We start from the raw sequence: 142,037 nt of genomic DNA on the forward strand, positions 1-142,037 counted from the left end.
GGGGAGCATTCCAAGGGCCAGACCGGGGGCTGTATTTGGCCCCCAGGCCTGTTGGTTTCTGTGTGTTGCCACTGTGCAGTGCTCTTGGAGTCACAAGACTCTGTTTACATTCCAGAGACATTCCAGGCTGTTAGAAGTCTCACGGAAGACAGGAGACGGATATGATGTTACTGGTTTCCTGTTCCTTTGTTGTTCAGTTGCTCTCTGCTCTCACAGAGAAAGCATGTTTATTTCTTTTCTGTCTGCGTAGTTAGGAATAAAACTCTTTGCGATATGGCTCATACTCTCTCGTCCTTCCGCATGCTGCTTTGAAACTCTGCGTAATGGGGAATGTGCCTGGAGCCTTATCAGGGGCTCAGGTCGTTAATCACATCGGAGGCGATTCCGGAGGAGCTCGATCGAACGCAGGTTCCGACAAGGCACAAGGTTTCCAAACCCTGTACAGTCCAATAGCACATTGAGGGCTACTAACATTAAGTGCTATCAACTACCCCAATTTCCAGCTTATTTCAAGGTTGCAATCCTATGCCGTTATGTGGGGGAGATCTGAACACAGTGAAACTTGCTTCTGAGCAGACTCTCTCTCCCATTCCCATTATTATGTGCCCCCTGGTATTTGTTAACACTACATGCCAAACTACCTTTATTGTACCATGGTATATAGATAATACAAAGATGTCCATACTATCTTTGAATCAGGAAACAGATCTATCTAGGAAAGGTGAAGCTTTCAGGCCCATGATACTAGAGATTCAGGTAGGTAGCCGTGTTGGTATGACGCAATCAAAGTAAATTTAAAAATTGTCCAGCACCTTAGAGACCAACTCAGTTTGTTCTGGGCATAAGCTTTTGTGTGCATGCACACTTCTTCAGGCCCATGTTATGAATAAACAAACATGGTAATTATGTCTATTCAAAGGACAATGGTGAAGTACGAAGCACCTGACATTTTCTGTGATGTGTGTATAGTTTAGACTACTTCTGAAATGGAAGCGGTAACAAGGGGCAGAGCCTGAAATAACATGCATGAACGTAGAACTTTTTAGTCTGTGCATTAAGTCAAGGATGGTGCAAATATATGGTGTAGGAGCACTACAAGCCTCCCAGCATTCACACTGGAGGTGAACTTTGTAGTGGATCAGGTCCCCTGCATGCCTGCCTGCCTGAGCTGAAGCCTGGATTTCATTACCCCTCCCTAACCCTTTTTCTTGGGAGTAAACAGTTGGCGTGGAGGGCCCAGTTTACAGCAGAGGCTAACTACACAGCAGAAGAAAGAGGTTGTTCCTCTCCTACACAAGGGTGTTTCAGTTCGCCTTGCCAACGAATCAGGCTGCTTCCACTGGAGAGGGACTGTCCCTCAAAGGAAGAGCATCTGCTTTGTGGGTGGAAAGTTCCAGGTTCAATTTCCAGCAGGTCTCACACAAGGCTGGGTATGTACACTTCTCTGAAACCCTTCAAGAGCCACTGCCAACCGCCTGACTTGGTGTGAGGCAGCTTCTTATGTCTTACGCAGCTCCTGTTCTTCCAAAGGGCTTGCACCGGAGAGCTTCCCATGGAATTGTTCCCCATTTTCATTTTTCAAGTGTGGATGGGTATCTTAAGCAGAAAGGCATGGTCCTTTATTGCTTCCTTTACCCACACGGTGAGAACTTGCAGTGACCTTTCCTCGTTTTTATCTTATTTTATTTATTTACAACATAAATCCACCACAACTCAAATAAACAAATCCACCACCATTAGACATAAACATAACAAAAAATAAACATAACATAAAGTATAACAAGCAACAAAAGAAAAGACATGGCCGCCTTGTTTACTTCTTATGAACTGTTTCTTTTATGAGCTGTTATTACAATTTTTCAAATTATGACTTAAAAACAAACCACAAAGTCTCCTGCAGACATTAATCGAAAGAAGTCCAGGTGTATATTTTAGGGCACTGTTTTGTAAAGTATTCTTTACATTTCCCCCATTCTTTTTGAAATACTTGTCTGGAGAGTCCCCTAATCGCCTCTGTTAATCTAGCCAATTCGATATAGTTTAGTAATTTATCCTGCCATTCCGTTTTTGTTGGCACAATTTCCCCCCCAATTTCTGGCAATTAAGGCCCTTGCCATGCTTGTGGCATAGAGGGATATTTTCTGATCCTCTCTTGTTATACCTGTGTCCGTTATCCCCAATAGGAAAGCTTCTGTATTTTTCATAAAGTTATACTTAAAACATTTTCTAAAGTTCATCATACACCATGTCCCAGAAGCTTTTGATTTTTTCACAGCTCCGCCAAACATGTATAAATGTCCCCTCTGCTTTACACCACCTCCAACATAGACCTTTCCTCATTTTAAAACAGGTGAACTACACCTTGCACCACACTGGCTGACAAGAGGTATAGTTTAGCAACACCTGTCTTAAAATGTGGCTAATGAGATGTTTTCAGAAACGAAGAGTAGGCTATGCTTCTTGTACTACATACTTTTCCTATCACCAGAATGGCCCTTTGTATGTGCTGCCCTTTCCCACTTGTCCTCCTGTTAAAAAAAACTGCCCACGTTTCCCACAACCTGGTGAATTGCTTTAAATATAAGGACATTCTGCACCCTCCTCTCGGCTATTCCCCTCCCCCAAACGGTGATTAATGTTTTCGCCGGCTGCACACTAAAGGAGCTCAATATGAAAATGTGATTCAGTTAGACAGCCTCGCTGTTTCCCAGGTACAGTGCACGTAAGTGACTGCCAGGAAACTAGCAGGGGGTAGCAGAGACATTGATTTTCATGGAGTCCTCAGCAAGTCTATTAGGAGTTAGGAGGCCGCAACCGTGGGATCAGAGCCGCAAACACAAGACGGAGGCAGCAAATTACATCAGGTCTACAGACTGCCTCAGTCTTTGAGCTTAAGGCAATGAGACACTGTCAGCTTTCATTTCAATGCAGTTTGCTCAAGTGAAGAAACTACCGAGTCCACCTCCAGGCCCCAGGCAGAGAAGACAACAGGGCGGTGGGGGAGAAAGAGGAAAAGTAGGCAGGCAGAAATGTGCAAAGCCACCCTGAAAGCAGACAGCACTTTATTGAAGTTTACAATGGAAAAGTTCAAATCACCTCCCACCCTCCTTGCACATTGTATTAAAGTTCTCCGCATTCACAGTGACAGCTCTGGCAAGGTCAGAGTCAAGTCAGTCCCCAACTTTCCTCCCCTGAGCATTCAGGATTTCTCCTATCAAAGCTGCTTAGCTTATGAAATCGAAAACGTGGACTTCTGTCGAAAGATACGAATCCCATTAAATCTTGTCTTTCACAAAAGCAGCACACTTTTTAAAGCAACAACAAAAGACAGTCATAATAGCCTACTAGGCTCAAGGTTCAGAAGCAGCCTTGGAATTTCATTGATGCAGGAATCAGATCACAATAATGGATTTGCTACAAATGCCCCCTGCCTCCTCCGATTAAAAAATGTGGGTTGGCTGAAGTCAAAACACGCTGTTATGTGGCAGCAACATCCTTGAATCCGATGAGTTGGCATGTATCAGGCAAAACGAGTTCTTCTCTCATTGTGAGCATAAGGGCTGCTAAGTCTTTTTGTCTTTTTTAATTTTAGCGGCAGAATGAGAAGTCAAGCTTCCCTCGCTTCAGTGACAGGCAACTACTGCAAATGGGAAGACATACATTTCCAAGGCCCATTCAACCAAAGCAACGTACAGCATTGTCATCAAGAAAATATCTGTCCTAGGCATGTGCCCACACACTGAGAAAGCAACCTCTCTCTTCCCTTTATGGCAATATCCACATTGGGAGTACTGCCTTGGTTTGCTGCTGTGATCACAAACCTTGGGCTCACACTCTTCCCTCTCCCTTTCTTGTGTGTGTGTAGGGATTTAAAGCTTCTGTTCCGGTTTCAGAACAAATTGTGATTTGTCACTGCATCTAAATTTGCCAAACTGGTTTTGTGTTACTTCTGAATCAGTCCTGTCTTTGAAGGAAGAAAAGTAGTGTACGAAGCAGCCCTGAGAGACACCATTACTTCCAGCTCAGGTTTTTGAGGACTGACATAGATTATGTTAACTGGCACAGAAAGCAAAAGAAAGTCAAAGGAACAGTAACAAGCAGGAGTAGGCAATGGGTAGCCTGGTGACTCATTATAGCTCCCTATTAGGCCTGAATCCCAGGCAGCCCATAACTATGAAAAAAAAAAAAAATGGTGCAAGCTGACAGATGCAAGCAAGGAATTATTTAAGTCTCTTACTCGCCCTCTCAGACAAGAGATTTTGGCAGAATTCTTCTCTTGCACACCTCAGCTACAGATGCAGGTACATGAGAAAGGCAGGAAATGATAACGATATGGTTCATAAGAGAGGAGCATAAGCAAAGAACCCTGTAAAAATCTTCCACTGCTATTTTGGAGGATGGGACAGAGGAGGAGAGAATTAAATAGCATTTTAGTGGGCAGAGCTAGCATTGCTGGCCCTTTAGCCCTTTCTCAGTTTAAAATAAACCTCCTTCAAAACTTAGTTGCCCAACAGGGTGTAGTTTCTCACTGTTTATGCAATTGCTCAACAATTCATGTCCTTAGAAGTCAGACAACTCGTGTGGGATGCTGTGCCCAACAGCTTCAGTTTCCCCAAATGTTCTCAAAGCACGTTGGATTTGTCACTTGTAGGACCATGAAGAGGCTTCTGAAATGGGGCAACTCCCCTGTACAAGGTGACCGCATTTACTAAAACAGTTGTCACTGATGCATTAAAAAAAAGAGTGGTTCATTGTTCTGAAAGTCAGGGCCTCAGTATGAACCTCTTGTCCTGAAGGAAGCCTCCACGGCAGTAATAGCGGCCCAACAAGTCTTGGGCAGCTGAGCAAATATATCCAATAGGAAAAGCATGCCTGGTACCAGCAGCAGCAAGTCTGAAGTCTTGCTGAGGAGCTCCAGTTGCTCTTTCTCCCATGGCTTCTCTGTTTGATTGAGGAAACAGTGGGAAACCCCGTTACCTCTTCTCAATCTTCTGCTTCTGCAAGCTGAGGGAGGTGAAGCTGGCCAGGAGGTCAGTAACCTCGTCCACCTTCCAGAGGGGAGGGAAAAAAGCATAAGAACATGTTACAGAAGTCAAATAAGAATATGATGAAGGAAATGAAATTTGTGAGGTGACAGAATTCATTAATTCACGAAGACTGGGACTTGGTATTGTCCTGTTGAGCCAGAGAAATTTCTGCTACTGAAGGACATAAGAGCAAAGAGAAGTATGTCTACAAAAGTAAGAGACCTTGAAGAATGGGTATGGTCAGGAAAAGAGAAATTTTTTTAACAATAATCATTTTTCAACAATAATCATTTTTCAACAATAATCATTTTTCAACAATGACCATTGCAAGCTTTGAAAATGGTGCAATTCATCAACAAAAGCCACAGTTTAAAATTTGGTCCCCGATTCATGAGGGCTGGCAGTGAGACTTGGGACTGTTAAAAGGATCTGCTGCCATGCAGAAGCAGAGTTGCACAGGCTTCCTCCTGTACCAGATTTGATGGAAAAGAAATCAGGACCATGGCTTTTCCTTCTAAGTAGAGCCACAGCTACTAAATCATTTTATTTTCACAGCAAAGCTATTGCAACATTGCTTCTAGCAAGAAGAACCACGTGCAAGTGGAGTGGGCAATGCTCTGTTGAAATCAGGATAGCCTTTAAAATTTAAAGTTCTCCAACTGTACTGATGGGTCTTGAACTTTTCATCCTTATGTTTCTAATAACAGAAAGTAATGTGCTGTCACCAATTTGACAAAGTATTATTAAACTAAAGCTTTCCCCCCACAATGTCTTGTAACTAAATAGTGTATCATTTAATAAATATATTTTTCTCTACCCTTCAGGAGTCTCAAAAAGGCACTGTCATTTTGCAACACTGAAATATATTTAAACTTGGTTAAGTCAGATTTTAATTAAATATACAAAATCCCCCGTCATTCATTCACCTGCTCTTTTGTACTAGTCTTCTGTAGCCTGGAGCAAAGATCATCCAGCTGTTCCCGATGTTCATGGCGCCCGAGGCGTTCAAGGTATTCCCGCAACATCTGGATGATCTGAAACAAGCAGCATAGGAGAGATGGGATTTACTATGAGCAATGGAGAGGGTTCACACTTCTAAGTATCAGGTCAAAATTTAAGTACTGTAATTCTGCTATAGGTTTTGATGAATTCTGAAATAAAATGGAAGCACATTTGAAATAAATAAAACAGAACAAATGAGAACTAAATGGGGGCAAACACCATGGCTTTTCCACTGGCACAGAAACAAACTAAATATACTTTTCAGATCTGCAGACTGCTTTGCTACTATTAAGATTGGACTTTCCCCCTATTTTATATGCATATTAAATCTGAGAAGCGCATGGCAGGAGCCTGTTTTCCTTAAGGGTTCCTGGAGGGAAAATGGCTTTTATGGAAAAAGTTCCATAAGAAACTTCTATGCACAGAAGATCCACATTTTGCAACCAGGCTCTATTATACTATATTATGTATTAGATTTCTTGCCCACCCATTCTCCTTATCCTTATCACCTGCTTTACTTCCAGGCACACAGCTTCCAGACTCTGTGAGAGGCCCTCCTGCAAGATGTTCAGCTTCGACTTGGCCAAGTGCAGAGGGGTCCGTCCAGCTCGATCTAAGGCGTCCACTCGAGCTCCTGGAAGATGCACATGCAGAAGAAGAAAGGGTGTTTTAAGGATGAAGATAGCCCCCTCCGGATATCTATAAACAGAGAAGGCAGCTTTCTAATTGGCATTACCTCCACGAAGCAGTGTGGTGATGATGGGTACATGGTTCGTGCAGGCAGCTGGGGAGGGAAAACACGAGACACACAACTAAGTAGTTACAGTAACTTGGTGGGGGACAGACTCTGCTTAATGGGGTAATGGTTGGCACATGGCACTCTCACAAAGGTGCCAAGAAATCCTCAATATCTCAACTTTGAATCCCTAGGCGGCCTTAAACAAGCCAATACTTCCTCAGCCTCAGCAATCACTTTCAACAGTATGGAGATAAGGATTCTAGAGATAATGTCCCCATTGGCATGTAACCTAAACCATGGCTTTTAGTGCTACACCCAGAAGCCGGAACAATTCAGAGCAAAAGCTCATGCACACATCTTTCGTCCTCCTGCACAGCCAGGAGAAACTCTTCACCTGCATTTACTTTCAGTTCCTCCTAATGTGTTTTGTGTTTTTTATATTGTCATTTTGTGTTGCGAACCGCTCCGAGATCTATGGGTATAGGGCGGTATACAAATCTAGCCTCGGTTTGGCTTCAAACTCCCTAAGGCAGAACAGCTTCTTCTAACTCTCTCCTTGTAGTGCTGAAGAAAATCCAAATATACTTAATCACACAAGTTGCTACTGTGAGGCAAAGGAAGGAAAGAAGATATAAAGGAAAGAAATAGGCAGGTCAAAGGTAAGGCCAAATGTGACAACATTGCTGCAGTCCGGTGGGTGTGAGAGACGCTTACCCAAATGCAGGGGGGTGTTCCCCAGCCCATCTTGCTGGTTTGGGTTGGCTCCATGGTCCAAAAGCAAGTGCACTAAAACACAAACAGACCCATCCTAAGTGTGTCTTGAACATGATGGGCAAAGAAAACCCACCAGATCTGAACTATTTACCTCTACAATCGATAAGACTGGCTATTCAACAGAGCCGACTCATTAATGTCACAAATATGTTACCATTCAAATTTTAAAAGCATATATAACATAAAGCAATGCTCTAATCATAGTAGCAGTAAAACAGTTCACTTTTTAATTATTGGTTTCTTGCATTTAAACCCCACCCTTTAGCCAAAAAGGCTCTTGGACTGACTTACAAATATCAATACTACTTCTACTTCAATTCCATCAGCCATCCATAAAAAACCAAGAGCCCCCTAGCTCTTATATATGCTCACTAAAAGCAGACATTAAGAAGAACATTTTTAGAGCCCTTCTAAATGATAACAAGAAGGGGAGCAATCGTATCCCTTATGGCAAAAGTACCCTTGCCTGAATCTCCCCAAATCCATCCCTCACAAAGTGCTCCACAGGAACTAGGATCTCCTGTAGTAAAATGCCTATTTTATGTCCCCTGAAACTCTTTTAAGTTTGCACACAGAGTATTAAGAAGCCATCATATGCACCAATGTGCCATTCTTCCTTGGAAGGAGCTTCTGGCGCTTTCAAAGTTCCTTCCTATTCCTGCTTTCTAAGATTCTTTTAACTAAACATTTCAGGACTCATGACACAAAACTTCAGCTCCTCTTGAAATTGTTCAGAAATATTCTGACAATCTTGCGTGACACAATATTTTAGGAAGAATATTCCAAAATTTTATCAGTGTGCATAACATCACTCCTCAGTCTCCTTGTACAAGCTGGGTGGAATGCTTGCAAAAAGGATATGGGTTTTTTTTTGTTTTGTTTTCTGAAGCTCAGCTTTTAAAGATAGAAAGAAAATGATTAGCAATCTATCCTGGAGAAATGGGGTCAGAAGCTGACAGGCCCACCTCATTTCAATGTGACTCACCAATACTGTCATTTCCATTGCAGGAAGCAAAGTGCAGGGCCGTTCGACCTTTGTCGTCAGCTGCACAGGGGTCCACCCCATCTTCCAGAAGCTGCTGCACTGGTGCCACCAAGGAAGACAAGACAGCAGTCAGAGAGCTGTTCTGTTGGTGATTCATCATTCAAATTCCAACTTCTGTGTCCGGGCTGTGGAACTAGATCTAGCTGGTGGGCTAGATTGTTATTCCCCGCCGCCCCAACTAAGTCCCCTTGAGCCAAATCTGATAGCTGGGCAGGGCAAATGCATATTTCACAAAGTGCCTTTCAAGCACTTTACAGGATTTGCCAAAGAGCCAAGTCTTTTGAAGCCCTTTGCATGAGGTTTTGCCTGCAAACCCCTTTCATCTGCCCCACACATGATGTCAGATTTGGCAGCAGGTACAGGGCAGGTGGGCATGGCCAAAATGAGGAGGCAGGCCTTGTAAGGTGCACAATGGATTCTGGCTTGAGGGCACTGGCCTCCTTAGGAGGGACTGTTGTAAGCTACTCTGAAGGCATTTGACAGATGAAGAGTGGGTAAAAATGCTTTAAATAAGTGAAGCTTATAGCTTGGTCACTAGATACTTCCTCAGTCCACTAATTTCCTTCAATCTATTGACAAGAGTCTTTTAAAGATGTTCCTTCCAAGGGGATTTTGAAACCACCGAAATCCACAGTTCAAAGCATTCTCCTTACCATGCAGGAAACCACATTCTTGCTGGCCACATTTCTAGCTTACAAGATACACATCACCAGAACTGATGTAGAAGACAACCACACACAAAGATATACATTAGGGCCCAAATCATGTAACCGTACCTGTTTCTAAATCATTAGAATTGGCAGCTTCTCTCAAGCGTTTCAAAGCTGTGGAAAAAGAGAGGGAGAGTTTTTTGGAAAGCAAATAGGACAAGAAGAACTGCTTAATTCCTGACTCCTAGGCTTGTTCTAAAAAATAATAATTTAATAATTCAGGTTTTGCAAAACAGATGCTTATTCATTTCTCGTTTCCTGTACACAAGCCTTTTTACCAACCTTTTCACAAGGCTGAACTTATTTTATGGGATACAACCTTTGAAAGTTAGCAGGAACTATGTTAATTAACTGCTCTGATACTGAAGGGGGGAAACTGGAAATGTCAGAAAAACTGGAAAAGTCAGCAATCTCCATTATTAGATGAATGGAATAGAAACTTACTGAGCATGGTGCCGATGACCTATTAAATTAAAAGAAAACCTAGAGAGGGCTTTGGATTTGTAGTATAATTTTATATAATATTAGAAACAAAGAAGAAACTACAAAGAATGGAATGGCATTTGTAATTGTTTAAGGGTAAGAACTTAACATAATGCTATGTTATATGCATGATAAAAGTTAGGACTGATTATACAAATAATATTTCTAATTTATGTCTGCATTCAAGATTTTTACATAATGCAATTTATTTCACCCAGCTAAATACAGTTTTTGTCTAGCTAATATTCATTGTGACTGCCATGCAGAAGGTGCTTGTTCAATTCCCACTGACACTAAACTGGGTATTTCCTGCATTTCAACACTCTTCTACTTTCATATGCACTCCTTAAAAAAATATCTAGAAGGCCATCTGCTTCCCCACCATATAACTCCTGTGCAAGAGCGCTCATCTGTTAAGAAAAAAAAAAAAAAACTACAGGTGCAAACAGCAGCAAGGCCTCCCCCACCCTGTCTGATAGTCTCATTATTTTGTAAAGTTTTACAAAAGATTTTGAAGGTTTTGCACTGCCCCATCTTGTACATGGGAGTGTAAATTTATCCAGAGCCTGGCTGCATTCATGTAGCCAGTCTACCTGCAAACTGTTTTCTCTCTCAAATCACTTCCTCATTTTGCACCCTCTCATACAAGTGCACTCTGAAGAAACTCTTCAACTGATGCTGTATTTGTATAAAGAGACAAGTGTGACTCGACAAGGTATTCCCATCTCTTTTCTTCCCATGCAGTGACCCAGAAGAGAGTATCTTTCCCCCTTCTCTTTTGCTTGCTATTTCTCCAGGTTCTGCAAAGCCAAAACTGACTTCACTTGGGCTGCAGTCCTATGCACACTTACCCAGGAGCAAGCTCCAGTGGTCTTTCCACTGCATAAGCATGCTTAATAGTCTTGCTCTTGTAAGGCTGCATACTCAGAATTATTCAAAACAGATCAATTAAACTTCAGATACCCTTTCTACTCCCAATCAAGACAACAACATGCCCCAAACCTTCAATAGGTAAAACAGGTAAAATGAAGGTTCCAGTTACTATAAAACCAAGCCACTATAGTTAATTCAGATTTGTGTGTCATTATGGAACCCCACCCTTTTTCTGGGGAACTCAGCATGGTACTTTGTGCCCCATAAGCACACTTTGGTCGATACACTACAGTGGGTCTTCAACAGAGCAACATAAGAGCTGAAGCACAGTGGATCACAACTTCCAGGCAGTGTAGCTGAAATACCTGACCATGTGACCAAGCATGAAAGCCCAGTCCTGTGGCTGTTGATTCAGTGCACAACAGGCCTCACTTCCTAGAAAGCACATTTGGGATGGAAGCCCAACTCTGTGCGTGTTTATTGGGGCACAGCTGCCCAAGAATCCCCACTGAAGTTACACTCCCCTAATGCATATTTGCATGGGTGCAAGCCCTGCTGAACCCATTAGGATTTCCTCCCAGTAAAGCATGCCACAGGTTGGGCTTGTTAGTCGTGCAATAGTTAAAAAAAAGTTTATTATTTATACCCCGCCCATCTGACTGAGTTGCCCCAGCCACTCTGGGCTACCACCGTCCCCCCAATCTCCTGGACAAATCTTTCCCAGCACAGGCCCGGCGGCGGCCTGGAGGTTCCCTCACGCGGCTCGCCGACAAGGCGGACGGGGACAGCCCCCTTCCGCGCCCAGCCCCTCACCGTGGATCTCCTTGCCGGTAGGCCCCACCTTGCGGTGCAGCCGGGCGGCCTTGCGGCGGCGACCGACGAGCTTGCACACGCGGTGCTCGCACTGCCACGGCAGCTGCAGGTAGTGCAGCGAGGCGGGATCCGGCGCCTCGGGAACGGCCCGCAACGCGGCGCCGAGGCCCGTCAGGGAGAACATGTTCGCGGAGGCCGGACTCGGGTCTCCCGCGCTGCCGGCGCCTCCGCCTTCCATCCCCGCCGTCGAGGCGCCACTGCGCGTCCGGATCTCAAGCGAAGCGGGCCCAGGCTCAGAGCGCGAAGGCGGGGGCGAACTCGCGTAACCATAGGAACAATAGAATGTGGGGCGAGGAGGTGGGGGTGGGGGAGGGGGAAGAGGGAAGAAGAGATAGTTCGGCCGCCGCCACCGCAAACATCCACTCAGGAGCTCCCCAGAAGCCGTCGCGTAGCCAATGGCAGAAGGCGAGCGACTCTAAGAGGCGGGGCAAATGACGTCAGAAGAGGGGTCGTGCGCCAAAGAGATGTTTTATTTGAGAAGGGAGCCACCACGCAGGAATCCGCCATATGCGGGGCTACATCGACGGGCCAAGCTGTTAATGTTAATAATAGTTTTCTTTTATTTTCTTTTAATAAAAAAAGCTTGATGTGGCTGGGTGGGAATACTAACTGTGGAAGGGAAGTAAAATGGAGTATCTTGGGAGGATGGGATAGCCGGCTGGAACTCCAGACATGTGCAAAGTGCTCCCTTTGTTGCACTTTTCACATGTAGGAATCCACAATGATTTTCATTATACAGCAAGGTTAAAATACCCTTTCGCTTTCTCCCTTAAATAAAAACTATTTTTGCCCCATTTGAGAAATGCTTTCAAAGCAATTGCAGCAGAAAGAAGGCGTAAGGTACATTCCTGAGCCTTTGCTTGTGTAAATTCAACCGGTGAAGCTTGTAACATTGCGGCATTTCTATCTGCAGAATTGCTGCCTGCCATGATGTATTTTAAAACGCCATCAGGGGGTGGGAGAAGTGATATTCTTGTCAAGTTTCTTTCATACTGTGATAGGAATTTTGAGGTCTTAGATATATGTTAAATGTTCATACGTGTACCAACCAAGCACGTACATAGATCAGCACAGGAAGTCCGACCTGAAACCATTTTGATTCCCAAACTGACCAAAGGAGGGAGGGGGGGTCAGGGAGCCTTCCCATTGTCTCAGGAATTGAGTAATCAGTATTTTAATGGGTGACAGACTATCAGGAAAGGCAATCAGATAACCTGGCAAACAGGAAAAACAGCATTCAAATTTCTGTTTTAACCACCTTTTCTGTGATGTAGGTATGTGGGGGGTGGTCTTGGGTTACACCCCTTCTGTGATGTATGGAGGGGTGGCCTTGAGCTCCAGGGCAGGGAATTTAAAATGTCTAAATAAGGCCTTGTGTGCCATTGTTCTGGGTTCCTCCTCCCTCCTGCGTATGGTGAGTTGCAACAGATCAATAAAGATCAGGCTTACTAGCTGCTTTGCTTCTCAATATTCTCTGGTTGGCCTCTTGTTTTTTCCTCCGACCGATGGAGAACCTACAAAGGACTCTATAAGGGCTCTTGTGTCCCCCATAAAGGAATAACTGCAGATTTTTTGTTTATTACATTTGATACCTTGTGAGAAACGAGATGTTTCTCACCAGGCTTCCTCGATCTGGCTGGTGGCCAGTGGGAATAGGATACCGCGCTAAATGCGCCTTTCGCTCTTTTCCAACAGCACTCTCCTCATTCTTTTAACCCCTCCCGTGCCAAATATGCGCCAGCGGGGCTCATCCTCAGTCGTCCTGCGCCACAACAACCCGCGTTAAACCGCGCTTAAAAGGAACCGCTTCTTGCGTTTCCGTTCCTCCCATAGCCAATATTCAGCGAACACCCGGAGTACTTCCGCCGACGGTCGGCACCGGAAGTAGCGCGGGTTGCTGACCGGAGCGCTTTCTTTGTCGCAACGCTCCTTCCCTGACGGTGTGCGTTCCTCTCGCCTTCCCTCCGAAAGCCTCGCCATGTCCTACCCGGCGGAGGATTACGAAGAGGTACCGGCCTCGCCTGCTCACTCCCCACCCGGGGTCTTGGTCGGCGGGTGGAAATAACTCGCCTGGCCGGTCTTGGGGGTGCGAGGGCAGCCCTGCTGGCCTTGGGAGGCGGCGAGGGCGGTTTTTGTCGGGCGGCCGAGCAGCCCAAGGAAGGCGAGGCCGTGTGTGTCGCGTTCTGGTTAGCTGGCAGTCCGCATCTGAGTAGGGAAAGGGCAAAGCATCTTATGGGTGTGTCGGGTGCAGGGCTGGATTTAGGTTTGATGAGGCCCCAGGCTACTGAAGGTAATGGGGCCCTTTATATGTCCGGCTGTCCTTTGTCAATAACAAATTGTCGCTGTTTTTTGTGTTGAATATACAGTGGTACCTCGGGTTACATATGCTTCAGGTTACATACGCTTCAGGTTACAGACTCCGCTAACCCAGAAATAGTGCTTCAGGTTAAGAACTTTGCTTCAGAATGAGAACAGAAATTGTACTCCGGTAGCGCGGCGGCGGCAGCAGGAGGCCCCATTAGCTAAAGTGGTGCTTCAGGTTAAGAACAGTTTCAGGTTAAATATGGACCTCCGGAACGAATTAAGTACTTAACCCAAGGTACCACTGTATGCTACATGGTAATTTATGGACCTAATAGGTCCATACACAACACAAAACACTGTTGCTGTATGTAGGTTTTATTTGATTTGATTTTATCTTATATTTTGGAAATGTACATCCAGGTTTTTTCCCTTTTTAAGTTTTTTGCGGCCCCCCGAGAGAGTGAGGCCCCAAGCTATAGCCTGTTTAGCTTATACATAAATCTGACACTGGTCAGGTGTGTTGATATTCTGGTCTCTCTCTGTTTTCAGGGCTCATATGATCCCTATACTTATCCAGGGGAGTATGATATGCACACAGGTGAGTTGTTTTGTTCTTATTTTATTTGTTAAAAATATGGTGGTCTGCTCTTCATCAGTACTGTTGCTAAATTGTAAGATCTTTTGGGGTTAACCTCCCCCCAAACTTTTTAGAATGTTTTTGTTACTCTCTCATCTCAGGCTATAGTACAACAACCAAAAGCTGGGATTTTTTTAAACACCAGGAAACACTAGGCTAGAAACAAATAAGCAGAGAAGGTTAACCCACCACCCACTCCTTTCTTAAAAATCTACAAATCCTGAGTAGACAGATGCATGTCTTCACTTGGTGCCAAAATGGAAATGTACTTGTAACAGGAGGGCAGTCCGCAAACAGGGTGCCGCTTTTGAAAAAAGTGTCCTTATGGAATGAGGCTCCCCTCTAGGCCTGGAGTACCAAGAAGACACATGGACCTTGCCCACTCCCAATACGTGCTGACAAAGTGGATGTGCTACACAAGATGTTTTCATGGTACATTAGGCCGGGACATTGTGGGATATGCACAGGCCAGAGCTGATATTTAATAAAAAAAGGGGTTGCTGTACAAAAGTTGCTAAGAGAATTTTACCAGCAGCAAGTGCTGCATCAGAATTCTACAACATTGTTTGGAATTTTCTGTTTTGGGCCACTATTAAAAGAACCAAACTTTTTTTTTTTTTTTGAATCTGACAACCCTTGAAGATTAGATAAGGTACTTTTCTGATTAAAATTTGTATTATCCCTGACAGAAATTGTAATCCATCATCTGGAGCACCATAAATTCCCCATACCTGAGGTTCTTGATGAGGGTCCTTCTTCCTGCTACTTTGCTACCCTCAATGTTGTCTCCTTCCATTAGTACTAATTAATAGGAAAATCTTGACAGAGCAAAGTAACTATTAAACTGTTACTGATTTTATATTCTTGTATTTTATTTGGTATGAGGGGGATTAACTTGAATTATATCTATTTACCAAATTTAATGTCTAAATTTGGTAAAGACCTAAATTTAGGTAAAGAGCTAAAACTTTTCTTTTTAGTAAACATGATGGTTATTTGTATTTCTTAGATTAAAACGATCTTGCTGTTCCTGGGTTCCAGTATTATTTTACGTAATGTGTATGGATGTTTGGAAATTAAGCATGTAAAGAAATTATGAAGGGAAGTGGGGTTCTAAGTGCCAAGTGCTTTTGAAGGCTGGAGTGCAAACTTTTTCCTATTAATCCACATCAAAAGTGGGGAAACTGTAGCCCTCCATGTGGTGTTGGACTCCAATTTCCATCCAGCTGGCATGACGATTGGCATAGATTATGGGACTTTGAGTTCAACAACATCTGGAATGCCACCTTGTTCTACATCTTCCTGTTCTGTTTTAATATTCTTTCATCTCTTCTGTCTCACAGGAGATCCAAAACAGGATCTTGCCTATGAAAGACAGTATGAGCAGCAAACCTATCAAGTGATTCCTGAGGTGATAAAAAACTTTATCCAGTACTTTCACAAGACTGTGTCTGACTTGATTGACCAGAAAGTGTATGAGCTTCAGGCCAGTCGTGTATCTAGTGATGTTATTGATCAGAAGGTTTATGAGATCCAAGACATCTATGAAAACAGGTAAGATTCAGTTTTCTCAGGGAAGTGTGAAGTTTGCAAATATAAATGTCTTGTGGTTTCATCGAGTCCCTCACATCAACACCTGTAAGAGAATGAATAATTCATGGGACAAAAATGCGCAGCGGTTGCCTTGTTTATAAATTCTGGGAAGTTAGCTGAGGTTTGTGTAGGAAGTTGGTTTATATTGTTGGTCCAATCATGCAACTAGCCTAGTTCTGTTTATTTTGGCAAAACATCTCAGGTAGTGGCTGTCCAAAATCTCTGGCAGGTTGTTTTCTAAGCCATAATACTGAGGATCTTTTTTAGCAGAGATGCTTGGGGTTGAACCTGGGGGTTTCTGTGCTGCAGAGCTATAGTCCTTACAGAAGAAGACTTTTATTCATTCCATTCTGAAGGGGGGTCCTTCAGGTCTCACCAACAGACATGTGTAAATGAAAAGTCTTGCTATTGCTGTCTATAGATGGTAGATTTCTTTCTCACAGCAAATCAGTAATCCATATTTACATATGCTTGATTAAAAACATTGGAAAAAGCAATGCAAGTTGCAGCAGCAATGACTTAATGACTATTGACCATGTTATGTCTTGGTTTCTATAGTACTAATGAGTGAGGCACTTGATTTACTAAACATTTCTGTGTGTTGCAGTTGGACCAAACTGACAGAAAGATTCTTTAAAAACACACCATGGCCGGAGGCAGAGGCTATTGCACCGCAGGTTGGAAATGGTAAGTATTTTCATTTCCCTTGGTCAGCTTAATAAGGAAAAGTAATGGGGAGCTTGCGGCCCTCCAGAACTGATGGAGCTCTAGAGGGCTGCAGGTTCTTATCACTTCCTTAAGGTAAAGACTCATTGTGGCCTTTGTCATACATTGGAACAGTTAACCTATTATTAAAAATAAGTAGAAATGGAACCATGACAGTTTGGGCATTTGCAGTGAGCGGAAGCAAGCTTTACTCTGTGCTGCATTTTCACCTGGGCCTCCACTTATGCTTGGAAATGCTTAGTTGTCTTTGACACCTGTGATACGGTTATTCTGTATTGTAATGGCCGATTGGCCGACAATTAATTCAACTGCATTAATTTAACTGAAAAAAGTTAGATTGGGAAGGTGGCAGGAAAAGAAACCAAAGGCATCTGCACTATGTAATCTAGATACTTACGACCACCATTGTGTTGGTTCTAAGAAACTTGTTTCTGCTTGGTCACAAAGGAGCCTTCAGATTATGTCTAGATCCTTTAATATTGCAGATTCCTACTTCTTTCATAAATGTCCGAGCGCAGAGAAGAGAGTTTTTAATTGATGGTAATTTTGAGAGAAACATTTTCCTCTCTTTTTCATCATACTTTATTTCCCCAAGCTTTATTCTGTTACGTTCCTACTGCACCTTTTCTGTCTTATTACTGCTGTTGATTGGAAAGGTTTATGCATCTAGATGTGGTTTTGATCTTGTTTGGTTGTTCTGTATCAGCCTTCACCAACTTGGAGTCCTTCAAATATTTTGGATTTTTGTTGTTGTTGTTACTATCGTTATCATTATTATCACCTTTTCCCCCAATGGGACCCTCCTGCCATCAGCCCCAGCCAGGTTGGTGAGCAGCGGGTTGGCAAAAGTTGTTTGAAATTGAATCAATTCTTTGGGTGAAAAAATAGGATGCAAATATTTTAAATAAGATAATATATCTATTTTTTCTTGAAGATGCTGTCTTCCTGATTTTGTACAAGGAGCTGTATTATAGACACATCTATGCTAAAGTCAGTGTAAGTACTGTGATGGAAGGTGAATTGACTTATTCAGTTGCTTATCCACCTTGAATCCCTGGGTTGTCTTGACTTGGGCTTATCATTAGCTGAGATGCTCAGCTAGTATTTGAAGCCCAGAAAATTAAACTCCTAAGCTATATACCATCTCAACTCTGATTCTTTTTTTAATTACAGGGTGGTCCATCTTTGGAACAAAGATTTGAGTCATATTACAACTACTGCAATCTATTCAACTATATTCTCAGTGAGTTCCTGGGATCTGTATATGTAACTTCTTTCTTTTATTGTGAAAGAGAAAACAAGGATAATTTATATGCCGGGGTGGGTTTAATCAACCTAGAATGCTATCCTACCCACGCACAAAACAATGTCAGTGGCTGTTTAGCTGAACTTTTCTGTCCAGCAGATCCTTTTATGTTTAATCCCCCTCACCCACTCACACATACTGAAAGCAATGGGGGCAATTAGCTATGTCACCTCAAGTCAGGTACAGCTAAGGACCTAAATTGGGCCCCTCTTGGGGGAACAGAGCAGCTGTGGATCCATAGCCAGCTCTGCTCCAACCCAGAATGCCCTGTTGTGAAGCACTATTCTTTCTACCACTTGTGGGAATACCACCAACAGTAGCTTTTCATCTGCCAAGCTCTCTGTGCATGCAGGTTGCTCCCTCCAGCAGACAACATCAAGGGGGTTTGATTGCTCTTTCAGTCTCTGAAGCGCTATAAATTCTTTGTGAATGTTCTTCTCTAGATGCAGATGGACCAGCTCCCCTGGAACTGCCCAACCAGTGGCTCTGGGATATCATAGATGAATTCATCTATCAGGTGCAGTAGCTTTAAGTTTGGGATTTGTGTTCTTTCTCTATGCACAAACTATTGGAGGTGAACATAAATAATGACCGAGTTTTCTCCAACATTGTTCTCTGTATTCCTTCACAGTTCCAGTCCTTCAGTCAGTACCGCTGCAAGACAGCCAAGAAGTCAGATGAAGAAATTGATTTCTTGCGTTCAAACCCCAAGATCTGGAATGTCCACAGCGTTCTCAATGTGCTGCATTCCCTGGTGGACAAATCCAACATCAATCGGCAACTAGAGGTCTACACTAGTGGAGGTAAGAAGGAATCAAAGGTGTATGTTAAAGAGAGAGAGAATAGAAGTGGTTCCAGGTTGTGGTGTGAAGGCACATGAAGAACCATGCATTCACCACAATGTGTTGGTTTCCATGATCAAGGAAAGGCAACATATAAATAGATTAAATAATAAAACAAAGCCTTATTCCCTGAGTTCCTGCCTGATTGGAAACCTGTATAGGCTGTAAGTTCTCTTGTATAAACTCACTTGTATAAAACCAGCTCTGTATGTGTGTAGTTTTCTACAAGTAACATAATTTGTTGTGGTTTTATCCTCCAATACCTTTATTAGTATTCTTTCTGCAGAATCCTATCACTGAGAGGCTTTGAGCTATAGCTCTCCTTATCTGTGTGATAGGTACAGTTTAATCCGCAAGCCTGTTAAGCTAATTCTATCCTGCTCACTTTATTTACATGAAGCTAAATAGTCTTAAATCTAATGCTTGGGTTTAGCCAGTGTGTAGATTAGCCAGGAAGGAAACTGCATTTTGAATATATTTGTTTTGTTTTGTAGGTCTTTTAATCAAACATGAGTCTTAGCAGTTTACATAATAGTATAAGATACTCATTTTTTAAAAAAACAAAAACAGCAGACTATAAATGATAAGATGAAAAACAAATATACATAAAACAATCAACAGTTCATAAAAACAATTTACTAGTGGTAAATTACTTCAGTTGGATTGGTAAACTGCATGCTTGAGATTGCATAATATGGATCATTTTCATTCCAATGCATTTATAATGCAGTTTTCATCAGGTTTACCCAGAAGTAAGTCTTGCTGAGTTCAGTGAGCTTACTGAGTGCCTAACCATGTCTTCTCAGAAGTAGTTGAATTTAATGGGGTTTACTTCCAAGTAAGTGGGGTTAGGGCGGCAGCCTTAGGTTGTAATTCAAGGTGGGGAAGCTGTGGCCCTCCAGATGCTGTGGGACTCTGGTTCTATCCACCCTTGTCTACATGGTCAGTGATCAAGGATGATGGGATTTTTAGTCCATCAACATCTGGAAGCCCACTGGTTTCCCACTCCTGACATTATGCTTTGCATACTTACTTGAAAGTAATCCCAATTGAAATCATTGGTTTTATTTCTGAATAAAAATAGATCAGGCTCTTTGTTCCTTACTCTTACATTTTTATATATGTTGAAACTGAATTTTTTTACTCCATTTGCGTATGCTGATGCTATAGTGACTGTAAGTACAAAACCAGAGGATGGTGCTTATTTCGGATAGATTAATGTGCACAATAGGGATGTTTGTTCAGACGGGAGGATCTGATTCTTCTAATGTCTCAGTGGAACTAGTAAATTCTCAAACTCCTGTAAGGGTTCTTAAAACACTTTCAGTTCTTGATCTAGCCTCTACTACCATAGATGAATCCAAATAAACTATTTCTGTATGGAAAGTTTGATCAAGCTGATTATAAAACAACATGTTGAAGGTTGCATTTGGTCTCTTCTCTCCTGTCCTGCTATAGAATGCCTAGTGGTACTTTCAAATTCCTATTAAATATGCAAAAACTATTTTCCTCCCCTAGGTGACCCTGAGAGTGTAGCTGGAGAATATGGCCGCCATTCTCTCTATAAGATGTTGGGCTATTTCAGTCTTGTGGGCTTGCTGCGCCTCCATTCACTCCTTGGAGATTACTATCAAGCCATCAAGGTTCTGGAGAACATTGAACTTAACAAGAAGGTAACGGAGCACAGGACTCAAATCCTGCCAGATGCTAGAGCATTAAAATAGAACATTCCTTTTCTCTTCTTGGGTGTTACACTCATTTTTGTTGTTGAGGAATCCTCTGGATTTCAAGGAGGTTTGTGCACCTAATGGTTTCTGAATGCTCTTCTCTCCTATGCTGTCATGTGTGTCAAATATAAATCTCTGCTGCCCCATTTAAGTGCTGTGTGTACAGCCATTTTGTGTAAATGGAGGGTACTGTGAAAAATCCTTCATTTTCAGTTCCATGCACAGTCAAAATTTTGGGGTTTGAGAATCCAGCTCTTCTGAAAAAACCCTTTTTTGCTCTCCAAATTCGAGGTGTATATTTGAAAATATGCAAAGAATCTCCTTCAAAGCATCTGTTTTGTCATTTTCTTTAATTCCCTGAATTAATATTCTGAAGTACCCAAATGCTAGGTGTCCTGTTATCTTGGTTGTTGTATCCTTTGCACCATGATGCTATTTCTGTACTTCTCCAATATCATTCAGAGGCCCAAGAGCATGTTTCTGAGAAGGCAAGCTACAAATATGACCTGCCCATTTCTCTATGTTGCCACTTCTGTTTTCCACATCAGGAATTACCTGCTCTCTCTCTAGTACCCTTTCCCGAATGCCATGTTTCTCTCTCATTCATATATATACAATCATCCTTGAGCATCTGGTTCTAAATAAAGCGTGCATGTTGTGTACACACAAACATGCTGGTCTCAATAAAAGCAGATAAATCTATCAAAGTGTTAATTGCATTGTCAGCCATTGTGACCAAGTACATTGAATTGAGAACACAACATGGGATCTTAGCACTGAGGAAGTGTCAAGTGTAAATGTTTGTACATCTGCAGGAACATAGGCACACCCCATTCCCCCTTTTCATGCTGAAAAATAAATAAATTGTAAATTTTGCTCAGGTTTGTTAGTAAATCAAATAAAATGTTACACCTATTAGAAAGGCAACAGTCATGCCCAGTGTAAAACTGGAATAAATAATATATTAAGCCCCAAGCCTGGTTTAAAAAGATAGCACGGAGCTGCACTGTTGTACCACTTCAGGACTACCACTGATCCCCTTTCTAACATAAAGAACTTGAGCAGAATTCCTCCACCATATCCTTTGGAAGAAAGCTGTCCTCAGTAGTGATTGAAAATTATTTTTTCCATGCATCTCACTTGAATCTTTTCCCTTCCCAGAGTATGTATTCACGTGTGCCAGAGTGCCAGGTCACGACCTATTATTACGTCGGCTTTGCATACCTCATGATGCGACGCTACCAAGATGCCATCCGTGTCTTTGCAAATATCCTCCTGTATATTCAGAGGACCAAGAGCATGTTCCAGAGGACAACCTACAAGTATGAGATGGTAAGGTGCCCTGAAGCCACATGGTAAACAGTTGCTTGTTCCTTCTGTTCTGAGCGCCTTTTCTTGATGCTTTTGATTATTTCCTCCCAGGCATAGACCAAATTTGTACACAATGCTAAACTATTATTTGTTTGAACTTCCATTTGTCCAATTAACCACAAGTTGTCTCACAAACAGGCAGACAAGTCATGACTTGTTTCTCTAAAGTATGGCTTGTTTTCCAGCTGCCCTTGACTTTTGTAGCATGGTAAGCTGGTGAGGTGGCGCCGGGTGGCACTGTGGTCTAAACCACAGAGCCTAGGGCTTGCTGATCAGAAGGTTGGCGGTTCAAATCCCCGCAACAGGGTGAGCTCCCGTTGCTCAGTCCCTGCTCCTGCCAACCTAGCAGTTCAAAAGCACGTCAATGTGCAAGTAGATAAACAGGTACTGCTCCTGCGGGAAGGTAAACGCGTTTCCGTGTGCTGCTCTGGTTCACCAGAAGCAACTTAGTCATGCTGGCCACATGACCCGGAAGCTGTCTGCAGACAAATGCTGGCTCCCTCGGCCAGTAAAGTGAGATGAGCTCTGCAACCCCAGTGTCGACCATCACTGGACTTAACAGTCAGGGGTCAGCAAACTTTTTCAGCAGGGGGCCAGTCCACTGTCCCTCAGACCTTGTGGGGGGCCAGACTATAATTTGAAGAAAAATATGAACAAATTCCTATGCCCCACAAGTAACCCAGAGATGCATTTTAAATAAAAGGACACATTCTATTCATGTAGAAACACCAGGCAGGCCCCACAAATAACCCAGAGATGCATTTTAAATAAAAGGGCACATTCTACTCATGTAAAAACATGCTGATTCCCAAACCATCCGCAGGCCGGATTTAGAAGGCGATTGGGCTGGATCCGGCCCCCGGGCCTTAGTTTGCCTACCCATGAACTAGGACTTTGCATCATGGTTTGTTGGCAGAAAATAAGCCTTGCTTAGTCTGCTGGGCTGGGTTTGCACGTTCAGACAACCATAGTTAGGCTAAATAAACTATGTCTTAGCGCTACGTGTAAAACAAACCATGCTCCTCTACGTCCAAAGTAATTTAATGCATTGTCTACCCAGAAGTAACTCCCATTGTATTTAATTGGACTACACCAAAATCACTGCTTTATTCTTTCTAGCCTTGTGTTCTAACCAGATTATCAAGTTTTCTCCCCCCCTTTTTAAAAAAAACACACCATTTTATATTACCTGCGGTTAAGCCTGATTTGGCCACAGACTTACTGGCCTTCCTGGGACCTGTATCTTCATCCAGAAGGCAACTGATTAAATTTTTCAGGAGCCAGTTTCTCCCTGGCTCCTTGCTGTCTGCCCCAAATACATCAAAATTAGTCTTCACCTTCAAGGCTTTCTTCTGCTAATCTGACCGTGTCTCTTGTTACATTGCTCACACACTTTCCCTTGCCATTAATACCAGCTGTGATGTTCTCTCTGTGTGTGTATCCACCCCCCCCACCCCTTCACTGTATTAATCCTACTTGCAATAGTAGGAGCCAATTTTGAAACAGCTTCATCATTGTGATCTGCCAAAATGACCTGCCAGAACTGTTGCTCTCTTTATTGAGTTTGTTCTCTGGATCCCTAAAACCAGTAAGTCAGTATAGGGTATCACGAATGATGAATCTTTGGGTGTAATTGCCCCACTCAGGCTTATTTGCAGTGTTTCAGTCAGCTAGCAATGTGTGAGTACAGTGGCCTTAAACCTCACTGCTTTACGCACACTCTTGCTGCTTCATTCTATAGTATTTTAGAAGATTTTATAGTACATGCAGGACTCACATCTTCTGCCAAACTCCTCCAGAATGCAGCTGATTAAATCTTTCAGGAGTCAGGGTGCAACTCAACACAGGGCATTCCACTTCTGGTTATTACCTGTCTCATTGTAGTGGGAAGAGTCTGTTTGGAATGCTATCATATCCGTAGGTACTCCAGGTTCTCTTTCCATAATAACCTGTACAAATTAAACTTGTTTACCAAAATTGCATGTATCTACTTTAAAGCTCAGTTCAGTAACATTTGTTTTGTGTGGGGAACTTAAGGGTGAGGAGGGAAGTAATAGAGAGTAAGAATAGGTGGGAAATAGCCGGAGGAAGCTTTCTTGACATCCTCCCCCCTCGGACAACATATTTCTAGGCTTCTCCCTGTGGGTTAGTAACATGCTTGTCTCTTATAATAATGCACCATTATATTTGCTTAGGTTCACATAGTAATACTTGTAGAAAATGTTTCATGTACATTATCTCAGTAATTTTTACAACAGCCCTGTAGATCAGTATCATTATTCCTGTTCTGCAGCTGGGAGGAAGAGACTCAAAAGATTGATTTATTACATTTCTATCCTGGGGAAGAGAGGAATAACAAATTTGCAAAATAATACACTTTATTCTGTGTATTTTATACTAGCAGCCTCATATCCAGCACTGCTCAGAAATTCTAAGAAACCAAAAAAATCAATGCAGTTTTGAAAGGTTCGGTCTGCCATATTGATTCAAAACTGCATCCAATTGTATCCAAACATAAATGCAAATGTGCACTTGGATCTTGGGAACAATCATGCAAAATTTAGTTTCTTAAAATATATGGCAGATAAGACATATTGAAAACATTTTAAAAACATTAATAACACCTAGAAATCTCTAAGCAGTGGCTTACCTAAGGCTACCAAGAGAGTATGATCCTAAAGCGCTCCTAATTGGCATTTCTGAAGTTGTCACTCTTCAGTTACCAGTGCAAGGGCACATAGGCCTTACTATGGAAATGCAGGGTAAGAGTGACTCCGTTGCCTGAATCCGTGTAGCAAAATGGCCAATGGCAGCTTCCAGTTTAATCCTGGCAGTTCAGGCTGTGTGCCTGTCTATTCTGTTTTGGTCTCCATGAAAGTTACCTGTCAACTCAAAGCAGAGGTGAGATTTGACTGGAGGCTTCTGTCACTCAGACTTTTGGCCACTGCGCTGCACGAGTCCTTACGTGGAAATTTGAAAATACAGAGTGGAGTGTTTCTATCGAGCTTTCTTTGTGTCGCAGATCAACAAACAAAACGAGCAGATGCATGCCCTGCTGGCCATTGCGCTCACCATGTACCCTATGCGCATCGACGAAAGCATCCACCTGCAGCTCCGTGAGAAATACGGGGACAAGATGCTGCGCATGCAGAAAGGCGACCCTCAGGTGTACGAAGAGCTCTTCAGCTACGCCTGCCCCAAATTCCTCTCCCCTGTGGTCCCCAACTATGACAACGTTCACCCCAACTACCACAAGGAGCCTTTCCTGCAGCAGCTGAAGGTCTTTGCCGATGAGGTCCAGCAGCAAGCCCAGCTTTCTACCATCCGCAGCTTCCTGAAGCTCTACACCACTATGCCGGTTGCCAAGCTAGCTGGCTTCCTGGACCTGACAGAGCAGGAGTTCCGTATCCAGTTGCTCGTCTTCAAGCACAAAATGAAGAACCTGGTCTGGACCAGCGGCATCTCTGCCCTGGATGGCGAGTTCCAGTCTGCTTCCGAGGTGGACTTCTACATTGACAAGGTCTGTCCATTCCCGCCTGTCTGTTCACCTCTCTCCATCCCTTACGAGAAGCTTTCCGGGTTGGTCAGATTGCATAGGTGACGGGGGGAAGGACCATAACTCGGTGGTAGAGCATCTGCCTTGCGTGCGAAAGGGCTCTTGTTCCATCTTGGGGGTCTCCAGGTAGGGCTGAGAAAAGCTCTTGTCTGAAAGCCTGGGTTCGCTGCCACTAAGAGTAGGCAAGACAGAGCTAGATGAACTAGTGGTCTAACTTGTTGGAAAGCAGCTTATTGCAGAGTTCCTAAAGCGCCCTTCTCCAGGCAGCCAGAGGTACCTGCTACAAATGAGCTCTTCACTGCAGAGTTCCTGGAATGGAAATGAGCTTTAAGCTGGGAAAGGCAGAGGTTAGAGGCTTTCCCAAGAATAGATGCATGCTTTTTAAAAATTCATAGTGCCACCTACCATAGGAGGTACTTTGTTTCCCAGTACCATCAGCGCCCCCCCCATTTCATTCTAAAAGGGACAAAGCTATGAATCTTGTCCCAAAGAGTTCCATTCACTCCCACCTTTAGAACTACCCTTACTCACCCAGTTTTCTCCATCAGTTTATCTGCTGCAAATACATCAGATTAAAGGCATATACATTAGTGATTATACACCAGGGATGGGAACCCTGTGGCTCTCCAGATGTTGTTCAACTTCCAGCTCCCATGAACATCTGGAGGGCTATATCCTGATACCTGATATACATCATCATCAAATCAATTCCCATTCTCATCTGCTTGGATGAAGTTGCATGTGTGTGTGTGTAATAATATATATATATATATATATATATATATATATATATATATATATATGCAGGTTTATATATATACGAAAGCAAATATATATATATGTGTGTGTGTGTGTGTGTGTGTGTGTGTGTGTGTGTGTGTGTGTGTGTGTTTCCTAGGGAGAGGGGTGAATACAAGGACAGTCTTCAACGGAGAAAGCATTGGTTGAAGCACCCTGTCTTACTACCTGACAGGCTCATCCTTTTCTTCTTTATAAGTATGGAGTAGTATTATGTTTATTTGTGGCATCATAAAACAGTCTGTAGGCAACTTGCAGAAAGTGGGGATATATAGAAACAAATCATTGATAGCCGCTTGGAATTAATAATGCATCAGCAAAATATGAACATCACAGTGTTTATGGACCAAGATAGCCAAGTATTCAGATTATTTCAAATGCCTGGGAAAAGATGTAGATCTTACCTGGCACCAAGAAGACGTTAATGTTGGCCTCACTCCTTCAGGAATGAAGGAGCCTATCTGAAAAAATATCCCTAGTTCCAGGCTAGAGTGAACTTCATACAGAGCTGTTGCCTGTTAGCACCCCTGAGCTGTTCCTTACTGTTGCCTATCTCCTGGCAGGACATGATCCACATCGCAGACACAAAGGTTGCTCGCCGCTATGGGGATTTCTTCATCCGCCAGATCCATAAGTTTGAAGAGGTAAGCTACTTGCTGAAAGAGCAGGCGAAATATACTATTGTTACCATTTGCAAAATTTGATGGGGTGACCTATCTGCATGCTTTCAGCAAGGGTTTGAGGAAGAGCTGTATCCGTGTGTCTCTCTCTCTGTGCAGGAGAGAGTGAAATCTAGACAGCATTGCTATGAATGCCAGAAATGTAAACGTAGATGGCAGCAGTGCCATCTATCTGTGAGTGGAAGGAGTTCTCCCAATGTCACCTACCCTCATCTGTCTCCTGCTGCTTGCAAGGGGGAACATAGTGTAGTTGTTCCAGCTCTACCACAGAGGGCGCTGCATCACCAGGAGTCCCACCCGAGGGAATGAATAATAATAATTTATAATAATTTATTATTATAAATTATTATTATTCATTCCCTCGGGTGGGACTCCTGGTGATGAAAGCTCTATGAAGGGGAAATAGCCATTGTGTTGTTTTGACTCACATGGAGAGTGCCACTTTGAGCTGGGTTAACCAAAAGCACTGAGCACAGCACCACAGATGGAAGAGTGCCCTTCTTGGTAACAGATGGGCATCATCTGCTGTACTGTGCATGACTTAAAGATGTAAGAATAAGGATAAATACAAGATTTGCAGGTGAGCAGTAAGTTAAGGGTTGAGTTTTTTAAGATTGCTAGGTTAGGGATTAGGGAAAGAACTGGGAATATGTAGCACAGAATGTCGGAGAGGTAGAGATAGTAGTAGAGTGGTATTCAGCATTCTAAAATGCAGTCCAAGAAAGCAAAAATACATTGAAGGAAGATTCTGGATACAGGTTTTATGCAGCCTACTTCAGTCTGGCTGGCTGCTTCCCAACTGCAAGAACATGGACAGGGCATGATTTTGTTTAAGACTGGGCATATGGGTAGGGGTGGGGAGCCTGTGGCCCTCCACATTTTTGGATTATAACTCTGATTATCCCTGTCTGTCGGCTTGGGCTGATGGGAATTAAAAGTCCAACAGCACTGGAGGGCCACAAGTTAGCTTAGGGGAGCCTTTTGCTGCCTGTTACTAAATACTAAATTACTCAATATCCTTGCAGTCCTTTGCAACTTACGCAGTTGTGCAAACTTCTATTTGATGTTCAACTCTTCTGTGTTCTGACCTCAAATCTTGGTAGGGTCTAAGTGGTTTAATTTCCCCCATGTCTGCACTTGGCATTCTTGCATGGTGCCCAAATCCTTGAGTGAAAAATGCATAATTCAGATAGTACCATGTGTGTGTGTGTGTGTGTGTGTGTGTGTGTGTGTGTGTTTTCTACCCTGCCCCCAAGAATTCCCTGGTAATTAGATGTCTGTCTCTTTCAGCTGAATCGCACTCTGAAAAAGATGGGCCAAAGACCTTGAAAGTCAACTTGAACTCGTCATCAACCGCCTGGTTCTTTCTGTAAAGTGGGCAAGCAGGGGGTGGGGAGAGAGAATGAGCTAAGAATTTTGGAATTTTCTGTAGGGCTCTGCAGTTTTTTCTTGGATAGCAGACAGCTGAGCTCATATAAAAGGACTAAGAAATCTAATTAAATGAGTGAAATATCTCTTGTGTCTCTGGAGTTCTAGTTCATTTGTCCCTTCAGGGGGAGGTGGCCAATTTCGTAGCTTCTTTTGATATCTTAACTAAGCCTGAGGAGAGCACCCACTTCCACTCTGTGAGAGGTGTGTTGGGATAGCTGACAGACAGAGCACACATGAGGACACTGAGACAGTCGTCCACTACTTTGAAAAGTGATCTGTAGATGCTGTCCTTTTTTCTTTTTCTTTTTTAAGAAACAACCTACAACGAAAAGCTTGCACCTGCCCTTTCCCCTGTTGCTTTGTTTCCTAACATAGGAAGGGGACCTGACATGCTGTATACTGTTGAAAGAAAGGGCTTGGCTATATCTCTCCTAGGCATTTCTCGGCTGTCATGTGAGTTCAATCCAATTTACTAGAGAGTATTATCCCAATCTCAAGCTATTCACTGCTTACCTTTCAGGGGCGTTACTATCACTAGGTGTCCTTTTGGTAAACGTACGCTACGTACTGTAACAGTGGATTGTTACGAGATCTACAATATCAAATGGTTTTCAGACTTCCTTGTGTTGTATAGTTCATGCTGAAACTTACGGTTTTTATTGGTCCTTTAAAAAAGTCTTTTACAGCAGAAAATACAGCAATGAAGGTCTGAATGGCCCTTTCAGTTTCCCTTTGTATAAAATAAAAGAACCTGCGGCTGGGGTCCTGTCGATACGTACGTGACAGAAACTCCCATTGAACTCATTGGGGTTGATTTCAGAGTACTCATGCGCAGGATCAAGCTGCACAAAGCACAAATCTATCTTATTTATATTTAAATCCGATGCCAGGATAGCTTTCAGAGAGTGTAAGTGAGGGCAACAGGTGTTGGGGGAGGCTTATTGCAGTGATGGAACAATGTGCTGAAAGAACCATGAGCACATTCAAGTTAGACTCCTTCCTAATTTCCCCAGCCAGGAGCAAGTATGTGAAAGTGACTGCAAATAGCTTTCATCCATCCTCTCAGTGTGAGGTTAGCACCTGTTGGAAACCTCGTATGCATCCTGTAAGAGGCGTCTTATAATGAGCTCTGTTAATGCATATGCTGCAGCCTCCCAAGGATTTGCTTGAGAGAACTGTAAGTAGGCCTATGTTTATCTCTCACTTCAGAGGTTTGCCACAGAAGAGCAAAATTGGATCCTTCTCACAATTTGGCATCCTAAGAACCTGCATCTGCTCTCTGTTCCTTTTTCTTAAACGTTTTTCATTCCTGGCTGTGGAATAAGGCTTCGTAATGAATGGGTGATGCTTGAAGGCTTTGAAAGCAGTTTTGGACAGAACACAGTTGTCAGTCCCCAGTTTCTGCCTCCTGGTGAGAGTTTCCTTGTACTGTCTGCTCACCTCCAAAATGGAGGGAGATATCAGATCCATATAAAACCAGAGTCCTGCAAACACTGCATTTCACAACTTTGCTGAACACATTTCATATAACTGCTTCTTGCTGCTGGGTGATATTTATTTGAAATGCATGCAGCAACTATTTGTACAGTCAGAGAATACTTAAACCTTCTACCATTCTGCATAAGCCTAAATGGTATTAATTGGTGGTTGATGTACTTTGCAATGTATTTGCAATGTATGATGACTCTTGACTGAAGGTCCTGTTCATTAGTCTGGGAAGATCTGTTTATATGAATGGGTGTCAGAAGCTTATGTAGTTTGCAGGACCGTTAACAAACTGGTTCTCCAACTTTGTCATAGTGAGCTTTCCAAAGAAAAAGAGAAAAGCCAGTGTAACAGTTGGCTGTAGTCATGCACATAGCCTCATGATGACAGAGGGAATAGGACTACCTGCACATATATTACCATTTCAGAGTGGCTAGTGCCATGTGAGACAAAAGAGGCAGAAATATTTGTTCTAGGAGATTTGCATGCTACAAAGAGTTGCAGCCTATTGTGACATACCCCCTATCCATCATGCATCAGAAGAGTTCTGCTGGATCAGGCCAAAGGCCTGTCTAGTCCTGCATCTTGTTCTCACAGTAGCCAGCCCGATGCCCATGGGAATTCTGCAATCTGAACCTGAGCAGAACAGCACCCTCCCCACCTATGATTCCCAGCAATGCATGCAGAGACATACTGTTTGTGACAGTGGAGGGAGAATGTAGCTATTGATAGCCCATCCTCCATGAATTTGTCTAATCCTCTTCTAATGCCATCGAAGTGACCATCACCATCTCTGGTGGGTGTGAATTTCCTTTTTCTTTTTGAGGTGAGACGACCAGAACTCTACCCAATATTCCAAGAGCAGTTGCACCATAGATTTTTATAATGCAGTTTATTGGCAGTTTTTCAGTTCCTTTCCAAATGATCCTTGCTTCTACGTGTTGCGTTTTCAACATGTGTGATAAAAAGAGTACAGCACACAAAGCAGCCTTTGCTTGGGGCTTAAATATGGAACTTGTGCATCTTGCACCTGTTACGCATTCCCAGGAATTTAGTAGGGAATGGCTTATGTCATGCGTTGCACACTTAAGCCACTGTGATCCCCCCACAAGCCGCTAAAGGTTAGGAGAGATTCACTCCACTCACCACAGTTGACCTCCTGGAAAGAAATCAGGCCAGTTGCTCTTTGCTGCGAGAGGAAGGCTGGGCTCCGTCAAGAGTCTGTGCCTGGCACCGACAGAAGGCAAAAGGAATTTGGAGCACGCAGCCACATCAACAGAGTCCAATTGTTGAAATGCTGGTGAAGCCTTTGTGGAGCAACATTGTTGTTGGTTCTCCTCTCCAGGCTCAGCTGCTGTGATAGATTCTGAAAGTTGGTAGCCGTTGGGTAGGTAAAACACTCTTGTCAGATCAGAAAAGAAAGTTATCATTCATGAGATTTTGGAGTGAGGCGTAAAAAGCAAAGGTGTTAGTCCTTTTAAAAAAAGAACTCCAAAATCAATCAACCAAAGTATGACTAAATAGCGACGAGCTCTTCAAGACCTCTCGTGTGAGCAAAAGGTGACGCAAAGCGGGGCGGGTACAAGGAGGTGCTGCAGAGCAACCATGCTAGCAGATCAGGAAGAAGCACTTCTCTCCACACCATGCCATGCTGCTCCTGGCTTCATAGTTTAAACTGGGCCATTGGCCAACTCTGCGCCCGGTAATAACATGCTAGCATGGTGCCTGTTCAGACATCTGATCCCTGGCACGCTAAAATTGCATGCACATACTGAAGCAACTCTGTCTGAACAAGACACGCTGTATGCAGTTCGTTAATTTATTTATTTGTTGCACATTTAGCATTGCGGTTTATTTTTCCGGGCAATATAGAACAACAGGTACACAGCAACACTTACGATGTAAAACACCCTTAAAAACAATACAAAACAATAGGGCTAATAATAAAGTTTTAAAATTCTGCATAGACCCGTTGGCATTAAAAAGTGTTCAACAGATGCTTGAAAGCCACAAGTGAGGGTGCCTATCGAATTTCTGCTGGAAGAAGGTTTTCACAACATGGGACCCATGAGGTTAGTCTGGCCTCTGTAACACGGGAAACTTAACAGTTCTCCTCCCAGCAGTCTCAGTGATAATTTGCTGAACACAGTAGGCCCGGTTTTTTTCCAGCAATCACTTCATAACTTCTAAAGTTGGAAGGGATCCCTGAGGGTCATCTAGTCCAAACACCTGCCATGCAGTAATCTCAACTAATAATAATAATAATAATAATTTATTATTTATACCCCGCCCATCTGGCTGGGCCTCCCCAGCCACTCTGGGCGGCTTCCATAAAAACCAAAAATACAGTAAAATATCACACGTTAAAAACTTCCCTGAACAGGGCTGCCTTAAGATGTCTCCTGAATGTCAGGTAGTTGTTTATCGCTTTGACATCTGCTGGAAGGGCGTTCCACAGGGCGGGCGCCACTACCGAGAAGGCCCTCTGCCTGGTTCCCTGTAGCTTTGCTTCTCGCAATGAGGGAACCGCCAGAAGGCCCTCGGCGCTGGACCTCAGCGTCCGGGCAGACTGATGGGGGTGGAGACGCTCCTTCAGGTATACTGGACCGAGGCCGTTTAGGGCTTTAAAGGTCAGCACCAACACTTTGAATTGTGCTCGGAAACGTACTGGGAGCCAATGCAGGTCTTTCAAGACCGGTGTTATATGGTCTCGGCGGCCGCTCCCAGTCACCAGTCTAGCTGCCGCATTCTGGATTAGTTGTAGTTTCCGCGTCACCTTCAAAGGTAGCCCCACGTAGAGCGCATTGCAGTAGTCCAAGCGGGAGATAACCAGAGCATGCACCACTCTGGCGAGACAGTCCGCAGGCAGATAGGGTCTCAGCCTACGTACCAGATGGAGCTGGTAAACAGCTGCCCTGGACACAGATTTGACCTGTGCCTCCATGGACAGCTGTGAGTCCAAAATGACTCCCAGGCTGCGCACCTGGTCCTTCAGGGGCACAGTTACCCCATTCAGGACCAGGGAATCCTCCACACCTGCCCGCCTCCTGTCCCCCAAAAACAGTACTTCTGTCTTGTCAGGATTCAACCTCAATCTGTTAGCCGCCATCCATCCTCCAACCGCCTCCAGACACTCACACAGGACCTTCACCGCCTTCACTGGTTCTGATTTAAAAGAGAGGTAGAGCTGGGTGTCATCCGCATACTGATGAACACCCAGCCCAAACCTCCTGATGATCTCTCCCAGCGGCTTCATATAGATGTTAAAAAGCATGGGGGAGAGGACAGAACCCTGAGGCACCCCACAAGTGAGGGCCCAAGGGTCTGAACACTCATCCCCCACCACCACTTTCTGAACACGGCCCAGGAGGAAGGAGCGGAACCACTGTATAACAGTGCCCCCAGCTCCCAGCCCCTCAAGACGGTCCAGAAGGATGCTATGGTCGATGGTATCAAACGCCGCTGAGAGATCCAGCAGAACTAGGAAACAGCTCTCACCTTTGTCCCTAGCCCGCCGGAGATCATCAACCAGTGCGACCAAGGCAGTTTCAGTCCCATGATGAGGCCTGAATCCCGACTGGAAGCGGTTTCTCTCAGTTTTAATCCCTCACAGGAATCCAGCTCAAGAAAAAAGAAGCTATCTCTCCTCTTGCTTGCAGTCAAATGAAAAAAAATAAATACTTTTGCTTTTAAGGTAAACCATTCTTAATTCCACAGATCATCTTATGTGGCTGCTGAGTCCCTTATTGATAACAATAGAGTAAGTAGGCTCTGGAAATAAAGCTTCTCAGGAGTGTTCTGTTCTCAGGTTAAGAGCAGCATAGAGAACGAGAAGAAAGGACCCTCTGTGAAGAGTTCGAGACATGTACACCTCGTTACCTGGATCAAGGAAGCCACAAAACTGTTTGAAAACATGTGAAGGGGGGCAGTCTGACTGCAGCAAAGGGGATCTTTTCTGGCTTAGCTAAGGCCATAACATCTGCAGCTATCTCTGGAAGGAGCACGTCATATTCCGAATTGCTTGGCCTCCAGCCTTTCTGCTCGCCTACTCCTGCCCTTTCGGCTTTGGAGACCACAAAGAACTCATTGTATCCACTGGTCTGAAAATGCCGCTGTTTTCCATAGCTCCTTGCAGCAGGGCTGGTTCATCGCACCGCTGCCAGGTGACTGGCTGTTAAGAGCCCCAAATCCTCTTGTGTAAAGGTGAAGTCACGGCTCTGCCTTGATGCAGGACACACCCTTCCACACCTACCTTGCTTAGCTCCTCATTCTAGTTCCCCTGGTCTGACCAGTTTTTGCATGGGTTTCTTGGGAGACGACTTGGACTAGCCGTGTTTGCTTTCCCAAACAACTGATCCAACATTATGTTATTTGAGGTTTTATTACTGTCAAGCAGAATAGCAAACTTGTGTGGGGGGGGAACAAACGGTATTGTTCCTGTTTTTAATTAATCCTTTCTCACCACATCATCATCATTTTACCTAGCAATATGTATGGTGCTTTTAAGAAGAACCATGTATGACAGGTTTCTGCCCCAAAGGGCTTACAAGCTAAAATACAGACAGGGAAACTGAGGAAAGTGTTGGGAGGAAATGGGCAAGCAAGAGATGAATATGTGGTTCTTTCAATCATATTCCTTAGCTTAATTCAGTGTGGAGAACCTTAGCCCTCCAGAGGTTTACACAATGTTGTTGAGTTTACGCCTGGTTTTGATAATTCTGAATGAATGGCTAGTGACTTTTGATCACATGAATGCTAATGCTCCTTAATAGCTGGGTCTCCCTCTCCAGCCCTTGGAATGGAATATTCCCAGCAGATACTGAGGTGAAATGGTTTAGAGCCAGTTCTGCAGTATGAATTTCAGAGGCAGAATGTGTGTTGATTTGGCTGAAGCATCCTTGGTGTAAAGTTGCACCTTTTGTAGACTTCATGAAGGATTAGTAGCTCTCACCTCCACTATGCTTGGCTTGCCTATCTGTTTTAAAAGCAAATATTACAAAAAAAAAAAAATAATGATGCCGCAATAGTCCTGTGCTCTCTCATTCAAAAGAAACTAATTCTGTAGTGCTGTCCCTGGAACTTCTCAACGCTTGGCAGCGGGGAACATGTAACAATATGCACATTCATTAGTGTCACAGCGTGGGACCAAAATCTGCTTCTCTTTCATTCCCAGAGAGGATGGGCAACGACGTTTTGAAAGATGCCAACTGGAACTCTCTAATGCCATAAATGTATGTGATTTCTGTAGATTTATACAGTTTTAGTAGAGTCCTGGTTTTTCATCGGGGGATCCAAAGCCAAACAAACAAGAAGCAATATATGCTAAATACGGCCTTCCTTTCGATGCTAAATTTCTATCTTTCAGATGCATTCAAATGATCAAAAAACAGGCAGTACAAACTCTGCATGTTCTAGTGAGGCAACTGTCTTGAGTGTTAATGGGAGGGCTGGAGTTAGAATTTTGATAACTTTAGCCTGAGCCATCAAGAAGTTTATTTGCTGCATTGTTTTGGGGACAACCAACTACTGTAAGAATCAATGAATGGGCCCCTCCTCCCTTGCCTCCTCTATTAGAGCCTTCCCTGAGAAACTGGGTCAGATATTCATTCTATCACACCTCTGAAGCAAGATCAGTGACGGGTGTGGCCTCAGGAGAGTTCCAAGGGGCAGAGAGAGCCTTGGAAGTCTTCATTTGGCTGCCAGGCCAGAGGTTCTCCATTCTTGGCTTATGTAGGCAAAATAGGCAACGGCACCACACATACACTTGCTGGAGGTTGGGGGAAACCCTAAGGTTTGCAGATTTTAAAAATACAAAAGGGGACGACAACAAAAAGAGCACATTGAGGACCAAGTTGTGGAATGCTGACTTGACTATTTCATTGAAAAACTGGATTACCAGGTGAGAGTGGAATGGAGTTGTATTGCACTACTACAGCTGCCCCCTTTTCCCATTGGTGGCTGGAAAGCTCAGGCTATGGTTGCCAGGCTGGTTGGGCTGGTACAGACCAGCTTGGCTCTTCAGTGCAGTTTGCAAAGAAATGCCCCACAGGTTGGTATAGCATTGTGCAGACATATCATGCACTGGGCAGCCATAGACTGCATGCAGACCACAAAGGGCACACTTCCCTAACCACAAGAAGTCTGTTGTCTCTTTTTTAAAGTGAATTCATTGTGCAAGGGCAACAGAGCACTTTAAGCTACTTAAATTGCACAGACCTAAATTTCCAGCTTGTACTTGAATCCCTCTTGCAAAATATCCAAGAGTCTGAAAGTGGCCAAAGGCTTCACACATGGCACTTGTGACTCCTTTTCTTCCTTCACACTTGTACCTTTTTTCTGCAGTAATGCTCAGTCTGATTTAGCTCAGCTCTAGAGGCCAGGCAATTCTCAGCAACTTTTTAGAAGTCACATGCTCCTCACTTCCCTGAACTGTGAGTAGTTTAAAAAGCAGCACTGCCAGAGTTCGGTTTCGTTTGGGGTATGTGTGTGAGTGGAGAACTGGAAACTGTGTTTCTGCAATATTTTGCTTATTTACCATTATACAGGTAGAACATATCTGGGGGCACAGTCACTCCAGAGGGATGCACCTTGCAACTCACTGGGTGCCTCCAGGGCACAACTCCTCCCTCTCTCTCTCTGTGTATGTGTGTTGTTGTCTCTCTGCAACCATTAGCACTACCTGCCCAAGGGAAGCAAGAGACAATGGTTTAACTTACATTCTTCTTCTGACACACACTTCTGGGGCTTTTTCAGCCCCAAATATTTCTGAGAGATCTCTGCATCCAGAAACCATTTTCTGATTAGTTCTCCCAGAGAGATTTCCCCCTTGGCCATCCTGGACCATTAACAAACCGTCTTCCTAACAAAGGAAGGTTTTCCAGACTCTGCAACAATAATATGTGCCAGGCAGGTAGTATCTGTGTTGTAAATTAATGTGAAATGACAACCTGAAATTAAGTGGTCTAATATGCTTACAAGTCTTTGAGTTGGATCCAGACTAACTAAACTATTTGCCCTTATGTTCCATGAGAATCCATGTGAAAAAAATAGTTATGATGACCTGCTTAAATCCCACTGATTGCAAAGGGAATTAGGTGCAACTATCTAGGCTGGATTTTCCCCAAAACATCTGCACTGGTTGCCCAGAACCCTAGAGCTGTGAATAGTAGATACATATACCTGCACATTTCCCCCTATTGTAAGGTTAGCAGACGTCCCTGTTTCCTGGGGACAGTCCCCAGATGTACAAATCAGTCCCCATACAAAATCCATTGAAGTTGAAAAGTGACCCTGGATTCACTGAAAAAAATCTGATAACCTTACCCTAGTAACTCTGTAAGGAAAAAGGGGGGCAGGATTTCGTATTATTTCAGCTTCATGTATAGATTAAAGGGTCTAATACTCTTATTTGGGGGCATTTCAGTAACGGGGAAACTATGTATGGCTTTAGGCAGGCATCATTTTATAGATCTCAGTCTGTGTCTGGGACGTGATATTACAGATTTGAGTTTGGTCTGGCATTCCCAGGAGGACCGCTGAACTCTCCAGCGCTCAGGCCTTCCCTGCCACAACTACCAATCCTTCAGCACCAAACTCTTGCTTGTATGCCTGGTCTCCTCCAGCCCAGCGTCATGTCATGAAGAGCCCTGATGGCGCAGACCAAAAACCCATCTAGCCCCGAAAGTGGGTAACCTGAAGCAACTAAGAGTCTCAAAACTCCCACCAGCCCACGCCAACAGAGGCCGATGGTCGGGGTGTGAGTGTTGGGAGTTGTAGTACAGCAACACCTGGTGGATCAAAGCCCCCCCCCCCCCATCTCTAGACCAAATATCCCGCTTCCCACAGAAGCCACTTCGGTGCTTCCGGGAAGCTCACAAACCCGTTTCCCGCGGATGCAGCTGGCGCTGAGCGGCATGCTGCCTCTGCCCATGGAAGCTCCATTTGGTGTTCCTAAAAATAAACTGCCGCAGCTCCAGCCAGCGCGCTCCGCTGCCGGAGTCCGTCCCCTCTCGGCTGCCGGGGAGCGAGGCATGCCCTCCTGCTCCTCTCCAGCCCGGCGGCCGCGCAGCACCTCCCTTCGCCCGCCAGCTCGCGGCCCAGACGGGCTTCTCTCCCGGGGCCGCTCCATGAGTAACCGCTCCGGTGGGGTCGGCGCAGGGATCATCATCATGGGCGGAGAAGCAGCGGCGGCGGCGGCGGCAGAGACAGGTCTGAGCAGAGCCCGGCGGTGTGGCTGGGCGAGAGAGGAAGGAGGCGCCCCCCGGGGGTAGGAGGCGAGCCGGGAGCCGGCAGAGGGAACCTGAGCGCGGGCCCCGGAGCTCAGCCTCCCCGCCCAAGCACGGGGCAAAGGAGCCGCGCCGGGCTGGGAGGCACAGACCCGCCTCGAGCCGCGCAGGAGCCGCCCGCATCCAACCAAGGCGCGCCCAGCCAGCCTGGCGCGGCTGCCTCTCCGCCCCATCCATGTCCCTCGGCCGGGCGAGGGCGGCGGCGGCTCCCTGAGCCTGGACCCGCGCCCCGCTGCTCGGCTCGTCGCCCGCCCCGATGTCGGGGCCCCGCAGCGCCTTGCAGGCCTGGTGCCGCCGCCAGTGCGAGGGCTACCCGGGCGTGGAGATCCGAGACCTCAGCAGCTCCTTCCGGGACGGCCTGGCCTTTTGCGCCATCCTCCATAGGAACCGGCCTGATTTGCTGTGAGTACCGGGCGAGCGCCTCAGACCCCCGACCACACCTCACCGCGCCCCCCTCCGGGACTAGGCCCAGCAGCCGCGCTCTCGCCTGGGCAAGCAGCCCGCCCGGGGGACGACTCCTCTGCGGCTGTGGAATGGAGATTTGAAAAGAGGGCAGGGGCGGAACAAGCCGTAGAGAAGGAAGGAAGGAAGCCCCCTGGCCATGGGGTAGATGTGGGGTAGCCCTCGAGTGGGATTTAGACTCCTTAGGAAAGAGGAGAGGGAGCCCAGGTTGCCACACCTGGCAGGTAGGAGGGGAAGCCTTCTTGTCAACGGAAACATGCACCCAAGCGCACACCCTTCTGCTCCATATTCATTGATCCTGAGTGACTTCTGTCCTTTGCTCATTACAGTTGCCAGTACAAATTAGGGCCTCGCCTCAAAAATGAGAGCCTAGAAAAGGCTGGAAGGAGAGTCCGCCCTTTTAATCCTTCTTTGATCACCCATAGTTGTATATAGAGATTAGGGTAGTTAAAACGTGGGAGTAATTAATCTGCCTAAAAGTGATCTCATGACCCAGGTTGCGTGTAACCATAGTTTAGCCTGAACAAGCAGACGTATAAGTTCCTAGACCAAAGCTCATAGCCGCAGCTGCTGTGCTATAGCGAGCAAAGCCATGGTGTTATGCTTGAACCCAGTCTCGTGGTTCGGTCTTGCTGCAGAGGCACTGTGCGTTGTAACCAAAGTCTGTTTTTGGTTTATCACTCTCTCTTTTTTGAGAGCGGGAGACAAACCATAAGCCTGAGTCTGGATGGGACACTAAGCCAAACCATGACTTAACTATGGGTAGTACATTAGGGCTGGGAGAGGAGCACTATGGCTGCAGTTAGGCTGGGAGGGACTTGGCGTAATTGATCATTCGTGCTAAGCCATAGTTTTACGTGCAAACTAGGCTCATATACAAGGGAATACCAGACGAAGTCGTCAACCCATATCAAGGAAGAGAGGTTGTAGACTGTTTTTCTGAAGTCTGGGGTCTAGTTAGGTGGTTGAAAACATCTTTATCAAAGAGGACTTGGAGGGAGCAGATTGAACCTGATAATGGGGCTCCTCTTTGCTTGGGCTGCTCTGATGGGAGTGGTGGCCTCAGACTGCCATTGGCATAGCTGCTCTGAAATCATAGAGGAAGAGAGGCATCTGATTATTGGGGTGCTGGTGGTGCTGTCTTAAAATCTGAATGCCAAGATTCATGTGCAACCTTTGATCGGTTGAGCTTCCTTATCTGACCCAGTACACTGTGGAGTTTCTTTATCACACACCTGGTTGTTGCAAACTGATTGAGCCTTTTTCTAGAAAGAGAGACAGGTTGCCTTTAATATGTGATAGTGCCAACTTCTCCTGACAATTCAGTATTATCGTTGCCATTTAGTGTAGTAATTAATACTTCACCTTCTAATCTCATTTTGAAAGCTTCCTGCATTGTCTCAGACAATGTGCTGCTTCCTTCCATATTACTATTTATAAACATGACTTGTGAATTGCAGCACCGGAGAATAACATCCATAGACAAAAGCAAGAGATTGATGAATGTGACCTAGTTTGTGTCCTTCAGTGACTTCTGTGCTTGTATTACAATGGACGGTTGCATCTGGTTGCTGCTTCCTTATGATCTGATTAAGTGCTTGGGGAGAAAAATTGGTGCCGTTTCAACAGGAAACTTCCTTATGTAGAGCTTTGAGAGTGTTCAAATGCAAGTCTTGCTTGGCAAAGATTTTAATTTAAAATATTTTTTTAAAAAAATAACTAGTATTTCAAATAACCATGTAGGTGAGAACTGGGAAACATGACCTTCCAGATGTTGCTGGACTACGAGCCCCATAATCCCTGACCTTTGGCCATGCTGCCTGGGGCTGAGGGAGCTGGAGTCCAGCAGTATCTAGAGGGCCCTGCTGCAGACAGGGGATGGCATTTTTTTAAAAAAAACATTGAATTAGGACCCGTATGGTAGAGTCCCATGGATTGCAAGAAGATCAAACCTCTCCATTCTGAAGGAAATCAGCCCTGAGTGCTCACTGGAAGGACAGATCATGAAGCTGAGGCACCAATACTTTGGCCACCTCATGAGAAGAGAAGACTCCCTGGAAAAGACCCTGATGCTGGGAAATATGGAGGGCGCAAGGAGAAGGGGCGACAGAGGACGAGATGGTTGGATGGTGTTCTGGAAGCTACCAGCATGAGTTTGACCAAAATGAGGGAGGCAGTGGAAGACAGGAGTGCCTGGCACGCTCTGGTCCATGGGGTCATGAAGAGTCGGACACGACTAAACAACAACATGATAGTTTGGAACAAACAAAAACAGTCTAGATACGATAGAAATTGAAAATAGTAAAAATGTTATAAAAACAAATTTAACATACAGTTAAAACTCATTAAAAACTTGACCATCATTTTTTTTAAAGAAGTCTTGTCTGTCAACTGGGAAACTATGAACAAAAGGGCCAACTGAACTTTTGGGAGAGAGAATTCAGCAATTGAGTAGTTACCAAGAAGGTCTTTTTACTGTTAGCCACACCTCCTTGGGTGGCAGAACAGGGCTACTGATGGCAACAGTAATGGACAGTAGGTTTGTTTTCATCATGCTCTGCCTCAGAGGTTCCCAGGGCATTTTACTGACCTCTGCAGGAGACAGATTGCTGGGGTAGATTTTCCAGAAACACGTGAAGTCTCTGGTTTTGATTTTCTTGCAAGGCGGCCTTACACAAGCCAGTAGTCTCTCAGCTTCAGGCCCATCCCTCTTCTATATGGAATCAAGAATACTGGCCTACCTTACAAAGCCATAAGGATAATTTATTGTGGTAATGTATGTAAATGGTGCCAAGGTGTGACCTGAAAGTGCATGAGACTTGCTGAAGTCTAAGAAAGTCTAGGCAATTGCATGGATAGGTGACCACCTGGGCACCTTAGGTACCCTGCATTGGATTCCATAACAGAAGAAAAGCAGAATGTAATTGTTAAAATAAATATTCCCTTGTTATATGTGTGTTATATTATCATCATCATGATTGGCCCTTTTTTATGAGAACATTTGCTGCTCTTCAGAATGGAGACTGAATTGTGCTAACACATTATCTTGGTGATTTCTACTCTAATTTTGAGATGTTTTCAGTAGACACAGAAAGTTAGCTTCTGATTAAATCAGCTTCGGTTTAGCATAGGTCCACACCACATGCAAGAGAGTAAACCCACAACCTGTAGCAAACAGGGGTTTGTTGCTAGGACATTGTTGTATCTTCACAGGTGGAGAAGTTATTGCCAAGGGTCTCCATACAGTACTGTGTGACATTGACATGCGATGACAGACAGGCATGAGAACAGTGAACAATTCATACACTTTTTAGATGTGTGTGGCAGCTGTTAAGGGTCCAAAAAGCAGTTGTTTAAAGAGCATGTGGCCTAAGCCAGCATCTGAACAAGTGGGTCAGAAGAGCTACATTCAGCAGTGGCAAACTTCTCCAAACAGCTTTTCTATCCCATTAAGCAGAAGTCGTTGCTGCTAAATATCCAGGACATAAATCTCTTTTCTAGCAGATGGTCTAACTAAGCACTTCTCAGTTTAGTGAACGATATTGCAGACTTGACACATAGGACCTTACAAGGACATGGCACGTTAAGAAAGGATTTTCGAAGCAGCATCTAAGGGGAGTGTTGAATCATTTTAACCACTTTAGTATGCCTTCATTTGGAAGCAGGGGATCTAAGAGTGGAAAGAACCACTCGAACAGATCAAAAGCAGACCCTCTCTCCTTCCCTTCATATTAATGGGTTCTGGCTGTGGTTGCAAGGTCCTCCACATGGACTGGCTGTTTCAGCTGAGGCCTTGGAGAACTCAAAGAATCTGCTTAAGACCACAGTGAATTCTATAAAAGCCCTGAATGCTCACATGCAGCTGTGCTATTAATCATTGCCACAGCTTCCACAGACCATATGATCAGGGCTTTGTGTGGTAAAAAGTAATAGAATTGTTGAGTTGGAAGGGACGCTGAGGATCATCTAGCTCAACCCCCATTCAATGCCGGAATCTTTTGTCCAAAGTGGGGCTTGAATCCACAACCCGGAGATTAGGAGCCTCATGCTCTACTGACTGAGCTGTCCCAGCTACGCTACCACCAAATAAATCAAAACTCCACTGAGGAAAGATTTCTGTGACTTGAATAGAATACTTTTAAATTCTTATTTTGCGTAATTTAGTCTGTATGTTTACTGACTTATTCAGCTTGCACTAGTTATAGGGGAGGAATATCCTGCCTATTGGCCATGTGAAATCTTGCAGTCATTTTGACCTGAGATTTCACCAGGGGTTGTCAACATGCTTTTAAGCATATCTTCACAATCTTATGGACTAGGAACTTGATTTTTTTAAAGTATAGGCACCAAGGAAGCTGAAGTATGTTATTTTCCCCTTCCCTGTGCACCAGTGTGGAATACACACAGCTCTATTTGTAGGGGGCACTGAAACTGCCTTCATATACATCATTGGTGGTGAACCAGATATGGGTTGAGGAAGAGGATGATAGACCCCTTCCACCCTCTCTGTTCATTGTGGCCATTCAGTGAAGGTGATGTGTGGCAACCCATATGTTCCTTGTCATTCACTCGCACTTGGAATAAGCCTTGCCCTTTTGTTTTCAGGGTAGTCGCTTTTTTTCTGACTACACAATGAACCAGAGGAGCCTGGGATCAGACACAGCTTTTCAAACCCCAGGCCAGTGAGTTGCGTGTTGGTTCGATTTGACCAGTGAGGTCTCTCTCTCTCCTATATCAGTATTAATACCATCCTTGGGCTCAGTGAAGTTTTCTCTGGGTTGTGGTGCCTCTATACATGCCAAGCATTAAGTCACCTTTTATATACGAGCAGCTAGTCAATGTTGTGTCCTGGCTGCATATCATTCCTGTGCTTTATTTTTTTGCATGTGAGATGATGACAGAGGAGGTGTTTCATATTGAGATTAACAAATACATCACAAAGAGAAATCCCTGCTGCTTTAGAGTTAGCAGCTGGAGGCCCTGGGCTAAACCTGGCTCCTGAGAGGCGCTGCCTGACTCTCTGTGCTGCCAACCTGGGGGCTAGATGGATATAGAGAAATCAGCGTCTGTGGTACGGGATAGGGATTAAGGCCCATCAGCTCCCCCTCACTTCTCAAAGTGGGTTTCTAAGATTATTAGTAGCACAGAGAGAGAAGCTTGCAGTATCGTATGACCCACTTTTGCTTCTGCGTTGCCTAAACCTGCTCCAGCATTGAGTGGAGCCCCTCCTGGCCGTATCTATGCTGAAATCCCATCCTTTCTTAGTGAGTAGTTCCTGCAGTTGAGTCTCCGTTGGATGGATGTGCTTAAAAGCAGTACTGCTAGGAGGCCTTGCTGGGAAATGCATGAACCTTGCTCGGATGAGAAAAAGAGTGTTTTGTCCTCTTGGAGAAAAATGAATGTTCAGCTTCACGTGTCTTTGATTATCCAGTTGTGAACTTCCTCGACTCTGGCTATAACTAGCACATTTCACACCGTGTTTCTGAGCTGCTGCTCTCAGCTGCATCTTTTCCTTCATTCCTCCCTCCCTCTTTCACTATTGCCCAGCAAGCTTACGTTGCTCAAGGAAAGCTCATGCAGAACAGGAGTGCCTTATACTCCATCTTTTCCCGAAGGATCTAGTAGTTAGTCAGTGGCCAGAAGGCTCTTCACTGAGGTCACCTCAGTAATTGGAATACCTACACCATGCTAGCTAGGTTTGCTTAGGCTGATTTGCAGATCAAACTTTTTGGGGCCTGAAATGGGCATCCCTGAAACAGATGCAGTAATGATACTGGGTGGTGCATAAAAAGCAATGTTTACTCTAATGCCGTAATTCTATTTCTATACTCTCAGGTCCCTCTTATTTCCGGGACCTGCATATAAGGCTAAAAAAGTACACCTTTTTTTTTTCTTGAGGGCACTCGCTCAGCAATATGCCAGTGAGATGGCAAAGTTCTCTCTGTGTTTTGTGTGAGGAGCATTGCTAGGTAGGGCCCACAAATTGAAACTCTTCTTACTTGGCAGTTTTTATAAGTAACATGAATAACAGGAAAAGAAAGACATGCATAGACCAGACCTACATATGTTTGTTCAGGAAGTTAGCCATATGGAGTTCCTGAGAAAGTATTCATAAGATTTCAGTCAGAGTTAGATTTTGTTATCCTTAAGTCTACAATTCATAAATTAACACAGGACACGATGCATAGAATGTAAGTGCTAAAACTCTATGCTTTGCAGGGTTGAATAGGAAAGCAGGAGAACAGACTAAAATAAAAATAAAATCCTTGTGCAACTGATGAAATGAATCCATGTGAAGAAAGGGAGCTTAGCCCCATCCTTAATCAAAGTGCTTGTTTTCCTGCACATGAAGCAGCAGGGGGTTGGACTAGATGACGCTCTGGGTCCCTTCCAGCCCTACAATTCTATGATCTTTGACTTCATCTCAGGTCCGTGGAGATGTCTAATTAAAGGTTTAAAATACACACACAATTGCTGAGATCATTGGGCAGACAGTTCCATCATAACCAATCATGGATGCTGTTATGGTGGATGTGCAACAACTCAGACATTTGCAGATCATGCCCTAGCTTGTTAAGGTTCCTCCTTTGTGAAAGGTACTGGAAATCTTGGCAAATGTTACCTCTTTTGCTGAACAAGCGTCCACACCATTAGCAATTAAGTGCCACTGGGTAGTTTTAGACACTGGATCTAATGGTCTTACACCCCACCCCCTTTAGGTGGAAGCACTAACTTACTTCACAGTGTGGCAAACCACAGCCTTCCCCTATGATGCTGTCATTGCTGTACACAAAGTTTTTCTTCAACTACAGGATGCTAGAGTAGAGTTGCCATATTTCAAAAAAGGTTTTTTTGTTTGTTGTTGTTTTGGCCAAAATCTCCCCCCCAAAATTGAAGTTTTTGAGCTGTTTTTTAAAGGAAATTTGCCAAAAATCCAACACTTCTGACATGGGTTGCCATACACCCGGGTTTTCCCTGACATTTTTACCGGTTTTGGGAAATTGTGCCAAGATGCTATTTCCAACAGACAAATCCCAGATATGCCCAGAAAATTCCGGACGTATAGCAGCCCTCTGCTAGGGGAAATGTCATGTGTGAAGCAGTCCACATGATGGTATATCCCTATTTGGATAGACTGAAATGTCATACGTGCGCTGGCTAAGAACATATTGGTGTAGAACTGTACAGTACCTTTGTGGAGCAGCAGTGGAAGTGTTGGTTTTCTTTTGAAAATAATAATAAGAACCAAAGCTCACTTTTTATCTTTGGTCGCCCTAAAATCAAGGTTCTACAGCCTGCATTTCCTGCCTTTGTGTTTTGTAAAATGCCGTAGTCGGAAGCTTTCTTTTCCTGCCTGTAACATCAAGGACAATTAAACTACAAAGATTCTGTGGTTTGAAAAGTGTGCTTTGAAGTGTCTCTATACTAATGGTTACCCAGAGATGCTGCCTCTCAAATCTCATGTGTGATCTGGTATAGATTGAACTGTGCTTCCTGCTCCTCTTGTAACACCTCCTTTATTTATTATTATTATTATTTTCCTTTCAGGGACTTTAATTCACTTTCCAAGGACAATGTATACGAGAACAACCGCTTGGTGAGTCCCCGCCTCTGTCTTCCTTCTTGATTACTTCACTTAATTCTGACGCCATTCTGGCTTACAGCAGGGTTTGAAAAAATCCCAGGTGCCTGGTTGCCCAGGTGTCTAGAAAATACGATGCTGGCACTCAGATATTTTGGCAACTCTTTCCAACCCTGGCTGCATGATTGTGTTTCTGATGGCTGCATTCACTTCTTGAAGTACAGAGGGGATTATCCCTCTTATCTCTTCCTACCTAAATATAAATATGTTGATATCCAGCGAGTGAAGATATTGAAGTATAATAAATATAAATAGTCATTAATTAATAATGGCTATAGAATCACCCAAAAGATCATCTGCTGTGCCCACCAGGATGATCTTGTGTGCTTCTGTTTTTGTGTTCTTCTAAGTACCCGGGTTCTGCAATTCACTTGCTTGCAAATTCCAATTGTTCAGTCTATATAAAGAAATGAAGATGTTCCCTTTTCATCTGATGAATGTGAACTGCCTTGTCCAGTAACTACCAGCTTTTGCTTCTGGAAAGTGTTGGACCTTCAGTTTTCTGTAAAGTTTAAATGGATGCATGCAATGCATGTGGACCAAAGTTTTGGATCGTGAGCTGCTTAATGTTTCTGGGATAGAGATGGGCCTGGCAAGGGAATTGGTTTGTATAGGAAAAGGAGCAGAAATGAAACTGAAAGCAGCCAGTACTGAAAAGAAGGAAGAATGTGTTCACTTAGGTAGTTTGTATGATTTTATCTCAGATTAATAAGCTGAAATCGAATTAGACTTTTGGCTGCACACACAGACTCTTGGATCCTTTCTTCCTTGTACAAACAATCAAACCGTTAGCTGTAGTTTCCCATTTTGTCTGAAGTAGGAAACTATGGTTAATAGCTTCAGAACAAGCTGGAATTATGAAACCTTTTGGCTAAGTTTTAATCAGTATAGATCCATGGAATTTAATGAACATTACTAACTAAGTTGGTGAGGGACAGAAGGGGCTTGGCAACCTGGGAAGGCAACCCATCTAGGAAGAGGGAAACTCTAATCCTAAACCTCTGCTGTTTTGTGGGATATCTTTGGGAGGAGAAAAAGCTAAGGAGTAAACCCTAGACAAATCTGGAGTCCCCAAGACGGTTGGATGGTGCCTTTTACACCTCCTTCTGGCAACTCCTGCAGCCAAGCTGGTACCAAACATCTTGCTCTGCTTTCCTTTGGACCACATCAGCGAGGCCGAGAGGGGGTTTTGTTGCCTGGGCAGTCCAGGACCTCCAGACACACTGCCCAGGTTTGTGTCCCAGGGAGATAATTTCGGTGCTGCTAACACAGCAGTTTGGTTTTACCCATGGAGGAACACTCCATTGTCTCTCTAGACAGACTGATGCTGAAAACTAAGTTAGGTCCAATAACTTAGCTCAATACCACCCATAGTTTGAAACTAGATGTAAATTGAAGACTTCCTGATATGTTTGCTTGCTTGTGTGAAGGATGGGGCAAAGGCCCCAAAGACTCTTCTCCTTTCCTCATTTATTTGTTATTTGTTTGTTATTTATTAATGTCATATGCCACCATTCCTCCCAAAGGAGGCTGTGACTTATTAAGATGAGATATGGCCATCTGAATGTGGTCAGTGTACAGCTCCATCCTTATTGAAACAGACTGAATAAAACTAGTTGCAACCAGACTGTATTTGTTAGAAACTCTCTTCCCCGCCCCCCGCCACTCTGTTCCTTAAAAAAAGAAATCAAGTTCAGATTTCCAGGGTAGCATATGAGATTCCACATTTGCACAGCAAACTTGCAGACCCAAATATGCAGCCCAGCATGATGGGCTTGCCATGACAGTGGAGGAATGTGCTTAGATTTCTCTTTGTGGCCTGCCAGCGATACCAAGCAAGTGTAAATAATAATCTCAGCTGGGCGAACAAGCGTTGATGTAATTGCAGACTTATGCTGGAGGTGGGCTGGTTCTGACATAATCCTTTATGGTTCCATTCTGGAAAACGCCAGAGCAAACCAAATGTTCAGGCATACTTAGTCAAGAGTGCCTTTATTGAAGTTTTGCCTTTATGTTTCCCTTGGCACTAAAGTAATGGTACCAGGCTTTCTTACCGTGTTTAAATTCCCAGCCCAAGACCAAATGGAACCAAGCAGAAGTTTTCAAGTTTGATCCCTGGTATCTCCAGGTAGCACTAGGAGAGACTGAAATCCTTGAGAGCCACTGCCTGTGAGCATAGACCATTCTGAGCTAGAGGGACTTATGGTCTGATTCAGTATAAAACAGATTCCTAGGTTCCTACTGCTGTGGTGGGCAGATCTCCCATTTCTGTGTGACTGGTATTTGTTTAATATGCATCTCTTCCTAGTGTTTTGTTCAGTGTTGTTGTCTTATGTTTTATATTGATTGCAACCGCTTTGAACACATATTTCTTGGGGGGGGGAAATGGGAGAAAGCAATTTTAAGCAAACAAATAAATAAAATATACTCCGCACAATATGGTTTATTCTTTATATTTGATAAGCGCCAACATTCTCAAATTGAGGGAGAGAGCCTCAAGGTCACCCAGTAAGTCTGTGGTGCAGCTGAGAATTGGTGAGAGTCCAAATTCTGACTAATGGGCCATGCTGGAAGCAAATATAGCGTCGTCATCTCTATTCTGCTTCATTCTCTGTCCCCGAGCAATTGCTAATGACTGGAGAAATTCACTTTGCCATACCCTGGCAGGGGCACTTCTGTTGCCACTAACTTCTTCCCAATTAAAGTGTGTGTGTGTGTGTGTGTGTGTGTGTGTGTGTGTGTGTGTAATATATAGAGAGAGAGAGAAAGAGAGAGAAATTTGGAAGAGCGGGTGTTAAACTAAAATGGTGGAAATGATCATTGGACCCTTGCTGAAATTTCAGGGGTGAACCACAGAAAAGCTCTGCTGATTCAGGCCAAAGGCCCACCTCTTCTGGCACCAGATGCCTATGGGAAGCCTGAAAGCAGACCTGAGCACAGTAACACTCTCCCAACCTGTGATCCCTGACAACTTGTGATCCCCTGGCATTCAGAGGCATACTGCATCTGACAGTGGAGGCAAAACATAGTCATTGTGACTGGTAGCAATGCCAATGGAAAGAGGTGGTATGATTGGCCTAGGTCCCAATATGTGTCATCTTCCTTATTAGTTCCTTCTGTACTGCAAGTTTCTACTTGGCGACTTCTGCCCTTATTTTGTTCCACCAGCGGTGCTTGCCTGCCTCTTTCTCAGAGTCAGCTTCCGCTTCCTGATTGTCTGCTCTTTGTTGCCTTTGCAGGCCTTTGAGGTGGCTGAGCAAGAGCTGGGGATCCCTGCCCTGCTGGATCCCAGTGACATGGTCTCCATGAAGGTCCCCGACTGCCTCAGCATCATGACCTACGTCTCTCAGTATTACAACCATTTCAACAACCCCAACCAAGGTGAGAGCTCCAAAGCGGGGCATTTCCCTACAGTTACCCCTCCAGGGTAATGACACAGAGGAGGAGTTGTGCTCCCCTCCCCATGACAATATTGGCACCTTTGCTCGCTTGCAGTCCATAAAGTTGTTTGCAGTGGTGAGCACTGACTTCTCCAAGCTTGATGAATCCATGCCCTTCTCCTAGAGCAGGTGTGGAGAACCTTTAGCCCTCTAGAAGTTGGTGAACTACAACTCCCATCATCCCTTGTCTGTGGCCTTACTTGCTGGGGTGATGGGAGTTGTAGTTCAGCTGCTGAGTCACCCATGAGCATGAAATACTTGCCTTTGGTGAGTGGGTTAGTAGATTCCGAAGTACCATACTGGGAGCAATACACCATCACCCTTCCTGAGACTGGCGTGGGGCAGGACACAAACACTTGCTTGCTCCTAATTTGCCAAATTTTGCAGATCCCCAGAACTGCACATGGTTTTAATGCTGCTGCTTAATGTTTCTGGGCTCTGGGCTGAAAGCCGAGCTTAAGGGCTCATCGCAGCTTTGAAGTATAAAGGAGTGGGGTGAATAGTTTGCCCACAACAACCGGAAAGAACAGAAACTCATGTAGGCTGTGTGCTGCCACCCCTGTCTAGGTGTTTTCAACTATGAGACAGTAGCGAAGTGAGAAAATCCACTTTGTCAAATGCAGTGATACTCTACAACTTCTGGCCCTGAAAGCATACAGGCGAAAAGGGGGTGAGGGTAGATGAGCAAATCCATCTCCAGTGTCCCTGCATTTACCAGCTCTGCTTTAGAGCCACGTTGAGAGGGAAAGTGAAGGGAGATTCTAAATGCGTTCACCCAACTGGCCTAGAATCTTCCCCGTGAGCCTCCCCATGCCTTAGCTGGGTTCTCGATCGCAAGGAGGCTAAGCACGCTCACCCAAACACATTAAGACTCCCTTTTCTGACTTTCCCTCTGGTTTGTGTTCAGAGATGTGCTTGGGTACATGTACTTGCCCCCTGCCCACTTTTAGCCCACATGCTTTCAGGTGAGCACCTGAAGAGGGCTTCTGTCTTTTACTGACTCATCAGCCACCATCATGGATTGGTTCCCATCTGTCTTTGCAGCCAGAGTCCTCCCGCCTATGAAGCACCCTGCAGTTGCCTCCTCACCTACTCTGCCAGCACACAAACCTGTGCCTGCCTCCGAGACCACATCAGCCCCCAAGGTACTGAGCCTGCTCCTCTGATCGGTCAGATGTCTCTAACCTGCTTCAGGTTCCAGTTTCTGAATTGATTCTTTCCAAAAGCAATAGATTCAAAAAGTATGGCTGATCATTCTGTCCTCTTCAGCTTTGAAGAATTTACGGTTCTCCTTTTGTGGTTACTGTGGCAGGGTTTATATTGTTTCTGCACTTGACACAGAGATATGTATATTTCAGGAAGGGGAATGCAGTGTATAGAGCAGGTGTTACTCACAAAGTTCAATGCAGCCGTTGTGCCACTAATAACAGCCCACAAAGGCAGGGGTGGCCCTTTAGGTATTGTTAGTCTTCCAACTCCCATCAGCCCCAGCAGCATGGTCAATGGTCTGGGAGAGTGGGAGTTGTAGTCCAATAATATCTATAGGGTTAGAGGTTCTCTTGTAAGGGTTTGCTAAATCTTATGTTTATGCTACCTGCCAGGGATTGCAAAAAAGGGATGTTTGAGCACCATGAATGCCACAATATCTGAGTTGTAAATTGTGCAGGTTTGGTGTACAGAGTTGCTGTTATTCCTGATATCCGAGGGCCTTTTTTTTGTTTTGTTTAACATAATTGAGTATTTTGAAATAACTATCCCTTAACTCACATCAGTGGTTGCTGTGTTTACAGGATATCAGCCCTACATATCTTGTTTCACCTTGGGATAAAAACAATTCTATTGTAAACAACCTTTTTTTCCTGTGACAGGGGTCAACATTTTTGCCCAGGGCAAATAGCAAACCTGTTAAACCTTGTCATGCACATTTCAAACTAGGATTCAGTTGCACACAGAGACCGTGAAACAGAGCTTGCCTCTGGACAGGGTTGCTGTATGATAAACACCTGTCTTTCTCCAGTCAGCAATAATGCATGAAGACAAAGTACTGGCTTCTTCCATGACTTCTCAGTATAACACTTTCTACTGCCAACAGTTCCACATGATCATGTCAAACAATAACACAGAAGCCTGCAATCATCCGAGGAATGGAAACATGCACGCGAAGAAGGAGGCGACAGTGAATTAGGGATCCTGCAAAGTCGTGCAGCGCATTTGCTCAGGCTTAACAATACATTCAAAATCCAAAAGAGAGTATAGCATGCCTCTCTGCTGAAACTCAGAAACTTTCATGTTTACAAGTGAAAATGTAGACAGACCTTTTACCATAACTTAATCAGAAGGGTTGCGGGGGGGGGGGGGGTAATATCAGAGTCCATAGAAAATTGCTTTGGTGTGTGTGTGGATGTGGCATGTACACCTCTGCTTGGCCACTCCTGATTACAGAAAACAAACCAGTTACCTGCAAATTGAGAATAAGCCAGATAATGCAAACCAATTGGAGGTAACAACTGGATTTCTGAAGAAGAAGGAAGGTCAAGATATGGCTTCTATTCTGAAAAGAATATTGTAACCTGGAAGCTATATATGTGCCTCTTTCAAGGGTCTTGTTGAGAGATTTAGTAGTTCCCATGAGCTGTTGAGAATTTTACATTATTGAACTGGTATTGGAAGATTCCCCTCTTCCTCCTTGGCAGTCATCGTAGGAAAGAGCATCATGCTCCATTCATTCCAAGACTGGCTGAGAGCCAGAGCATCTTGCTGAGATCTGGGCTGCGGATGTTGGATAAGTCACTTCTTAATACTTTGAACTGGGTGGGGCAGGAATTTGCAGCACAGTGGAGCCCTAAGTTGGTAAGCAACCCTAGTACCTGAATAGATCTTTCTTCAGGTTTGAGGCTCTGCTGTGCTAGACAAGAGTTCTCTTGAGGCCAGTCCCAAGAATGTCTGAATCTCTTTGTTTGTGGAGGCATTCTTACGCCACCTTTCTGTTGCCACAGGATGAGGATGCTGCAGGCCTGGCGGAGCAGTCCCAGCGAACCACCCTGAGCAGCACTTGCGCAGCTTGCCAACAACACGTCCACTTGGTCCAGCGCTACCTGGCTGATGGCAAGCTGTACCACCGCCAGTGCTTCAGGTAAGCTCTTCCTCCTCACTGAAGACCAAGTGGAGCCACCTGCTCTCCTGTAGCCTTATCCTTCTTTGCCAGGCATGGCCTTCTAATTACGCCAAGCCCACGGAGATCATCTCTGTTTTCTGAGTTGTGAGAACACACTACCTGCATATTTTTGCCAGCTACCATGAGGTCAGTAACTTCATTATGAAAAGAGAGAAATAAGCAGCAGCCTAAAACTTCTGTACTTGAGTGGGTCCCATAATTGCTGCTGTTCTGAGAATCAGGCAGAAGGGGCTTTACTTGGCTGGTGGTTGTCCTCTATTTGTCTTTATAGGATATTGTCCTCGTTTAGATAGATAGATAGATAGATAGATAGATAGATAGATAGATAGAAAGATAGTTCAGTAGCACCTTAGAGACCAACTAAGTTTGTTCTTGGTATAAGCTTTTGTGTGGATGCACACTTCTTCAGATACGTCCTCCTTTAATTAGTATTTAAATTAAAAGCTTTCTTTTTAAGGCTGCATTTCAGTACAATAGGAGGACTTCTGTTTCATGTCCTTCTCCCCACAATGCCCAGGATCTGCTCCTGAGGGTCCCCCCAAACCTCCAGGGCTGATTTTGATGGTACGAAGGGGTGCTGGAGAGGACATTGCACACACAAAAGTCTGTTGTAGTAGTGGAGCTGCCACACTGGATACAGCTCAAGGTCCTCTCTAAGAGATGTTTCCAAAAATATGACATCAGGTAAAACACAGATTGCAACAGCAGCCAGTGAATAGTAGCTACAAAGTAGTCAGACTTTTAAACAATGTACAGCCCAGCATAAAAATAGCCAGAATGTCCAGATAAACTGAAGATTAAAACCCAGTCCTCTAAAACCCAACAGCCTAAAAAGAAAAAAGAAAGCTGAAACAGATGGGGCTTCAAGGCTTTTTCACATCACTACTGTAGGTTAAATGATGAGGGCATATCAATTTTTTTTCAAAAACATGAGCAACTGTGGGAATATAGAACTCTACTGTGATGTTCTGCTACTAAATCCATGAGGCTCATAAGTCTCGCTCTCATTCCCAGTTGTGACCTGCTTTCCGTGTTATTGGCGTACGACTGTAGCGTAGAAAAAGTGAGGGGCACGTCTGTTTCTCAGGAAAGAGGCACATTTTCCAAACCAGCTTTGATTGTTTTACTTAATATGTCTTTTGTCTGAGGAATAAAATGTACTTGATTAACTTTATGGTGTCATATTTGCCCACACAAAAAGGGAAGACAGATCCAGCCCCGGAGAGCAAAACTGCTTTTGAGTTTAAGTCATGTGAGAGAGACGGCACCAGCCTCTGCTCTGAAAACCCTATAGCCTGAGTTAGAAGTGCAAATCAGTTGTAATTTCTATGTGGACAAATGGGGAATCAAGAAACAGAGAAGCTAAGTGACTTAGCCTAGGGTGTCACAGGGCATCTTTGGCAAAGCTATAAAGGGAAGTTTGTTCTTCTAAGGGTGCCTGTGATCACAACTCCGCAATTCTTGCCTATCTCCACTGTTTGGTGACAGGCTTTGCTTGTGTCTCTGGCAGGTGTAAGGAATGCTCCAGCACTCTCCTCCCCGGTTCTTACAAGCCTGGACCTGAACTGGGCACGTTTGTGTGCACCCAGCATCGTGGCAAGTTGGGCCTGAGTGGGAGGATGGAGCGCAGACCAAGCCCAGATCTTCAGCACGCGGGGGAAAGCGGAGAGGCTGGGATAGTGAGCACTGGTGTGGAGGAAGAGAACGGAATACTGGAGGAGCACCCATCCGCCGCGGAAGAGATAGGCAAAACGGGGGAGAGGGTAGCTGATGGAGTGGAAAGCGAGATGCCTCTTGCGCAGCCAAAGAACGAAACACATGCCCCTGCTCCCGGATCTGAAACCTGCTCCCAGACACCCCCCAAACCTCCTGTGCCAGCAAAGCCACCTCTGCTCATGCAAGAGAAGGCTAGCCTGCAACACGGGCAGCTCAAGGAGGCTCGGCCCACGCCTGCCCCCAGGAAGAGCACAGACACAGCAGCAGCCCTGTCACCGCCAAGCTCCCAGCCTGTTCCGAAGCCCAGAGCCAATGTGCAAAGCGAGGGATCCAGTGAGCCTGGCGCTGGACTGGCCAATGGTAAGGAAATGCGTGCGCAGAGGGAAGCAGTGAAAAACCCATCTGCAGCACCATGGCAATAGCCCAACTGAAATGGGAGCCCTCATTTGCAGCTTGTGTGGATTGGAATCTTAGAATCACAGAAGGAACCTCAAAGGCCATCTAGTTAGACCCCTGAGGCAGGAAACCTGCTGCTGCAACATCTCTGGTAGGTGGCCACCCGTGATGTTGCAGGAGCAGAGTCCCTGCTTTCTCTTTTTTGTAAACTGCAGTGCAGCCATTCTTGTTGAGGGGCAGTATAGAATTTTCTGCATAAATAAATACAGTTGACGGGGGGTTGTACGAGAAAACCTTTGGAGGTACCTTTCAGTTGTAGCAGTGGGCAGCTTGGCAAAAGCCTTTTTGTCCTGTGAAACATACGCTTCTGATGGGACAGATAACCTGGATTCTGTGCCCACAAATTGACTGCATTCACCCCCTGTGTGATGCTTCATTCTTCCACAAGCATGATTTTCTGGTAAGGACCAGTGGAGTGGATGGAAAGAAGGGCGTGGAGATTCAAGGCTGGGTGTGCCTTGGGCATAGACCAGAGAGCCGTAGCCAGGATGGAGGGAAAGGAGCTGTGTGGCTGTGCAGTCATGCTCCCAGAAGGCAAGAGATGATTTATTTGGCCACTTTCCTAGTTTCTGAGGTTTCGCAAGATGCCGCGCAGCTGCATGTTGGGAGCTTTCATCCCTGGCTATAAAGACAAGTTATCCCAGCGTAATGGATTTGGATGTCCTTGCTAGGAGATGAGACACATGGGTATGTTAAGAGCATCAGGAGAGCCCAGCTGGATCAGACCAAAGGCCCATCTAGTCCAGCATCCTGCTCTCACAGTTGCCAACCAGAGGCCTATGGGAAGCCTGCAAGCAAGACTAGAGCTCAAGAGCAGTCTCCCCACTTGTGGTTCCCAGCAGCTGTTATTCAGCAGCAGATTGCCTCTGACAGTACAGGGGAAAAACAGAGCTGTTAGCCATTATGGGAATCTGCCATGACTTTGTCTAAGCCTCCATTAAGGCACCTATTTTGCTGGCTATCCCTATGTCTTGTGGGAATGAATCCCATAGATTTAACTGTGTGCTATGTGAAGAAGTATTAACTGTTGTCCTGAATTTTCCAACAAATTCAGCAGTGCTTGAAAACTGTTGCGAGAGAGGGAGAAAAATCCTTTCTCTATCCACTTTCTCCAAATTGTTCATAATTGTATACACATCTATCATTTTCTCCCTTACTTGCCTTTCCCCCTCTCCTAAACATAAAAGCCCCTAATGTTGCACCCTTTCTTGTGTTCTTCATTTCTGGATTAGGTAGGCCTCCTGAGCCCTGTCCTCCTGTTCCGAAGCCCAGAGGCAGACCCACGTCCTCCGAGCGGTATGTCCCTTTCGCTTGCAAATCACAGACAGCGAGATAAATGTCAACCTTCCCTCCAGTTTCCTTTTTCCCTATTCATGCAAATTGAGCTGCAGGATGGGCATGCATTGGAGGTTTTAAGTGAGAGATGGAGGCTCATTCAGAACTTGTTATTCTGAAGTAGTGACACTCTCCCCCCCCCCCACTGTCTATTGAAGAGAGAATCCTGGGTCCTTGCAGAGCAATACAGACAGCAACAGCCCCCCTTCAATCTGTGTCCTCTTGTCAAAATGCAAGTTAACAAACAACTGTGTAGACCACACTTCTCCAACCTGGTGCTCTCCAGATGTTGTTGGCCTGCAACTCCCACCATCCCTGAACACTTCCTGTGCGGTCTGGGGCTGATGGGAGGTAGAGTTAAAAAACATGTTGAGGGCACCCAGTTGGGAAGGCTGACTAGATAGTAAATCATGCAGATGAACCCTGTGTAGGAAGAACAGCATGTCTTGATTTCCAAAGGGTAGCTATGTTAGTCTATTGCAACGAGTCTTGTGGCACCTTTAAGGACTAGCAAAGCTAAGAAATCAGGTAGTTTTCCCTGGACCATGTGTCACAAGACTCTTCATCATGCTTTAAGCAGCTCTTAGCAATTTCAGCCACAAAGAGGGGAAGATGGAAAGGCTCAGGGTCATGTCTGAGTCACTTGATGTCTCCCAGTCCAGCACAGATGGAAAGGGTTGTTCGCAGTGCATCAGACTATCCTTAGCTTGAGAATCCAAAGCTGCTGCTCAGTATTCCTGCCTGAAAGATTGGAGAAAAAAATAACAGGGCTGTGTATATTCTAAACATAACAACCAAAGTCATGATTCAGTACCAAGAAAATATGCTTTCTGCTTTTCAGCCTTCAAATTATACATGTGTCTATCTTTTTTCTTTTTTTAAAAGCAAAGGGTTATGAAGTAAATTAGGCTTTGGCAGGGGGGGGAGTGAATGTTGTGTTCAGTATCAGCTTGTGGTCTTGTGTGGCACGCTTGCAGAATATGTGCAGCTTTGGGCTTCAGAGACCGAGCGTCTTGCTTTCTCTTGAGCAACAGACCAGTGGGCACCTCCCTGCTTGGGAGGAGCCTCTTTTCCATTTTGTACTCTCCCCCTTTCATCCTTCCTTACCCCATATATTTTCTCCTGCCAGAACTGGGGAATGCCCGCGGCCCAAAGACCCTCCCTGGATTGCATTGGTCCAGGGAGAGCCCAAGAAGAAGCTGGCCCCTCCGCCTCCCCCGCCAGGTAGTCGCAAGGAGAGCCCCTCGAGGGTTTCGGAGGAGGATGAAGGCGGAGAAGGGAAAGCACAAGGCAGGGAAGGCAGGCCTGCTCCGGAGGATCCCAAGCCGTATAACCCCTTTGAGGAGGATGAGGAAGAGCAGCAGGAGGAGGAAGAGGAGGGAGTCGTCGCACAACAGAGCACACCAAAGCAAGAGCAGAGTGAGGGCGAGCCCACCTCCAAGGGGGCTCACCCCTGGTATGGCATCACCCCCACCAGCAGCCCCAAGACCAAGAAGCGGCCAGCTCCAAGGGCCCCCAACGCATCCCCTCTTGGTGAGTCTCCACCCTGCCTTCCGACAGGAAGGAAAAGAATGAGCTCTCTCATGGCTTGCACCAATGTGGCTTGGATGTTTGAGGCCTGGTCCTGCCATGCTTGCCGTGGCTGGGGTGCCCTCAGGGCTTTGTTGGACTCAAGCTCCCATCATCCCTGACCAGTAGCCATGCTGGTGGAGGCTGATGGGAGTTGGAGTCCAGCAACGTTGAAGGGGAGATGCTCAGGTTCCCCATCTTTCAAATGGGCCTGTCTGGAAAAGGTGTTCTGTCATGCTATGACTTTTTTTCTGCCCAAGCGCTGCCGTCACTCCTGGGTGCTTTGTGGGGGGGGGGGCAAATTGGCTGGGGCAGCAAAGGTAAATTTTGCCTTTGGACCAGTAGGCTAGGTTTTGCGCACACACATCGTTCTCTGTCCTCCAAATGGACAATCAAGAGGCAATATCGGAGTTCAAGGACACATTCCAAGCAGGCATATTGGGGGCCAAAGTAAGGCCAGTGGGAGGTGTGGCATGGGAAGGGTTCAGAGGGCTGGGCAGAGAGGCCTAAAGGGCCATGCTTGGGCCTGAGTTCCCCCACTTTCGTCTCACCTGTACTTTCCCCTGGTTGCAGCTCACCACCCCATCTCCCGACTCTCCCGCTCGGAGCCGTCTTCCTCCACCCCCTCGCCCGCCCTGAGCCTGGAGAGCATCGCATCCGAGTGTTTGGCCAAGGGCGCGGACGACTTGGACGAGACCTCCGTGCCCAAGAGCTCCTCAGAGCCCGCAGTCCACGTCCCGGCCGCCACTTCCATTGTCTCCTCCTCAGCCCCTCCGCTCCCCCGTCTCTCCTCCTCTGGTGAGGAGTGTCCCACAGCCCTGCCCGGCAGCTCGGCCAACTCCTCCTTTTCGTCCTCCAGCGATTTGGCTGGCGATGGCAGCGAGGCACAAGGGGGACATTCACAGACTGCCCGAACCTCCTCATCTGGGAACTTGAAAACCTCTCCTGGGGGAGCCTCCCCCAAGCCTTCGGCGGGGGCCATTCCCACACCTATCCTCTTGGCCTCGGAGCTGAGTGGTGCGGCTGCCAGGAGCTCTCCATCACCCAAAGCACAGCCAAAGGTAAGTTGGAGTCGCTTTCCTAGGTTCTGGTCGTGAGACCCATCCTTCGTCCCTGCAGGTTTTTGAAAAACAATGACCTTTTGCCTTGCTCTGTTACTTTGAAAGGTCCCTGAAATGAACGGAGAAGTTTTTATGTGTGCATGTTTGTGTGTGTAACAAAGCATCTGGCCAGGAAGTCCCAGTCAGAGTTACAGCTTTACTGTCTTCCTACAGTGGCACCTTGGTTTGCAACCGCTTTGGATTACAACCACGTCAAACCTGGAAGTGTGTGTCCCTTTTTTTGGATTACAACCCATTTTTGGGGGGAGGCCCCATTGGCGAAAGCGCACCTTGGGTTACAACCTGTTTTGGTTTACAACCAGACCTCCGGAACAGATTATGTTTGTAAACCAAGGTACCACTGTATTCCCAGAGACATGACAACTTCTTGGCCTGCTCTCCACTCTCGCCTCTAGCACCACCCGCTGGTTATGTTATGTACTGCTTATTTTGCAGCCTTACAAATAATTAACTCCGGGTAGAAGCTGCTGTTATGAAGTATTGCACAGGGTTTCAGATCCTCTGTCAATGCTGCTTTAAAGATGGCATGCACAACAAAGGCTGTTCTCATGGGGAAAGTCTGTTAGGGCTGTGTTTAATGGTGCTTAGGGCCAGATCTGATTGGGGGGGCTTCTGATTCCCCCACCCCTGCTTTATCTCTCCATCAGTTTTGGCTTTTTGCTCCAATCTCTCCCCCTTCGAATTAGCATAAGCCTAAACTGATCACATGCAGAGGGCTTGAAATGAAGGCTGCCTGTGGCTCATGAGCTGCAGAGGAGGGGGCTGACACGAAATTCCCCATCCACAGAGTGCTGCAGGGTTTCGTGTCAGCCCCCCTCCCTCCATCTTTTACCCCGGGAAATTTAAAACTCACTGCTCCACCATGCAATTCCCTGTTCCACTAAGATCCCTTGAACTGCAGGGCAGTCTTACTGTGGCTGGCTTGTCCTCAGTTGCTGAGCATGGCTGTCGGGAGTGTCCCCAGCATTTGTGATTTCTCGTGTGCACTGCCTCATTTCCCTTGTTCAGAATCAGGAGCCCCTGGCCTGTGTCTGTTGCAAAAGAGGCCTGGCTACTACGCCCCCCACTCCCACCCCCCGTGCCAGAGCTGAGTCCCTGCTCCAGAGATATGGTCCTCAAAAGTGCCAGGGTGGAGTGGCAGGTTCAGGATACCATTGTGGTGCAGCCCAAGAGGTATATTTTGATATTCTGCTTGGTGTGTTTGTCCCCAGTCATCCTGCAAAGAGAATCCCTTCAACCGGAAGCCGTCGCCTGTCACATCCCCCTCCATTAAGAAGACTCCAAAGGGACCCAAGCCAGCAAGGCCTCCTGCTCCAGGACATGGCTTCCCGCTAATTAAACGGAAGGTAACGAGGATTGGGGGCTTCTGCCTCATTTGCCATGCTACTTAAATTCCCACAAATCACTCACAAAAGGAGTATTTAAATTAACTGAGCTAACTCAGTCGTGTTTGTTAACTTCAGTGGGTTCTACTCTGAGTAAAACTTAATTGAATACTACCCCTGTGGAGAGGGATTGCATACTTTCTAGCAGGCTAATTGAGAGCTAAGGGCTGGTGTGAGGCATTTTTATGCAGTGGTTGTGGCTTCCTCTGAAAGCTACACCATAACAAAGGCTGCTGGGGCAGATTCTAAATGCTGAGCCTGAAACCTGGCTTTGAAGGTGCTGAAGGCAAGCCTTGCCTGCAGAGGAACAGTTATCTGGGGTCAGGTGTGGGGCAGGTGCTGGGGCAAGGCTTGGGGAAATGACAGCACAGGTCAAAGAGGGGCCAGGGCATGTTTAGTTAGGCCTGCAGACTGGAGGTTCCTCACCAGTGCTTTATGTTTACTCTGTGGACTCCAGAATTTGTCTCCTTAAGAATGTTGGCCAAAACAAGTTTCTGTCCCTCATGATTGTGTAGGAAACCATCTGAAACATTCAGTAGTGATAATTTTAGGTAAGGAGGCAGGGGGGATTTTGGGTGGGACACCCCTGCCAGGTTCTGCCCTACATCTTGCCCTAATTCACAGATACATATTTTTAAAAATGTATTCCCCATGAGTCTTATCTCCCTCCTCCCACCCTGGAGTCAGTAGTTATCTTCTAGAAAGCCACGCCTGCCTTGTTACAAACAGGAAGCATGATCCTTGGTTCCTTGCCTTTTTACAGGTTCAGTCAGACCAGTATGTTCCAGTGGAGGACATCTATGGCGAGATGGACAGCATTGAGCAACAGCTGGATGAGCTGGAGCATCGAGGGGTTGAGCTGGAAAGGAAGCTTCGCAGCATGGAAAATAATGGTAGGGTGGTGGATCGCTGCCTGTGAGGCTGCGCAGGGCGAGGCAGAAGGCAGGAATATTCGCAGGATATATGAGTGTCATCTTTGGCCATGCTTGCTGGGGCTGCTGGGAGTTGTAGTTCAGCAACATCTGGAAGGCCAAAGGTTCCCCCGCACCTGATATAAAGCAGCCAGGTTTACTTTTCCATGGCTTGGGCACCACCTGCCTATCTTTGCTTATCCCACTGTGTATATTCATGGGGTGAATGTTAAAAAATATTCTATGTATATGAATTATCCATGTTTGTTAAAATATATGCCACGTAATACTTGGTTAGGGAACTTTCAGGCAGAAGGGTTTCTGTGTTCAGAGCAAAGGCAAGGAGGGAAGAGGTTAAGTGTTGGCAACTTGGAAAAAATGGGTCAGGTTTAAAAACAAAAGCTACCCCTCCAGGATGTTTGGTATGTGTGTCCAGAGATGGAGGTGATTGAGGAAATGCCTTTGTGCGTGTCCTGGTTGTGTTTCTGCTTCAAAAATAGTATTTCTAGGTTTCAGGTGCTCTGAAGCTAATGTGGACTCACAGTAAGAGCTGCTGTAGCTGCCTCATCCCTTTGCCTCTGTGGTGGGCAGATCTCAGGGAAGGTCTCAGTGGTAGAGCACATGCCGTGCGTGGCAAAGATCTGGGTTCAGTCCCTGGCATTTCTACGTAGGGCTGAGAAAGTCCCCTTGTCTGAAACCCTGGAGAGCCACTGCCAAGGTAGATGAACCAATGGTCTAATTCAGTATTGGTGTCAGGCTCTGAAGAGTGTGTGGCAGAGGCAGGGGGACAGGGTAGTGACCCCAGAGAGGGACCAGTGATTTATGGGATGCCATGCCACCCACAAGGCAGGAGCCAGGGCAATTCAAGGCAGAAGGAGAGACGGTTCAGGCGAGGGACAGGTCAGTAGATTCCCCACCTTCCTCTGTCCCACTGTCTCCTGGGAGCAGGAGGGGCTTGAAAAGGGAAGAGCAGTGACGACTTCTGTGCAGGAGGTCTCAGATTGAGGGCATGCCGCCTGTCAGATAAGCCGGAGGATAGGAGGGGGCCCCACTGTTGCTGCAACTTCTCCGTAGGGCCCAGACCTATGGACAGCTGCATAGAGGCTAGAAGTGTGTGAGTATGTGTATCCAGAGCACGATGGAAGCTGCTGTAAATGGTTCTCTAGCCAACAAAGAGTTAACTGTCAGACGTGCATCTTCCTTATCCGAGATAGGCCAGGACAATAAGGTAGCTTCGTACCCGTGTGGCCTTCTGAGCTCTTTCCCTTCCTCTGTCCCTTTGACCAGCAGATATTCCTGAAGACGGCTTGCTGGTTGACTGGTTCAAGCTCATCCACGAGAAGCACATGCTGGTGCGCCGGGAGTCTGAACTCATCTATATGTAAGTACACATGGTTGATGAATGGCCACACACTTTCTAGGGGGCAAGTGCCGCTCTTTGCAGGCTCAATCCCAAGCGCCAAAGGCCACCCCAAACAGGTAGGTCAGAGGTTCGGGGGGCGCCATATGTTGTTGGGCTGCATCTCCCATCGTCTCCAGCCAGCATGGCCAGTGGTCAGCAATGATGGGAACTGTCATCCAGCAGCATCTTAAGGCTCAGATTCCCCATCCAGGAGTGGATCTTCCAACCTTCTGAAAGAATCTGGACCTTGCTGAATTGGCTGTGGTAGGGAATGCCATAATGGCAAGGAGGATGAGCTAGTTAACTGGCACTATTACAGATGCCACATAATATTAGTTCTGCACTTGTTCTGCAGGGGGGCACCACCAAAACTCTGGAACTCACTGCCTATTGACACCAGGCAGGTGCCTTTACTGTACTCTTTTCAGCACCTGCCAGAAACTTTACCCAAACATGTAAAAACTGACAGACATTTTAATCTGCCATTTTAGCCTAGCTGATTTTATTTATATATTTTGTTTTTTAAAACTAACTTTAACTTTTATCAATAATTCTAATGTATATTTTATGCCTTTTGAAAACCACTTAGAAGTTTTACTTCCAGTTAAGCGGTGTATGCAGATATTGTTAAAAATAAAAAATTTGCCTTGCTGAAGATTCCCATCCCGCTGCTCCCACATCTTTTGTGCTGGCATGTAACTCTCCTCTTTTCCTTCCTTTTAGCTTTAAGCAGCAGAACTTGGAGCAGCGTCAGGCTGACGTGGAGTATGAGCTGCGATGCCTCCTCAACAAACCTGGTACGTCTCTCAGGGTGTGATACGAGCAGTTTTTAAAAAAGTGATCTTTGCCATAGCATTTGAAAATGACTTGAAAATGATTTTGGATGCATTTGAAAGGAACAGTGTTACAGGACCTACGTGAGGAGACCATGCCAGGCAATGTGAGCTGTTTCTTGTTCCCCTGGTGTGCTCAGGCTTTGCTGGGATGGCCAGTGCTCCAGGCTAACTTTGAACGTTAGCCTAAGTATGTTTCTTCATAAGGTGCTTACAGTTCCTTCAGTATCCTTAAAATTGTGTATGTCCGTTTGTTTGTTTATTTACCCTACTCTTCAGCCAAAAAAGACTGAATAGCAATCAATAAATCATTCATCCAATTTATATCCTACCTTTCCTGCCGAAAAAGTCTAGGACTGCAGCCATGATAAATCACAACTAAAAACAGTCAAAAACAGTTACAAGCATGTTAAACGCATTCTAAAAACCAGCTAAATACATTATTTCAGTCGGTGACCTCAGGGTTGCCAAGAGCAGTGTCTTTCAGCCATCAAATGCCTGGAGAAACAGGAATGTTTTTAGAGTCCTCCTGAAAGTCAGTAATGAAGGAGACAGACACACCTCACTAGGGAGGGCATTCCACAAACACCCCTGTCCCTAGGTTTAAAATTTGAAAGACACAACACAAAAGGAAAAAGGATTGGGCAGGAGGAAGAAAGAAACGAAACTCAGAAACTAGTTCTTAGATATGGAGTTCTTTTGACTAGCTGGAAGGGAAACTGCTCAAGGAGAGGAACAGCCAAAAGTTGCTGATTTTGCATCAGAGCCAGTAAAGTGGTCCTGCTTCCCTTCCCTTTGCTCTGCTGTAGTATGACACAATGACAAGATGGCATTTGAAGGAGAAGAAAAGCCTGCTGGAGACGGCTTCTCAGTGGAGCTGATGGAGCGGTCCTTTCTTCTGTATGCTTCAGGCTGATGGAATGGCAGGCTAGGAAACCTGGGGCCCAGCAGCTGTTCTTCCACTATGGCCTGAGTGTTGCTAGTTTGGACAGCTGCTGTTACTGTGTCAGCTAAGAGGAGAACTCCCTAGTTTGAACATTCTCTCTGCCATGGGCGCATTAGGTGGCGTTTGGCAAGCCATAGATTCCCAGCCTCAGTCTCATCTGCAGCATGAACAGAATAATAGCGGCCTACCTTACAGAGCTATTCTAAGGCTTGCTGAGATTGAAGGATTTCAGAATTTCGACATGAACCTATATGCAGGCGGAATACTACCCAGAGCAGAATATTATTATCTCAACGCACGTTGACTGCCAGCAGAGAGCACTGTTCAATAAAACGAGAGGCTCTTTCCCTACTGCCAGCCTTCAGTCGATGGCATTTCCTGCCCTAGTTAGTTCATGAAAGTCCAACAAGAGGGAAGCTCTCGAAACAGGCTCAAGGCACGGATGATCTGTAGAGAGGTATGGGGAAGAACATAGTGAGCAAAACCAGTGTTTCTTGAGCCACAATTGACCCTTTGTGAGGAGAACTTGGAAGATGTTCATCCTCACAGGCAAGAAAGGAACATGGAGCAGTCTTGTTCTGAGTCACTGCCTTACACATTGCTTTGCCCAGTCTAGTTCTGTGTACTCTGAAGGGCAGTGGCTCTCTGGGGACCCAGACAGAGGTTTTCCTTAACTCTACTACCTGAGACCCCTTCGACTCAGGAGTAGCTAACCTGGGTCCCTCCAGAGGTTGCTGAGTGAGCTACAACTCCTCTCTGTCCTAGCCAATACCCCGTCATGGACAGTGTGGGTTGTAGTCCGGCAACTTCTGAAGGACACAGATTTTCTCACCCATTTTATCTGGAACTGACACACTCTGTCCCACACAATCCCACGGGTTGTGCCCCTTCATAAGGGCCACCTTTTATCCTTTGGGTGGCACGTGCTAGGCTAGAAAGCCAGAACTCGCTCAGACTTTGTGATATTTCCAGCACCGTTCATGTTAAGAGGAGGAGCACGCCGGGTTCAAGCGCACACTTGTCATGTAATCCTTCGCAGAGCAGAAGTGCGACCATCTAACCCTAGGAAGTTCCATCACATAACTCCTGCATTGCTCTTCGCTGCCATTCTGTGCTGGTGTTTTGCTGTTGGGCGTTCTTGTGCTTTCATTTTATGATTTTAACGTAAACTGTACTTGTTTAATTGTCACATTTTTTTGTCATCCGCTGCGGGACGGTTTCAAGGAAGGTGGGCTTATAAGTACAAACACCTAGTAAATAAATAACCGCCTACTCACCTCTCTCTTTCTTGGTGGACAGAGAAAGACTGGACAGATGAGGACCGTGTGAGGGAGAAGGTGCTGATGCAAGAACTGGTGACCATTATTGAGCAGCGGAACGCCATTGTCAATTGCTTGGACGAGGACCGGCAAAGGTAGCAGAAGGGAGAGTGGTTGGAAATGGCCTGCCTACTTCTAAATAACAGGGCTGGGGTGACTGTAAAGCTGGCTGTGATTGCATGGCCCCAAATGCCATTTTTATAGTGAACATCTTCCCTAGACAAGACACAAGAGCTTTGTCCAAGGGAGCTGGTGCTAGGAGCTTGCCCAAAGATGTGGTGCATTTGGGATCTGAAAAAATGGCTTTCCTACTTGGGCCAAGGATGGTGAACCTGTGGCCTGTCAGTTGTTTCTGGACTACAGCTCCCATCATCCCTGACCATTGGCCATGATGGCTGGGACTGATGGGAGTTGGAGCCCAGCAGCTTCTAGGGGAGGGTCATAGGGTCCTATCCCCCAGCATAGAAACTATTGGCTGGGCAGAATCGGGAGAAGAGCAGCTTCTTGTGTTCTATGGCATAATGACATCTTTTTAGAAGCTTCACTTCAACTGTTCTGGCAAAGGCCGAATCTTACTATTCCTTCCCCTTGTTTTACCAGGGAAGAAGAAGAGGACAAAATGCTGGAAGCCATGATTAAAAAGAAAGGTAAGAGAGGTCCAGGAGTTAAGGCATTGGTTCCTGAATATTCTTTATTAAAATATTTCTAATTCACCTTTCATTTAGATAGTTAAAACGACTGTTAACCAGGACACAGTGTGCTTATGTGTCCTTTCCATACTGAACACACTAAAAGTATGCACCCAAGCAATTTGAATTCTGCTCCAAGGAAAGCTGAATTGTATGACTTAAATGCAAAATTAAGTAAATTTGCATAATTTTTCTTTTCTTTTTTTGTAATCCTGCTGATCACTCAGGAAAGTAGCCTTCTGCTTGCAGATGCAGTAGGGGCAGGAAGCCGAGGTCGGGGAAATTTGGAATGGAAAGTATGTCAAATGCTCCTCAGCTTTCTCGCCAAACTGCCTTTGGCCATGGGTGGTGCATGCACGTTCCCTCGGTTGTTGAGGAATATCACTCCCAGCACAGGGCAGCACATAATCCTTATAGCCCAGGTCTAGTTCTTCATCTCGAAAGCAGTTGCAATACAGAAGGAGGAAGCTCTGAGACATTGCACCTAAATCTGAATCCTTCCCTCTTAATAGTTGCCTGGGGGGCAAAGGGAATCTAAGCTTTCCCTTCCCTTCTGAAGCAACTATTTTAGAGGAAGAATGAAAGCCATGGAAATTCTTTCATGGATGCATGCTTGTTTTTGCTAATTTGCTAATTTAGTCTGGTTTTGCTAGCCACAGGGCAGGGCAAGAAACTATGCAAGGCACTGAAAGCCCTGCCCCCAAACATAGGAGATTCAGTCTCCTTTATGGCTTCTGAGATTTTAACTCTGCATTTTCAAGCATTTTCTTCACATCCAAAAAGGCTAGAAACCTTTTTCTGCCCTCCTGGTTTCTTTTTTCTTTTAATCAGGAAACTAAATTCAGTGACTAAGAAAACATTATGGGTTTTTTCTGGACTCCTGCAGAATGGCAGGATATACGTAGCTTTGGGATCAACCCTGAACACCCAGGCATAATTCCAGCTTGAGACTGTATCTAATACAGTCATCTAACACACCCTTTAGGTGCATATTTGTTTTGGCAAACAGCAAGGGTCACAAATCTATTTAGTGGTTGCTATTCCTCCCTTTTTGCATTTTTCCACAGGTGATGATCCTCCTTTCTCAATCCCTTGCAGAATAATAATTCCAGATTCTGTAAACAATGCTTGTCCTGACTTGACAAATGGCCTGTTGTCTGAAGCATGCAAATAAACAGATTTATGCTAATTTAGCTAATGTAATCCCTTGAGGCATTTGGATTTTCTGGTTACTGAATCTAATTTTAGTATAGAACTGTAGCATCCATGATGTTACAAGCACTTGCCAGGGTATGCTTTGTGTATACTTGTTGCATGGAGATCCTGGTATATATGGGAGGGCTTTAGCCCATGTTCAGTCCCTGGCGTCTCCAAATAGTGTTGGCGTCTCCTGTCTGAAACCCTGGAGAGCTGCTGCCAGTTGCTGAGCTCCTGTCTGACTCAGCTGAAAACAGTTTCTTACCTTCCTCTCTTGCCCAACCCCAGGTGCATTCCACAGAAAGTGATCACTCTACTTTCTCTCTCCCCCTCCCTCCTTTCTCCAGAATTTCATAAGGAGACCGAAGCCGAGAGCAAGAAGAGAGGGAAATTCAAGCCCATGAAAGTGTTGAAACTGCTTGGGAACAAACATGAGTCAAAGAGCAAGTCGCCCAAGGAGAAAAGCTAAAGCAGGAGGCAGCCAGAAGCGGGGAGGGACAAAACCGGTCCTGTTTGGCCGGCCACCTGGCAAATGGGGCTTCTGCCTCCTGCCCCTTCCCTGCCCTCCCGCCACCACCAATGCTGTGCCTCGCCATACACCAAAGCTGGCTTCCCTTGGAGAAGTTCCGTCAGCTTCCATCAACAGAAGCTCCTTTGCCTAGTAAAAGGGGAGAGAGGTGGGGCAAGCCTAGTCAGCACTGAAATTGTTGGAGGGACAGACTGGAGGAGGAAGCTACTTGTCTCTTCGGCTTCTGGGTAGGGGTGGGAAAGTGAAATAGCTTTAGGCTTCCTCGGTTGTACATGTGTACTTGCTTCTTACTGGTTCTGAGCAGTGCAGAATTTGGGTGTCTGTGGGAAACTTGCACTAATTGTCCCCCTCCCGTCTCTCAACTGTGATAGTCACATGTGCCTCGTACCCCTCTCCTTCGGGGAGGAGGAGACTTTCCATAGTAGTCCAGGGACGGGGACTCCTCTCCCCTGCTCCAAATCCCTTTTCTCATTAGCCTGCTAGTCAGAAATCCCACTTGGGTCATTTGGAAAGGTTTTGGGCTTTTGGAGCATGGTTAATTTTTTTGTTTTGGCTTAAAACTGTTAAAACTGAGTATCACGGGAAACGCTTCCATGCCATAAGAGCGGATAGAAACAGCCAAGAGCCTAACCAGTGGCCTATTTCTCTCCTGCTGCCAATGTGCTGTGAATGCCGAATCTCTTGGAAACCGTTTTTAGCAATGCAGGGAGGAAAGCTTAAGGGGGTTGGATTTTCATGTACTTGGTAAGGTCTGAATCGGACACTCACTGGGCCTTTTCACCCTCTTGGTTGCTGCTGCTAAATTTCATCCATGGTGCTCTTCAAAGTGACACAGTGGGCTGGGAAAAGGTCCAGCGTTCCCCTCTACTGTGAGGGTGTAAGATCTCATGCTGTACTCAATGCCAACAAGGTTCCCTTTTTGCCTTGCTCACCAGTGCCACCCTTAGCCCATTTGGGAGGGATTCCAGCTGCTCCCCCCTCGGCTTGACATGTATATACTATCCTAAGAGTGCAAGAGGGCTCCTTTCTATACTGCTTCCTTAGCTTGAATTTCCACCTCTCCCTTCCAGCTTTGTTTTTATTTGTTTGCGTGTGTGTGTTTGCGTGTGTGCTGGGAGGGAAGGGGCCTTCCCACCTTCCTTTCTGCCTTCTCCGAGTGGAGGAGCTATTTATTGAGATGTTTGTTTGGTCTGAGTTAAACACTGATAGTATTGTAGGTGTTGGTTAGTCAGCTGTTAGTCTTGGGTTCTTGTTAGCAGAGTAGACTACCAGCCCAGAGCAAATTGCTGTGCTGCCTTATCCAAATATGATGGAATGTTTGGCCAGTCCCTGGCTATGACGCTCAGCCTACGCTGTCCCAGAAGGGGATCTGAGTTCATCAGTGTTGCCAGCGCTGGTTCGGGGCCTTGTTATCAGTCCCCACAAGTGGATGACAACCTCCTGCTGAATCCTGCTCTCCACCGAAAGGCCACCCTGGGGTTTGATCCCAGAGCACAACATTCCCCTCTAAAACGAAACTGTTACAAAATCCCACCAGAGACGCTCCTATCACAAATTCCCCTAGCCCTGATGGACAGAATTACACTGTATTAACCACAATCTCCACTTACATGCAGGGAACAAACAAATGAAATAAAACTATTGTATTTAGCAACAGTGTTGGTGTTTATTTCTCCGTTTTGAATCACAGTAGAAACAAAACAGACCCTCTCTTATAAAGGTAGTCCCAGGGCATATAAAATAGAGAAGTCTCAGGTATATATTTCATACAGTCTTGTTTTTTAAAAAAATAATCTGCGAAGAGTATATGAGGGGTAAACTAGCCTTGAGGGGGCAGCTGTTTTCTGTTTTCACACTTCTGCCCCACAACTAAACTGGAGTGGGTGTTCTTTTTACAATAAAAGGTAAGGGGAGCTGGTTGCCTCCTCCCTCCCAAATTTACCTCTTTACACTCTTGTCACTTCAGGCATTTGCCCTGGTTCCAATACCAACCATGAGCTAAACAGGCAGAAAATGTTTCAAGTGACCGAGCACAGTGAGTTAAAGCAAATAAGATATCAGCCCTCCTTGGCCCCAGCTTTAGTCATGAATGGGGTAGGCCTGCGACTAAACACACATGGGTGTCCTCTGTTATATCTAGGTTGGTCCTGGCATGTTCCTACATGCTCCCAATCTCACTGAGGTCGCCATAAAATTAAAAACAAGTCCTCTCAGTGTTCTTACTAGCTCTGAAGCAGCAAGCACCATTATTTGTCCGGTATAATTGTATACAAGATTGTAAGAGACGGCAGCATTAACTTTCAGCTTTCACCGGAAAACGTGTGAAAAGTAAAGGATATGAGCTTAGACAGAAGCTTTTGACCCAAACACTTCCTATAATAGGCTGTTGTGATTTTAACAAGCAGAAGCACAACCTTCTAGAAAACTGCATACTGCTTTGCTTCACATTGAGACTAGATAGGCGTGTGGAAGTTCTACCCCTTGCTGGTCTGTTTAAAGAAGAAATGCCCATTCATGCCCTTTATTGTAGCCAGGCATTAATCCTATGGCAACTTTTAAACCACACCCTTGAAAAGGCCTCTTGCTGTTAAAGACTATGAAAATAGAATATTTTGAGTTCCTGCAAAAACAAAGCCCTGGGGGCACTGAAACTCTTCAATTTGCCACTTAAGGACTAAGAGGCATTTCTGAAACTGTCTTGTGGAAAGCCTAGTTCTGGCACCCTTGTGCAATAATCATGTCGAAAATGAAAAGTGGAAAACGACTACTGGTCTTCTTGACTTGTGCATTCAGGGTCAGGTTTGTTGCCTATATTGAAGGATTTAGCCATCGCCTCTTTCAGTTCTGCACTCCTCTGTTTGTCGATGATCTCCATCTCTCGAACCTTCTGCAAAAAGCAGGGGAAGGGGAGGCAGTAAGAATTTCAGACACTTTCATCACAAAATCACATGCAACGAGTATCAGAGATTTACTCCCACCCCTGTAACATTTTTTAAAGGATCTTCATGTCTTTCATATACCTGTCGGTCAATCTCTTTCCCCACCTTCTCAAAATACATTATGGCCAGTTATCAGACTAGAACAGTAATGCTCAGTACTATACATGACAGAATGTCCAAACCAGAAGAGGCCACATACCTGTGATATTTCAGTGAGGATGATCCCTCGGTACAATTTGCCTTGTCCTAGGGCCTCCATTTCTTCCAGAAACCTCTTTCGATCTTGAACTTCATTAACCACTGAGCATTTTATTGGGGGGGGGGGAGGGGGAGAGAAAATGAAACAATGGAATGAGGGAGCCTGAAGGCAGGAACACATAAGTACTCCCGGAACTCTGACTCATCCAATTTCCTAATTACTACACATATTGTATTCATTTTTAGTATGCTCTTTAAACTTGGAAAGGACCATTGCTCTCTTGGAAAGAAAGCTTGATGACTGAATTGGTTTATTTACATGTATGAAAAGGAAGTGCCTAATTAATTTGTCAAATTTGCTTGCAATAGAAAAGTGGCGGTCAGAGCCTTCAGTAACTTTAAAATGGGACTGAGCAAATTTATGGATATCAACTTGCTGGCGTCCAATATACATCAACCCCAGGCAGCATGGCTCAAGGGCCAGGGAAGGTGGGTGTGGTGCCCTCCAGATGTTTTGGACTACTCACTTGGTGAAGGCTGAGCTATAATAACTAAATAGGAACTCCAAATTCAGAGGAGCTGAGCATATAAATTCTATTTGCTGTGGTTGGAGGGCAACAAGTACAGGCCAGCAGTTGCTTGCCAGAATGTTAGATTGGATGGCCCTTACGCTGATCCAGCAGGAATCTTTCATCGGAGCATTTATATTCTGCCCTTCTAGTTTTGATACACCACACTGGGGTGCCTTAATATATATTAAAAATACAATTCTATTAAAAAATGGTATAAAACAATTACTTTAAAAAATAGTAAACAATTACAAATATTGTAAAAATACTGTCCTAAAAATTTAAAATAACATTTTGTTTCCTTTTTATTTTATTTTTATTTATAAAAGTATTTAATTTTATACCATCCCCTCACCAATCATCAGAGCAGTGTACAGCCCTGTTTATGAATGACTTTTGTCTGATCACCACCAATCAACATATTTGAATGCAGAGGAAAATACACATAGCTTTCTCAACTTGCATGTATGTATATCACCTACTCAGCATGTTTTCCAAATCAAATATGAGAATATTCCCCCGCACCATTGGCAGATGCTTTTCAGAATGAGCTCATCTCAAGGTTTTTGATGCCACAGCTGTCACTGGCACTGTGAAGGTGTTCCCATGCACATGGGATGCACCTCTGGGGCTCCTAAACTAATGGGGGGTCTGCAGTGTGAATTCACTTTACACAGAGGACACAAGCCCACAATACATGTGCTGTTTCTATTGTGGCAGGAGCTCATTTAACTAGGAAAACTAGGCTGCCTGCCTAGTCTGCTGCTATATTTGGACAGCTTTACTGAGTCAGGTCTGCACTGTATGTGCTCAGACATGAAACTAGCCCTTGTAACTCATTATACCCATCTTAAATATGTATTAATCTTGTATCAGACTGCTGTAGTGCCATCACGGGGAACAGAGGGCACTACTGACCATGTTTATAGGGTGGAATTTGTCCTGCACTCTATAGTTCCTACTTAGTGAGGTAACCTTCTTTGACAAGACACAATAAGGGAGATTTCTTTACTTAGGGCTCTCCCTGAACCCAATAATACAACCCTTACTTTCCTCTGACCAGTTCCTATGCTTCAGAATGGGAGAGCAGCCTCCCTACCATACATAGAGCATAAGATCACTGCTTTCAACCAAGGCAATTCATTGTACATACATTCTTCAAACCGGTCTGGTTCTGGGACCTTCTCTTCTACCTTGACTGGCTCTTTCTTCGGCTTTTTTTCAACTTTGTCCTTTCCTGTTGCAAAAATGTTTTGGAGTCTTTCCTTCTCCTTCTCCAGGTCTCCTACAAATGCCAAAGCAAGCAGATGATGTACAACATGTGGGAGAAGTGCTTTCTTCCATTGCAAGCTCTTCAGGCAGTTTCTGTGCTAGATATTCAGAACTCCTACAAAGGTGTCTGCATAGGAGACTTCTCAAAATCAGGCACCATAGACTGTAGGCTGCAGAGGCCATGCATCATGAAAATGACAAATATTTTGGGTAGAATTTCTGACACAAATCAATCAGCAATGGTAATGGCAGGCACCAAAACTGGTAAGAGGAGGGCAGAGGTTGCAACACAATCCTATTCATATTTACTTGGCAGTAAGTCCCACTATGTTCAACAGGGCTTGCTCCCAGGTAAACATGCATAATGCTTGTAGCCTTAGTAATGGAAACTAGATTCTATTAAGCTTTTCAGAGGAGAGGTGTGAAAACTGGTTTAACACCTGGAAAATTTCAGTGTGTGGTCTAAAAATTCTGCTGAGCTTTCACAAACAGGAACTTTCATAAACGTTACTGCAAAGAAAACTTGTGAGCTACTGCACTGCAGTGGCTAGGAGCTGGAAGCCAGGAATTTCCCAGTTCAAATCCTGCCCTCAACCATAAACTTATTGGTGGCCCTAGGCAAGTCACTTATCCATCAGCTTCAGCACAAACACACTCACCCATTGCACATGGAAGGACTGTTAATGCTGACCTGACAGGGCTGTTGTGAAGAGCACTAAATCCATTTTACATTTTGAAGCGCTACATAACTCCCATTTCAAAATTAGCCCCCTGGGAATGTTATCATTTGCAAAGGTTTGCTTCCTTACGAGTGGCCTGGGGCCTGAATTTCTCCCGGATGTATGCATCGCCTGCCCGGCACATCTCAGCAGGCCGGAGACGAGGTCTTCCATATGGACTGATGGACAAAAAAGCCTTTGGTGGCGAGACAGGCTTGGAAAGCTCTGGTTCTTTGCTGGATGTTGGGTTGCATTTATCAGGAAGGGAGTCACCTCCTAAAGAAGGAAAGACCAAGAGCAGAAGATCAAGGAATTAGATCTTGTGACTTACTGATAGAAGTAAGTGAATGTAATCCGGAGGCTTCAAAGGTATACCTGGTAAAAACCAAGCATTTCAAGAGCTCAGATTTGAACCAAAGGCCTAACACAGCCAAGCAGATGCACAGTGCTCTACTCACCACCTCTCAGCAGCGGCTCTGGCAATTGGTTTGGCTGCAAATGCATGGTGCAGCATGGTAGATGACATTTAACATTCAGAATCTTTTGATTCTCCGCTTTTAATAAAAACTACCCAAATCTAGTTTTACAAATCTAGTTTTACAGTATATGCAGTGACCAGAACAATAAAACAGCCTTTATTATGTCCCTACAGAGACAGCTGGATAGAACTAGTATCTGTTAGGGAATCATCCATGACTCATTTCCACTTACATTCTGTTTAGCTGCTTGAGTCAATGCTAATTTCCTTTCCAAAGGGATGATTTGTTTGTTTGTAAATGGATAACATGAATGTGACTAAACCGTATTTGGACTAGTAACAACCAACAACTCAGCAGCAATGCTAAGTGTAACGGCAAGGCTGAAATTAGACATAACTCACGCTTTATGCAGTTTGTGAGATGACGTTGCTGGAAGTTGGTAAGTTTGGATTCTTGCATCATCACTGAAAAACAGAAGCTATCTGTAAATATCCTGGCCTGAAAATTCCTAGGACATCATCACCTTCACAGGATTAGTTTTAACATAAACAGAAAGAGCAATTGTCCTACAGATTCTTAAAAGATCTTAGGTAACGTGTGTGGTTTTTTTTTGGGGGGGGGTTAAAGTATATACAGCAAAATAACTACTTAAATATTCAAATGTGTGATTCGCCATCAGCTCCCACTGATCTCAATAAGTGGAATTCTTGGGTGAAATGGTGATGACTATTTGAACTTTTCAAGAGACCCCCAAATGGAATAATTGATTTCCCCCATATTTCTGAAAAATAATACAAATATTTTAAATACCTTCTAAACCACAGAAATCCAAAGGAAAGAGACACTTTGAGTTTGTACTGGATCTTTCATTTTATAAAGTATTATTCAGAAAGGCCATTATACAGAAACTTTTTTTCTTTTCTTTTTTACACAAAATTGCAGATCAGTTTAGAATCTGTTTCCATTAAAACTTCAGTGGACAGCAGCAGTGAGAGAAACCCAATCTTTGCCGATAAGGAGCTAACTGCAGAGCATGGCAAATGGGACACATGCACTTGTCCTCATGCGTTGGGAGCTTGGGCAGCTTGTGGTAGTGTGCCAAAAGCTGCTTCCACTACATCGTGGCAGGTGTGGAAATCCTTCCTGGCACATGGCTAGGCAAAGAAGGGACTTGACGTAGGTTTGTTTCTGTAGACATCGTTTATGAAATTGGTTGTGAAACTAGGCCTTTACTTTATAATCCCGGTTTGCACTTACAACACCATTAAAAATTATTTGTATTATGATGTAATATATATTCTTTGGCTTGTGCTCTTAAGTGTAGACTTGGATAAAGAGGGCTAAATCAGAAGTGTGAGAAGCCCACAAACTAGATAACTCTGAAATGCAAGTCCATTTTCTTGCACTTATACAATAAAACTCATGCCATGTGGATAGGCCATGCCATGTGGATTGTATTTTTAATCTTTGTTGGAAGCCGCCCAGAGTGGCTGGGGAAACCCAGTCAGATGGGCAGGGTATTATTATTATTATTATTATTATTATTATTATTATTAATAATAATAATAAATTTTATTTGTATCCCGCTCTCCCCAGCCAAAGCCAGGCTCAGAGCGGCTAACATCATATAAATAAGACAATATGTATAATACAATATACAATATGCAAATCAAATAACATTCAACATTCATTAAAATAATATAGAATAATATTAAATATCAGCATTTAAACAGAAATCCACTCAACAGTTACAATAAGTAATCAATAAAACAACAGCAAACCACAGTGCACAACATAATACAATACAAAATGAGAAGCAGAGACTGGAGGGTGGAGCAAGGCAGGTGGAAAGAGGCCTTGCCTGATAGAGTCTCTCCCCTCACAGTTCTTCCTCCAGGCACAGTTTCCTTATGAAGAATCCCAGGGCCAGGGGGTGGGGCAAGGCAGGTGGTAGGAGGACTTGCCTGATGAAGTCTCTCCCCTCACCATTATTATTATTATTATTATTATTATTATTATTATTATTGGCTCAAGGAAAACCTGTAGCACGGTGGTAGTATGCATGATGTTAGCCCCTTGTTTGTCCAAGCAGTCTGGGTAAGACTCTTGCCTGAAACCCTGCAGAGCAGTTGCCAGTCAGCACAGAGCCGTGGTGGGGCATCTGTGGCCCTCTAGATGCTGTTGGGCTCCAATTCCCATCAGGCCCAACCAGCATTGACAATAAACAGGAATGGTGGGAGTTCAGTAACATCTGGAGAGCCCCAGATCCCCACCCTGCATACAATCTTTGCAGACAATACTGATTGAGATGACTCAATGATCTGACCTGGTAGAAAGCACCTTTCAGTGTTCATGTAACTGCAGAGACTTTGCTGTATCTGCACTTGCTGTTGCCCGAGGTGTAGACAGGCCGCAAAAGAGGGGCGATGAGTGCTAGATGGACTGCAGATTGTGATAGTAAATGTGGATCTACAATCTCAAGGACCTATGTGCGTGGGAATGCATTCACACAGAAGATTATACAGGGCAGCATGGCCAAATGATCTGGTGCATGAAGCAGGGTACAGAGTTGCTGGGCAAGGTCTACGAAAGCTCAGTCTTGTTCTAATATCTGCTTAACAGCCTTAATTACCTTTCAACAGTTTCTGTGTTTCCTGGCTATATTCGGTTACAATGGGAACATGCCAGAATCCAGAGCCTTTTGCCACAGCAGGTGTGGTCCTTTCTCGGGCAGCCATTGCAGCACCTTTAAAAGAAAGGTAGGGAAATGCATTTTCTGCATTGGTTAGCACTACAGCTCTAAGACATATTCCATCACCAAATATAGTTTTACAAATAAACGTTGGTCAACATCAACAAATTTTACCCTTTCACCATGCTGTCAGGTACTACTGAAAAAAAGATGGGGAGTGAAAATTATTCTTTGAGAAGTTACAGGTAATGGTTTAACTGAATTCAGGATTTGATTGCCTTATATGCAGGCCAGTCCTATGCATATTTACTGGCTACTGGTTGCTAATGTGCTTCCAGGCCATATTCATGGTGCTGGTTTTAACCTTGAAAACCCTTTGTATTCCATCATTGAAGGGGATGGGAACCTCAGTTGGTAGAAGCAGATTTGTTTACAGTATTTGCTCTCATCCTGAATAATGATCTCAGACCTGAAAAGCTGCAAATCATTGGCTTACTTTAGAAAGACATGAGGCTTTCAAATGGCTTTTGGTTTGGGTGGACAGGAGGCAAATTACAAAAAGCAGCTGATGCTGTTACAGTTCTGTGTTTTTTTTAGAACTGTGTTTGAGATGCTATTTTAAATATTGATTAATTTCTTATATGCTTCTCTTACGAATAAAAACACATAAAAACTCAGAAATCAGCCCTTCAGACTTCAGTGGGACTTAGTACCAAGTAAGATCTAAAGGGCTGTCACACAGAAGATTGAGAAAACTTGTTTTCTCCTGCTCTGGAGGGTAGGACTCAAGCCAATGGATTCAAGTTACAAGAACAGATATTCTGACCAGTGTTACAAACTGAGATATGAAAGCTAGGAGCTAAATGGCACCTTAAACTTAGGTTATGGGCACCGCAATGGAGTGTCTAGACACACTTTTTAATAAGAATACAAAGCTGAAAATGAATGAACCACAGCTAAAATCTTATGCTCATTTTTCACATGGTTTAGTCCTCATCTGAAGGCTGCAAAAAACAAAGCCATACTTTCCCTGCCCACCCCCCCAATATTCCTATGAGGGTCCTTTCTCCAGTCTTCAGAAAGTGGCTGGAAGTGAGGAGGCAGAAAAAAGGTCCCCTTTTTCTTCCAGCAGTGGCAGTTTTAATCTGAAATTAAGTACTGCGCCCAGAGCTCAGAAATTGTTCACATTAATGAAATTCCCTGTCGCAAAATGCGCCATGAGAGTTTTGAACGCTGATTCCAACTAAACATCAGGAAGAACATTATGACTGTAAAAGCTGTTCAACAGTGGAATGAACTCCCTCAGAAGGTGGTGAACTCTCTTTCATTGGAGGTTTTTAAGCAGGATGGTCATCTGTCATGTGATGGAGGGCTGAACTAGCTGACTCTTTGGTCTCTCCAGCTCTATGATTCTAGGAAACCAAATATTTCAGGTATTATTGCAACATATGAGTTTCTCATGCTGAGGCTGTATACACACACCATATATTTAAAGCCGACATGCCTCCCCACCCTCCCAATACTGGGAACTGTAGTTTGTTAATGGTGCTGGAACTGCAGCTCAATGATGGCTAAACTACAGTTGTCGTGATTTGGGGCGTGGGGGGGAGAGGGGGAAGCACTCAGCCAGAATTTCTCACAAGACCAATTTAAAGACAAAAATGATATCTTTATTATTTTATTTTATTAAATTTGTATACCGCCCTTCATCCGTAGATCTCAGGGCAGTTCACGGTATAAAAATACAAGATAAAAACACGTTTCATAAGCAGTAAAATATAAACGAAGCAGCAATTCCATAAGGGAACACACGGTCCCTCGTGCATGTTGCTACAACAATCCGCGCGCATTTCTTATTCCTGACTGGTTCTAGGGGGCATTTTGGCATCGCACGTGACGCCACGGAGCAGCTTGTTGCCTCGCAAACAACGGATGGACAATATTCTTTTCTCCCCATCCACCTTACATATACCGTGGTCGCCCCAATTCCACCCTTTTACCTTTAAAAGAAAAAAGTTCCCTCATAGGATCTTAATTGTTCCCTTCATTTGTAGGGGTAAGTCGAATCCCTCACATCCTCCTCCTCCTCCTCTTGCCCGAGCTGGCGGCTCCCGTCGCCATAGCAACCGCCTCCGGCGTCCACTTCCGGTGACGTCAGCTACGACCCGGAACGACTTGCGCCTAGAAAAAAATCGTTGCCGGTAGAACGTTTGCGAGGCTTGCGTGCGGCGGCCCGGGTGCCGTTTGGCGTTTCTTGGCTCCCTCGTGCTGGGCGCCTCGCTTCTCGTCGGAGCCTCTGGTATCGCGAGAGGCCGCGCCGAACCCGAAAAAGGCGCAGCATGTCTGACAACGAGGATAAGTAAGGGACCCTCGTGCTGGGTGGGGATGGGTCGCTGGGGTTTCTGTAGGCAGCAGCGGTGGTATTTACGCAGGGCGCTTATTTTGTGCTGTGCCGCTGGATTCCCAAATATTAAACGCCATTATTGACATGATTCTTATTGCATCCTCCCTCCAGGGAACTCAGGGAAGCCTGCCTGGTTATTCCTATCCACATTCTATCCACACAACAACCCTGTGAGGTAGGTTAGGTGGAGAGAGAGGGACTGGCCAAAACTCAACCAGTGAGCTTCATGGCTGACCAACAGTTTTGTGGTGGTGATGGCCACAAAAGTTCAATGATTTTAGGATCGACCAAATATTGCCAGTGACTATTGGCCACAATGGCTATGCCCTGCTGCCACAGTTGGCACCAGTAATCTCTTTGAATACCAGTTTGTAGAACTACAGGAGGGGTGCATGGGATTTTTTAGGGGGGAGGACTTTTTTTAGGGGAGAGGGCAGAAGTGATGTGATTGGTCAATTAGTTACGTACAGTGGTACCTCGGGTTACATACGCTTCAGGTTACATACGCTTCAGGTTACAGATTCCACTAACCCAGAAATAGTACCTCAGGTTAAGAACTTTGCTTCAGGATGAGAACAGAAATCGGGCTCCGGCGGCGCAGCAGCAGCAGGAGGCCCCATTAGCTAAAGTGGTGCTTCAGGTTAAGAACAGTTTCAGGTTAAGAATGGACCTCCGGAACGAATTAAGTGCTTAACCCGAGGTACCACTGTATTTCTATTGTTTTACTTGATCGGCTGCCCCCCCTGCCCCCTTTGGCTATGCCCATGGAGGGGAGAGCAGTCTTGGGCTCGAATCCCGATTTTGGTAGGTGGTGGTTGGGTTCTTTTCTTTCCCTTTTTCTTATACTGTATTAAGGTGAAAAAAACTGAAAGGCTGTGATTTGTCTGTGGTCGCTCTTTAAACTAGTTGCCAAGCTGAAACATAAGCCAAGCAGTCAGTTCAAACTCTCATAAATTAATTTGACTATTAGCTTCCAAACCTTCCACTCAATGCAGTGGAAAGGATTGTAAGAATAAGGTGCATTATTTACATGGAGGTACATGCTATGTATCTCATGTCATGGCAGCCACGCTCATAAGTTTCTCACCTCATATTATGTATAGTATTTTGAACTGGTCCAAAGTGTCTTAAAGTTGGAAGGAATCCAGTGAGTCACATTAGGCCTTGAAGCAGGACTAGTGGCCCACAAACTTTGACTAGCCACTACTGCATGTTGCCACCAACCTTTCCCCAAGTCTTCTGCGATATGCAAAAGATTCATGCTGGGATTTGGAGATTCTTGGAAGATGTACGAGAGCTGTGATGGCAGGTTTCAGTTCTCCAATCTTGGAAGCCTTGGCAAAGGAGATGACTTGAACATATTTTGTTGATGATTTTGCAAAGGGAATCTTGCTGTTAGTAAAGTTTAAGCAAGATACAGTAACTAGCCAATTCCACAAAAAGTTATTTGAGTATTTAGTGGCTATTATGAAAACAAGCAAGAGAGTATTTGAAGACAGTGATGTAGTAAGATTTGAGCTCTGAAATTTTATATAAGCCTTTGATACATTTCTTCCTCCAGTTTTGATGGAGATGATTTTGATGATGTGGAGGAAGATGAAGGACTGGATGATCTGGAAAATGCTGAGGAGGTAAGTGACTTCAGTATATGATGTCCTATAGCCTATGTAAACATCCCAACATTTACCTGCAGTTCTTGTATCTGTGTCTGTAACCTGTACCTGCACGGTTCCTATGTCTAACGTCAACAACTCCTCCAAAACTCATGTGATGAGAACAATAGAAAAAGATTAGGGAACAAGTTCTAATCTATTAAGGTGAACATATCTCATAGCCTTTCTTTTTTTTTTTGAAATGGTAAAACTTAGTCTTCTGTGTTAATCAAATAAATACTTCTCTCTAATGGTTTTCCTCTTTCAGACCTTTATTTTAATATATTTTATTGAAATCTTCTCTGTAGATTTGAATTTGATCTCAAGTGGCTCTAACATCTAATACACATATAACTCTGTGAATATGGTTATAATTCCTTATATTTGTGTTATAGGAGGGTCAGGAAAATGTAGAAATCCTCCCCTCTGGAGAACGCCAGCAGGCAAACCAGAAGCGAATCACCACTCCTTATATGACCAAATATGAGCGTGCCAGAGTTCTTGGTACACGTGCCCTCCAGATAGCGTAAGTATGATTTTGGTCCAGGAATATGGATATTTGTCAATGAAAATTGGTAGAACTTATTTCATGTGTTTAAAGTTACTTCTGTTTAGATCTACACCTAGTTCTTATCTCAATCCTCTCCCCCTCAGAAGATTTGGCGCTCCAACCAAGGATAATACCCCTGTGCTATAAAGCAAGTTAGGTGTTTTAGCCAAATCCCAGAAGGTTTTAGGCTTTTTCTATAATTTTCTGCCCCCTTCTTTTGCCCCAATGTGCAACAGTGCCCTTCCAGAAACCAATAATAAAATAACATTTGGGAAGCATTTCAGAACAACTAATGAAGTGGAATGATGTGTGGATGGGCCAGTAACACACGGTTATTGTGACAGTGACATGTTGCAGAATACACCCACACAAAACTCTGGTCTTGAGGGGCCACATGTGTGTCAACTACACATGCAGTGGATCACCAAAAGAAGTAAGCTGTGCATAAGGGGTGACAAAGAACAGGTTGCATATAATCTGCCACCCACTGAAAGCTTTTCATATGAGCATGTGAAATTGCACCTTTTACTCTGGTTCTAGGTTTTCATATAATTCCAGTCCCTTATATTGTCATAAAATGTAGGTATCTCATTTTTCTAGAGTGCTGTTATGGAGATGTGCTTTAAAGTATCTAAGATAAGGGGTGGGGGGTTGGTCTTTTTTATTATGGGTCCACAAACAAGCAAACAATAAATGCATTATAAACAACAAAAAACCTGAAAAGGTTAAAACTTAAAATAATTTAAGCATCAACTCAATTAAAAAAAATGTTTATACTTAAAATAGTGGAAATGAAAGGGAAAAACAAACTTATCAGCTTACATACTAATTATATAACAAAATGGTACATAATATTTAATTTTTTCTCTTCATATTCTTGTAGTTAGTAAATACATTTCATTTTTCAGTGAATGTATATGATGCACAATCTTCTTTACATTGATAAGTAAGCTTAGTCAAGGAGAAAAGTGTTTTCTTCTTCTTAAAGAGGTTCCCATCCTGTATCTCTGAGTTAATACCTGTTGCTGCATAACTTAATATGCCATGAATACAGAATATAGGCCTGTAGGAGCTAGATCAGTATAGCATGCATAGTTATTTTGCTGAGAATGTTTCAACTTCTCATCCAGGTGTAATATTAGATGTGAATGCAGCATTGGCTTAGTGCATGTTTTGGTTATAATAATATACAGGTTATTTCATAAAAAGACCAGTATTTCCAGGCAAACTTATTCATGTGCAAACCAGAATTTTTAGAAAGTTAATTTGCATCCATAATTCTTAAAATAAAAAACTGTCTTGAATTTAAGGTGTATTGTCTAGACCAGGCATCCCCAAACTCGGCCTGCCAGATGTTTTGGGACTACAGTTCCCATCATCCTTGACCACTGGTCCTGTTAGCTAGGGATAATGGGTGTTGTAGTCCCAAAACATCTGGAGGGCTGAGTTTGGGGATGCCTGGTCTAGACATTTTGTATGCTCTGAATAAATGATGTGTGGTCCAAGTCTCTTAAGTTTCCTGGTAAAACATTTTTTTCTAGTACATTGATTCTACTTATATTAGCACATAATAACTTCACTGTTCACACAAGGGAAGGTATGAAGGGCAGGAGGTGGGATATCTATCTAGGCACCAGAATTACTACATCTACTCCAGTCTACTGGGCAAAGAGAAAGGGAAGCTTTAGGGTGAGGTACTGAAAGTACCTTGCTCCACCTGTGTTTGTTGTTACTTGAGATACCTGATGTCTTGCAGAAGATGGAGATTTTCCCTGCTTGGCATTCTGTAAAATCTGGAAGTGAAAAACAGCCCTTCTCTGCTCAGGATTAACTGGTCACTGAAAGTGAAGTGATGTCCAGTGTTTGGCAATATCTTCTGTTTAGGGCTTCAGGGAAGCACATGGAAAGTGTAATGCAATACAGTACTCCTGAGCTGAGCCTAACAGTATCTTTCCACAACATTGAAAGGGCAAAAATAAATGTAGTTTGTAGATACAAAAGATCCCTGGACTGCTTTTCTCCCTGAAGTTAATAGGAGTCCCACATAGCGCAGTTGCTTTGATAAGCCAGCTGAGACATGTTTGCTGGCGCCTGTCAGAATAATGTGTGTGTCTGACAATTATACAGTGGTACCTCGCAAGACGAATGCCTCGCAAGATGAAAAACGCGCAAGACGAAAGAGTTTTCCGTCTTTTGAGTCGTTCCGCAAGACGAATTTCCCTATGGGCTTGCTTCGCAAGACGAAACGTCTTGCGAGTTTGTTTCCTTTTTCTTAAAGCCGCTAAGCCGTTAATAGCCGCTAATAGCAGTGCTTCGCAAGATGAAAAAACCGCAAGACGAAGAGACTCGCGGAACGGATTAATTTCGTCTTGCGAGGCACCACTGTACTCTCTGTTTGCTTTATTTATTTCAAATATTTCTATTCTGCCTTTTTGCCCGCAAAAGGGCCCCTAAGGTGGCTTTCAATTTAAAAACTACAATAGAAAATTTAAAAAACACAATCAAAACATCTCAAACAAATAAAGCAAGTGGTATTAAGTGACCTCAGTTAAAATAGCAGCAAGCAGAAATCATGAAACTAGGTCAAAAAGCTAACAGTAGAAGGATAAAAACACAGGTTAAATAAAAAATATGATGCAAGATGGAATTCACTGCCCACTCTCAACTGAGAATAGAGTTGCTACTGCCACACAGTATATCCCTATTGCTGTAATGATTTTGGAATTGTTTCCCCTCCTCCCAGCATGTGTGCCCCAGTGATGGTAGAGCTAGAAGGAGAGACAGACCCGTTACTGATTGCAATGAAAGAACTCAAGTAAGTTGGAGATTTTAACCATGTGTGCGTGATTTGTTGTAGAATGCTCAGCCCTGAAAGAGGAAAGTTGATATAAAGCAATGTGAAGAAGAGGGCTTCATCCCATCTCTTAATATTTGCTGTCATTTCATTCACATGTAGATTACAGACAAGGCTGGTATTGATATGGAGTTTAAATGGAAAATTCATTTTCTTATTAAAAGTGCAGTAGAACCTTCATTAGCTTGAAAGCCATAGTGCCACTTCATAAATTACGTAGGAGTTGTGAAAGAAGTTCTGGCGACTTGTGCTCCTGCTATAATACAAGTGAGATTCATAACTTCAGCTTCACACATTACAGAAGTGATGAGAAAAAGCAGGACAAATCAATCAACCTTTCCTCGCATCTGTGCTAGACTTTTATATATTTCGTTTATAGCTCGGCTTTCTCTGTAAGAGTCTAGAGATTTGGCTCTTGTTTTCCATATAATTTAACACCTGTGTCTATATAACTTCATGGAAACAAGTTTGAATAGTCCAAACAGTAAAAGTGTGTAAGCTTGTTTTGTTGTAAGCTTGTTTTACTGCATGTTTGAGCTGTGTGGAAGGAGTCATGATGAGGGGCACCAGTTACGCCATTCTGGACACGGCTATGTAATGAATTCTTGTGATTTTTAAAGATTTTCATGTGGGTTTTTTTTACTGTTCATGTGCTGCAAGATTATAAGCCTGATGTCCTGGACAAATTCCAAACTGGCTAATTACATTGTTGACCTAAAAAGTCGTACTTAGATTAATCTGGATTTGAGTTTCTTTCCTTTCAGTCCTGAAATGTTCACTTTTCCAAATGCTTTTTTACAGCCATTGTATTCCACTCAAAGGTGGGGCCGTTTCAGTGGTTGATGAGGTGTGTGAGCTCTTTAGACTCTGCTAGACAGATGTGTTATAGATAGGTCAACATGTGTCAGATATTTGTGTCATCCCAGCAGGATCTTTATTCAATTGTTTCTTCACCTCGGGGGGGGGGGGGCGGGGCGGGGATGATCCATTGATTGGGATTCAGTATTACTAAACCAAACCATTTCCTGCTGAGCTGTGGGGGAACTCATCACTTAATGTCAGAAGTTTTTGTAAACATTTTGTGTGATCTTACCCCACCAAAGTGCCCTTGGATGCGAAACTCCATCATGTGGCCACAGTGCCTTCTTCTATATACTTTTCTTTCCTCCCTGCAGAGCCCGGAAGATTCCCATAATAATCCGCCGGTATCTGCCAGATGGAAGCTATGAAGATTGGGGTGTGGATGAGCTAATTATCACAGACTGATCAGCTACCCTTCTGTGCTCTGACTTCAATTTGACTGCAGATGTTTTTATTTTTGTGTAAATAAATACTAAAACCCCACTATAAATGTTTTGTTGCTTACTCGTCCCTCTCACAACTTAATATCCTTTTTTCCTTTCTGTTTTTCTGGAGCATCCAGGCTACTTGGCCTATTGCTAGATTTGAGCTTTGAAATACTACATCAGCAAACTAGTTGAGGGCCACAAGAACAGACTCTCATGTACTTGTTTCTGACTGCCATGTTGTATATTTAAGTGTTTTTTAAAGTGATTGTGCAGCTGCCAGGCTGCCAGGTGCCCTCTAAGGCAATTGAGAGACACCCTCCCCCCTGCCCAACCCACACCCTTCTCCAGGGGCCTGTAGTAGAGGAGACCTTTCTCTTGTCTGCCAGCAGACAGACATGCCTTTGTGCCTGGGAACAAGTTGCCTTGGAAACCCCCAATTTCCCCTCTGATCAGGGCTGGCTCTGTGGGCTTCTCAGGAGTATCACAGAGCAACTCTCATCAAATCTCCCATTGTTCCCTTCTTCTGCCCCAGCTTCTTATCAATCAACAGGATCCCCTTACAGTGGCAGTTCTGCAGCAGAAAGCACAGTTGCCTCTATGAATCCCAACCTAGTGAGGCTCTGTTTTACATCTTTAGGTATAAACTATGATTTACGGTATGTATCAGTGCACTTCTTTCCCACAGATCCCATCATAGCCTTAATGTAAGTACATCTGGTCTTCCTATTGTAAGAAAGTGAGGTTCTTAAATTTTAGTGAATGAACCACTATTGAGGCAGGGATCTATTTGAGCAACTCTGCGCGTAACAAATGGGAATAATCACTTTTGGAAAAACAAAATAGAAAAGAGCAGCTATTTGGATGCTTCTGGATGGGTTTCTGTGTTAGTCTGTTCTGGTAAAAATAACACTGTCTTTGGCATCTTAAAGACTGACAAATTAATTGTGTCTCTTCATTGTTTTTGCTGTGTATCTTATATGATCTAAAGATCTGCATATAGCACTAATTCCAGATTTTAGGTACTGAAAACAGATTTTAAAGCAACAACCATCCTTTAAAAACCACCCTTTAAAAACAGCGCCACCTTTAAATTGCTGCACTGCAAGTTTTAAAAAGCAGTTGGTGGTAACCTGTAAAAGTGTCAGAAACAACACATCTTAAGTGGATGACAAAGCTACAAAGTGGGTGGACAACTGAAGTTCCCTAGGCAAAGAATTCCAGAAGTGAAATTTTAATAATTTGGGGTGGGCGAAAGAACCACCGCTAACTATACTATGCTCTTACAGACTCCACCAAATGTAAGCCACTCTGTGATCATCAAAGGAAAGGTGGTATATAAATGTAATAAATCAAAATAAATAAATACATGACGAGTTACAGAGCAGAGCTTAATTTGCTGATCTCGATGTGAATGGAAGTACATGAGGCAGCAGGCACTCCCTAAGCATGTAAAGTGGTTTTAAAGGTCAACAGCAGCACCTTGAATTGGGGCCGAAAAAGAAGTGGGCAGACAGATCAGCATCAGAATAATATGATCTGTCCTAGACAAAGCTGCCAGTAGGTGGAAAGCGCATTCTGTATTACCTTTCCAAACAGTCCAGGCAGCACGTTGCAACAGTTTAAACCAGACCTTGCCATCGCAGAGACGATAGGAGCAAAATTCTGGGCTAAAAGAATGTCTTAGATGGTTTGCCAACAAAAGGTGATGGAAAACATTACTGGACACTTTCTCCACCTGAGAATTAATCAGCCCTACACAGTCAGGGAGCACTTCCAGGCTGCATGAATCAGGAGTGAAGAATCTGTAGGACTCAAGAGGTTACTCCCACCATCCCTGGTTATTGGCCATGCTGTCTGGGCAGATGGTAGTTGTAGCCCAACAGCATCTAAAGAGTCACAGGTTTCCTACCTCTGATCTATAATGGTGAAAGTCACTGAGGTCAAGAAGCACTGTTACACTCTGTCTGCTGAATTCTAATAATCTAGATCTGTGGTAGCCAATGTCCCCTCCAGATGCGGATACAACTTGCATCAGCCCCAGCCAGCATACCTATTAGCCAGAAATAATTGGAGTCCAACAACATTAGGAAAGCACCAAGGCAGCTACTCCTGATCTAGAGTCTAAGTGTAAACTTACTTTAGTTAAGTTCTGCACAAATCTACCATCACTTGTACTCAAGTTGCTTCTTCCTTGCAATTTCATTGCCAAGAACTACTCCATAAACCAAGTAGAAATCCTTCTTGTTAGCAACATGAGAGATCATGGCAAAATACCTTTTGATTCCAATAATCAACTTGGCTACAAACCAAAACACTAGTGGGAGCAGCTGACAGCATCCCCAGAATGTTTGGAAACTAATTGGATTAATCAGTCCTTGGAGGAAGACATATCTGAATTGATCTCATAGGAGACAACTCCTAGGGGCTGAGGGGTCTTCAGCCCCCCCCCTCATAAAATATTTGAGGGAGCCAGGCCCCACTCCCAAAATTGATGGGCATTGCCATTCAAATGGTGTGATTGCACTGCGTCATGTGATTGATTATTTCAGGGCAGGGCTCACTTGCCCCCCCTCCAATATTTCAATAGATTGATCTACCAACGCTGTGTGAGTGAAGGACTTTCACGACCTGTGCCCTGACCAAGTTTCAGTTTGTGCATGACAGCTGCAAAACAGAAATGTTGCCTTAAAACCCAGTAGAGTATGTGCTTTGTGTCAGGAGCTGGAGTCCAGTGGAGGTCAGCAATTCAAATAAAGCAAAACAGTGCAGGCCTAGTCACCTCAGTAGGTCTTGCCCCCATGTAGGTCTTGCCTAAGTCCCCTCCTCTCCAGGGTTTCCCCCAAGCAATTGGAATTGTGTCTGCATGAAACCTCTACCCTGCTCTTTTCATTTCTCTGTGTGTTCTGGCAGACCAGTGGCGAGGGAAGCTGGTCACAGCAGGACGGGGAGACTTCCTGGACTCTTCAGCAGCCAGCCTCCTCTCTGTCTCCTATTCCCCCTCCTCTACCTCCTCCGAATAAGGACTGCTCTCTGCCCCAGCCTCTTCCTGCTCACTAAACCCTGTTGCCCCTTCAGCTTCTTCCTCCTCCTCCCAGACTGTCCCGTCTTCTCCCTCTGACCACTCGTCGTCATCCCACCACCGATCCACTAGCTCTGAACCTTCTTTCCTTGGTTCCTGCCACTCTTCTGCATCTAGCCAGTCCATGACACTTTTTATGCAAAACATCCCAGGCTCTGTCCCAGGTATCTGCAGGAAGGGCTATGGAAAATACTCCTGCCGGAAACCTTGCAGAGCCAATGCCAGCCAGTGGGGATGGTATTGAGCTAAATGGATCAGTAGCCTTGATTTCGGTCTAAGGCAGCTTCCTGTTACTCCTCATCCATGTGACCAGTGTAGGGTATATGTGCCTTGCCAGTGACCAACAGTTGCCGTGGGTGCCATGAAATCCTGAGCTACATCTGACAAGGCAGATTTGATATGGCTGTATCCCCCCACTCCAGCCGCAGCCCTCAACTACCAACAGCCTTCATTCTGTGTTCCGTGTTGCTTCAGGCAACCCATCGATAATGTCTTCCCATGTGAAAATGGAATGCAGAGATGCGAACGGCGATTTAATCAAGGGAGCGGTTTAAGAGGCAGTTTTGAGAAATGACCGCTTTAAAGGGATATGATAAGCAGCTGTCAGCAGGAGCAGGGCACTGTAGCCACAAGGAATGTGCTGTGTGCTCGCAGCAACCTGGCCAGGAAGAGGTTAATCCGTGGAGTTAAAGCTTACAGGCCTCCTTGTCCTCCCCGCTCCCCCTGGCGTTTAATCACGTTGGCGTGATGAAATTTCAGTAATGAAATGTGCCTTTGTGCGATCATTTTGGCATCTGCAATGGAGCGCGGGAGTAGTTTTCTTGGTCCTCTTTTTTAAAAAAAGCTTCTTTGTTTTAATGCTCCCCCCTTCCCCCAGCCCAAGCCTTGCATCTATATCAGATACAATTAAAGGGATAGCGAGGGACTCTAGGCCAGCTCCCACCAGACTGCGAAAGGGAACGTGCAGCCCCTTTGTGTCCAGTGTGGAAGCTGGTGGGTGCCGGATCCTGCTTTTGCTGGGAAGACAGAAGTGGAGTCTTTGGCACTAACTCCTGCCAGTCAGTGACCAAGAGAGCCTGCCACCGCTCTCTTAAGCAGCCTTCCTCGTAGGGAAATCTGGGGACCACTTGAATTAGGCAGGGAGGTTTTCTTTCTCCAGCTTTGCTTTGGTCTCATGTGCATCACTTTTTTGCACATTCCCCTAATCCAAATCCCAGCTCTGCTTCTGCAAAGGCAGGATTTGAACCTGCACTTTATTCTTAGCTATCTTTCCTAACTTGAAAAAAATGGCTTTTCTCCATCGCTCTTTTTGAAATATTTTCTCTGCCTTGGATTTTCCAAGGGCACATCTTCACGTGCACTTAACCACAAGGCAATTTTCTCTGCTGTTGCTTTTGCCTGCATATCCAGGGAGCAACTTCTAGAGGGGAGCCGTGATAGTGTGTTGCTGCAAAAACAGTCTTTGGGATCTTAAAAGACTAATATTTATGTTGGCATAAGCTTTGGGGATGCGTCGGATGAAGTGGGCTCTAGTTCACCACAGTTTATGCCACAATAAATCTGTTATTGTCAGGAAAGTGAAGGATCAAGTGCCCTCTAGAATTAAGCAGTATCCTAATTTCTGTCTCATTTGCCGTCTGAAGGCATCTGAATGTGTAGCCACGGCTGGTACAGACTCTGATTAGTTTCCAGTGCCAGCCAAAGACCACATTTGCCCAGGTAACCTGGCACTTGAGCCATATTTGATTATTAGATTTTACTGGGTGTTTTAAGTTTGTGAATAATATATTTCCTTAGTGGTTTATTACACAGGTTGCATTTTTTAAATGGTGAAGGAACTCTGCCCTGGGCTTGTTTTTACAAAGAGAAATGGGGTAATGCATACATTAAGAGCAGTTCTTCATGTTTCCGCTTGCTGACCTATCCCTTCATAATCCCCTTTCTCTTCTTCACTTTAATCCATGGGTGCAATGGTGGCTACGTGGGCACTTAACTGAGGCAGAGTACCTCCCCTCACTTGATTAGGCAACTTCTGGCACCATGATGGAGGCATGGTCCAAATTGCTTAATTTGGATGGGCATTTAAAGCATTTGAACTGGAAAGACCCTCTGTAGGCGTGGAGCCAAAGTTTCCCATTAAAGCCAGTCGGGATAATGTCAGGCCAAATGCATAACCCACTCGCCTACTGCATTTTTGCATGTGCCCACGCTCAGAAAACGGGCAAAGTGTCTGCTCTGTCATGCAAAAACGTGGCATTTCCTAACTTTTTGAAGTGACCTCTGGCTGCGTATCCCCCCCCCCTTCTTACCTTTTGCTACCCTTGGCCTTGCAAAAAGATATTTCAGAGTGAAGAAAGGATGTGTCGTCTGTTCGTCATCTTGAAAGGCTGGCTGTGGAACCATTTTATCTGATGGAGTGGAAAAGCCGGGGGAAGCTTCTGTAAATGGTGTTTCTTTCTCCTCCTGACTACTGTGCAGTATGACAGCTCCGAGATCAGAGGGTATCAGTTGCCTTCAAGGGTAGTGCAGAGGCTTGAAACAAAGGAATCATGGTTTGGAGTGGAAATGCCAGTGGTGTGGAGCAAAGGATGGGTTGTTGCTGCCATAAGCAATCTGCTGGAGGTGTGCAGGCAGCGATGGGATGGAGGAGGCAGAGCATCCTCTTTTACTTAACCTTTGGCTTTAACTGAGCTATGCATGGTAAGGCCAGGTACTCTGAGTTCTCTCTCTCTGTATGTGTTTCAGTACTACTAGAATGTGATGCTACCCAGTGGAATAGATTAGAAGGAGGCTTACAAAACGAAATCATGCTTAATGCAATGTGTAACTTACAAATGCATTGAATCAGTTGCAGGTATGGATGGGGGAGATATTCTGCTTAGATCACAATTAAAGATGAGCCTACCTGATTTGTACTTCCCAAATATATAGTCAAACTGAAACACAGCCTGCCTTTGAAATCTGCATTTATCTGAATTTTGCAATGCCATGTGCACAAAAATGCATATATTCATGGAAGCAACATACAGAAGTGCTTTAACTTAGAGGACATTGCTTTGCAAAAAAGTGTGTATTAGGTAAAGCTGTATACAAAAACGTGCTTATTCAGGGACAAATTCACACTAAAATACTGGTGAGGACTTTAAAACGAACAGTTTGGGGGCCTGATGTGGAAATGTGAAGAACTGAACTTAAGTCGGGAAAAATGAGAAACTGAAATGAATAGTTTTGCCCATGCCTAGCTGAGAGGGACCTCAGCGTTTGCTTAGTCAAGTCCCCTGTCACTACATTCCCACAGAAGGTGGGAATGGGTGCTTCTGCCAAAAGATTAGATGCAGACCAGGGTGTGGATCTCATTTGGGATTATCCCTGAAAACTAACTGGGTGGAACTTAGGTCACCCAGCAAAGACAGTTCTTAGTTACCATTTGTGCCCTTTCAACAATGTTTAGGGAAGAAATATGAAACACCATTTTCATATTGCATATGTACTACTGCTATTAGCAGCCTTGAGCACTACAGTCGTACCTTGGAAGTCAAACGGAATCCATTCCGGAAGTCCATTCGACTTCCAAAATGTTCAGAAACCAAAGCACGGCTTCTGATTGGCTGCAGGAAGCTCTTGAAGCCAATTGGAAGCCACTGAAGCTTCGTCGGACGTTTGGCTTCCAAAAATAGTTCACAAACCGGAACAATCACTTCCGTTCAAGAACTAAGCTGTTCGAAAACCAAGGTACGACTGTACTTGGAGGAAAGGCGAGATTCAGATTTAACATATAAATAACATATAAATAAGAAGAAAAAAATGTGTGAGCCAGAAGGGTGTGTGTAGGTAGAAATAGTTTCCTTCCACCCCTTTTGGGCGGTGGGGGTGGGGATTGAGATTGAGATAGAGAAAAGAAGAAAAATAAATTTACACGCATAGCTGAAACCTCTTAAGTTTATTATTCCATACATTTGATGCAAAGTTAATGGTGCTAGAGGGTTGTGGTGCTGGGAACAGGGGAGGATGTGCTACTTCCATAAATAAGGGTGTAGAGCAGTTAATAGATTGCATGCATACAAGGATTACAGGCATACTACATGTTCTTTTCAAACACCATGGAGAAGAGATAATCATCCATAGCAGAAAAATGGAGTCAAGCATATATAAAGCTCATAACTTTTGGGGAGGTTAGCCTCAGTCGTCTCAATCCAAAGGGGTTAGGAACAACAGCAAGTACCACAATGTACATGGTGGCCAGTTGTGGGTCTATCCTCATGCAACTGCACAGTGTCTGGCCTCTCCAGGGTGTGTTTTGGGTACCGTCTTAAGTCACGGCAGCCATCAAAGTGACATGCTCATTCTTTTTTGAAGCTGTGGAATGGGCATGCATCAGGGCCACGGAGAAGAGGAAAATAAAGGCAAAGTTTGATTTAGCTGAGGAGGCTGCCTCCATTTGAAAAACTCAAAAGTGAACATGGGTTCATCTGAATTCTGCACAGCCCTACTTCTTCTTTAAATGCCCATTCCACATCACTTACACCAGCAAGGCCCTCCTTGTTGTGGCAAAGACAGAACTTAGCTGCTAACAATTTTGAACATGTGACAGGGATTGGCCCTGCCAGGAGGCAGGGTGAGGCAGCCTCTGGCACACAGCAGATTTTGGAAAGCGGGAGCAAATGATTGGTGATTTAGTTTATAATGTTTTTGGCAAGCCATGTGCATGCTCTGCCTCGGGCACCAAAACGCCTTGAGCTGTCTCTCGTGGGGGAATGAGGATATGTCTGTTCTAGCATTGTGTTCATGTAGAAGTTCTCCCTGTGCATTTGGTCTGTGTTTAAGAAAATAGGAGAACCACACTGACCGTTCCAGGCACTGATATCTTTCTGCTTTCCCTCACCCACTCTGCACACACATGTGCACACACGCATATAGACACACAATCACTCTTGTAAGCCGGAAGGAAAAGTATTGGCTTTGGTAGGGTATCTTCTGGCATGTTAGAAAGGTAGCTGGGGGAGTTTAGAAGGGAGCCACAAAGTGTTGGAAACAAACTAGGAATACAAAATGTTCATAACAACAAAGTTGGATTCAGTCCCATTTGCTTTTTTTACGGTCCAAGGGACCAGCATGTATGCACATGCTTACATGCTGCGATGCAAAGGCGTCCAGAGCATATAATGCAGTTCCTGAGTCCAAAGTACTGTGTAGTTAAGTCTTAAGAGAGCCAGGCAGCAGAGAGGCGATGGAATGGATAAGGGAAAGTGGGCGCAGGTGCCAAATATCAACAGGAAAAGCAAGCATAGGTTGGTCTTCCAATGGGGAGCAACATTTCATGCACGTGCGACTCTGAAGCAGGAATGTCCTAGAGCATGGTCCATATCGGACGGCTGCACCATTCTACTTCTCCACCTGTAACATTACCCCACCAGGGTGCCCACCTAGCCTTCACCCACAGCGAGTGGCAGAATTGCGTCCATTGTGTTTCTTTCTAAACCATCAGGATGATGGGTCTGGACAACTTCAGGGAGGGGGAGAGAAGGGAAGGGATTATCTCTCAATTTTATTTTGTTTTAAACCCTTGATCTTCTGAACAAAAACAAAAAAACCCGCCATGACTAGTTGCTCCGTGCCTAGAATCGTCCTCATCTAGAAGGCCTACGGGACCTCGGAAGCCAATCAAGGACTGGGATTGTGGGGGGTGGCTGGGAACCTTCCTCCAGCCAGGTGAGCCATCAATAACTGCGGTCAAGATAGACACGCCCGGATATTCTGTGGGTTCTGGCGGCTGGATTACACCGAATGACCTCGGGACCCGGAGGCTCGTCTTCTGGGGCTGATTCTCCGGAGCCTTTCCGCTGCTGCTTTGGTCACTGCTCCCCGTTCCCTAGGGTCTCGAGAGGGTCGTATATACAGGCTGCTCCCAGTGTGTGGGGCTATGAGACTGTGGCACTGAAGGTGCCGGGTCAGAGATGGCAGTGTATAGGGGCCGTTGGGAGGGCCCCATATAGGAGAAGGCCGAGTAGAGGCCGGAAGCCTGACTGGAGTGGCCGTAGTAGGGTCCTGAGGGCTGGTGGTCAGGGTAGTCAAACTGAGGCCTGGATATAGAGGGGAAAGCTGAGCCATAGTGGGGCAAACTGAGAGAGGTGTATGCTATTTGTGAAGTGGAGGGCTGGTCAGTGTAATGGGCCCCCGGAGCAGAGCCCTCTGTTTTCACTTGTGCCTTGGAGTCTACCACCGATGATGTGGCAGCAGACAAGGAGACTCCATGCTGCTTGGAGATCCAGGCCGAGTGTCCACTGGCTGCAGCCAGGGCACTCCCAAGGCCATAACCAGCAGCTGTGGCATAGCCTCCGACGTGACCTGGGTGAGCAGCATGTCCATTCGGTGGCAGGTACTGGTCAAACTCGTTGACGTCGAAGGGCTCCATGTTGGACATCACTTCGTGGCTGATCTCCCCAATATCCACATTGCCAAAGTCGATGTGTGGCTTTCCTCCTTCCCCAAGGGAACGCCCCTCCCTCTTGGAGTCAGCCTTACCGGACTGCAGTTCTGTCTTTGGAGTGGTCGGCGGTGTGGGAGGTCCATGGCTCTGACCTGTGATATGAAAACCACATAGGAGGAAGCCGAGAGAAGATGTCAGTTACCACCTCGTCGCGGATAAAGTAGAGAGAACAACTTCACAGCAGAAGAAGAGAGCAGCTGACCTGTCTCCCTTCGCTGCACAGACCTGCTAGAGCAGCTCCCTAGCTTGAAGCCCTACAAATGTTGTTGAGTTGCAGCTCCCATCACCTTTAATCATTGGCCGTGCTGGCTGGTGTCAATGGGAGCCAGAGCCCAAAGCATCTGGAAGGCACTAGATCAGCCTTTCTCAACCTGTGGGTCCAGAGCTCAGGGATGATGGGAGTTGTAGTCCAACAACATCTGTGGACCCACAGGTTGAGAACCTCTGCACTAGATGTAGGAAAGCTGTGCTAGCATCGTTCCTCAGAGACGAGGCAAAAATAAATTGGGCAGCAGCTAATGAAATACAAAATGACAGCTGGGTTAAATATAGCCCTTAGACTTTGGCAATGATGAACCATGAGGGTTTGTTTTTTAAAAAATAAAAAGTTGCCAAACTCACTTGTGCCTATGCCAGGTCAGAAAAATAGGAACAAAATCAACCATTTGTTTTCACGGTGGTACTCTACAGTTAGACAAGGGGTAGCCAAGTGATGTCCCTCAGATGAAGGTGAGACTACAACACCCATCATCCCTGACCATCAGCCATGCTGGTTGGGGCAAATGGGAGTGGGAGTCAAAAAAAACAAAATGGAGGACACCATGTTGCCTACACCTGATATTCCCAGCTGCTGATCTTCAGGGTATGTCTGTGGATTAAACTGTATTATGGGACTAACCTGAGGGGTGTTCAGGGTGCCCGTCAGACAGGGGAGAGCCTTCCCCAGGGTGCCTGTGGTCCAAATGGGCGTTCTTGTAATGTGCCTGTATTGCAGCTGCTCCACCAGCTTCCCCCTCGGCCTGGCTGTCATTTTCACCCTGGGCGGCCTTGCCATTTTTCCGCCGGCGCGGCTGGTACTTGTAATCAGGGTGGTCCTTCTTGTGCTGCATCCGCAGCCGCTCCGCCTCCTCAATGAAGGGACGCTTGTCGCTTTCATTCAACAATCTTAAAGAAAGCAGAGGAAGGGGGGTGTTGGGGGAGGACACACGGAACGAGTTTGTTAAAAGCGGAACCACAAACCCACCAGAAGCCATAGCATTGCCATAGCATTGGAGGAAAGAGGGGCAAATATGTTCTGAAAGTGGATTGCTCCATTGTGACCTCTGTCAACCATACACTCCCTTTCATAGGTTTTGCAGTGGCAGGGTGAGGCTCTTCGGGGCCCCCATTTTTTGATACAGTTCTAGTCTCAGCCAGTGAGCCATCTGATCCATTTATCAGTAGTAGATTGCAATTCAATCGCACCGGCAAAGTTGTTGACCTTAAGCACAATTTTATTTACATTCACTAACACAGGCAAAATATCTTTAATTCTCTTAATTTTGTTCTGTGTAGTTTTGAAAGCTGTGCAATTGGGAATGCCCCATTTAATTATCCCAGATATTGTTGCATTAAAAAACCCCACAAAATTCTAAGGTCCTTGTGCTCTGATCTCATCATCATTAACCTTTTTATTTGACCGTCAGCCAGAAAAAAAGTACATTTGTCAATACACAGTTAAAAGCTCCAGGAAAATTTTAGAACTTAGCCAACACTAAAATGGGCTAAACAGATAGCCCCATATCAATACAGACTCTGATCTCATTTTCCACTCTCTTTAACAGGCGCTGCTTTTTAAGATGCTGTTTTGGGGTGACTAATTAAATACACAGCACAGAGCCTTGAAAACACAGGATGAAAGACACTATAGAACGGTACGGTCACTCCTGTAGCACTTTGAGTTTTCTCCAGTTAGAACAGAATCTCACTGCTCTTCGTCATATTAGTCATGGACTAGACAAAATCCTATACCTCTTTTGCAGGTGCTATCAAGCTTTGACCACAACCTTTTTTCATACTACATCAGGGATGGCTAAATGGTGACCCTGGAGTAATTTTTTTCTGGACCCTGGCAACTCTTACCAGATTTTAATCAAGGTGTTGTGTACATGCTTGTTGTCAGTTTCCCTCATAAGAAACAGCATCGAGTGGACCACGTTTCTTATCTTTGTTCCCAAATATGCTTATTTAGCCCATCTAATTTGCTCAAACATAATTTACACAACTTTTGTCGATTCCAGAATTCCAGTTTCGGAGTTGTCTTCTGTTCTGAATATGGTTCCATGGTCATTCTATCTTGCAACACAGATTGACTGTCATTCCCCACCAACCCAAATGCCGTTCTGTGTTCTATAGGAAACAGAAAAGCTCCAGGGTGTGAAAGCTTCTTGGGTGACATTTCCAGTCAAGACAGACCTAGCTGTAATATCTCACATGCAATTTTTTTCATTTATATGCAAGATCTCTAGTTGAAAATTTGAATTAACTTGTGGAGAAAGTATAAACTGAAGAAGCTTCTGAGCACCTATGCAAATGCAGAACCAAACTTTCTGCAGAGTCTATTGCTAGAAAGTAAATAAACTCAGGACAAAGAAATAAAAAGGGGGAAAGAGCTAATGGCAGGAATAATGAACACAAAGCAGCCCATAGCAAAAGTAGTGGCAGACTTGAGACTGATTTAGTCAGGCCCTAACAACAACAACAACATTTCTCACCCGCCCTTCACCATCTTATCTCGGGGCTAGTTACAACAATTTAAAAATACAGTATTAAAAACTGTTAAGGCCATTGGGCAGACTGAGGACGCTGCCTCAGGCAGCAGATGCTGATGGGTGAGGAGTGGCAGCAAGGTGTTGGGGGAACCTGCCCTGCCTGCCTGAAATGCCTCTGCTATCCAATGAAGCCATAGAGGGTGCTGCCTCATTCACCAAGGTTGAATTATGACCCAACTGCCAGTCCAGCCGCTTCTGTACACAATGGTAGGGACACCATTTTGCACTTCACTTCAGCGAGCAAAAGGCCTGGGCCAGCCCTGGATTGAGCCTCTCCTTTTCCCTCTTGGGCAGGATGTCCTGCAGTGGTACCTCTAGTGGAGCTGACCTAACTTCACACCAGGCTGAGAGGGTCTCCGCCACATAACTGCATTCCAACCATGGCTTTAATCCAGGAGATTAAAACGATTGAGTCACCCTGAGTTCAACAGCAGCTTTCCTGTGTCTCCTTCCCGCCCCTTTTTATCACACACAAATGTCCCCAAGGATCCTAATTCTCTCATCCTGAATTGCTCCCAGCACGGTTATTCAATGAGTCCAAGACTCGATTCCTGATGGTTTCCAAGAAGCAGGAGACTTGGGAATCAAACCCATTTTGAAACCTATTCTGGGTGCTTTAGGTGGATCCACGCCATATTTATTTACTTTATTTATTTATTTTAAATTAAATTTCTATACCATCCTTCCTCTGAGGATCACAGGGCAGTTTTCAATGTAAAAATACATGAATACATAACATAGCAACAAACAAAACAATACTTCCCCCAAACAGTTTAAAAGGTTATAGATCGTTTAATTAGCCAAAGGCCTGAGGGAAGAAGGATGTTTTTGCCTGGCACCTTTATATTTAAAGCACACCCAACACACAGTGTAAGCACATGACTTCCCCCAAAGAATCTGGGGAACTGTAGTTCGTTAAGGGCTCTGCAAATTGTAGCTCTGTGAGTAGGAAACCTACAGTTCCCAGGATTCTTTCGGGGAAGTCATAAGTTTTAAATGTACACTGGATGTGCTTTAAATGTATGGTTTGGAACTGCCCAAAGCTCCCAAAAAGGTTTCCAGATAGGTTTAATTCCTGGGTCTCCCGCTTCTTGGAGACAGTGAGGAGCTGGGCTTAGACTCGTTGAATAATCGTGCTTGGGACAATTTAGGTAGCATAATTGTTTTTTCCTGACACTGGAAGAAGCAAAAACTCATTCCAGCAAAGGATCCAGCCTTTTTTAAACCTGGGAGGTACTAGGTACAACATACACTCCAACGTTTCTCCAATGAAATTAGGGATGTCCCATTTCACAATGATAATTTTACTACTGATACCCCACATCTTACTGGGTTGTCCCAGCCACTCTGGGAAGCTTCCAATCTATATAAAAGCATGACAAAACAATAAACATTAAAAAAACAACCTTCCCTATACAGGATTTTCTTCAGACGGCTTGGGGGTGAGATAACTCCATACCCTCCAACATTTCTCCAGTGAAAATAGGGACATCTTAAGGTAAAAGTGGGACATTCTGGCATCAAATCAGAAACCAGGACGGCTTCTCTAAATCAGGGAAGTCCCTGGAAAATAGGGACACTTGGAGGGTCTGAATACAAGCCGGTGGGGAACTGGGTTCCTGCAAGCTTTCCAGAGCTTCCAGCCCTTGGACGTTGACTTATAGTCAGTCAGAGTATTGGGCTATCTAGCTCAGTACTGTCTACACTGACAGACAGCTGCTCTCTGGGGTTTCACCCTAACCGTTACCTAGGGATGCTGGGAATGGAAACTGGGATCTTCTGCATGCAAAGCAGATGTTCTACCCTGAGCTACAACCCCCAATGCATGCACAGGGATGGATTTTTCAGTTATGGCACCCACATGTGCCTAACCCTATTGCTTCTTCTGAGTTTAGGATGTCATTTCCCTTTACTGTGAAAAATGCATCATGTCCAGTGTTACAGATACTTGTTTGTCAGGAGGAAACAAGCCACAGAAACAGTGAACTCCAGATTTGAACTGCAGTGCTCGACAGCAGCCTTGCTCTTGAGATTCCCTGACTGCATTGTGCAACCAAGTCCTCTTTCCGTTCCTCCCACCCCACCCCGTGGCCCAACCCTGCCCTTGTCTTCTCCTGCTATGTCACCTGGCTTCCCTTTGTTCTTCCTGGGGATCAGAACTTCAAATCAGCTTTAGCGAAGGGAAACCGGTATGAGCAGGCAGAGAGGCCAGGAGATTTGCGGGATTTGGATTTCACTCGTTTCCTGCCTTGGCGTCCCCCCTACTTCATGACCTTTCGTGCAATGGAATTTTTGCAGGCACCCAGGAAAGAAAGAAAGAAAGATTGGCATGTAAATGCAATTGGTATTAAGGCAGCTTTAACTGGACCTTCTCCTCCTGCCTCCTCATAGGCAGAATACTTTTTGATGCAGCCAGAGTGGCATCTACACTCCAGTTTTGTGATCACGGAGGGGATCCATTGCCGTGGCTTCTACATTTGTAGTCGTAGCACATGCAACTAGTCTAAATCACTGAGCCTCTTGGACTTGCCAATCAGAAGGTCGGTGGGTCGATTCCCTGCAACGGAGGTGAGCTCCCATTGCTCAGTCCCAGCTCCTGCCAACCTAGCAGTTCAAAAGCACACCAGTGCAAGTAGATAAATAGGTACCGCACTGGCGGGAAGGTAAAGGATGTTTCCATGCGCTCTGGCTTCTGTCATGGAGTTTCCATTGCACCAGAAGCGGTTTAGTCATGCTGGCCACATGACCTGGAAAGCTGTCTGTGGACAAACGCCGGCTCCCTCAGCCTGAAAGCGAGATGAGCGCCACAACCCCAGAGTTGATTTTGACTGGACTTAACCGTCCAGGGATCCTTTACCTACCCCCCCCACATCACCACCATGCTACAACTCATATCCTCCCTAACTGCTACTGGCTGGAGTTGATGGGAGCTGGGGCCTGACAACATATGGCATACCCTCCAACATTCCTCTGGTGAAAATAGGGACATAGTCTACATCAATGTCATCATTGCTATCCCCCGTGCCGCCTCCTCCTCAGAGGCTAGGGCATGGACTCAGACACAGTGGCCGAACGAAGGAAGCTGGAGCCAAGTGACCATAATGGCTGCTCTTCAGCTCCCGCGGCGTCCCTTGCAGCCATGGCAATGGCCTTGCTGAAGGTCCCACCCCCTTCGCTCCCCCACCCTCCACTTTCTTTATGGGAGTCCGACCGACTGAGGGGCGGGGAAACGGTGAAAAACTTTCTTGAGGGCATTCAGGTGACTTGTTTTCATAAAAACAGGAAGTGACGCCATATTGAGCGCAACTAATAAATGTGTTAGAAGGATGCACAGAACTGAACTTCTAGTAACACATTGAAATGCTGTACTGAAGGGAAGGGCCCTTGGGAATTTGGGACTCTGTGTGAGGAAGTGAGATGCTGTAATGGCTTAAGGGTTTTCGTGATGATCCTGGCATTGTGAGGGCAGTGGGAGGGTATGCATATGGAGGGCACCACCTTGGCCATCCGTGCCAAAATATCGTATTTTCCCATCTATAAGACGCCCCCATGTATAAGACGCCCTCTGTTTTGGGGGACTCTGATTTAAGAAAATGGGGGGGAGATCTATCCGTGTATAAGACGCCCCCAAATTTTGGACATTATTTTTTAGGGAAAAAACCTAGTCTTCTACATGGAAAAATACAGTATGTCTATAGTGTAGTGGCTCTATTAGTGGGTGACTGCAAAGGATGCAGCTGATATATTTTGCCAAGCCTCTTTACTCATCGGTGTCTGCTACAGCTGAGTCAGTGCTATAAGAAGGGCTCAGTCATTGGTCCCATAGAGAGCAATGAGGAGAATTAAGGCAGGGAATAGAGTGGGGGAAGAGATCAGTTGTATCTATGCATGTGTGTGTACAGACCCAATGCAGATGTTGCAAGCACTGCTCCAAGGGACAATTTGCTCAGAGCGGTGTGTGCCGAGAAAGATTCAGCTGTTATCCACATGCTGAGATCCCATCAACTCATCTGTTATATTTGATAGGCCTCTTGCCTCTAGCATACAGGCATGGAATAAAAAAACCCAAATCTATGGCAGCCAATGGATTCATTTCATGCTGCTCCGAGAGAGGATCCCCCATATTTACACACCCCAAAGACTTTTTACATCCTATTTTCCATGCACCGAATGGCAAAGAGAGAGGCACCGAGAGAGACCAAAGGAACTTTAAAGAGACTTGAGCATGAATCTGCTAACTTATAAAAACGTTAGTTGCTATCCACTCAGACTTGAATGGAGACAGTGGTTTCCTGTCTCGCTATAGGTGTGAGTAATTAACTGTGCTTATTTTGAATACGTACATTTAAGTTTTTAAATGCATTTGTGACAATTCAATTAACGCATATGCAAAATAAGCAGAGCAGCAGGCTATAATTTTTAACCATTTGATGCCACTGTTGACAGTTTTTGCTCTCTACATCAGAGGTGGGGAACTATAAGGCTGGATCAGACCTCCCAGACCCCTCCTGTCACTTCATGCTCATTCGCAGAGAGGAAAACAAAATGATCTCCCCCTGCAGGAAGTTCCCTACATGGCCAGCTTGCTGTTTTCTCTCTTTGAGTGCTGAGAAAGGGCTCCTTTTTCCCAGTGCCCAGAGAAAAAGCAACACACATGTATATACACACACTTACAGACATATGCACACTTGCATACACTTTCACACACACACACACAGAGAGAGAGAGAGAGAGAGAGAGAGAGAGAGAGAGAGAGAGAGAGAGAGATTTGTACACCAACATGCTAACTGAGGATCACGAAGGGGCACCCTAACATATAAAAGCATATGCCACAATAAACATGCAAGTCCTAAGGCATGTATTCTGCCTTAAAGGGGAAGCTATCACTTAAGGGAAATATACTTATTCAAAGGCACCTTTAATATTTTTTTCACATGTTCACAGTCTAAGGCCTGGCATGCAGGCCGATTCTGGGAATTTAGGAAGCATCAATTTTATTCAAAGCCATGAACATCTTTTTTTAAAAAAAATGCTTTTATTAAGACTTTCTTGGGTTACAAAAGTACATACATCATTTCTGTTTTCTGATCATAAAGTCCTTTTTTCAGATCATTTATATTCGATATGAGACTTTGATGCTGCATACAGTAGAAGGTTGGGGAAGAAGAGAGGTAGGGAGAGAAAACTGGGGAGAGAAAAAGGGGGTAGTAAACTTTCATTCTTTTACATAGTGTATGTGTGATATTTCTGTGTCAGGTACACATGTGTAGGTTCCCTTTCTATTCAATAATTAGTTTTCATTGGCGTTGAGAGTGGTTGGGGACTCAGGGTATGGTTAGTTGCCTTCAGCCGACTGATGTGAGTTTTCTTTCTATGGGGGGGGGGGTTTGTTGGGTCAAGTTAGCCGTATCAGTTTGTATGCTGTTGGTGGGTTCTTGCCAATCACACCTTTTAAAACTTTATTTTAGCTTAGCGAAATTCATTCAAAAAGCTCTGAACTATGTGCGAAAGTAGTTCCCGTAATTGCAAGGTGAACTGAATGTGGAAGATTTCTACAATTATCTGCCATTTGTGGAGCACAGTCTGTGGGCATGAAGCTCAGGCTGTGCTTTTGTTCTTGCGATGTCACAAGTGTCACAACACTCGGCACTATTTATAGCCCTTGTCAATGTAGCACATGGATTGTTATTGCATGAGGGTCATAGGCACCTGTTGGGCCCAGCCGTCTGTGATGTCATTCCTGGCAGAAAACAGCTCCTCCCTCTCTCCCTCACATTCTATTGGTTGCCAGATCCATTTCGGGGTTTGTCTGGGTTTTGGTTTTTTTAATGCTTCATTTTAGGTTTTGGGTTTGAAAGCTGTGTTCTCCCAAATCATGAAGAGAAGCATGTGCATTGTGGCATTCAGAGAGAGAGAGAGAGAGAGAGAGAGAGAGAGAGAGAGAGAGGATGGAATAAACAGTAAAAAATATTCCACTTCCACAACACACTTGTTATGTTTACAACTGGGATGCAGAGATGGGATACTGAGGCACTGCTGCTGGTTGCATCACTTGTGCAAGTACTGCACAACAGGTGAAATGTGGCCAGGGCACACTTTGAGTTATTGTATGGAAAGGCTCAATCTGAGGGCCTATTATTTACAGGCATAGAATGGGTTAACAAGTAACCCCCCCTCTTTCCTATGAACCATAGTCCTATGAGGATCATAGGAATCTCTAGCGATGGGAGAGGGGTTTGCGGAAGAAGCTCAATTCAGTTTGTACTTCAAGGTGAATCTGCCTTATTCACACTTTCTGAAACAGCACACAAACTGAAACACAACAACCCTTCCGAATTCTCACTTCTCCGAATTTTGCAATACAGTTCTGCATCCAGGCAATGTTTGCATACTAGGATAAAGTGTGCATATGACTGCATATGTTTGTGAAAACAACGTACAAAAATGCATTATATCAGGGGGAAATTGTTTTGCAAAATTGTGTATATTAGGGGGGAAATGGCACAAACATGCACGCGAATTTTCACAAGAGCTTCTTTAATGAACAGAAAACAGATGTGAAAATGTGGAGAATTGAACTTAATACCGAGAAACCGGATAGACTTGTCCATGCCTATGGATTTCTAACATAATTATCAGAACCTTCACTAAACTACATCTCCCAAGGACCGTCTGGGAAAACCTTTAAACTGCTATAATACGGATATATGTTTCGTGTGTATATATGCCTCCAAAGTTAACATCTCTTTGTGACCAGATTGCTTACTGAAATTCTTGGGCACGCTCAACTGAAACGAAGGCGCTTCAGGGAGTATTTCTAATGCGCCTTGGTTCATCTCACTTGTTTCATAAATTCATGTAGCAAGAAATTAATTTGTGTTTAATGTGCCTCAGCACTCTCCTCCCTCCCTCTTTTCCTCCTTTGTGGCAACAACAGCTACTCCTCTGCGGCTCGTTCCTGTGACCAATTGTTTGTTATTTGACTTCTTGTCCAGTAGAGGGTGCTGCTGCGGACACCAGTATCTTGGCGTTGCATTTTTCAAGCAGTGAAACAAGTTTGATCTCCTGCTGCATTATGCCAGATACTGATAATTGTTTTGTCTTGCTTCCAAAAGGGCGAGGCTGTTTACAGGCTTTTTGGGAGAATGTCTGTAGATACCCTACATGCATGTGTGCATGTATGAAAGCCACGACTTCAATGCCCATAGGTCTGACACCATTGAGTATTGGCAATTGTCCCCGTTTCTCCCTCCATCTCACAGTTTTAACTGTCTTCAGCCTACCTCTTCAACTACTCTTTAAGTTCAACTCAACTAAGTGGACTGACTTCTGAATAGTCATGCCTACGATCATCCTTTCAGACTTAAGAGTGCTTCCAGATTCAGACTTAATATTGTATTCAAATAAGTTGCCTTAACTTTGTGAGTTCTTACTGGAAAGGTAAATCCAGATTAAAGTGGGGAATATGGGATAGAATCATAAAACTGTGGAGTTGGAAGGGACCCTGAGGGTCTTCAAGTTCAACCTCCTTGCAATGCAGGGATTCTGCCTCTAGTCACCCCTGAGTGGGCTTGAACCACCAACCTTCTGGCCAACAGCCAGACACACTGACCCATTGCGCCACAGAGACCTCTTGATGCCTATGAAGTTGTGAAAGTGCTGCAAAAAATGTATGCCTAACAATAACCTGCCCCACAATAGATACCCACCTGGAATCATCCTTAAAGAGTATCATTCTAGGATTTGACTAAGTTAGAAGAATTCGGGTTTCCTTATGGCAGGGTAGAGAACTATCAGATTTCATTGGACTCCAACTTCCATCAGCCCCAGGCAGCATGGCCAGATGATGGGAGTTGTGGTCCACAGGTCACACACACACCCCGCCCTAGGGAAGGCCAAGTGAATTTGGCAGCTATCCTGGCTCCAGCAATTTCCTGGTATTCAGTCTGAGGCACAGGATACCGATTTTTGTTATTTACAGGAAGATGTTGAAAAGCGTAAACTAACCAGCTAGATTCAATTTCAAAATTACTCTAGGTTGATGCATATATTTTTTTTTAAAAGAAAAGAAATCAGCTCTATATAATTAGCCTCACCAAAGTTGGCAAAATGGCAGGGTGGGGGGGCAGCAGTTTAATTTCCGCTGCATTTAAGCTCCCAATGAAGCATTATTGTTAGCGGAAATATCCAGTGATAACCTGCATGTTTGAATCGTCTATCACAGATTAACCCCAGCAGCCTAAATTTCCACATTTTCTGAGAAGGATTACAACAACAAAAATAATACTTTATAATAGAGACAGATGACACATTCAGCTGGGAAACTGGATCATTAGGTGGCAAGCCGACAAGTGGAAAGAAACACGTATGCATTCACACACACACACACACACACACACACACACACACACACACACACACCTTGTAGCTTCTTTATTTAAGGGTGCTTCCAAACAGCCTGTTTATTGAGCATTCATTTTGATTTGTTTACAAGGAGGTTAGCTGACACCGTGTCAAAGCAAGTATTATAGCACACTTTCCAGCGCATTCTATGATTCTATTTACTCATCATTTTCCTTTTCGCAAAGAAGTCAGATTTTGCAGGGGACGGGGAGTGGATTTGTTGTGAAAGACCTCCCCAAGTCCGAGTCAGTGATAACCACACAACTTGAATTTCCTTTTATGTGATTGAATCCCGCCCTAAAATAGTGATAAGCTAGAAGCACCGTAACTAGGGTGGAGGTCTCTAATTCCTTTTTCTCCTTGCTGCATCTAGGGGTTCATTTCTAGAAGTTACAACTGAAGCTGACCCTGAAAGCCGTGCCGTAGGACCTTAACATTTCACATTGCGGCTGCTGTTGGTTGTTGTTGTTATCCCACATTTCAAAATATATATTTTTCCCACAGCAGCTTACAAGCGATTACAAAGATTAAAAATACATCAAGACATACACATTTATAATTCCATATATTACACAGTTGAGCAGCTCTAAAATTCTGTTACAGGGCTGAGCCCTTGGTGACCTTGAGCTTAAGCCAAGGTGTAGCATGTGAAGAGTGGTCTGTTGATTTAGGCTGCAACCCATACAATGCCTACTCAGAAGTAAGTTCCACTGAATTCAATGCAGCTTACTCCCAGGTAAACAGGGTTAGGATTTCAGCCTCAGTTACCACCGGAAGAGCCAGCAGTAAAATGGAGCATCATGAGAAGACAACATGCTTTGTAGTCTGTAAAACAGCTATTCTTAACAAAGGAGATAAATAACTGGGAATTAATTAGACCGATTAATTACAGCATGAAAATGAAGCCATTAGCATCATGGATGTTGCCACAGAGTCTGATTCCCTTGTAACTGCCCTTCACATTGTCAACAATAATTGTGATGGAGGGTATTCAAAGCTTGTCCTACTCAGAGTAGACCCATCGAAAGTAATGGACACGACTAATGTAGGTTCATTAATTCCATTAAATCTACTTGGAGTAGGACTCAGCTGAATACGATTAAAACGCAAGGCACATTGTAAGCCTTATAGCATATGGGGAAGGCACACAACAAACCAGTGGGAGAGTAATCAGCAAACCACTATGTCTCCCAGAGGAGTGGTTTTATCATGACTTGCCCACGGGACGGACAGCAGTTGAGTGTGCTTCACTCAGATTTACTCTGCCACGCTCACAAGCCTGCCGATGCCCGTGCAACTGTTGATTCCGTCAGTGTACAGCGACCCCAATTACTACACTGCCTGACAGCAACATTTCACAAGACAAACAGGTTCTCGGCAAAATCACGAGCAAAGAGAAGAAGGCACACGAGAAGGCAAGGATTCCAAATATATGTACATTGCCATGCAAAATAGAGACACAGGCTGCACATACTTTTTCTGAATCGAATTACATGTAACCCACATGTGCGCTGTAACTTGTAATGAATGCAACACGTCTGCTTTGCTACATGTGCATTCCTCGCTTAAGAAAATGGACTCTTGAGGAATGTGCATGTGATTTCCTAAGTAAAATATACATCTGTGAAGGAAATTAATCGTGGATGAAGTAACTGGCCTTTGCCTTTAAGAACCAGCAGGGCCCAGTAGCTGAGAGATCTATTTAGTTAAAGCTCAACTCAGCTACAGACCTGGTGTGTTTATGCAGCGAGGGAGGGGGTATTGGATAAGTCACTCCCAGCTCCTCATCAGTAAAATAGTGTGGCCAGTTATGGATTGCCAAAAAAGAGGATTTGCATGGACAAAAAAAGAGATCACTTTGCATAACATTCACATAACGAAATTCATATGTATAGACATGGCTCTAGAAATAATTTCTATAATTTAAGAAGAACTACAATACAGTGGTACCTCGGGTTAAGAACTTAATTCGTCCTGGAGGTCCGTTCTTAACCTGAAACTGTTCTTAACCTGAAGACCACTTTAGCTAATGGGGCCTCCCGCTGCCACCGCCCAATTTCTGTTCTCATCCTGAAGCAAAGTTCTTAACCCGAGGTACTATTTCTGGGTTAGCGGAGTCTGTAACCTGAAGCGTCTGTAACCCGAGGTACCACTGTACACCACACTATAGTGGGGAAGACACCAAGTGACTGGTGTGCCTGCTTTTTTACTGACCAGGTGTGGCTAATTGTGATGAGTGGCTTCTAAGCTCCTGATCTCCCTTTCTATAGTTACATATATTTACACCAAACATGGGGCAGATTTGTTTGTTTCTACATTATGTATTTCCGGTGTTTTCAAATTGTAAACTGTCCTGTGATCTGTCCTCGGATAAAGGGTGCTATAGAAATACAACAACAACAACAACAACAACAACAACAACTCTTCAGATAGAGGGCTGTCTTCTGACTGCCCTTCCAAACAGAGGTATGTAAGGCTACCCTACCATAAAACAAGGCATATAGGCTTATTGTGGGAAAGATGACCTAAAGCACATTGCAATTTTAATGTGCTGCCTATCTTTACAATTCTAAGTGTATTTGGTAGTACTAATTGCAGGTTTTCCTTCCCCCAGTGAACTCTCAGGTCGTGTTGATGTGCAGATATTACCACAATGAATAATGCTCTGCCCCTTGATGTCGATCTCTATAGACAGCGGTTCCCATAGTGCAGTGACTGACTTTGGTGCGGGTGCATGTGTGTGCGCACATGCGGAGGATAGAGGAAGAGAAGCGTGGGCACATTTGAAGCAAACTACAGCTCCCTGGCATTCACCCAGGGAAACATCTTTCATGGAAGATACTTTAAAATGGAGAGGAAGTATGATTCCTATCTTCCGGACACTAGCATTCTTCTTTGGCAGTCGTGATAAAGGGATCAATGTCATTCTATAATCATTTTGCATCTGAGGAGCATGTATTGCAGGACTGGACTGACAGATCAACATTTCAGGAATAAGGAATGTTTTGGAAGTATGGGGTTGGAAACAAAGGACGTGCATTAGGATTTATGCAAGATATGGTTTGTAAACAGCCTTGTTGTTGTTAAAACGTAAGAAGAGCCATGCTGGATCAAACTAAAGGCCCTTCTAATCCTGCCTCCAGTTCTCACGGTGGCCAAAAATATGCCCCCTGGAAGCCTGCAAGCAGGCATGAGTGCAACAGTATTTGCTATGTTTTGTGGGACTGTGATGTTCTTGGGTGTCCCTTAAAACAACAGAAATCTGGAAATTCAGGCAATAGTTTTGCATTCCTTGAAGGGGGAAAGAAAGGCTACTGTGGAGCCTAATAAATCTTTAAAATAAAATAAAAATTTGTTTGGAGCTCCTGTTTTTGCCACAGAATGTAGTCACAGAAAGAGAAGGATGTGGAAACTACTAACAGCACAAGCAGAGCAACAACCACGCCATAGGTCAAAATAAGAGGTGCAAGTGGTATTTATATTTTGCCAAAGTGATTCATCATTTGACTTTAATGCATCAGCTTTTGGTGGCACCAAAGCCAGTCACCATTTGATCCCAGTTCCCGAACCTGGTGCTGTAAGTTTTTTCATATCTGCAGCTTAAATACCTTTACATCTCTCTTGCCTGTTTGTTTGTTCCCAATGCAGAATATAATGCAGAGGAGAGGCGGTTGTCATTCTGGCCAAGTGCAAGTTTTCCACTCACATTTTAAACCTCATGTCATGAGTGAAAACAGCCTGAAACAATGGCTCTAGAATGTCATCCATCCACTCTCCTGGACCTAGGACCAACCTGTGCAACATGGGACTTACTTATATACAATTCCACCATTTCTCTCCCCGGCCCCCATCTTTCCTTCCTTCCACCATCTTTTTCATTCCTCTAAAACAAGGGGTGGCGAAGCTTTAGTCCTCCATTCATTGTTGAATTCCAACTTCCACCAGCTCCAGCCAACATGACCAATGGTCAGCATTAATAGAAACTGGAGTCCAGTAATATCCAGCAAATACATTTTATCTACCCCCTTCTTTAAAATGTAATTGTAGCACTGCTGCTGTAACATACCAAAGCAGCGTCGGGGGGAGACAGATAAGACCCTCTAGTGGCAAACCAGAGCTCTGGAACTCTTATATTCTGCTTGCTGTCTCTTACCCTTCCCAACTCAAGTGGAACAACAACAATGGACTCTTTTTGGGAGCGATCCACCAGACATGGTGCCACTGTGCAGCCCCTATTATTTGAAACTTGCCACTTATGCAGAAAAAAACCCACAAACCTACCCAAGCCACAATGAAAGGAGTGGAAGTCGCAGAACCATAGTATTTGGTAAATGGTGTGACCTCTCTGATTTATATATGTGTGTGTGTAGAATCAAAATAATAATGACAATAATAGATTAGTAGTAGTATACTGCCTTTCCACGCAACAGAGCCCAGGAAGACGAACTTCATTCTAAAGGCTCATATGCTGCCACATCAGAACTGCAAAGTAAAGTTGCATTTCAGTTTTCCTTCTTAGGAAAGTTCTTTTTTTAAAAAAAAAAAAGTGTAAGTGTATTTTGGTGTAGTATTTATTTTAAAATATTTCTGCTGATTTTGAAGCGTTGGCGGCAGCAGAGTATTTAAAAAATGAGGAAAGCGTGTAGAGCCATGTTAGTGGCGAGAGACACAAGGAAGTCTCTGTTAGCAAAAGCAAACAAGGCTAAACAAGTAAAGGCGTACATTGGTGGTGTTTCTCCCCCCTCCCTTTTTTTTCACAAGGCAGCCATGTTGATTTGGCCCATGGGTTGTCCTCGTGGAAGCCACTGGGACATGCTGTGAATACACTCCTAAAACCAGAACTATGCATGCAGGGCAAATACCAAGGGACCTAAGGCTAAAAGGGAGCTGAATATTATCCAGACCTCTGCCTTAAATGATGAGCTTTCATAAGCACTTTTTAGTACAAAAAGCAAGCATAAGGTAGCATCCAGCTCTCTTCACTGTAGGGAGTGCATTAGCAGACCCATGAAAATACCAGTATCCACAGTACAGATCCATCCTAAACTCTATTATTATTATTATTATTATTATTATTATTATTATTATTATTATTATACTCTGAAATAAGTTCCATTACATTCAGTGAGCCTCATCCAGGCCACTAATAAGTAAATTTAGAATTGCGGTCTAAATGTGTTAAAGATATCAAATAATCATAGAATTGTAGGGGCTACAAGGATCATCTAGTCCAACCCCTGGCAATGCACACATCTTTTGCCCAACGTGGGACTCAAACCCACAACCCTGAGACGAAAAGTCTCATGGTCTACTAGCGGAGCTAATAAGACATTAATAAGACAAATATAATAATATAAGAACAATGAAAGTAAATGCAGCTAATGATGCAGTAATTAAATGATGCAGCTAATTAAATGCAGTAAATGAGTTAAAGGATATTGAGATCCAAAGATATCGTCATTCTGTTTAGTGATTCACATATCAGACTAACTAGAGAAGGGTTTAAAAGGCAGGGACTGCAACCTTACACCATCACTGAGCTTGTAGCTAGTTAGGGAAGTGGACGGCACTCAAAAAATGTTGTTGTTGTTTTGCCTCCCTCCACCATAATTTATATATTTCAGATATTTGTTTGCTAGTTGGATTTTTTCCTACACAGGTTAAAAGATTTTATAATAACTGAATCCTTACATTTGTGGAACAGTTAAACATTTGCGGTGCTGAAAAATCACATCAAATAAGGGTTGGGGCGAAAGGAATGGATTCTGACTGGGACTACATAAGAAAGTACATGCAGACAATTATAACTAACCTTTGTTGACACTCAGTCTGCTCCTCTCTGACAACAGAGACCAAGGCATTACACAGATGTATGTGCTACTGTTACCAATGCAGTAGAGACACAGGTTTCCTTATTGGTATATATTGCAACAGGCTCTTTAGGCGGCAATCGTCTGTCCACTTTCCCTAGAGAAAGCCCTACTGAGTTCAATGGGACACACTTCTGAGCAGACATGATAAGGTTTGGGCTGTTATGGTAAATCCCGCTGAGATGTAAGTCCCATTGAGCTTAATGAGATACCTGCCCAGGTAGGTTTACTACAAATCTATCCACAGCAAAAATGAGTCAAAGAATCCCTTGAGCCACCATTTGACAAACAGCAAGAAAATTAATATACACAGGTATTCCCGCAAATTTAAAAATAAAAGCTACAGAGAAAAAGGAGAACCTTTAACTGAATGGCTAAAAGGAATATTTCAAAGGATTCCCTGCCTAGGACTGAACTACAACAACAGTCAGTTGGGTTAAATCAGCTAGGTACCAGCAGTATTATGATGATGATTGGTGGATAAAGTAGGAAATGTGTATAGGAAGAGTCAGGTGAGTGGCGTACACATCTTTCCAAAATCTTAATCAGGTTCAGCAAAGCATTTAAGTCCACATACCAGTGAAGCATTATGGGAATGATGGCTAAATACTTAGACTGGGAGAAATTTATATGTAGGCAGGACAGTTGCTGGGAATCGCCCGTGGGGTAAGTGCCGTGGCACCCGGGTCCTGTTTGCCGGCTTTTCGGAGAAATCTGGATGGCCACTGTGAGTATAAGATGCTAGAATAAATGGGCTTATGGCCTGATCTAGCAAGGCTTTTCTTTTCAGGACAAATCAACCAGTGCCAAGCCTTAGGAATCTAATTTACGGGCTGCCACATTTCTCCATTTTAATTCTTTGAGGAAGCCATTTTGTTTGAGTTGTACTGCAGGCAGAAGACTTAGGAGAAGAGAGGAGGTGGTTTGATAGACAGAGGAAAAGGTTCCGATGGGAGCTATTCTCTGTCATCACAGAGACAAACTAAAGAATGGATATAACCCAAAGGTCCTGCCTTTGAATGTCCGTATTTAATATTTCAGCTTCGCACCCACTAGACGTAGAAAGAGGGTTATCTGTCAGATATAACATGGCGGAAAGAATGGAGACCCAAACCCTTTAACTGAAGCTCAGTCTGAATTCTTATGAATTGCCATAAGGGGGGGGGGGGGAGAAACCTCAGTGTCAGAAAGGGGTGTGTCTCTGACTAGTCTAACATGGCAGTGAAAAAGCATTTCTCCATATAGGAAGTTGCTTTATACTGAGTCAGACCGCTGGTTCATTGAGCTCGGTATTGTCTCTACAACAAGATTTCCCAAACCTCTGAGTTCATTGACTCATTGATGAGCTTATAAAGCCATCATCAACCCCATCCCAAATTCTTTGTAATGTAAATGAAATAAGATCCAAATAGATCAAGATATAATTGATATTTATTAACAATCGCTCACTGTTACTCATTGGCAAGGGAAGTGCACTCTGTACATGCCCACGGCCTTTATTTCCGAGGCTTGTAATTCCTAATTAATTTTTTTGTACTGTATCTCAGAAACTTCTACGATGACCTTTTGACCCGTGGGTCTTTATACATTCCCTGAAGAGTCTCATCAACCTTCAGGGGGTCAGTACTGATTACTTTGAGAAACCCTGGTCTACAATAACTGGCAAGGGCTCTCCAGGGTTTCAGACCAGGAGTCTCTCCCCATCCTACCTAGGGATGCCGGGGACTGAACCCATGACCTTCTGCGTGCAAAGCAGATGCCCTACCACTGAGCTACATCCCTTCCTATTAACAAGAAGCCTGAAAAGAAGTGGAATTCTTGGCCCTGCAGCAATCACATGGATTCTGCATGGCTTTCCACAGACAAATTGCTCAGCAAAGATAATCACATGAACTAGGTCCCTGCTTATTTAGATGAAGGAATGGCAGTTAGGGTGTGGATGGGAGAAGAATTTGAAAAAAAGAGAGAAGAAAAAACCCACAGGGTGGCCGGATCTTAAGATTTCAGCATGTTGCATATATCTAATCTGTTCACTCAAAACCAAGAGTCATGTGATAATATATTTTTTTTTAGAAAAAACCCTGCGTCTTCCATTTTGTTTTGTCTTGAAGGTATTTTCTAATAATCAGATTTTCAGATAAAAGCTGAAATCCTTACCATAACCTCAAGGATTCAACTCAAACAGAAAATAATTTAAGCTTTGCTCAAGCCTAACTCGAGTGTTTTTTTGTGGGTTTTGAATATTTAAGCTGTCAGAGTACTGCAAGCTGAAGTAGAAGGGATATCCTGCCTTGGTGGAATTCGTTCTTAAAGGTTTACGTGGATGAACAGCCCCATTGCATTTCAAATCTCACAGGAGAGTTTTACAAGTCCCAGTGTCTCAATGCAATAATGCAGTTCCCATCCTCACAAAATGCACAGCCAGCCTTTGTGCCAAGGGAGGTACCAATTAAAAAAAGAAAAAAAATTCTGATGTATGTTCCGGAGAAGTATTTTGCCTGCAAAGTCAGGATTCACTTGGGAATGAAACCAGCTAAAATTAAGCGTTCAGGAGCTTCTTATCAAATCTACCAAAGCAATAAGTCCAGATAAAGCCTCAAGGCAAGGCATGTGGAGACTGGCTGCCATGGGCATAAAACTAACAAGGTTCTTCTCTGCCCCAAGGATTGCTATTTTCAGCTCCAACTTGCTAGCCCTCTCTTTGCAGGTTAGCATTTGGAGAACGTGAGTTGGAGGCAGAGCTGCGCCTGCCATAATGCATGAGGGCATGGACACTGTCCAATAGGTGCCCATGACATTCTCACAACTGCATGATTCTAGACACTGCTCCAAACAACAACAGTCCTCTTAGGTGGGGTAAATAATCACATTTCCCCACCTGCAACATAGTGTTACTTGAATGCCAGGGAAATGTGATGTCTCTGAAACAGTCGTGCTTCCTTAATGTAAGATGCTTAGATTCCATGTAAATGGCGAGCAAGAGCCGCACAACGAATGCACAATAAACAGATAATCTGGAAAGTCTTGAACAGTACAATCCTATGCATGTTTACTTAGAAGTGAGTTCCGGTATGTTCAATTGGGACTCCCAAGTAAGTTTGCAAAGGAATTGTTATGTACTGAGCGGAATGTTGTCTTCAAAGATTTACTATATGAACATATGTGCACCTGAATAAGGAACATAAAGTGCCTTCTCGCTACCTGAGTGGACACTGGCTTGTTTCTACTATGGTTGGAGTAACATGTTGTTCCATAAACAGAAACAACCCCAAATTGTGACAGTCCAATTAGCCAGAAGCAATGCATTGGCATAGATTGCTCAGTGGCAATATAAGGGATCTTATATTCTGATTGTGTTTCCTTATCTCTCCATCACCCTTTTATTACAAGCCTTGTTCATCACTCCATTAGCCTCCCCCCCACCCCACGACTCTTCATTGTTCGTTTATTTCACAGTTGCCAAATTCCAAATCCAAATCACCTTCAGGCAATCACCAATTATTGATATCTGTGACTAAACAACAATGGGATGGTCTGTAACAGGGGGCTGAGTTTCCGTCCTTTGCCATACCTGCTCCTTCCTTCCCGCCATGCCAACAGCAGCTCACTCTGTCTTCAAGACAGGTACAAATACATTTAAGGATGTTTTTAAAAACAAAAAACACAAATACAAACAAATGCCAGGCTAGAAAACTCAACAGACACAGAATGTCAAATTCCAAACACTCCAATTTGAACTTTCACAAATCAAAGATTGGCTCAAAATCATGAAATGAAAACCAGCTTGCGTACAGGGGAGCACAATTTTGTCATTTTGCTGCTCAGCCTTGGTTCCATGAAAATCACTATTCTTTTCTCTCAGCCATGAAAGCCGTCAACTTTACATTTTCGAATTAATCTTTCCCTTAATTTCACCACCATGACACTGCTTGTTTGGGACTTCAGAACTGTTGGATAAACAGCATGTAGCAGAGGAGAGACTCATGATTTCATTGGGGATAAAACTGAAGAACCCCAAAAGTGTAGTAGAAAGAAGGAACGCAACAGGTCAAGAGGAGAAGGTGAAGTATGCAGTTTCTGAAAACCCAACTGCTGGGACTGTGGCTTAGCGGCCAGATTAACTGGGGCTTGCAATGGAATAGGATTACAGGTCAAATCAAAACGTGGACCAAGTTTTATACTGGTAGCACATAATCAAGAAAGAAAGTACCTTCTATGCTTTGCTCTCTACGCCACTTATCTGTGCCTTATTTCCTGGATCACCCCACCTGCTCTCCCTTTATCACCACATCAAAGCAAAAATTAAAACCAATCAACAGATGCCTGCTGAACTCCCACCACTCTCTAGTGCACCCCAGTTTTCCCTCATCTTATGTGGTGTTTTTCTCCCAGCCATTCTTACCTCCAGAGCTTCCCAAGCGTCTTACTAAGCTCTGCATTGTGGAGGTGAGGATACTGATCTGCCAGCTTCCTCCGGGCCGCTTGCGCCCACACCATGAAGGCATTCATGGGCCGCTTGACATGGGGCTTGCTCTTGCTGCTTCCATTGACCCGCACAGGCATGGGCACCAGGGTCCAGTCGTAGCCACTCAGCACCTGGCTCACTGCCTCCCTGATGCACACTGGGAACTTGTCGTCGTCCGCTTCTGAGTCCTGCTGTTCCTTCTTCACCTTCCCCATCTCACCGCTGCTGGGGTTGCTAAGGTGAGAGCTGGCATCTGATGCCATGGAAGGTCCTGGAGAGAGGCAGTGGTGGTCTTCAGAACCCACAGGACTCATCTCCACCTCAGAAAGGTCTTGATCGTCTGTCATTGTTTCCTCTTTGTTTTACTCCTCAGGTACCAACGTCTTCCAACTGGAACCACACACACACAAAAAGGTCTAAATGAACACTAAAGCTAAAAAAGTTCAAAATATCCGAATAATCTGGAAAGGATTTGGTACATACTTAATAAAAATATGTGGCCCCTACCACATTAACATGTTGTTTTACGGGACCTGCAAAAGCCGTGATCAAATGTGAGTGGAGAACATTCTAATTAGCTGGAAACTTCTGACATGTGCCATAAAGTTTCTCTAACATGAGAATCCACTTTTTTTTGGTGTACATGTTATCTACAAACAAAGATTGGGGAGGTCTTCAAGTGGGTGAAGACCAAAAAACAAGACCTATTTCTTAATTTCTCCTTCCAAATCCCAAATATGCCTGCAGTTTCTTAACTTGCTTTGATATTGGAGTCAAGAATATCAGCAGTTGGGGGGAAATGGGTGGTTATAAGCATTAAAGGATCAAGACAAAACGCCTCATGATTGTGTAAGAATTAGTGTATTTGGAGTGCGTCTCAAACACACTGCGCCATATGAAGCAGACCAGGTAAAAGGCACAATAGAGTGGGCTGGAAATATTTTGGCTTCATATTCTCTTCCTGGTTCACTTACGCTCCAGATATTATTATTTTTAAAGTTTTTGTGCATCGCATATATCTAATATATAGATGTATGTTAAAAAACTTCTAGAAAATTTGAAGCTTCTATCACTTTTCAGCCCTGTCAGACATTAACCAACCTCAGGAAAGCAATGCCTAAAAATAAAGTTGGCACCGGCACCTAGCTGGTTCCCTAACGTAAAAGAAATTAGCCCCCACCCCAAATTGGCTGCCTTTTCAATCTGTAATTCTTCACCCAAAGCCCAGTGGAAGGGTGAAGGAAAACTACTGAAGGAGAAAACTGTCAGATGTGTTTTAAAAAGGAGAGAGAAAGAGGGGGAGAGAGAAAGAGACAGTGAGTTACCAAGCTCAGGTAGAGAAACTTACATCGGCCGCTCTGTCGGGCAAATCCTGAGAGAGCTGTAATTTGTATCCCAATAGCCCCTCTGTTCTCCTTTCACAAGCCTGGTGGCTTTTCAGGAGCTGTGTGCTGAGGAAACTCTCAGACAAGTGCCATTCCTAAGGGGAGGCTTGGTTTTTCCTAATACCCTGGATGAATGTCTCTGTGACTGGCTTGCCGCTTTACACAGGGGGAGGGAAAGACAGAGGGTGGAGCTAAGAGCTCTTTATGGCCCAGATGCATTCATTGTATGCAGGCAGGAGATTCTAAGGCACCCCCCCCTCCACAACTGCACATTTCACCCCCATCTCAAACTGACACTTATAGAGGCGTGTTGTTATTTGTTGTTCTTTTTTGGTGGTGCAGTCAACGTTTATTTAATTTGTTTTTACATTGGATGGTTAACATTGGGCATTTTTAGGCCCATTTGGCGTGAGAAGGGATGGCGTTTAAGGACTGCGTTGAACAAAATTCCTATATGGAATGGAGTGTGTGTGTGTTTGTGTGTGTCAATAACCACACACAGAGATTTTGTTGTGGCAGCTGTATATGCATTGCAGAGCTGCCATCGGCCAGAGTATTGCAGCATATTTTCCCAGAGAAGACCTACGTTCATGTAGCCACCACAAAGGGGAAATATGAATGTGTAAGCACAGCTATATAGAAGTTCCTTCAGCGTAGAACTTGTATAACATGTGTGATCTGGAGGCCTTTGTGTCTCCCCTCCTATGCTTTCTTAGATGTCTCAGCGCATACACTTATTGGAGCCTAGGGGAAGAGAAAGATGGTGACATCTTCACTTGCAGGTCCTTCAGGGTGGGTGTCTTCATCTTGCACACATGGTACAGAATATTCTAGAAATGGTATGGAACATCCTAGGAATAGCTAGAATCTTAAATATCTGCTTCTGCCATCTCCAGGTTGTGGGATCCATTTCTAGAAGATACCAGGATGGGAAGATATAATTAAAAGCTTGAAAAGGCTATTTGAGGCTAGGGATGAGGGAAAATTTCATTTTGCATTTAAAGGTGAACCTACCTAGCTTGCACATTCCAAAATAATATGTCAACCAAAACACCGCAATCCTTTGAAATTTGCAATGTTCTGAATTTTGCAATGAAGTTCTTTAGCCAATCTACTTGTCCAAAAATGGACGTACCAAAGTACAATGTGTCTTAAAATTGCATATATTAATGACAGCAACATGCCCAATGCATTATATTAGGGGAAATTGCTTTGCAAAAATGTGCGTGTTGGCCAAAATTGCATAGGAAAATGTGAAAATTAGAATAAATTCACACTAAAATGCTGGTGTAGAAATGTGGAGAACTGAACTTAAGACTGAAAAAAATGAGAAACTTGGAGAAACCACAATTGCCCATTGCAATATGAGCATTTGTGCGGAAAGATAGAAGAGTTCTCCCCAAATTATGAACAAATTATTTAACACCTCTCCCTCCAATGAAAACTCTCTAAAACTATATTTTTTGTTCCCTTGTCATAAGTGATCTCTTAGGCACTGTGCAACTGGTGCTTGTGACAGTTGCACAAACATTAACACATTCACAACAGTATTGCTAATGGATTGAGGGTTGGAACCAGATTTTCACAGTAATGAAGGATGTATATAAAAGAAGACATTTCTATCCTCTGAAATAAAGACAGAAAAATCTATGAAATCATAAAACTAAAAATATTTGGGGGGTGGTGGTGGTGTGTGTAAAATTGATGTCTATCTCATCCTTGGAGAACAAGGTTTCAAGCCACATGTCTCAGCTGGAAAAGTATAATGTCGCTTCCCTGTGTTCTTCTGCAACTGCACCATAAGAATTTGAGAAGGGCAGATTTGGAAGAATTATTTTGGGAAATGCAAATTAGGTCATTTCACATTAAAATGTGAACTGAACCAAATTTCTCCCCCATCCTTTGCTATAATCTTTGTTTTCTTATGGCTTGGTCACTAATAATGGGTGATTAATTAATTAAGTGGCAATCAGTGCCACTTTCCAAGGACTCTGTAGCTGATCAGGTTGCCAGATGTTAATCCAGAAATCATAGCTGTAGCATTACAGAGTCAAAAGTGGGAAAGAGTGATGTAGCTGGTTTTATCTTCCATCTAGGCCAGGTGCTCCAGCGGTCCTTTCACCTGTCTTCCTCTCCTGCTTGCTACTGGTAGGGTGGAACTGAGAGTAAACTTTTACTTGCTACAGCAAGTCCACTCTTGGAATAATGGGCACGGGAGCTGCTTCTTGCATCTTCTACTGCTGTAGGCATGATCTCTGACAATGGTTTAAGGCAGGAGTATCCATATGTTGTTGGACTCCAGTTCCCTAGGATTTGCTTTCAGATGAGCATCCAATGTTTTATCAAAACGGAACCCTATTGAGAATGTATATCAATTACCACATGTGTCTTAACATGTGCATTCCTGTACATGCCAGCTCAGAAGAAAGTCCCATTGAATTCCATGAGGCTTCACATGAGTATAGGATTGCACCCTAAATTCTTTTAACTAGTAACTATGTTTAATGGGGGATGCGGGTGGCGCTGTGGGTTAAACCACAGAGCCTAGGACTTGCCGATCAGAAGGTTGGCAGTTCGAATCCCCGCGACGGGATGAGCTCCTGTTGTTCTGTCCCAGCTCCTGCCAACTTAGCAGTTTGAAAGCACACCAAAGTGCAAGTAGATAAATACCGGTAGGTACCACTCCAGTGGGAAGGTAAATGATGTTTCCGTGCGCTGCTCTGGTTCACCAGAAGTGGCTTAGTCATGCTGGCTACATGACCCGGAAGCTGTAAGCTGGCTCCCACAGCCATTAAAGCAAGATGAGCGCCGTAACCCCAGAGTCGGCCACGACTGGACCTAATGGTCAGGGGTCCCTTTACCTTTACCTATGTTTAATGGAGCCCATACCTCTATGCATATAATGTCCTGCTACGTTTGGCACAAATAATAGTTGTATATTCATTTCCTTCAGAGAATGTAATGAGCCACACAGAGTTGCTTGCCATTTAAAAACAGGACCCTTTGGGATCATGCTATGAACCATGCAGCAACCCATCAATTAACAAACAGAGCTTGGTAACTTCTACCCAAGGGAATAATCAATGATCCCCAGTGCATACTTTTGGACGAGGGAATTGTATCGCATAAACTCAGCTTGCAAAGTGCCCACTTCCCCCTTGTTAGAGCTCTTTGAGCCAGTGTGAGAGATGGAAAAGCCTCCAGACCAAGGAGCAGCCTCGGGGAGTGGAAAAGGGGGTTGTCTCCTGGTCCCACAGGGATATCACCATGGCTTGGAAACACTGGCCTGATTGTTCCCATGTCAGGGTAATATTCAGCTTAGGGTGGAGGGAAGAGCAAGCAGCAAACAATGGGAAAGAGGCATGCAGCCCACCCGCCAAACAAAAAACCCCAGAGCCCAGGTGCAGAGTTTCTGCTGGCCTCCAGATGAAAAAGAAAGAGTAAGTGAGACACCGACTTGCCGGCAGAAGACCTAGCAGGAAGAGAGGGAAGGAATCCACCTTGTGCTAGGAGAAGCTAATGCAACAGGTTGGTTGAATATGGACAATAGAATTTTTACGGTTAGGAAGGTGACAGGGACATGCACTAAAAAGAGTCGGGTTAACAAGTGACTGACAGGAAGACGTATAAACATCCCACAAGCAAGCAGGATGAACGCTCATTGCTGTATAACCTCCCCACAAACAAATCACATTGAATGGTCAATAAATACCAGGCACTGTCTAACCCAGGGGTAGGCAACCTAAGGCCCGGGGGCTGGATGTGGCCCAATTGCCTTCTCAATCTGGCCCGTGGAGAGTCCAGGAATCAGTGTGTTTTTACATGAGTAGAATGTGTCCTTTTATTTAAAATGCATCTCTGGGTTATTTGTGGGGCATAGGAATCTGTTCATTTTTTCTTCAAAATATAGGGAGGGACAGTGGACTGGCCCCCTGCTGAAAAGGTTTGCTGACCCCTGGTCTAACCTCACTGTAAGCTTTGTGCAAGCAAATCAGGATGGATGCTCAATAAACAGGTCATATGGGGGAGATCATATTTCTGTAGTCTCGAAGCAGGAGAAAAAATATTATTTGTACCTTGCCCATCTAACTGGGTTGCTCAAGCCACTCTGGGAATGGATTCTTTTTAAAAAGATGGACATTCTCTCTTCAAGCATAGAAGCTGTGGCCCTCCAGTGCTTCATTTGCTGCTATGCATGTCTTCCTCAGTTGCAAACTCAAGACTTGCACAAAATTTGTTATGATCTCTGTTTTTAGATCACGGTCTTCACTAACAATTCTGCTTTTATATTACTGTCTGTCTTCCTCCATAACGTTGCATGGCCTGGAGAAAATTCCACCAGATGTGGCTTCTTCCATCAGCGTGGCATAGGAACGGCAGGGGAAAATACAATTCAGTTTGGAACAAAGCTCCTTTCCAAATTTCCATTTCTCCAAATTTTGTGATGCAGATTTTCAGTCAAGCAATGTGTTCAAAAAGGAAAACACGAGGATAAAGTTTGCATAAAAATACGTATATTAATGAAACTAACATGCAAATGTATATTAGGGGAAATTGCTTCACAGAAAAATGGTATATGTTGGGAGTTTGCAGTAAAACACTGGTGAATTTTCGTGAGGATTTTTTAAAAAATTGCAAATCAATGTGGAATGTGGTATACTGAACTTAAGGTTGGAAATATGAAGAATTGAGAGAAACTCATAGTGCTATGGCAGTATGGTGGGGAAACCACCATCTGCCTGTTTCTCTTTCCATACAGCCAGGGCCATCCCAATACATTTTGCTGCTTGGGGTGAAAGACAAGGGCCACATTCACACAATACATTTAAAGTGATGTGCTGACACTTCAAACCGTCAATTATTCCCTCAGAGAATTATTGGAGCTGCAGTTAGTTAAGGGCTCTGAGACCCCTATTCCCCTCACAGAGCTACAATTCCCAGAGTTTCCTGTGAAGAGGAATTTATTGTTAAACCACCCTGGGAATTGTAGCTCTGTGAGAGGAATACAGCTGTCTCAGAACAACAAGACCGGGCCCTGCCTGCAACTCTTGATAGTTACATGTATCCCTTCAAGTTCTGAATCCAGCAGCCAGAAAACTTTCCATAACCAATGTGTTCTGGAAACCTGGGGGTGCAAACATGGAGTGATTTATTATGCCATGAGACAAGGGATGCATGCAACTTGTTTACTTCATAGACCCTCTTTTGGCTGGCTAATTACCATCCCCAAAGGATAGCATATTCATAAAACTTATAGAAAGTCACGAATGTGATGAATCGTGCAGAGTCACAAATTAATGTGATATTTATTAAAGGAAATAAACAGAAGCAAAAAAGTGGGGAGTAAGAATCTTCCTAGTACTAACTCTATGCAGTCACAGGAATCTGGATGTTCAGACAGTAAACAAGTAATTCAGTTAAGCATAAAGAGCACATTTGCGTTTATCTCTGGCCTAGTTCATTCTTTTCATTTGGAAATGCCTTTGTATGAAGGACTCCCTTCACCCCTTTGCTATTTGAATGGGGAGCACTGGTAAGTGTATGGTAAAAAGGTAAAGGTAAAGGGACCCCTGGCTGTTAAGTCCAGTTGTGAACGACTCTGGGGTTGTGGCGCTCATCTCGCTTTATTGGCCGAGGGAGCCAGCATTTGTCCGCAGACAGTTTTTTCGGGTCATGTGACCAGCATGACTAAGCCACTTCTGGCAAAACCAGAGCAGCGCACGGAAACGCCGTTTACCTTCCCCCCGGAGCGGTACCTATTTATCTACTTGTACTTTGATGTGCTTTCAAACTGCTAGGTTGGCAGGAGCTGGGACCGAACAACGGGAGCTCACTCCGTCGCGGGGATTCGAACCGCTGACCTTCCAATCGGCAAGCCCTAGGCTCAGTGGTTTAGACCACAGTGCCACCCACGTCCCAAAGTGTATGGTGCTTCCTCACATAACATGAAACTTGCATCACCACCATCCCGTTTAGGGGACTTGTAGTGGTACTGGCATGGAGAAGATGCTTCATGAAATGATGCTATACCGACCAGGGCCTGGTTTAATCTTTGGCATCTTACAGTCTGAAACCCTTGAATGTTCTGGGGCAGCCACTCCCATCAACCCTAGTCAACATGTCCAATGGACAAGGATGGTGGGAGTTGTAGTCCAGTCCAGAGGCACCATGTTGAGAATCCCTGGTGTAGACAACCCTGAGCAATGGTACAATTTGGCCCAAGGCAGCTTTCTGTGTTTCTGTCAAGCAGAGGCATTTCTGAATTGGAGTCGTCCTGTGTAGACTAGTCCTGTAGCACCACAAATAAGTCCTAATGCCTCAGGGTGTGAAGGATCGTCCATGCTATGGCTAAGAGTTGTTCTCTGGGCTGGTGCTAGCACGGAAACTCCTTACACGATGAAAAAGAAAGCCATTATTACTGGCAGTACATGTTTCAGGGATAACAGGGAGATATTATCACATGGCGGCACATCCACGTGATAGGTGCACCATGGAAACCAGTCCTGTCACTTATCTCAGCCCATGTCCAAAACATAAATTTCTACAGGCTAATTTTTATTTTTATTTTAAAAAAGGATAATGAGCTTCCTCTTATGTCTTGGCTGATTTTGATAGTAACTGACATGTAAACAAAATCAAAGCACAAGTCTCTCTTTGAAGTGGATGTAATAGATGAGCCTTAATAGCGTTTTCTGAATGGGACACACAATCCCAACAGTCATGGCAAATGTACTAATTGGTGAAAAATGCAATGAAAATGAAATAAAGATTTGGAGTTACAAATGGCTGCTTGGAGAGCCAGGGTTCCTGTCTTTTTCAGCAGGAACCTGCCTGCTGGCTGAGACCATCTTCAGAGGCCCTGTTATAGATTCCATCATTGAAAGAGAATTGGTTGGCAGAAACACAAGGCAGAACCTTTTCTGTGGCAGCACCGCAGTTGGGAAATTTTCTCCCAGAGGAGGTGAGACTAAATACCTGTTGGCATTTAGCAGGCTGTGCAAAAGTTCTTACTTCATGTGGCCTTTACTGATTTTAAATTGATGGTCAAGGTTTTAATTCTTTTAATTGTTTTTGGTTTTTTATGGTATTTTTGTTATTTTGTGTAAACTGTTTTGAGGGTGCTTGGTAGGGCAGAAAAACAGTATAAATGTGCATAAAATAGAATAGGTTAGCAGTTAGAGTGTTGCATCAGGAGACCCAAGCTCAAATCTCCACTCAGGCCACAAAGTTCATTGGGTGGCCTTGGACCAGCCACTCAGTCTCACCTGCCTCACAGGGTTGTTGCAAGGGGCTGGACTTGTATGCTCTGTGCTCCCTAAAGGAAGGGCAGGATAAGAATGTAATAATAAAATATAAAAACGGTGGATGAAATGCAGTTGTTCTGGGAGGCGATAAGAAAGCGCACAGTGGTTTATAGTAAGATCATGGAGAATGTAGCACCAGCAAAGCAGAATATGGCATGGAGTTACAAAAGACAGTTTGGAAGATTTTAGGATACAAATGGTAGAAGAGACGCTCAGGATCCTGACAAAGATGAACAAGATCACTGGGAGGTGAAGACTACGAAGAGCATTCAATGTGAGCAAGAGAAGTCTCTGCTGGTTGCAAAAGGGAAGGCAAGAGAGAAAAAGCACTCTGATAAACTTCTCAGCATTGCTACTTGCTGCTCAGCTATGTTGGCAATCTTTTCCAACCTTGACAAAGGGCGCTTTCTTCCAGGGTGAATGTTGGAGCCATGAGAAACTCAGTACTGCACTATGGTCAGTGTCAGCCTTAGACATTTTTCCATTGGAGGCTCTGGCCTGGAGCTCCTTTTAAAAAACCTCAGGGAGAGGGAGGGGGCTGGAGACAGGAGAATGAAGCCTCTTTTGGCAACCATAGCACCGCCCCATATTTCTCCACACCAAGAAACTGTAGCAGTGCGCAAAGCAGCAGGAGGAAGAGGAGGCTTCCCTTGCTCTGTGTCTCATTGGTTCATCTAAGGGGCAATATTTAACTAAGCTGCTAACCATATTAACTGTGTTGCCTATGACAGGGATGGAGAACCTGTGGTCACCTGCCAGATGTTGGAGACTCAGACTCCCATCAGCCTCAGCCACCATGGCCAAGACTCAGGAATGATGGGACATCCAGAGGACTACACATTCTCCATCCCAGGCCTATGAGCTTGCTCTTGTATTTATGCATTGTACCCATAACAATACTTTGTATTGTGACTCCAATACTTTGTATTGTGACTCCAATACTTTGTATTGTGACTCCAATACTTTGGCCACCTCATGAGAAGAGAAGACTCCCTGGAAAAGACCCTGATGTTGGGAAAGATGGAGGGTGCAAGGAGAAGGGGATGACAGAGGATGAGATGTTTGGACAGTGTTTTTGAAGCTACAAACATGAGTCTGACCAAACTGTGGGAGGCAGTGGAAGACAGAAGTGCCTGGCGTGCTCTGATCCATGAGGTCACAAAGAGTCAGACACGACTAAACGACTAAACAACAACCCATAACAAACTTAGTCCTCCAACCTATCACTTGTCACAAAGTAAACAGCTGGTATATTTATAGTGGTATGTAAGCTCCAGAATATTGGCAAACCATACTGGACTGGACCATACAGTTGCCCTACCCAAAATGTAGCTCATCAGGAAGAAAATGGTTTCACCAAGGCTCCCTCCCTGATGTCTGCTCAAAAGTAAGTCCTACTGAATTCAAGGGGGCGTACTCCTATATAAATGGTGTCACAATACCAGCCATAGTAGTTTCCTGCTAATGATTAGAGCAGGCATAGGCAAACTGCAGCCCTCCAGATGTTTGGGTCTACAATTCCCACTGGTCCTGTTAGCTAGGGATGATGGGAATTGTAGTTCCAAACATCTGGAGGGCCGGAGTTTGCCTATGCCTGGATTAGAGGTCTAAACAATGTGGAAGACTGGTCCATCAGAAGAGAAACTGGTAAGTGGAATCCATATATGAAAAGACAATCCAATCTCAAGGTGTTCCACATCAAACCCCCAAGCCCCCTTAGCCCTTCATTATTTCATCTAAACATTTGAATGAACTTGCATGCACAGGTATGCATGTGCCGTCACTATCTTCACAGCAGTGCCTAAATAAGAAGGTGGCAGCTGTTTTGTCTGTCTCTTGTCTTAGGGGCACAAAATTTGTGTTGTCCCAAAGCAGCCTGAGGGAAAAAATGGAGGGTCTCACACAATTAAATATTTCTATACAGTAGAGCAGAACTGGGCGGGGGAGGGCAGAAGAAGTTTGACACACAACGGCCGAACAATAACACCAGTGTGCTGACGGAATGGGAGACCCATGAATTGGAAGTTTGATAAGGGCTCTCTCTTTCTCTCAACAACCCCTTCAATTTCCCTCTGCACTCTCTCCCCCCTTCCCTTCCCTTGCCTGCTTTCTTGTTTGGGCTTTTTAACAGTGCACTGTCTTTGTTCAAGATACAGGTGAACAACAATCATGTGATTAATACACACACAACCACACACATGCACAAAGCTTTTTAAAGGCCCGTCCTGCCTTGCCTCAGAGAACCAAGGAGCAGATAGGGCTTCGAGGAGTTGAGAGACGTCAAGAGACGGGCTGCAGGCCACAACAGGGCTGCCTTCGGGTCGTTGTCGTTGCTGTGAACTTTTCCCGACAGCCAGAGAACCTGCAAGGGCTTGGGGTGCCTCGTCCCCAAATGGAATGCTTCTCCATAGATACAGAAGCAGCATCAGATATTTGGAGGCTGTGAGGAGAAGGTTTTCGTTGTTTCTGAGGTGAACTATGAAACCCTATTTGATGCCATTCTTCTTGGTTTTGAGGTCTGCTCTCTCTCAGGCTCCAGTCACCCAGGCCCTGTTGACAAACAGCAGTAAATTGGCATGGATTTTGCTTGTCTGCTTGCCTCTATCTGTCACTGCTGGTGGTGTCAGGAAGTCTCACTGGAACTAAAGCAGGGGGATGGAAAAGAGAGCTGAAGGTTAGTCATCTTTATTTACGCCACTTTTTAAGTCACACAGAAATTGAAGAAGGGGCTGCCTGCAGTGGCAATCGATTAGCCATTCCTCTTCAAGGTCCGAGGAGTCTTTCATATGCCTTGAAGCCTTGCAGAGGCAGATTCCAGCAGAGAAAGGACCCACAGAGATTCTTCTCATTTCCTTCCTCTGCTGTGCCTCACACAAAAACCACTTTCTTTCACACTCGTGCAAGCTTCTAGAGCCTTCCACCACAGAGTCTGCCTCTCTTGGGTTCTCCCTCCCTCCCTCCCTCCCTCCCTCCCCCCCTCTCTCTCTCTCTCTCTTTCCCTCTTTTTCTGTAATTTGAAAGGTGGTTGTACACCTCCAGAGTCAATGAGAAAGAAATGTGTGAGGCAGAGGTGAAAGATTGTCACTAATCTTTCCATGCTGGGACTGTTGGGGGGAGGGTACAAATGTGGAGCCACCCAAAATATTCCAGACAATCATTCCTCCAAAAGGAAACAGCTTCTAATCTCTTAGTATAAACGTGGCTCATATGTGAAGATGACACTTGGCAGCTATGATAGCATCATCACAGAGGCAAAGAGGGCATTGAGGATCCTGAAGAGGCAATGATGCATGTGTGTATCTACAGGTATATAAAGAATTCTAATCCTGACCCAGCCCTCCCTCCCTCCCTTCCTTCCTTCCTTCCTTCCTTCCTTCCTTCCTTCCTTCCTTCCTTCCTTCCGTAGCTGGCCAGTTCATAACTTTTATTTTTTTCTTATATCCCTTCTCTATTATAGATAACAATTTTTGCTCCAGGGATTTTTAATGGTGCAATTCTAGGCATGTCTACTCAGAAGCAAATTCGGTGGGCTTCCTCACAGGTAAACAGGTATAGGATTGCAGCCTTAATGTCCCCTGAAGCTAAAAGTTTGGGGTGGGAGTTCTTCAACTGCAGGAGGGCGGAGTGGGGGCACACACAGATGTTCTGCTGGGGTGACACACAGCTAGCTGAATCGTCATCGAGACTGCAAGGGGGAAATGGCAGTAAATTGCCAGACAAATTTACAGAGGGCCTGCAAAATATTCTCTTTGTGTAAGGTTGCCCCTAGCATGACGCTCAGCAAGGGAGGGGAACGGAATGCCTTCTTTATGATGCTTGTAAAGTCTCCAGCTTTGATTCTGAACATGAATGTAACTTTGCTGACTAGCTTCATGACTCCTTCTATTCATGTCCCAGGTCCTTGCATTTGCGAGGCATTCAGCTCTATTTTAGAAACATCATTTGACCTAAGAGCTCGCCAGTGCCACCTCCAAAGCTTCTCGTGTCTGAAGTCTAGGGAGCCTATCTACACTTGTAGCCTGGTTTTGTAGCATTTTAACCAACATGGCCACCTGCAAAGATCAGGCGAGGTGCTGACAGTTCTCTGCTGTTCACTGCGGCTATACTCTCTGTGAAGAGATTCCTGGCTCCTCTCACAGAATACAATTTCCAGAGTTTTCTGGGGAGGGGGAACGGCTGCTCAACCCTGTTTAAATCCATAGAGTACTTCTGCCCTAAATGGTGCTCAGTCCGTTTAATCGACTGGCATAACTTTCCCCTTATTACAGGATGAGAAACAGCAGCATGAGGCCATAATAATCTGTTTAGGCAAGTGGGAAGGCAAAGGTCATAGTCTGGTCAGATCTGCTTCATTCTCAATATTTTCTAGTTCTTGACTCAGTTGAACAACCTTCTCCAACCCAAGGACCTAAGAAGATCCTGCTGGATCAAACCAGTGACCCATCTAGTCCAGTATCTTGGTCCCACAACATTCTGCCTACTTGCCATTCCCAACAGCTTGTATTCAGAGGCATAGTGGATGGAGAACATAGGCATCATGGCTTGATAGTCTTCTTGAACTTGTGACCTTCTCTAGGCAAGGCATGTGTTCTTTGGGTCAGGAGCAAGACAAATAGGCCATGTTAGTGCTTCTTTTACTGTTTCACCCATAACACGATTTAGCCCAGTATCTTATCACCATATCATCAGCCTTATTGCAAATCCTGTGATCTTCCTGATGATTTATTCTCATCCTTTTCTCCTTGTTGCTAAGCAGAAAACTGGGAAGTCTATACAAATAAGAAAGCAATGAATAAGCACACTTGTGTTAAAAACAAACATCATGGGTTTTAAGACCGTATGGGGAGAAGGGGGGTTCATTTTGCTTGCCAACATTTTTGCAGCATGTGGGGAAAGGCCACAGCTCAGTGTTAGACCATCTCCTTGGCATGAAGAAGGTCCCAGGTTCAGAACCTCACATCTCCAAGTAGAACTTGGAAAAAACCTACCTGAAACCATGGAGAGCTACTGCCAAGGAGCCCAGCACACAGTAGGACAACTGATTTTCATTTGTCAAAGCAGGTACACTCACTTTGGGTGTTCTTGATGAAATGGCCAAACTCCACATTATGTTAAGTGTGTCTTTGCATTTATGTGTGGGTGTGTTTTAGCAGGTGTCCTCCTTCCCCCATCCCTACCACTACCATCCAGATCATAACCGTCGTGCTGGTAGAGAGGAAGTTAAGCTTCTCCCACAGTCCTAATAAAAATACCTGCTATGAAATGCTGTTCTATGATTGGCACCAACAGCAACTTCCCTTCTGGGGCAAATAGCAGCTTTCAAGCATTATTCTCATCAGAACCATGATGGGAGGCAAAGGGTTAAAGCCCCTTTCCTCTTAACACCATGGCCCATATATAGGTCTGAGCAGGAGAAGTTGCAGCTATTTTTTAAGACACACACAGAGAGAATTAACATAATGTGCTGCCAAGGCAGGATAGATATTCTTTTAAGTAGGGCTGATCCCAAATCCTAGTCATGATAACTGAGGTCTATGGGAATCAGTGGCATAGCGTGGGTTGTCAGCACCAGGGCAAGGCAAGTAATTTGCGCCCCCTAACCCGTGGATTTGCGCCCCCTAACCCGTGGATTTGCGCCCCCTAACCCCCAGATGTTGTGCCCGGTGCGACCGGCCCCCCCTGCACCCCCCACGCTATGCCACTGCTGGGAATTATGGAAGGGTCTTCAAGAACTGGGGAGGTTTTTCACATCTACTATAGGTTGTAATTTGCTTTCCAAGCCAGTGGAAATGTGAGCATTTGTACCACTGAGATTGTTCTGTGATATCTGTGAAACTACTCAGAAAAGGGGGACCGGTTTAGTCCAGTCCAGTGGTTCTTAAAATGTGGGGCAGGCCCAACTGAAAAGCAATGTCAGGTATGAAAAATAAAATGTACCTGTTCAGGATCACATCTAGTCTGTGTCCTATTTAGGTCAGGTCATTTTTATACTGCACCTGCACCTGGAATCCACAACCAGATATGATGGGGGCTGTGTGTTCGATTTATTTTATGCCTCTGGTGTCACTCCTAAATTGGACTACCATTTTCAGGAAAAGATTGAATGTTACCCTAGAGCCAGTGCATTTCTGGTCTTGAACCAGATCCCCAAGCTTTGTTTCTGTTTGATTGCTTCCAGGGGGGTGAATGATGCAACACCATGTACTCCCCACCCCAGGGTATCTTTTGCTTTGGTAAATTGATGAAACTCATGAAACAATACTTCTCCCATTTTCTTTTATCTGTTTGCCCAAAGCCAATGGATATGAGGAAGTTGAACATTTTCTGCGTTTGTTTCCCACTTAGGGAAGATTGGACAGTTCTTGACTAAAGGAGGGTTTAATGGTAAAGCACAAGCTTTGCCTATAAGGGCACGGCACGTTTAGGTGAAATGGTATTGGGAACACCATTGATAAAGCCTGCAAACACCCTCCAAACCTCCTTGCTTGAACTCCAACTCTCCACAGGTCTCAAAGGTCGGTGCAAGGACTCCTGGGGTTGCACTTGCAAATGCTTGTGGGATTGCTCAACACTGTTTTCATGCCAGTGTCTGCAGTTTTCACACTCTTTTAGGCCTGTTTTTGCCCCTTTTCCTGCCACTTCGGGGTCTGCACCAATGCGCGTGGTCGTAGGCGAATTGAATGCTCATAATCAACCTGCCCATTACATTCAATCTTCTGCAGGAACCTTCTCCTTCTGTGGTGGATGGCACTGGGAAGAAGACCATCTCTGAGAGAGCACTTAAGTCTTTGGAATACTCTTCTGCCACCAAGTCAAAACACAATGGTTTCCCCAATTTTCCAGGGGTATTGACTGAACTAGCTTTCACTAACCTGGTTTCCTCTAGATAAACCTAGTGTCTACCAGATGATGTTAGAATCTGTTTCCTATCATCCCTACCCATTGGCCACAATAGTTGGAGTCCAGCATTTCTGGAGGGCATCAGGATGCAGAAGGCTAGATTAGACTCCCCACAAAGTATGGAAATTTGGGGAATACTATGCTACTGATTTTTTTTTTTTACAGAAGGCTAACATGGGATTTTAAAGTACAGTGGGAAGGGGCACCATATAGGATTGAATCTTCCTGCTTACCAGCTAATAGGTAGGAGGATCTGATCCTGGCAGTCCTGCTCTTTTGCAAGTGGCTTTGCACAAAGGAACAGCACCTGTTACCACAGAGGATCCGATTCTGCGCGGTGCTGCTTCACAAGCGGGTTTCCTGCAGGAAAGTTGCTTCTAAAGCAACTGCCACACCCACAGTGCCTTTGATCAACAGCTGTTGAGCAAAGGCATTGATCCTGTGTCAGGCTGGCAAGAAGGAGAATCACAGCATTGGACCTACTTTCTCCTAGAAAGAAGCCACTGCTGGTTATGTAGGCCTTGCCCTTTTCATGTGGTTTTCCCACCCTGCCTGCCTCTCATTCTTGCCTGATGCCCTGCCCTCTGGGCTCTCCAAACTAACTTGTAGCCATGACTAGCTGTACCTGATTTGTCTCACACCTGAGTCCCTCCAAATATGCCTGCTTTGGCCTTGGCTTCAAGCCTAGGCTGAATTAGGTGCACAGTCCTAATTATTATTATTTTTATTTGCTGCTGCTTTCTATCCTAATGTTTTAAACTGTTGTCCTATTTGTAGTTCATATTTTTACCTGTATTTTATTGATTTGTTTCTAAACTGTCCTGGGATTCATTTGAACAAAGGGTAGTTTAGTAGTGCAACACATAAAATTAATAAACAGCATAACTGTGGAGACAGTCTGATGTACTGAGAGCCTGGTTTTAATCAGAAGTCCAGCACATATATCCACTTATTACAAAACTGTTTAACAGACAGAAAGAGATTTACAATGGCAAAGGAATCCTTTTTCCTGCATAACTAGGGCCTCGGGAGATCAAAGAGGAAATTGGGCACAGACTATCTGTTTGCTACCTGCTCTGGCAGGTGGTTCCCCACCTTCCACTCACTTGCTATTTTAACTCCTTCATGTCCTAATGGTGTGTGTGTGTGTGTGTGTGTGAGAGAGAGAGAGAGAGAGAGAGAGAGAGAGAGAGAGAGAGAGAGATATGGGAGGATACTTGTGTTTTTCTGTGAGCGTACACACATGTGAGTATGCAGAACCACTGTCCAGCATCACATGCAGACCTTGGACCCCCAAAGGTTTGCCCACCCCTGGTTTAGTAAAATGGGGTTAGCTTGTTAAGCATTAATGTAATAAAAGAGTGGGGACAGGCAGAGCTGTAGCTAGGTGATCTTGTGCCCCTGGCAGAACTGTCCGGATTGTGCCCCCTAGCCACAAAAAACAGGGCTCCTGCATATCATATAATGACTCTATATTTAAAACCTTTTCTTATGAGGCAATAATCAATATTTTTATTTATAGACATATTTATGAACATATTTTTAAGCTGATTTTGAGGGGAGAGCCCACCTGCGCCCCTGGCACCCCCCTAGATACGGCCCTGGGGGCAGGATCCTGTCAGAACCTTGGTTCCGAGCATATTTTTCTGGCAAGAAGCGTGGTTCTCTTGGAGGAGGATTGAGTAGAGTCTATAGGGCAAAGTAACTTCCCTGCTTTTGTCTCTCTGGGTTTCTGGAGTGTCCCAGGAAGTCAGGGGAAGGGTTAAGTCAGGAACTTTTCAGTCTGCTGCTTTGGTCCTTGTAATTCCTCCCAGGGAATAAGAATGGGAGAACAAGGAGCTCATTCTGTTTTCGAGAATTAATAGCAAAGAGTCATCTGGGGTGTCATTCAAGCCGTGATCGGCTCCCAGAGGAATGTGTGTGTGTGTGTGTGTGTGTGTGTGTGAGTGTGCACATGTGAGAGAGCACAGGCCTAAGGCTGAGATGCCAAAGCAAGGGCAGACACAGTTCTGTTGGTAACCAGAGGTATAAACGGGCATCCAGTTTCTCCTTGTGACTCCTCAAACTCCAACAGCCCTTACTCAGAGCCATTTTAATCAGTCTGTTCTGCCACAAAATTAAGGGTGACCAAATCTCTCCACTTTGGTTTCTTTCAATTTCTCATTTTTCCAGCTTTCAGTTCTCCATGTATCTACACAATAAGATTTAAAAAAAAAAACTTTAAAAAAACTTCTCTTGAAAAACCACCAGCATTTTAATGCATTTTTCTCCCAATATGCAGATTTTTGTATGCACATTTGCCTAATGCACGCATATTTGCAAAGTAACTTCCCCTAATATAATGTGTTTTTCACTAATATATGTGTTTTAATCCATAGTTTTCCCTAATATATACATTTTTGTACACATTACTTGGCTGGAGAACTGCATCACAAAATTCATATAACTGTGAATCTCAGAGAATGGCTGTTTATCCACTTGAATATATATTTTCCTGAAAGTGCAAATTAGGTAGGTTTGCCTTTAAATGCAAGGTTAATCAAATTTATGCCCCCTCCATTCCTATGCATAACAGGCAGCTGCTCTTTCCTTACCTGCGGCTGTGGCTTCTGCTTTTCCATATCCCAAGAAGGCTGTTTAGGTACCTCAGTTCTATCTGCTCTATGATATGTACCTTTACCCTCTTGGGTTGGGGTATTTTTAGGTTTTGTTGTTGTTGTTGCTGGGTTGGGGGTTATTGCTGTTATTGATTGTTTTTGTATATTTGTAGATCTTATTATGACTCATGGGAAAATTGTCGATTTTGTTATATACCGTATTTTTCACTCTATAAGATGCACCAGACCACAAGACGCACCTAGTTTTTGGAGGAGGAAAACAAGAAAAAAAATATTCTGAATCCCAGAAGCCAGAAGAGCTGCACAGTGAAGGCAGCAATGCCTCTTGCTGTTCTGGCTTCTGGGATAACTGTGCAGCCTGCATTTGCTCCATAAGACGCACACACATTTCCCCTTACTTTTTAGGAGGGGAAAAGTGAATCTTATAGAGCAAAAAATATGGTACTTTTTGATGTTTGTTGTTTATGACTACTTTTGTGAAACAGTGGACCCTCCAGATACGAACGTAATTCGTTCCAGGGGTCCGTATGTACCCCGAAAAGTCCGCAACATGAGGCACCACTTCTGTGCGCGCGCATGGTGTGATAAAGCGCTTCTGCACATGCGTGCGGCACGGAGAGCACTTCTGTGCATGCACACGCAGCAAAACCCAGAAGTATACACTTCCGGGTTTGCCGCGTTCGCAACCCGAAAGTTATGTTACCAGAAGGTAACGTAACCCAAGGGTCCACTGTATTTGTAATTATGTAATTTTTCATGTTGTAAGCTGCCTTGAGCATGGTTTTAAAGCATGGAACTGTGGCATACAAATCAATATATATGTATGCAATGCTATTATTCTAGAAAAAGAGGTGCCAGAACTCACCATGAACACCTCCCTTGTTCTTTTAGAATGGCTATGGCGCCCACCTGAGAGGTGCTGGAACTGAGTTCCTTTGAGTTCCCCCCGATAAAAGAGCCCTTCATATATGTTTGACCCACAAGGAATGAAGGCTCTCAGTGGAGCTGATGCATCTATGGCAGAAGGTCTACACCTACCTTCCTCAACTTGGTACCCTCCAAATGTTGTTGGCTTACAACTCTTATTGTCCCTGGTGACTGGGCATGCTGGCTGGAGCTGACAGGAGTTGGAGGCCAACAACAACTGAAAGAATACCAAGTTGGAACACTTCTGCGTGGGTTGTCTGCATGGGCTGAAACCTTCCCTTATTATAAGGATGAAAGGCAGAATTCCCATTCCTGACTACAGGGTCATTAACAGCATCAAGCAAGCCATGGATTATCTCTGGTATCAATAGAGTATGCCTCTGAATGCTAGTTGCTGGGGGATCATTGGCGGGTGACAGCTAATGCACTCATATCCTGATCGTGGGCTTCCTATAGGCATCTAGCTGGCCACTGTGGGAAACAAGATGTTGGAGTAGATAGATTCTTGGGCTGATCTAGCAGGGTTCTTTGTATGTGCTTATGCCATGTTCCCCAACATCTCACCTTCCAGAAGGTTTGGCCCATCATCTCTGGCCACTGACCATTCTGGCTGTGGCTAAAATGTTGAAAACATCTGGAAGGCATGAAGTCGGGGAAGGATGATTTGACGGATGATTATTTCCATCAAGTATTACTTATGATCTTCCCACGGCATTCAAGTTGGCTGCTGTTGGCTATCCAGCATGGCTTGTGATTGGGCCACAGAATGGTCTCATCCAGCCCTGGTAGTTCAATATCAGGAGAAAATATGTGTCAGGGGGAAATAGGACTGGACTGCTGCCTTCATTGTGGATTCCCCAGCTGTTAGTCACATGAATGCTGGAAAATGGTAATCTATATGGATTATTTAGGCCAGTGGTCCATTAGTCAAAGTGCAGGAAAAACCCTGCTCTGCCCAATATCTAGATCTGCAATTACGTAAGTCACAAAATGATAGCTAACCTATGTGGTCTTTCCTCTCCCCCCCCCCAATATAGCATACAAGTTAGAGGGATGGATTTAATCCCTGTTTTATCTACCACAGCTGTCATACAGGAACCCAAAGATTAATATGTAATGTTGCAGATAGCAGATTTCTCTAGAAATGAAATCTGAACCAAATTAACTACAGTGGTACCTCGGGTTAAGAACTTAATTCGTTCCGCAGGTCCGTTCTTAACCTGAAACTGTTCTTAACCTGAAGCACCACTTTAGCTAATGGGGCCTCCCGCCGCCGTGTGATTTCTGTTCTCATCCTGAAGCAAAGTTCTTAACCCAAGGTACTATTTCTGGGTTAGCGGAGTCTGTAACCTGAAGCGTCTGTAACCTGAAGCATATGTAACCCGAGGTACCACTGTACTCTTAAAAAATGCATCTGAAAGGTTTTATGGGGGAAATTTGGTTGTTCGGTGGCATAGCTTCATTTCTAGGGTTTCTCATTTGCGTCTGTCTCATCCCTCCCCACCCATGAACAACACCAGCATATCCAGAATTTCAAAGGATTGTATGTATTGGTAAATCAGTGAAATCTATCACAGACGGCATAAAGTCAGTCAATACGGGTAAGCAGGCTACTGAGTTCTAATATTACATACAAATTCAGGAGAGCTAGCAACGTGTTAACCTTCACAAGATCCTAAAAATATTTTCTTGGAAGCAAGTCTAGTTTCAGATGTGCTTAGGACTAGTGGAAAAATAAGTAGTGTGCCTATAAAAGATAGATAAATTTAGAAGTTACACTTTTTGGTCCTGCAAATTACATTTTGAGACTATTATATTTCTAAGAAGTAGATTTAGCAAGTTGCAACATCATGCTTTTGTCATAATCACCCTCCGTTTTAACAATGAATTCCAATGAATATCCAAAATGTAACAAGGGAAATGGTTATCTAATTTGCTTATATGTTGTTTTATGGACACGGCAATGATTCCTAAACTTTAATGAACATGATTCACCAACAGAATTTTGCAAGCATTTGTGAAGTACTCATTGGCTCCAAATTCTGAATGACTGAAAGTGGTTGTGCTTGCAGACTGATACGTTTGCAATTTTGCCTTTCTCTTACTTTCAACAGCCATCAATAAGGCACTTATTGGCTTGTGTGTTTCTTCAAACCCACTAATTTACTTAAAGCAATTGGATATCTCAAAGCAGTATAAGCTCAATCCATTTTCTCATAAACATGCCCAGTCTTACTACCCATAGATTTGTTTCATATTGTAAGGTGAATATAGAGAGTGGAGTGGCCATTGATAATTTGTATGTGCTGATACTTGTAAATGTTTGCAAATTTAAAATTGTTAGGTCTTGAGGATACGTTATAAATGCACCCATGAATGAATGACTGGAATCCAGGTGATCTTAACTAGCCAACACATTTTAAGCATATTTTAAGATTCTTGTGGTGCCAGTTTTAAGTAGGCTCTATTAACACCTTATTTATACTTTTAAAAATTATTATTACCTTTACTTCTACTGAAAAACTAGCAGTAGTCTGGTATCAAATGAGTCAAGTCAACTGACCAGTATGTTGACCTTTTGACCTGTTTTATCATCTCTTTGCTTTTGTTTCCTCCCCTTTCATCTGTAATGTCCATTTGTTCTCACTTCTTAATGTACTCTCTTTGGGGCAGAGACAGTTGCTTTGTTCTGTGTTTGCTATTAATCTTCTTCCTCTTCAACATCACTGGAATCGAGTAAAATGAGCCACCATTTGGTATCAACCATCAATGGGAGCACAACGATGGAAGAATGCCTACAGTTTAATCCCTGTGCTCCTCTTCCTCAAAGGAAAGACTGTATATACAAACCCATCACCCTACAAATAAGGGCCCATTGTAGAGGAAGGGTTAATAAATGATGTAAAGAAGAGACCATTTAAGACATGGCAAACCTTGACCTTTCATAAATCATACTGGCTCGGTTGCGAGTGTGTGGGGGCTATACGCAGCTGCGCGCGACGTTGACATTGTTCCCACCATCTCTAAGTGCAACAAATCCCTCTATTGTCTTCCCAGTTTATCTGGTTCCTCTTGTTTATTAGCAGAGGTTGTTTGGCACTGGTTCCAGCCCTGGGCGGGTGGAAAGAGTGCTGGCACGCACCAAAGAGGGAGGGGGGATGGGGGATGAGAAGGCTGTATCAATGGCGTTATTGTCCCACCATTTTTGCTTCTGCTGTAATGATATGTTTGAAAAAAGGGGATTAAAGAGAGAGAGGGAGTGAGAGAGAGAAATCTGTGCAAAGGACTTGGTAAGAATTGTTGTCTGGGCCCCAAGCGGATGCTGCTGCAGCTGGGAGGATGGCCCAGGACAGAGGCGCGACGGGGCTGCAGTGCGCCTTTATTCTGTTCCTTTGGATTCTGATCCGTCGCTCTAGTGATAAGCACTGGAATCCACAGGTGCCCATGCATTTGTTTTTGCATGTGGAGGTTGTCCCCCAATTTCACCTCCATCTTTCAGAAGCTGCTGTGATATCATGGCGATTTCAAGAAAATTATTATATTAGCATGGTGGTTTCAAAGACATGACTACCATTACCATAAGCAATATTGACCACACTAGGGGTTTCGTTGTTAACTGCTACAAAAACTGACACACTACAGTGGTACCTCGGGTTAAGTACTGAATTCGTTCCGGAAGTCCGTTCTTAACCTGAAACTGTTCTTAACCTGAAGCACCACTTTAGCTAATGGGGCCTCCAGCTGCTACCGGAGCACGATTTCTGTTCTCATCCTGAAGCAAAGTTCTTAACCCGAGGTACTATTTCTGGGTTAGCAGAGTCTGTAACCTGAAGCGTCTGTAACCTGAAGCGTCTGTAACCCGAGGTACCACTGCATTGTCTATACAGACCCCACTTTGCTTTATCTTGATTGAATGGGCCTGTTCCTATGTTTGTGCAAGGCTGCACAATCCTCACACGGGGACCTTAACCACCCCAAGTTTCCCGTGGGAAGGTATTCATCTGCAGGTGTCTCTCTATGAAAACAACTACCAACACAAACATTTTAACATGTCAGAGAGAGGGAATTCCAGATCAAACCTTCTTTCTGATGTGACATATCACTGATGCAGAGGTTATATTTGAACAGGGCAGTTTCAAACTTGAGGTACTACAGGCCCCTTCCAATAGACTACGTATGTAGAAGATGCATATGGGAATAAGCTCTTAGCTTTCTTCTGGCAAAAGAAAGTTTAGGCTGCAGTGCACTGATTGTGTTCACGTTGTGACCCCTCTGGTTCTTTCCCTAGTAGTGTCTTTCTAGCTCATTGTGTTTCCCCAGTCCTATTTCCCATGCATTGTGTTGTATTGACTTCTATACTGGAACAGTAAGTGAAGAATGGAAGATGGATAAAATAAAGGCCTCAGTTCCTGTAGAGAACAAGAAGAACCCAGGAGGTTGCTCTTTTTTAAAAGAGAGAGAATGGTAAAATTATTGTTTTTGTGGTAACTGTACTGATGATATTTGACATGGCGGCGGCAGCAATATCACACATTATTTGAACCATGTTGTCTGATTTTCTTTATATGGATGGGGACCAGGATTCTTAAAGAATTATGGGCCCCAAAGGAAACATGAATTAATACATATACTCCCAAAACCATAGAGTAATTGAGTTGTGAGCCCTACTGAAAATATTCTGGCTCTTGTGATAATCCCCAACTTGCCCTGCCCTTGCAGAAGCCCTGAGTGGGGCACTGGCTGAGGCTTCTGTTTCACTGCCAATTTGCTCATCATCAGCTTGGCTCCAGCAGGGAGGTCAGAAAGTGATCAGGAGGCACTGGAAACTTCGTGTCTTTCTGCTGCTTTCAGAATCAGACCCCATGAATCTCTCCACCAGCAACAACCCTCCCACCAATCACATGCACATACATTTCAAGGAACCTTTAAAAGAGTTCAAGCCTATGAAAGTTTTGCATGCTTTTAATTGGAACGATCTTGAAGATTGCAAATGGAGAGATAATCGCCTGGCCGAGAGTCTGAAGAAAGAAAATAGTTTGTTTCAGATTAAATGACAGCTACACATGATCTGTACTCTTATCCCACTTTTACCTCTAATAAATAGTCATGCAGGCTTCTGTACTGTTTCAAGAGCCTACAAAACGTGTTTGACCTCATTGGCGACAGTTATACTCAGTGGTGTGAAGAGGTGGCATCCATATCAAGCCATTGTTGACTATCTTAAAAACTGTGTTATTGTCTTCACCAGCCATATAGGGTTATAAATTGGAGTTCCTCAAAAAACAGAGTTAATGGAGACCAATGGACACTCTGTGTTGCAAGCAGTCAATAATGAAATTAGAATACAGATCCTTTGTTTGGATGAAGAGGCAACCCCTCTGTTGCAAAGGAGGAAGAACACATCTCCATATGGATATATGTATAACAGAGAGACTGAACAAATGCAACAACAGTTAAAACCTTTGAATATGTTTGTGTGTTTAGGCTTCAATCAAGGGCTGTTCATGAAAGAAAATATTATTCTGTTTCTTCAGTGAGTTGAAGGTGGTTTGAAATTCATTAGCTATTTTGTGTACAAAAGCTGTGCTGAATATCCACTCACCCCATCATTTCTACAGGGCCTCACCAAAATTGAAATTTTCATTATCTTTTGGGGTGGCCACAAAATTTTGAAGACCTTTTGCAGGGACTGCGTATTTTATCCTAACTGAAAATAAAATATAGGGTGTCAATGGCTTTTGACTTTCTTTATTTCCCACCTTTTCATTTTTAACTAGA

At 44.3% G+C, this 142,037-nt stretch overlaps 6 protein-coding genes across 10 annotated transcripts; 3 read left to right on the forward strand and 3 right to left on the reverse strand.

Moving 5' to 3' along the window:
* Window positions 1-2,087: 2,087 nt before the first annotated feature.
* Window positions 2,088-11,847, reverse strand: ANKRD54 (ankyrin repeat domain 54). Its single transcript, XM_081211142.1, has 8 exons — window positions 11,467-11,847; window positions 9,364-9,411; window positions 8,528-8,626; window positions 7,483-7,554; window positions 6,766-6,813; window positions 6,539-6,663; window positions 5,954-6,061; window positions 2,088-5,048 (listed from the first exon to the last, which is right to left on the reverse strand). The coding sequence occupies exons 1-8, from the start codon at window positions 11,702-11,704 to the stop codon at window positions 4,974-4,976; spliced, it is 813 nt and encodes a 270-aa protein (XP_081067268.1). The 5' UTR covers window positions 11,705-11,847; the 3' UTR covers window positions 2,088-4,973.
* Window positions 11,848-13,381: 1,534 nt separating this feature from the next.
* Window positions 13,382-28,580, forward strand: EIF3L (eukaryotic translation initiation factor 3 subunit L). 2 transcript variants are annotated; one of them, XM_081211115.1, is made up of 13 exons: window positions 13,382-13,534; window positions 14,380-14,428; window positions 15,811-16,021; window positions 16,668-16,747; window positions 17,721-17,782; window positions 17,960-18,029; window positions 18,536-18,609; window positions 18,724-18,895; window positions 20,453-20,607; window positions 21,823-21,993; window positions 25,055-25,552; window positions 26,950-27,030; window positions 28,357-28,580. In XM_081211115.1, the coding sequence occupies exons 1-13, from the start codon at window positions 13,505-13,507 to the stop codon at window positions 28,393-28,395; spliced, it is 1,692 nt and encodes a 563-aa protein (XP_081067241.1). In that variant the 5' UTR covers window positions 13,382-13,504; the 3' UTR covers window positions 28,396-28,580. The 2 variants fall into 2 exon arrangements, with proteins under 2 accessions (XP_081067241.1, XP_081067242.1); XM_081211116.1 differs by lacking the exons at window positions 13,382-13,534; window positions 14,380-14,428; window positions 16,668-16,747 and having other exon boundaries at window positions 15,812-16,021.
* A 9,395-nt stretch (window positions 28,581-37,975) lies between these two features.
* Window positions 37,976-70,048, forward strand: MICALL1 (MICAL like 1). Of its 3 annotated transcripts, none has more exons than XM_081211096.1 (16): window positions 37,976-38,190; window positions 46,278-46,326; window positions 49,611-49,752; window positions 50,856-50,956; window positions 52,808-52,944; window positions 54,497-55,062; window positions 56,391-56,454; window positions 57,623-58,026; window positions 58,636-59,123; window positions 60,395-60,529; window positions 61,332-61,461; window positions 62,767-62,860; window positions 63,605-63,678; window positions 65,960-66,074; window positions 66,580-66,626; window positions 68,213-70,048. In XM_081211096.1, exons 3-16 carry the CDS (start codon window positions 49,668-49,670, stop codon window positions 68,332-68,334), a joined length of 2,562 nt encoding a protein of 853 aa, XP_081067222.1. In that variant the 5' UTR covers window positions 37,976-38,190; window positions 46,278-46,326; window positions 49,611-49,667; the 3' UTR covers window positions 68,335-70,048. The 3 variants fall into 3 exon arrangements, with proteins under 3 accessions (XP_081067222.1, XP_081067220.1, XP_081067221.1); XM_081211094.1 differs by lacking the exon at window positions 37,976-38,190 and adding an exon at window positions 38,200-38,669; XM_081211095.1 differs by lacking the exon at window positions 37,976-38,190 and adding an exon at window positions 38,200-38,669 and having other exon boundaries at window positions 62,770-62,860.
* On the reverse strand, window positions 70,036-79,413 carry LOC308596263 (UPF0193 protein EVG1). Of its 2 annotated transcripts, XM_081211144.1 has the most exons (7): window positions 79,263-79,413; window positions 77,203-77,316; window positions 74,972-75,034; window positions 74,182-74,367; window positions 73,254-73,385; window positions 71,533-71,633; window positions 70,036-71,281 (listed from the first exon to the last, which is right to left on the reverse strand). In XM_081211144.1, the coding sequence occupies exons 1-7, from the start codon at window positions 79,285-79,287 to the stop codon at window positions 71,159-71,161; spliced, it is 744 nt and encodes a 247-aa protein (XP_081067270.1). In that variant the 5' UTR covers window positions 79,288-79,413; the 3' UTR covers window positions 70,036-71,158. The 2 variants fall into 2 exon arrangements, with proteins under 2 accessions (XP_081067270.1, XP_081067271.1); XM_081211145.1 differs by lacking the exon at window positions 79,263-79,413 and having other exon boundaries at window positions 77,203-77,311.
* Window positions 79,414-79,457: 44 nt separating this feature from the next.
* POLR2F (RNA polymerase II, I and III subunit F) lies at window positions 79,458-86,073 on the forward strand. Its single transcript, XM_081211154.1, has 5 exons — window positions 79,458-79,621; window positions 81,228-81,297; window positions 81,714-81,844; window positions 84,612-84,683; window positions 85,898-86,073. The coding sequence occupies exons 1-5, from the start codon at window positions 79,602-79,604 to the stop codon at window positions 85,986-85,988; spliced, it is 384 nt and encodes a 127-aa protein (XP_081067280.1). The 5' UTR covers window positions 79,458-79,601; the 3' UTR covers window positions 85,989-86,073.
* Window positions 86,074-93,011: 6,938 nt separating this feature from the next.
* On the reverse strand, window positions 93,012-118,662 carry SOX10 (SRY-box transcription factor 10). Its single transcript, XM_081209425.1, has 4 exons — window positions 118,474-118,662; window positions 117,063-117,515; window positions 96,476-96,741; window positions 93,012-95,669 (listed from the first exon to the last, which is right to left on the reverse strand). The coding sequence occupies exons 2-4, from the start codon at window positions 117,470-117,472 to the stop codon at window positions 94,960-94,962; spliced, it is 1,386 nt and encodes a 461-aa protein (XP_081065551.1). The 5' UTR covers window positions 117,473-117,515; window positions 118,474-118,662; the 3' UTR covers window positions 93,012-94,959.
* Window positions 118,663-142,037: the final 23,375 nt, after the last annotated feature.

This window comes from Podarcis bocagei, assembly GCF_964188305.1.
Source record: "Podarcis bocagei genome assembly, chromosome: 10".
Lineage (NCBI taxonomy): Eukaryota > Metazoa > Chordata > Lepidosauria > Squamata > Lacertidae > Podarcis > Podarcis bocagei.

Coding starts and splice junctions, on each gene's coding strand:
- ANKRD54 (XM_081211142.1), bottom strand. CDS start 11,704: ATGGAAGGCGGAGGCGCCGGCAGCGCGGGAGACCCGAGTCCGGCCTCC. Junction 6,814..7,482: donor GAACACCCCCCTGCATTTGG/GTAAGCGTCTCT, acceptor TTCCCTCCCCAG/CTGCCTGCACGAACCATGTA. Junction 6,062..6,538: donor TGTGCCTGGAAGTAAAGCAG/GTGATAAGGATA, acceptor TGCTTGTTTCAG/ATCATCCAGATGTTGCGGGA.
- EIF3L (XM_081211115.1), top strand. CDS start 13,505: ATGTCCTACCCGGCGGAGGATTACGAAGAG. Junction 16,022..16,667: donor CAAGACATCTATGAAAACAG/GTAAGATTCAGT, acceptor TGTGTGTTGCAG/TTGGACCAAACTGACAGAAA. Junction 25,553..26,949: donor TGGACTTCTACATTGACAAG/GTCTGTCCATTC, acceptor ATCTCCTGGCAG/GACATGATCCACATCGCAGA.
- MICALL1 (XM_081211094.1), top strand. CDS start 38,524: ATGTCGGGGCCCCGCAGCGCCTTGCAGGCCTGGTGCCGCCGCCAGTGC. Junction 49,753..50,855: donor TTTCAACAACCCCAACCAAG/GTGAGAGCTCCA, acceptor CTGTCTTTGCAG/CCAGAGTCCTCCCGCCTATG. Junction 66,075..66,579: donor TTGGACGAGGACCGGCAAAG/GTAGCAGAAGGG, acceptor TTGTTTTACCAG/GGAAGAAGAAGAGGACAAAA.
- LOC308596263 (XM_081211144.1), bottom strand. CDS start 79,287: ATGAGGGAACTTTTTTCTTTTAAAG. Junction 75,035..77,202: donor AACACAGAAACTGTTGAAAG/GTAATTAAGGCT, acceptor TCTGTTTTTCAG/TGATGATGCAAGAATCCAAA. Junction 74,368..74,971: donor TCTCACAAACTGCATAAAGC/GTGAGTTATGTC, acceptor TTCCTTCTTTAG/GAGGTGACTCCCTTCCTGAT.
- POLR2F (XM_081211154.1), top strand. CDS start 79,602: ATGTCTGACAACGAGGATAA. Junction 81,298..81,713: donor ATCTGGAAAATGCTGAGGAG/GTAAGTGACTTC, acceptor TTTGTGTTATAG/GAGGGTCAGGAAAATGTAGA. Junction 81,845..84,611: donor ACACGTGCCCTCCAGATAGC/GTAAGTATGATT, acceptor CCCTCCTCCCAG/CATGTGTGCCCCAGTGATGG.
- SOX10 (XM_081209425.1), bottom strand. CDS start 117,472: ATGACAGACGATCAAGACCTTTCTGAGGTGGAGATGAGTCCTGTGGGT. Junction 96,742..117,062: donor ACGCTTGGGAAGCTCTGGAG/GTAAGAATGGCT, acceptor GCTTTCTTTAAG/ATTGTTGAATGAAAGCGACA. Junction 95,670..96,475: donor GCACCCTGAACACCCCTCAG/GTTAGTCCCATA, acceptor TTCATATCACAG/GTCAGAGCCATGGACCTCCC.